The sequence below is a fragment of the Felis catus genome, chromosome X (assembly GCF_018350175.1).
Source record: "Felis catus isolate Fca126 chromosome X, F.catus_Fca126_mat1.0, whole genome shotgun sequence".
Taxonomy (NCBI): domain Eukaryota; kingdom Metazoa; phylum Chordata; class Mammalia; order Carnivora; family Felidae; genus Felis; species Felis catus.
In genome coordinates, this window is record NC_058386.1 from 42,454,215 (window position 1) to 42,588,957 (window position 134,743).

General features: G+C 47.4%; 6 protein-coding genes, 2 long non-coding RNA genes, 1 other non-coding gene and 1 pseudogene across 21 annotated transcripts in view; 5 read left to right on the forward strand and 5 right to left on the reverse strand.

The window, feature by feature from the left end:
- Positions 1-2,810, forward strand: part of SUV39H1 (SUV39H1 histone lysine methyltransferase) — a 14,813-nt gene extending 12,003 nt beyond the window's left edge. For 4 of the 5 annotated variants that reach the window (XM_019823781.3, XM_023248950.2, XM_045050703.1 and 1 more), the window contains 3 exons: positions 172-318; positions 401-530; positions 1,253-2,810. In XM_019823781.3, coding sequence (XP_019679340.2) covers positions 172-318; positions 401-530; positions 1,253-1,386 — 411 coding nt within the window. In that variant the 3' untranslated portion in view covers positions 1,387-2,810. Of the gene's footprint in view, positions 1-171; positions 531-1,252 lie in introns of those variants that run through there. The other variant, XM_045050705.1, reaches the window with a different exon arrangement.
- A 19,247-nt stretch (positions 2,811-22,057) lies between these two features.
- Positions 22,058-30,353, reverse strand: LOC123383419. Its single transcript, XR_006593129.1, has 3 exons — positions 29,926-30,353; positions 29,666-29,772; positions 22,058-25,053 (listed from the first exon to the last, which is right to left on the reverse strand). It is a non-coding gene; the product is annotated as an uncharacterized LOC123383419 (long non-coding RNA).
- Positions 30,354-54,623: 24,270 nt separating this feature from the next.
- On the reverse strand, positions 54,624-73,893 carry LOC109496512. The gene is made up of 4 exons (XR_002152558.3): positions 73,791-73,893; positions 64,948-65,079; positions 57,278-58,270; positions 54,624-54,921 (listed from the first exon to the last, which is right to left on the reverse strand). It is a non-coding gene; the product is annotated as an uncharacterized LOC109496512 (long non-coding RNA).
- Positions 64,484-71,058, forward strand: GLOD5 (glyoxalase domain containing 5). Its single transcript, XM_004000486.5, has 4 exons — positions 64,484-64,601; positions 67,337-67,474; positions 69,275-69,430; positions 70,717-71,058. Exons 1-4 carry the CDS (start codon positions 64,539-64,541, stop codon positions 70,840-70,842), a joined length of 483 nt encoding a protein of 160 aa, XP_004000535.1. The 5' UTR covers positions 64,484-64,538; the 3' UTR covers positions 70,843-71,058.
- A 1,068-nt stretch (positions 73,894-74,961) lies between the features above and the next one.
- Positions 74,962-85,135, reverse strand: LOC101083827 (annotated as a pseudogene).
- GATA1 (GATA binding protein 1) lies at positions 84,247-91,280 on the forward strand. Its single transcript, XM_004000487.4, has 6 exons — positions 84,247-84,352; positions 87,986-88,222; positions 88,976-89,353; positions 89,456-89,601; positions 90,171-90,296; positions 90,763-91,280. The coding sequence occupies exons 2-6, from the start codon at positions 88,003-88,005 to the stop codon at positions 91,132-91,134; spliced, it is 1,242 nt and encodes a 413-aa protein (XP_004000536.1). The 5' UTR covers positions 84,247-84,352; positions 87,986-88,002; the 3' UTR covers positions 91,135-91,280.
- Positions 91,281-97,547: 6,267 nt separating this feature from the next.
- Positions 97,548-121,580, forward strand: HDAC6 (histone deacetylase 6). Of its 8 annotated transcripts, none has more exons than XM_045050775.1 (29): positions 97,548-97,705; positions 98,799-98,921; positions 99,006-99,131; positions 99,269-99,357; positions 102,007-102,091; positions 102,189-102,229; positions 102,888-102,984; positions 103,130-103,227; positions 104,416-104,520; positions 104,644-104,712; positions 113,173-113,299; positions 113,405-113,470; positions 113,563-113,622; positions 113,702-113,791; positions 114,130-114,236; positions 114,320-114,387; positions 114,619-114,787; positions 114,885-115,013; positions 115,184-115,352; positions 115,648-115,781; positions 116,360-116,428; positions 116,546-116,738; positions 118,159-118,308; positions 119,552-119,726; positions 119,835-120,280; positions 120,364-120,471; positions 120,606-120,752; positions 120,850-120,978; positions 121,185-121,580. In XM_045050775.1, the coding sequence occupies exons 2-29, from the start codon at positions 98,829-98,831 to the stop codon at positions 121,251-121,253; spliced, it is 3,408 nt and encodes a 1,135-aa protein (XP_044906710.1). In that variant the 5' UTR covers positions 97,548-97,705; positions 98,799-98,828; the 3' UTR covers positions 121,254-121,580. The 8 variants fall into 8 exon arrangements, with proteins under 8 accessions (XP_044906710.1, XP_006943774.1, XP_019679342.1 ...); XM_006943712.5 differs by having other exon boundaries at positions 97,549-97,705; positions 99,003-99,131; XM_019823783.3 differs by lacking the exon at positions 97,548-97,705 and adding an exon at positions 97,938-98,065 and having other exon boundaries at positions 99,003-99,131.
- Positions 104,088-104,194, reverse strand: LOC111558804. The gene has a single exon (XR_002739943.1). It is a non-coding gene; the product is annotated as a U6 spliceosomal RNA (small nuclear RNA).
- A 1,232-nt stretch (positions 121,581-122,812) lies between the features above and the next one.
- ERAS (ES cell expressed Ras) lies at positions 122,813-126,412 on the forward strand. Of its 2 annotated transcripts, none has more exons than XM_045051077.1 (2): positions 122,813-122,908; positions 125,430-126,412. In XM_045051077.1, the coding sequence occupies exon 2, from the start codon at positions 125,472-125,474 to the stop codon at positions 126,171-126,173; it is 702 nt and encodes a 233-aa protein (XP_044907012.1). In that variant the 5' UTR covers positions 122,813-122,908; positions 125,430-125,471; the 3' UTR covers positions 126,174-126,412. The 2 variants fall into 2 exon arrangements, with proteins under 2 accessions (XP_044907012.1, XP_023104867.1); XM_023249099.2 differs by lacking the exon at positions 122,813-122,908 and adding an exon at positions 122,918-123,200.
- A 902-nt stretch (positions 126,413-127,314) lies between these two features.
- PCSK1N (proprotein convertase subtilisin/kexin type 1 inhibitor) lies at positions 127,315-132,804 on the reverse strand. Its single transcript, XM_004000489.6, has 3 exons — positions 132,604-132,804; positions 128,128-128,600; positions 127,315-127,680 (listed from the first exon to the last, which is right to left on the reverse strand). The coding sequence occupies exons 1-3, from the start codon at positions 132,715-132,717 to the stop codon at positions 127,485-127,487; spliced, it is 783 nt and encodes a 260-aa protein (XP_004000538.2). The 5' UTR covers positions 132,718-132,804; the 3' UTR covers positions 127,315-127,484.
- Positions 132,805-134,743: the final 1,939 nt, after the last annotated feature.

Consider the following 134,743-nt stretch of genomic DNA (forward strand, 5'->3'; position numbering starts at 1 on the left):
CATCACAGCCCCCCCCCCATGTGTCCATACCTGCTACCCCTGCTGAGCCAGCCACAGCTCTGCTCACTTGTTCTCCTGGCCCAGGGGGGGCCAGGCTGGGGGTCAGGAGCTGTGCTGGTTTTCCTGAGCCTTCTTGGCCATTCTCCCCCTCCCCCACGGCCCTCTCCCCAGATCATTACCTCAGAGGAGGCGGAGCGGCGGGGCCAGATCTACGACCGCCAGGGCGCCACCTACCTCTTCGACCTGGACTACGTGGAGGATGTGTACACCGTGGATGCAGCCTATTATGGCAACATCTCCCACTTTGTCAACCACAGTGTGGGTACCCCGCAGGCGGGCGGGGGTCGGGAGGAGCAGGCTGGGGCCCCTCCTCACCCTCCCGCTGTTCTTTTTCGCCTAGTGTGACCCCAACCTCCAGGTGTACAACGTCTTCATAGACAACCTTGATGAGCGACTGCCCCGCATCGCTTTCTTTGCCACAAGAACCATCCGGGCAGGCGAGGAGCTCACCTTTGATTACAACATGCAAGGTGGGGGTGGCAAGGGACTGGGGGCAGGGGCATACAATGACATGGGACACAAGGACCCCTCCCCAAGGAGCTTTAAGATGCTCTTCCTGACTCCCAGCCTCCCATCTGGATTCCTGGACCTCTGCCTACCTTTCGGGGGTCCCCTCATTTCCAATCCCTGGACCCCAACCCTGAGACACTCATACAGACTTTTCCTAAAGACTCCTGGGGAGGATGTTTGGCTCGAGAGTTCAGATATTCCTCCTGACTCATCTGAATTTCCCCAGTCACCCAACCCTCCCCACTCCTAACCCCCTTGGCCTTGCTCATTCCAAGCATCTGGACACTCTTGGGGTCTCCAACCAGTCCCCTTCTTGACAAGCTAGCCACCTCGGAGACACTCAAGGGGTGGGGGGAGATCTTTGACAGGAGAGTTCAGATGTCCCTCTGGATGTCTAGGTGACCATTCCTGACTTCTGTCTGACATGGCCCTCCCCCTGACAGCCCCCTGCCTCCCTCCAAAACCCCTACCTCCAGCCATCTTCCTAACACCTGAACACCCCATCCACCACCAGTGCTGAGCCCAGACCACCAACCCCACAACCCCCACCTGACCCAAATCCCAGATGTGCTCCCAGCACCCAAGATTCCTGGGTCTTATGGTGAAAAGGGCAGCGGGACACTTCACCTTGGCCTTCTAACAAGTCCCCTCCCCCCTGCCTTCCCTGGCTGTGACTCCACAGTGGACCCCGTGGACATGGAGAGCACCCGCATGGACTCCAACTTTGGCCTGGCCGGGCTCCCCGGCTCCCCCAAGAAGCGGGTCCGTATTGAATGCAAGTGTGGGACTGAATCCTGCCGCAAATACCTCTTCTAGCCCTTTGAAGTCTGAGACCAGACTGACAGTGGGGGCCTAAAGCCGCCTGCCCCACCTACCCACCGCTGCCCTCCTGTTGAGGAATGACTGCCTGGGCCTCCTGCCTGCCTCTACCTGCCCCCACCTGCCCCGTGCTTGGGCCTGTGGGCTTGCGGTGAGGACTGACTGACTCTAGGAGCCCCTTTTCCCTGTCCCAGCCCCATCTGTGGGTTGCACTTACAAACCCCCACCCACCTTCAGAAGTAATTTCAGAACACCAGGACTTTTTGCAGCTGAGAATCATGGCCTATCCAGGAAGTCCAAGGGATGAGCCCCAGCCCAGCCCCAGAATAGAACTGTTTTTGCACCTGCTTCTGCCTGGAACTTGGGTCTGTTGCAGGCTCTCTCCCTACTGCCCCAAGGGTGTGGGGAAGCAGTCCCAGGGCAGGCGGACATCGGAGCCTGGAGTTCCCAGCCCAGATATTTCCCCTACCACAGAAACTTTGTACTAGTGAAAGAAAGGGGATCTCCAGGGCTGGGGCTGTGGCTGGTTTCTGCTTATGCTCCTGTACCGGGTCGTGTCGTGCCCAAGAGTCCTAGGGTCTTTTTCAGGGTTGCACAGCTGAGAAATGGACGTTCTTATGCCACTGGAAGAGAAGTGGGTGCTCACGGCCCACTGACCAGTGAGAGGAAGGCAGTCCAGATTTTGCCAGTGCTTAAGGTGGGCTGGGTCTGAACTCGCCTTGGGAGTGCATATAGAAAGGCACCCGGGGCTCTTGAGAGTGTGGAGGGTAATGGGAGCCCTGACCTGGGGCGTGATGACTGCTGGGACTACTTAGAGCTGGAACCAAGACCTAGCTAGGCTGTAGATAGCACTTAGGACAAAAATGTGCATTGATGGGGTATTGATGAGGTGCCAGGCACTGGGCAGAGCACCTGCTCCACGTGGATTGTCTCAGGGAAGCCTTGGAAACTATGGAGGTGGACCCCAGGAAAGGGTGCATGTGGCAGAAGGCAAAGTGCAGGCCAAGAGTGGGGGTGGGGCGGGCATGGTTTACCCATGAGGGTACGATGAGGTGAGAGGGAAGCCTCTGCCAGCCCCAGCCCTCTGCACTCCCCTTCGGTCCGCTGGCCTCAAAAGTGACCTGCCTGCAAACGTACAGAAGGCAAAGGCTCTGATGGCTGCCTTGCCCCCTTGCTTCCCCCGTGAGGTCTTCTCTAGGAAGCCTTCCCTGACTACCTGTGCTCAGAGTGCCCCTACGTGAGACTGTGTGCCCTGCCACCAGATGCCAGGTCTGTGTGTCTGTGTGTCTGTCTGTGTCCGTGCTTCCTGCCCCCCAGACTGACCTTCAGGCATGGACTGAATCTGATTCTCCTGTTGTATATCCCTTGGCCCTACCCAGCCTGGGGTGGGCATCAATAAAACAAATCATTGACTGAACAAAGCAAGGTGTGGGGATTGAAGGCCTTGTGTAGGTGGGGGTGGGGGGCACAAGAGGCTGGGTGCTGGGGTGCCTGGGAACATTTTCCTCAGACTGCAGCCATTTGGTACAATGCTCCCTACAGGGTACCACTTGCACCATCACCCATGTAATGTGTGACCTAAAATAAGCTTGCCTTTTAATTTTTCAAATATACTGTGAAAGTGAAGTAAATTCACTGTTGTTTAAATGGACTATTATCATTTACCATAAACAAAAATCACTAAGAGAAATAAAGACAGTGGAAATACAGAAATAGGATATAATTTGAGCTGGACCCTCCCTTGCTCTTACAGGCTTTGAACCCAGAGCCTACCTACTGCATTCAAAGAGAAAAGTCTACGCATGCTGGGGGAAACTTTCTGCAAATACTTATTGAGTGCCTGTAGGTAGCAGGGTAGAAAACCGAGAACAGAGATGACATTCCTGATAAACTTGTTTTCATCACCCCTCAGTCGGGAATGTGAGCCAGTGCCCTTTGGTTTGTTCACAGACCTCACATGCTGTGACACAGATACCTATTTTGAAGACTGTGCACACAGGTGACAGAATCCTAAATGGGTCCAAGACCTCACAGGGCACCTAGGACACACGCCTCCAAACAGCTCACAGACCTTATACCCAGATATTGACCCTAGACCTCTGAGACCTCACACCCTGGATTATCTATCTCCAAATAGCTCAGAGAGCTCGCATCTAGACACCCCAGGTAACTCAGGCTGCACTGAAACTGTGGGACACTGACTCCCACAGAGCTCCAGGACCTCGAATGCCACCTTGCACACTAGGATTCAGACCCCATACACGTCAGAGAACAACTTTCTGGGATAGAGATGCACAAACATTTCCCAGACCTCACAACTTGGGATACTGCTGTCCAAGCCACTCGGAAACTTCACGCCCTGATCAATTCCCAAACTGTTTTGTTGGAGACCTCACATCCTGGGACAGTGCTCCCAAAGTGGAGATGTGACACCCTGGACATAGATGGCCCAAACACCTCATGCTCAGAGCACAGATCCCTAAATGATTCTGAAACCTTGGACACAGACCCCCCCCCCCCAAATTGCTCAGGGACACCCTGGAAAAGAGAGCACTAAATATCCCAGAGACCTCTACCTAGAACAGAGGCTCTACCTAGAATAACTCAGAGGCTCAAGCCTTAGACACAGACCCCAAGGAGCACAGAGGTCTCACAGCCCAGAAACAGATCCTTGTTAATTTCAATCCTGGGATGCCTGGGTGGCTAAATTGGTTAAGCATTTGACTTCGGCTTAGGTCATGATCTCATGGTTTGTGAGTTCGAGCCCCCTGTCAGGGCTCTGTGCTGACAGCTCAGTACCTGGAGGCTGCTTCATATTCTGTGTCTTCTCTCTTTCTGCCCCTCCCCTGCTCGTGCTCTCTCTCTTTCTCTCAAAAATAAACATTAAAAAAAAAAAGAATTCCAGCCCTGGGAAACACCTATATACATACAGCTCAGTGACCCCACACCTTCTGACACAGACCCCTAGACGGTTCACTCAGGACATTCTAGGAAAGACTACCAAACCCCAGAGACCTCACACTTTGTAACCCACATTCCCCAAGAGCTCAAAGACCTGAAAATCTGATTACAGACCTCCACAAAGCTTCACAATTAGGGATAAAGAAAGACCCACCAATTTCTCAAAAGAACTTCCAAACTGGGATAAGGATGGACAGTTCAGAGACCTTACACCCTCTTCTCAGACCACCAGACCGCTTAGACCTACTCTGAACACAAGAGAGCCCCGAAATCATACACACTGAAACACAGGCCCTAAACCAGCTCAGAGTTCTCGCACCTTTGATACAGATTCCTGTTCACAGATGTCCTGTCATGTACTGGACGCAAATTTCCCCAAAATAGCTCAGAGCCTTCATACACAGAGACCGATCCCCAAACCGCTCAGAGGCCTTCCATTGTGGTTCCCAGAAAAGCTCAGAGACCTGAAAATGTGGATACAAATCCTCTACATAGCTCAGAGACTTCAAACCGTGTAATACAGACCCCCAACGGCTCTGAGATCACATATCCTGGACGCAGACACGAAACGGCTTAGAAACCTATCCTAGGGTTACATCCCCGAGCAGCTCAGAATCTTCACACTCTCAACAGACCTCCAAATGATTCAGAAATATACCCTGAACTCAGACCCCTAAACCATTTATGGAACTCCCACTTTGTACTCCTATCCAGAAAGATTTCAGATACCTGACGCTCAACGGACACATCACCAAAGAGCCAAGAAACCTCACATTCTATTCAAAGTCTGCCACAAACAGAGTAGACTGGGGCACAGACCCACAACAGCTTAGGGATGTCACATTGTGGACACAGGCTCTCAACCCAGTGAACTTCTAACCCAGGAGGCAGACACAAAAAGAGCTCAGAGACAGCACATCCTGGCGATGTATGCCCACACAGCTTGACACCTCCCATAATGGGACAGAAACCCTCAAAGAGTTCATTAACCTCACAATCTGGAAAGCAGACCCACAAACAGGCCAGAGACCTCACCTATCCGACATACAATGCCAAAATGCTCAGAGTTAACAAACATTACACTCTAGGACACGAATGCACCCCCACACCCAGCTCAGAAGTATAACATCCTGGACAAAGACCCTCCCCACCAAAAAAAAAAAAAAACACCCAAGAGATGTCATTAGTAACAGAACCCCAAACCACTCAAGAGACCTCAAACCCTGGAAACAGACCCCTGGTAAGTCAGAGACCTCATACCCTGGGACTGAGACTCTCCCAACAGGAGCTACCTCACCCCTGGGAACAGGGAACTCAACACCCAGGAATGCAGAGATCAGAGATCTCACACTCTGGGGCACAGAGGGTAAAGCACCTCTGAGGCCCAAGAAAGTATAAAGACATTAGTAGAAAGACCTGAAACTTGATACAGACCCTGAAACTGCTCTAAAAAAAAAAAAATCATAACCTGGGGACAAACCCACATCATAAAGAACTAATCCCCTGGGACATGGGCTCAAGACAGGAGGGGGGAGAAACACCCTGAGCCAAGACACTCAAACACACCCGAGTCCTCATATGAGGGTCACAGACCCCAAACAGCTCAGCCACCTCATACCTGAAAGGAGGGACTTCTAAGTAGCTCAGAGACACCACACTCTGCACAGACCATCAGAGTTGAGAGATTTCACACACCAAATAAAGACCTCCAAACAGCGCAGAAAACTCACTAACTGGCACCCCTCTCCCTCCAGTTGAAAGCTCAGAGACCGTGACCCTGGAACAAATGCTTAATGAGTCAGATGTATCACACTCTGGGACTGAGATGTCCCAAAAGGAGGAGACTTTACACCTGAAAATATCCCCCAAACATGTCAAACTCTCAAGCAGAAAAAGCTCAGAGATCACATACTCTAGAACACAGGGGCCAGACATCTCAGAGATCATACAGTGTAGACATAGTCACCCAAACGTCTCAGTGAACTCACCCCTGGAATGTAGACCAGAAAAAGCTCAGAACCCTTGGATATAGGATTCAGAAATCCTTCCAAGACTTAGGGTATAGACACCAAAATAGAATTCAGAGAATATGCTAGATGCAGAGCATCAAAGCATTCAGAGACCTCAAATTGTGGGACACATACATGTAGACAGATCAAGGACCTCACACCCTGGATGTACACACAAAACAGCTCAGAAAATTTAAATTCTAGGAAATACACACCTCAAAAGAACAGACCTCACATCCTGTGACATACAGGAAGATAAAAACCACACAAGTGGAGATAGATACCCATGACTATTTCAGGGCCATGTCCAGGGACCCACATAGACTTCAATCTATGTGACATATGCACATAAAAATATCAGATACCTCACATGCCAGGATATACACCCACAAACAGTTCGGAGCACTTGTATCCTGAGAAATAAACCAAAGAATTGATCAGGGACCTCACATATTGGGACCTACACCCACATAGAGACCAGAGACTCAAATCCTGGGACATAAACCGAAAACACCTCAGAGGCCTTACATGCTGGGACAAAGAAAAGTCAAAACCTACGATCTGGGACACAGAGCCCCAAACAGATCAGAGACCACACACTTTTGACACACATACCAAGAACAGACCCTCACATCCTGAGACATAGAACCATAAAAGGATCAGATAACTCTTTTTTTTTAATGTTTATTTTATTTTTGAGAGAGAGAGAGAGACAGAGCATGAGCAGAGGAGGAGTAGAGAGAGAGGGAGACACAGAATCGGAAGTAGGCTCCAGCCTCCGAGCTGTCACCATAGGGCCTGACACGAGGCTCAAACTCACGAACCATGAGATCATGACCTGAGCCAAAGTTGGACGCTTAACTGACTGAGCCATCCAGGCACCCTGGGATCAGACAACTCTTATCTTGATGTACTCCCACAAACAAATCTGACATCTTGTGACACGGACCCTCAGGGTCTTCACACCCTTGGGCAGATACCCACAGATAGGTAATAAACCTTGCAAGTTGGACATACACACAGAACTAGACAAAAGACTGCTCATCCTGTGACTTAAATCCAAAAAGTAGTCAGAGAAATCATGTCTTAGGACATATACTCAGTCATAACAGAGACTTCAGATCCTAAGATGTGCCCGCAAAACATCAGAGAGCATACACCGTGGGATGTACACCCACAAACAGACCAAATACTACCCGCTGGGGCATGCATGGAAAAAGAGCAGAGAGGTGTACATTCTAGGAAATACACTAAGATATCCTGGGAAATGCATCCACAAAAAGACTAGAGACCTCAAATGTTTGACAGTACACCTAAAGAGATCAGAGATACCACATCCCAGGACATAGAGTGATAAAATGTTCACAGACCTCATATGGTGGGAAATCGGCACAAAAACAGATTAAAAACCTCACATCCTAGGACACACACCCTCAAATAGTTCACAGACATAAAGTCCTGCAAAATTCACTCACAGACCATTCACAAACCTTATATCCTGCAACACACGCAACAAATCAGAGACCTCACATCCAGGACTATACCTACCAAGAGAATACAGATAACAGATCCTGAGACACACACTCAGAAACATATCAGTGGGGGCATGCCTGGGTGACTCAGTCAGTTAAGTGTCCAACTTCAGCTCAGGTCATGATCTTGCGGTTTGTAGGTTTGAGCACCGTGTTGGGGGCTCTGTGCTGACAGCTCAGAGCCTGGAGCCTGCTTCGGATTCTGTGTTTCCCTCTCTCTCTGCCCCTGCCCCGCTTATGCTCTCTCTCTCTCACTCTCTCAAAGATAAATAAACAAATAAACATTAAAAGAAAGAAACATATCAGTGACATGAAATCCTGGGAAGACAGCCACAAGCAGATCAGAGACCTCCCACCAGCAAAATACACACATAAAGTGGAGAGAGACACACATTCTGAAACACACACCCACAAACAGCTCAGAAAAATCACACATTGGGAAATACAGCCATGAACACCTTGGAGACTTCACATCCTTGGACATATACCAACAGAGCAGATACCTCAAAACCTACCAATCACACCTGGAAGCAGATCAGTCCTCACACATCAGGGAATACACCCAAAAACATCAAAGGGCTCATGTCCTGGGATGTCCACGGACGAAAGATTCTAGAGAGACTTCACAGCCTGAACACGCACCCACACATGGGTCAGAGACCTCCAATCCAGTAACATACATGGACAAACAGCTCAGAAAGCCCACGTGCTGGAGCATACAAAACAAAAAGGCAGACCAGAGACCTCAAACCCACAATCAAGTCAGACACTCCATGTGCTGAAAAATACACCCGGAAAATACCCCAGATGGTAGACGTGACATCTTGGGGCAAGACCCACAAAGAGATCAGAGGGTTCACTGTTTTAGCTTCAAATCTCTTTCTCTCTCCCTCTGACCTCTGCTCCTGCCATATCATTGCTTTCTGTGACTCTACTTCCATCGTCACATGGCCCCCTGTCTCAGTGTACATTGTCACTTAGTTTTCTGTGACCCCAAAGGTCCTACCTCCCTCACGTAAAGACCCTCGTGATTAGAATCAGTCCTCCTGGGTAACCCAGGATAACTGCTCCATCTCACAGTGCTTACTTAATACATATCTGCAAAGTCCCTTTCTCCAGGTAAAACAACATATTTATAAGTTCCAGGAATGGGGTGGGCACATATTTGGTCAGCCATCATTTGATCAAACAGAACATACATGCACAAACAAAGAGAAACCTCACATCCTCGGACATAATGTACTTGAAGACTTCATACCCAGAGTTACATACTTCCAAAGAGATCAGAGACCTTCCACCCTGGGACAGGCATGCAGAAGATGAGAGAGCCACATTCTGAGACATTTACTAGCTAATGCTCCAAAAGGGCTCTAAATCCCTCACATTCTGGGAATTAAACCTACAAAGATACAAGAGAACCTACCCTTTGGGACATACACACCCAGAGAGAACAGGAACCTGATACTGTGGGATATACACCAACACAAAGATCAGGGGCTCCACATTCTAGGACCTCCAAACAGACCAGACCTCTGACTCTGAGACAAATACACAAAAAGAACAGAAAAGTGGCCCACATTCTCTGACACTCACTCACACACACACCCACACACCCACACACACACCAGGGACCTCACAAACTGGGACACAGAAACACATGCATATCAGACCTCATGCCCTTTACCAACACACCCAAGGAGATTACACTCTCGCATATGTGACATACATGCACAATCAGATCAAAGACCTGATCCCAGAAATACAACCAAAACCACACCAGGCACCTTCAATCCTGCGGGATGAACCAAAAAACAGGTTGCAGACCTCACATGCTGATAAATGCATCCAGATAAATTTGGACACCTGAAATCTTGGAGCATACTGTCTCAAGGATATCAGGGAGCTCAGATCCTGGGATACATGCCCACAAACAGATCCTCCCATAAAGAGGTGAAAGTCCTCCCATGCATAGAAATACACCCAGAAACATCATTTCAGGGGCTGGCAACGGGGGACATGTACCCAGCAACAGATCAGAGGCCTCACATCTGAAACATACACCCAGGATGAGCTCAGAAATCTCACACCTTGGATATGTAGACCTTAACATAAGAATTTCACTTCATGGTATATAAACCAACAAACAAATCAGAAATGCTTGCAAATACCCCCATAAAACATCAACTGATGACCTGGAACGTAACCCCCACAAACAGTTCAGAGACCTAACACTCTGGGATGTGCATTCACAAAATATCACAGATCTCACATCCTAGGACATGCATTGAGAAACAGATCAAAGAACTCACCTGGAAAAACACAGCTAAAACATTAAACAAGTCAGAGACCTCATACCCTTGTTCATTCACCAGTGAAAAGATCAGCCACTTCACGCTATCAGACAAATACCTACAAAAAGATGAGGGAATTTCTGTCATGGGCTACACACTCTGTTTCATTCCTGCTTCAGTCACCAGCAAACATACAAGAGGCTTCCCACCACGACACAGAGACAAACAGATCAGGAAGTCTCACATGCTGGGACATAAACCCAGAAACAGATCAGGCATTTTGAGCAAAAAGACCAAGAGGTCAGAATCCTTACACCATGAACACACATATCTCAACAATTCAGAGAATTCACATACTGGGAACTGTATGCAAAATCAGATTCTCCCCTCCTAGGACATACACCCCAAAACAGCTGGACCCATAAATTCTGGGACACACACCATTACAGAGATCAGAGACCTCACACCCTGGTTCATAAGTGCACACATGGATCAGAGACTCCCTGCCATCAGACACACACTCACAAACAGAGGTGTTCACATCCTGGGATGTGGACTGACAGCCAGATAGAGACCTCATAACCTGGGACACTATAGTTGTTTCTCTCTCAGCCTGGTTTTGTTGTTGTTGTTGTTTTGGTTTGCCTTTTTTTGTTCTTATTGTTTTTAAGAAAAGGTGCCACAGGGCACCTGGCTGGTTTAGTTGGTAGAGCATGCAACTCTTGATCTTGGGGTCATAAGTTTGAACCCCATGTTGGGCTGGAGCCTACTAAAGAAAAAAAAAAGAAAAGAAAAGAAGGCCACATTTACCCCATTTCTTTTTTTGTAAGTTTATTTATTTTTTGGGAGAGAGAGACACAGCGCCAGCTGAGGAGGGGCAGAGAGAGAGGGAGAGAGAATCCCAAGCAGGCTCCTCACCATCAGTGGAGAGCTGGATGCGGGGCTTGATCCAGGAACAGTGAGATCACAACCTGAGCCTAGATCGAGTCAAACGCTTAGCCGACCAAGCCACCCAGGTGCCCCTCCCCCTGCTGTTTCTTGAAGGTGCAGGTCTTAATCTCATCAGGGCTCTGGACTTGCTGCTATAACAAATCACCAAATCTTATTGTTGTAAAACAACACAAATTTATTATCTTCTATTTCTGCAGCTCAGAAGACTGACAAGGGGTCTTACAGGGTAAAAGCCAAGGTGTCAGTAGAGCAGACTTCCTTCTGGAGTTCTAGGGGAGAATCCAGTTCCTACAGGACACTTGCCTTCCTGAGCTCGTGGCTCGTGGCTCTTTCCTCCACCTTCAAAGTCAGCAGTATTTCATCTCTCTCTCTGTATCCATCTATCTCCACCTTTATTTCTCTTGATCTCCGCTTATGTCATCATATCACTTTTTCTTTTCTTTTTTAATATTTTAATGTTTATTTATTTATTTATTGAGAGAGAGAGAGAGAGAGAGAGAGAGAGAGCGAGAGCGAGCGCAAGCCAGGGAGGGGCAGAGAGAAAGGGAGAGAGAAATCCCAAGCAGGCTCCACGCTTTCAGCTTGAACCCATGAACTACAAGATCATGACCTGAGCCAAAACCAAGAGTCAGATGCTCAACCGACTGAACCATCCAGGCATCCCTCATCATGCCACTTTTTCTTTTTTTGTTTATTTTTTTAATGTTTATTATTTATTTTTGAGAGAGACAGAGTGTGAGCATGGGAGGGGCAGAGAGAGAGGGAGACACAGAATCTGAAGCAGGCTCCAGGCTCTGAGTTGTCAGCACAGAGCCCGATGCAGGGCTTGAACCCAGGAACCGTGAGATCATGACTTGAGCCGAAGTCGGACGCTTAACTGACTGAGCCACCTAGGCACCCCTCATGTCACTTTTTCTGACTCTGCTTCTCTTCCTACATTGTGTTCTCAGACTCTTGCCTTCATGTGTCCCTCATATAAGGACACATGTGATTACACTGGGCATACCCAGATAATCTAGAATAATTTCCCCATCTCAGGATGCTTAACTTAATCATATCAGCAAAGTCCCCTTTAACTTAATCATATCAGCAAAGTCCCCTTTTCCATGTAGATTAACATAATTAGAGGTTCCAGGGATTAGGAAGTGGACATCTTTGGGGTATTGCTTTTCAGACAAGAGACATGTATGCACAAACAGCTCACAGACCTCGCATCTGGAGCCATACACTTCCACATAAGGGAGACACTTTCCTCCCTCTAACACACACCCAAAAAGAACAGACACACACACATTTGGGGACGAATACAAAAAAAAAATGCTCAGAGTCCTTAAGCACTTGGAATGAAACTCACAAACATAAGAGAACCTGCCACCCAGGTCATACACACACAAACTGCAAAGAGAAACAGATTCTTAGACATAAACCCACAAACAGGTCATACCTCACAAATTTGGACATGTAACAGCAAACTGAATAGGCCTCACACCCTTGATAAACCCTCACAGAGACTAGACACTCACATACTGTGATATACACTCACAAACAGATCAGAAGACCTCATGTGAGAAATACTACTAAAAAGAGATCACAGCCCACAAATCTTGCCACCTGAAACTACAAACAGGTTAGAGGCCTTACATGCAGGGCATACAGCCAGAATAAGTGCAGAGACCTGGAGATGTACACCCACCAAAAGACGAGAAGCCTCACAACCCAAGATAGCTGCCCACAGACAAACCAGAGGTCTCAAATCCTACAGCATACACCCACAATCAAGTTGGAGGCCTCAATGTTAAGAAAAAGAGCCAGAAACCCATCACAGACCTGAGATCTTGCAACATATGCCCATAAAAGGATCGGAGGGGTTGTATTCTGGGACATGCTCTCAAATAGGTCAGAGGTTTCAAACGAAGGAAAATGACCCACTAAGAGCTCAATAACCTCACAGCCTGGACATACACCTTCAGATCAGATACATGTATATCAACATATAGGGGCGCCTGGGTGGCTTAGTTGGTTAAGCATCCGACTTCAGCTCAGGTCTTGATCTGAGGTTTGTGATTTTGAGCCCCGCATGGTGCTTTCTGCTGTGAGCAGGGAGTTCGCTCTGGATCTTCTGTCTCCCACTCTCTCTGCCCCTACGCTGCTTGCACTCTCTCTCTGTCCCTGTCAAAATAAATAAATAAACTAAGAAAAAAAGAGCTCAGAGACCATGCTGAAAGCAAACAGATAAGAGAACTCAGATCCTAGGAGAGCACCCTCAAACAGGTCAGGAGATTCACATTCTGGTTCACTGACCAGTGAACACATGAGACATTTCGGACCATCAGACTACCCACAAACACATCAGGGAATGCACATCTTGGACATACACCAACAAAGAGATTCCAGACCTCACAACTTGGACACAGAGCCGCAAACAGATCAGAGACTTCAAACGCCACAAAGAGCCCAAAGCCCTCATACCATGTGACATGTACCATCAAACAGATCGGGGAGCTGAAATCCTGAGATATGTACCCACAAACAGATTAGAGACCTTACAACCTGGACATGTAACCACAAAGAAACCACAGAGTTCAGAATCTGCAACATGTACCCACAGACAGATCAGAAACCTTAAGCCTTGAGTCATACATAAAAAATAGATCATAAAGTTCACATTCCGGGATATAATCCCCCAACAACGCAGAGGCCATCTGTACCCGAGGCACAGACCCACAGACGGATCAGAGACCTTAAATCCTGTAACACACAACCATAATCAAGTCAGAGACCTCACAGGCTAAGGAAACACCAGAAACAGATTATAGACCTGAAATCTTATAACACAGATCCACAAACATATCAGAGAGCTCATGTGCTGGGACATTTATCAGCAAACAAATCAGAGGCCTCAAGTCAAGGGATAGATACCCACAGAGTTCAGAGACCTCGTGTGCTCTGGACATAGGAATCTAAATAAAGCAGAGATCTAACATGCTGGTATATATATGTGATCAAATCAGAAACCTCCTACCACTGGAAATACCCCCCAAACAGAACGGAGACCTAACAACTGGAACATACCCCACAAACATCTGAGAACCCTCACATAATAGAACACATTCCCCAAATCAGCTCAGACACCTGACATCCTAGGACATGTGCACACAACCTGATTGGAAACCTCACATTGTAAGACATATTCCCACAAACAGCTATGAGACCACGAGGTCTGGGACACACCCCCTCAACCATTCTGAAACCTCTCATTGTGGTTCATACGCCCACACACAGATCAGAGACCTCCTGCCACCAAATGCACACTCACAAACGGATGGTGGAGTTCACATCCTGGGATGTGCACTGACAACCAGATAGAGACCTCAAAACCTGGGACACTGTAGTCATTTTCTACCGCTGCTGTAACACGTTACAATTTTAGTGTCATGAAACAACACAAATTTACTATCTTACCTTTCCACAGGTCAGAACCCGACAACGGGTTTCAAAGGGCTAAAATCAAGTTGTTGGCAGAATTTCATTGCTCCTGGAGGCTCTAGGGACAGAATCCATTTCCTTGCCTTTTCTAGTTTCTCGAGCTGCCTGCATTTTTTGGCTCATGGCCCCATCCTCAAACTTCAAAGCAGTGTTTCATTCTCAGAATGCTCTCTCTCTCTCTCTCTCTCTCTCTCTCTCTCTCTCTCTCTCATCCTCTTTGATTTCTATTTCTTTTTTTTAAAGTTTATTTACTGTGAGAGACAGAGAGAGAGGTACAGGGCAGAGAGAGAGGGAGAGAGAGCATCCCAAGCAGGCTCCACACTGTCAGCGTGGAGCCCAACGTGGGGCTCGAACTCATGAACCAAGAGATTAGGCATGACCCAAGCCAAAAGCAAGAGCAAGATGCTTAGCCAACTGAGCCAGCCAGGCGCCCCTGATTTCCATTTCTGTCGCCACATCTGCTTCTCAGGCTGAATGTCCTGCCTCTCTCCTGTAAGGACCCTTGTGATTATATTAGACTCGCCTGGAAAATCCAGGCTACTATCCCCCATCTCAAGATAATTGTTTTATCACATTTGCAAAGGACCTTTTCTTTAAATTTTTTAAAACGTTTATTTATTTTTGAAAGAGAGAATATGTGTGTGTGAGTGGGGGAAGGGCAGAGAGAGAGGGAGACACAGAATCGGAAGCAGGCTCCAGGCTCTGAGCTGTCAGCACAGAGCCCAACGGCGGGGCTCGAACTCACAAAATCGCGAGATGATGGCCTGAGCCAAAGTCGGATGCTTAACCGACTGAGCCACCCAGGTGTCCCTGCAAAAGACCTTTTTGACATGTAAGGTCACATAATCACATGTTCCAAAGATTAGAACATGGACACCTTTCAGTGACCTTTACTCTACCAACCTTAGATGTACATATACAAGCAATTAAAAACATCCCATCCTGGGGTGCCTGGCTGGCTCAGTTGTTGGAGCATGCGACTCTTGATCTCAGGGTCGTGAGTTCAAGCCCCACAGTGGGCATAGAATTTACTTAAAAAATTAAAAAAAAAAGCATCCAATCCTGAGATATACACACCCATATCACATGATTCCAAAGAGATCAGAGACTTCCCACCCTTGGACATACATCCAGAAAAAGAGTGAGGCACACATTCTGTGTCATATACCCACACACAGGGTGGGGACCTCTCACCCTGGGACATGTAACCACAAACAGAAGACACCTCACACCTTTACACAGGCAAAGAGATCAAAAACTCAAATACTGTGATAGAAAGGCAAAAACTGAATGGAGACCTCATCTGAGAAATGTTCCCACAAACAGATGAGAGACCTCACAGCCCGAGACACATACCCACAGTCTTACAATGTATACCTACAATCAAGTATGAGACCTCACAGTCTAGGAGAAATACCTCGAGTCTGATTATGTACTGGACACCAGAAAATGCCCACAAGGAGTTCAGAGAGTTCATATTGTGGGGACACAAACCCACGAAAAGATCAGAGACTCGAGCCAAATGAAAGATACTCACAACGAGCTGCAAGTCTCACACCTAGATATATACATTTGAGTAGATCAGAGACCTCTCATCCTGGGACATATATAACCAAACAAAGCAGAAATCTTGGAAATATCCATAAAATATCAGAGACCTAACAGCCTAGACATAACTCACAAACACCTCCAGAGACCTAACATATAAACACAAAATCAGCACAGAGACCTCACATCTGAGGACACATACTCACAAACAGGCCAGAGACCTCTTGCCCTGGTTCATACACCCACATACAGATCAGAGGCCTCCACCAGCAGACACCCTCACACACCCATTTCTAGGATGTGTCCAGACAACCAGACAGAAAATTCACAACCCAGGACACTGTATTTGCTTCTTATTGCTGTTGTGAGAGATCACCACAATTTAGTGTCGGGGAAAAACACAAATTTATTTATTATATTGTATTTGTGGAGGTTAGAAACCCGAAAATGGGTCTCAGAGTATTAAACTCAAGTGTGAACAGAGCTGTGTTCCTTCTGGAGACTCTAGGGGAGAATTCACTTCCTTGCCTTTTCTAGTTTCCAGAGCTGCCTGTATTCTTGGCCCCTGGCCCCTTCCTCTACTTGCAAAGCCCTCAGCACTCATCTTCAAATCTCTCTGATTTCTGCCCCCGTCATCAATCTCCTCCCTGACTAGGGCTTCCTGGTCACATGTCCTTTATTGGACATCTCTGGAGTCCTATTATTTGGCCGAGTACAGACATATACACACAGTACCAAATTACACATCCCAGAATATACCCCCATGAACATCTCAAGGATCTCACAAGCCGGGATGCACACCCACAAATTCTCCATCATCAGATTACCGTGTCTAACCTGGCTTGTGTCATTACTTTGCACTCAGTGACAATAACCGTCCTGTCCCCCTCATTTCGGGACCCTTGTAACTACAGTGGGCCCACCCAGAAAATCTAAGAACACCTTCCCATCGCAAAATGCCTAATTTAATCACAGCTTCAAAGTAACTTTTAACATGTAAGGTCTCATCTTCACAGGGTCCAAGGATTAGGACATGGGCATCTTTAGGAGGCCTTAAGTCAGCAGAGGAGAGACCCACACACGCACAAATAGTAAGAGGCCTCCAATCACAAAACACACACCTCCAAAAGAGCTCAGGGACCCAAAATCCTGGGCCATGCACTAGAAATAGTTCACACCCCTCAGCTGGAGTCATACATCTAGAAAGTGACCAGAGACCTCCTTCCCTCAGACGTGAGTCTAAGGAGAATAGAGAGACACACATTCTGGGACATATGCCCATAAACAGGTCTGAGACCTCAAAAATTGGGACACATACACACAAACAGAACAGACCTCATACCATTGATCAACAAGCAAAAGTCCCCCCCACACCAAAAAAAAACCCCACTTGTATATTGTGATATACACACGCAAACGGATCAGAGACCTTATCTGAGAAATACAAGCAAAAATGGCTCAGAGGGGCTCCTGAGTGGCTCAGTCAGTTAAGTGTCCGACTCTTGGTTTTGGCTCAGGTCATGATTTCACAGCTCGTGAGTTCGAGCCCCACGTTCGGTTCTGTGCTGACAGCATGGAGCCTGCTTGGGATTCTCTCTCTCTCCCTCCCCCCTGCTCGCTCTCTCTCTCTCTCTCTCTCTCTCTTTCAAAAATAAATAAATTAGGGGCGCCTGGGTGGTTCAGTCAGTTGGGCGTCTGACTTCGGCTCACGTCACGATCTCACGGTTTGTGGGTTCAAGCCCCGCATCAGGCTCTGTACTGACAGCTAGGAGCCTGGAGACTGCTTTGGATTCTGTGTCTCCTTCTCTCTCTGCCCCTCCCCCACTTGTGCTCTGTCTCTCAAAAATAAATAAATGTAAAAAATTAATTAATTAAAAAAGTTTTTTTTAATGGCTTGGAGACCCCAAACCCTGCAACAGTAACCCACAACACATTAGAGACAACCTCATATCCTGGGAAATAGACCCAGGGTAATTAAAGATGCTTGACATCTTGGGGCACACAGCCACAAGGAGATAAGAGAGCTCAAATCCTGAGGCACATACTTGCAAACAGATCAGAAGCCTCACCCCTGAGATGGGTACCCACAAAGAGCTCAGAAACCTCATACCCTGGATACACAAACTTTAACAAATAATATTGCATCCCGTTACATGTTCAAGGATACAATCAGAAATCTCATATACTCGCAAATAAAGCCAAAAGCATCAGAGGCCTCACAAGCTAAGATAGAGACCCTCAAACGGCTCAGGGAACTCATGCCTAATATACATCCACAAATAACTCTAAAACCTCACATCCTAGGACGTGGATTCAGAAACAGAGCAGAGAATTCACATCTTGGAAGACATCCACAAACATGCCAGAGTACTTTCAGCCTGGTTCACTTACCAGAAGAACAGATCAGCGTCTTGCATTATATGCCCTCCCCCACACAAATGATCAGAGGGTTCACATCCTGGGATACACTTCAACAAACATATTAGAGACCTCACAACCTGGACATGTAACCCGGAGACCACAGACCTCAAACCCCACAACATATACCCACAGAGAGATCAGACACTTCACGCTCTGAGAAATATGCCAACAAACAGATCGGGGGGCTCACATCTTGGGATAGACTCCAAAACACATCACAGACTATATACAAACAGATGCCCACAAACAGATCAGCGATCTCAAATCCTGCAACATAAGCTTGCAAGGTACATCAGAGACAAGACACGTTATGAAAAAAAGAGCCAGAAAAAAAGAAAAAGAAAGCAAAGCAAAGCAAAGCAAAGAAAAAAGAGCCAGAAACAGATCACAGGACTAATCTCTTCTGACATATATCCATGAAGAGATAAGAGAGTTCATATACAGAGACATATACTCACAAGAGATCAAAGGATTTGGGCCAAGGGACATACACTCACAACAAGCTCTTTCAAACTTCATACCCTGGACATTCATAACTAAACACATTAAAGACCTCAGATTCTGGAGGCACCTGGGTGGCTCTGTGGGTGAAACGTCTGACTTCAGCTCAGGTCATGATCTTGCAGTTTGTGAGTTCGAGCCCCGCATCAGGCTATCTGCTGTCAGCACAGAGCCCACTTCATATCCTCTGTCTCCTTCTCTCTCTTCCCCTCCCCTGCTCATGTTCTCTCTTAGAAATAAATAAACATTAAAAAAACACAATATTTAAGAAAATAAAGACCTCAGATTCTGGCATACATACCACCATTGAAAGCAGAAAGTTCATCACCATCAGAAATATATCCGAAACACATCAGAGACCTAATAACCTAGGATGCAACCCACAAATATCATAAAGACCTCACATACTGGACGTACACCCCAAATCAGCTCAGAGACTTCACGCACACACAAACAGATCAGAGACCTCACATTCTGGGACGTACACCAACAAACATCCCAGAGACCACAAATTTTGGGACATACACCCTCAAATAGGTCAGAGACCTCACACTCTGGTTCATGCACCTGCACACAGATCAGAGACCTCTTGCCATCAGGCACACACTCACAAATAGATGGTGGAGTTCACATCCTGGGATGTGCACCAACAACCAGATGGAGACCTCCCAACCTGGGACGCTGCAGTCATTTCCTACCGCCGCTGTAACAAACAAACCACTGCAATCTTAGTGTTGTAAAATAACACACATTTATTACCTTACGTTTCTACGGGTCAGAAACCCGAAAATGAGTCTTACAGAAATAAAATCAAGTTGTCAGCAGACCTGCCTTCCTCCTGGAGGCTCCAACACAGAATCCATTTCCTGGCATTTTCCGGTTTTAGGGGCTGCTGCATTCCCTGGTTCATGGCCCTTTCCTCCATCTTCAAAGCCAGCAGGGTTTCATTCTTCAAATCTCTCTCCGATTTTGCTTCCCTCTGATTCAGTTGTTGTAGCTCTTTCTCTGAGTCTGTTTCCATCTTTATGTCACCATCTTTGACTCAGCTTGTATCACTGTCACACTGCCATTTCCAACTCTTACCATTCTGCGTCCCACATATAAGGACTTTAATCATTATGTTAGGCCCACCTGGATAGTCCAGGATGAAATCCCAATCTCAAAGTGGTTCACTTCATTATACCTACAAAGTCCTTTTTGCCAGAAAGTTAACATAATCACAGGTTCCAGGGATTGGGACGTGGATATCATTGCGGGGGGTGGGGGGGGCGAGTATTCAGACATGACGTACATGGCACAGACTGATAGAGATGTGACATCCTGGGACATACACCCACAGACCAGTCAGGGAACTCACACCTCATATATACACCCACAAACAGATCAGGGACCTAACAGCCTGGAAAGTTTAGCCATAAAGAAATCACAGACTAGGCACACCTGGCCAGCTCAGTCAGTAGAGTATGCGACCCTCGATCTCAGGGTCACGAGTTTGAGCTCCACGTTGGGCGTAGAGTTTACTTAAAGATAAAAAAGAAATCACAGACTTCAAATCCTGCAACAGAAACCTACAAACAATTCAGAGGCCTCACACGCTGGGTGGTACATCCAGAAACAGATTATGGTTCTCACGTCCACTCGCGCCCAGCACATATACCGACTACCATGTCACAGTCCTCAAAGCCTGGAACATATACCCATCAAGAGTTCACATATGGCACCTGCTGTCATTCACTCCTAAACAGACCAGAAACCTCACAACCTGGGACACACACACACACACACACACACACACACACACACAAAGCTCAGACACCTCACACACTGGGATACTCACCACCAAGCAGATCAGAGACTTTATATCCTGCAATACTCAATAAGCAGATCAGAGAACTTACATCCTTGTCAAAATTCACGACCAGAGAGCACATACTGAATCACACAGGAAGAGAGAAGAGACCTCACACCATGACACACAACCACAGAGAAGTCAGAAACCTGACACTCTGGACATAAAACACACCATAAAAGAGCCAAGACTTCGCATTCTATGACACATACCCATGAACAGATCAGAAACCTCAGATCTTGGCAAAGAACCCCCTAGCAGATCAGAGAACCTACGACCTGGGACATATACTTGTAAAAAGTAAAGAAACACATTCCGGGACATATATCCATACGTGATCAGAGACCTTAAATCCTGGGAATTAGACCCATAATGAGATCAGAGACATTACATCCTGGGACGTAATGCTCCTGAAAAACTGATCAGAAATCTCACTCCCATGGACGAACACACCCAAACAGGTCAGACACTTCACATCCTGGGACATATACCCACAAACAGCTAGGGTCCTAACATCCTGAGACATATATGCACAACCATATCAGACTTTATACCCTTGGCAAACGCAAACAGATCAGAGACTCCCATTCTGGGATACGCACCCACAAAGACATTAGCAACCTCAGAACCTGAGACATACATGTATGATACACCAGAGAGCTCAAATCCTGCAGTATACACCCCAAACAGCTGAGACATCACAGAGCGGGAAATATACTCAGAAACGAAGCAAATTGGGACATATGCTCAAAAGGGAGGAAAAGAGCTCACATCTTGGGAATATACCTGCAAATAAGTAAGAGGCCTCACATCATGAGACACACACCCTCACACAGGTGAGACACCTCACGTGTTTGGAAATACACGAGGGATAGAAAGACACTTCACACTGCAGGTCTTACACCCTCGAAAAGATCAGAGATATCGCATCATGTGACATAACACTTGCAAACAGATCGGCAATGTCAAAGTGTAAGAATTAAATCCATGTGGGGTGCCCGGGTGGCTCAGTCAGCTAAGCGGCCAACTCTTGGTTTCAGCTCGGGTCGTGATCTCATGGTTTGTGAGTTTGAGCCCAGCATTAGGCTCTGAGCTGACAGTGAGGAGCCTGCTTGGGATTCTCTCTCTCTCCCTCTCTTTCTGCCCCTCCTACACTCTCTCTCTCAATAAATAAATAAATAAAATAAAAATTAAAAATTAAAAAATTAAAAAATAAAACTTAAAAAAAAAAGAATTAAATCCACGAACTTATCAGAGACCTCACACCCAGGGATATATAACCACAAATAGATCAAAGACCTTACACTTTCTATATACACCCATCTGAGAGACCTCACATACTGGGATATACAGTGATAAAAATACGTACACGTCATATCCCAGCAAATAACCCCCAAACAGAACAGACCATGGGATATAACCCCCCAAAACCTCACAAACCTCACACACTGAGACATACACCCATAAACAAATAAGAGATCTTACACCCACGTTCATATAAACACAGACATATCAGAGAGCTCATGCCTTTGGCATACACCCATGAGAGACATTTCACACATTGATAATTATAGTGATAAGCATATCACAGACCTCAAATCCTGGGGTTTACATGCACAAACATTAGTGACCTCACACTCTGGGACATACACCCACAAACATATCAGAGATCTCCCATTCTGATGAATATACCCACAAAGAGATCAGAGACCTCACAACTGGGGCATACTTGCAGAAACAATACAGATACATAATATTCTTGGACGTAGAGCCACACACACAACATGGACAAGGCCTCTGGGAATTACAACCACAGGGATGAAGGACCTCAAGCTCCTGATACATTTATGAAAAGATCAGAGACATATTAGAGGCTTCTTACTCTGGAACATACACCTGGAAACAGATCAGGGACCTCATACACTGGGAAATACACACACAAATGGACTTTGACATATACCAGTGAAGGCAGACTCGCGTACTAGCAGTATATAACAACAAGAAGATCAGAGACCTCACATCCTGGAATATACATCAATAAAGAGCTCAGAGACTTCAAACTATGGAACATACACACCCAAAGAGATCAGAGACCTATATGCTAGGTCATATAGCCACAACCATACTTGAGAACTCACATTATGTGAAATTCCCCAACCCCAGACAGCTCAGAGGCCTCATTCCCTGGGAGGTACCAACACAAAAGTAACCAGAGAACTCGTACCTTTGATCTACACCCATGAAGAGAGACCTCACATATTGGGACACACACAGGGACAGACAGCTCTGAGACCTCATGTTCTGGAACATATGCTCACAAATAGATCATAGATTTCCTTTTCTGGGACACACACCCACAAAGAGTTCAGGGAACTTATATCTTGGGAACTATACTCACAAACATTTTAGATATATCACACTCAGAGACATATACCCACAAACACAGCAGATACCCTCACACCCTGGGACATACACCCTCAGACAGACAGTCCTTATCATCCTGTAACATACACCCAACAAATGGACCAGAGTGCCCTGAGAGAACATAACCAAAACATAACCCAAAAAGCTCAGAAACATACCGACCAGGAAAATATATCCACAAAGACCTCAGAGACCTCATCTATTGGGACATATACCCACAAACATGACAGAGAGCTCACCCGTTGGCATATATACCCACAGAGACCAGAGATCTAACATCCGGGGACATAAAACTAAAAACAGATTAGAGACCTCCTACCCTTGACATGCATCCAGAAGAGAGACCTCACATCCTGAGACATACAATGACAAACAGATCAGAGACCTCATACCCTGGGACATATACCCCTAGGTGGATCAGAAACCTTTACACCATTAGACCATATACCCACGAGCATAGCAGAAACCTCACACCCAGGACATACACATCCGAACAGATTAGAGAACTAACACCATGGAATATACACCCACAAACAAATAAAAAATTCTCATGCTGGGAAACACACACCCAAACAGATCAGAGACCTTATGATCTCGTGCACACACACTCAAGGAGTTCAGTTACCTCACACGCTGCCACATACACCCATGAACAGAGACCTCATATACTACAACACAGAGCCACAGCCATGTCCAGGACCCCACACATTTGGGACACACACCCATAAACAACTCAGGAACTTTACATACTGGGACACACACCCAGAAATAGTTCAGAGAGCTGACAACCTGAAACACAGGCTCTGCCTGCCCTCAAAACCAGAAATATCAATATCTGGACATCGACTCTCAAACACAGCAGGGACTTCACATCTAAGGACTCAGGGGCCCAAACTGTTTGAACACCTGGATGCAGATTCCAGTCACCTCGGTGATGTCTCTTCCTGGGACTTAAAACTCCATACACCTAAAAGAACAAACAAAACCTACATACAGTCCTCCAAAGCGTTCACGGCTGTGAAACCAGAGATACAGACTCCCAAATACCTCAAAGATCTCACACCCAGAACACAGACTGCAAAGGAGCTCAGAGACTTCAAGTTCTGGACTCAAGTACAAAGTTATCTTAGAGACATCATACCCTGGGATTAAAGGATTCCAAACAGTTATGATCATGTCCTGGACATGAACCAGAAACAGCCCAGAATCCCCATGCTTTCAGACACAGATCCCCAAATAGTTCAGAGGCCTAAAAACCCAGAGAGAGACCCTAAAGAGATCAGAGACCTAAAAATGTGCAACATGGAGTGTCTCCAACACCCAGATATGGATATAGGCCACAAAAAGCTCAGAAATCTCAAACCCTAGACAGAGACCCTCAGAGAGCTCAGAAATGCCACAAATGAACCCAAAACTTAGCAGCTTGAAACAACAGCAAACACTAATCATCTCACACAGTTTGGGGGAGCTGGAATTCAGGAGCAGCTTAGCTGCATGGCTCTGGCTTTGGGTCTCTCAGGCTGCAGTCATTGGAAGGCTTGAGTGGGGCCGGAAGCGCTGCTTCCAAGCTGGATCACTCACATTGCTGGCAATTTGGTGATGGCTTTGGGCTGGGGGACCTCAGTTCTCTGGTAAGTAGATCTCTCCATGCAGCTGCTTGAGTGTCCTCGCGACAGGATGGCTGGCTTCCACTAGAGGGCGTGATCCAAGAAAGAGCAAGACAGAAGCCAAAATGCCTTAAAAATTTCCTCTATGTATGCCCTGCTTTGCTGTATCCCACAAACTTGGTAAGTTTTATTTTCATTTTCATTTAGTTCAAACTATATTTTTTAACTTCTGACTTCTTTGACTCACCGAGGCCCTGCGCCCTCCCCCAAAGCCTCTCTCTAGAGCTCAAACCCTGTCTCTTGCATAAAAGGACAAACCTGTCTCTCTTATAACAGGATTTACAGTTTTCACAAGAAAAAGAGTGTTTTTTCTCACTGTTTTCTCACTGCGCACCCTATTATGTATGTTCTCAAAGGTTCAGCTGAAGGCAAACTATGGGTTTACCAGAGATGGAAACACAATTCTAGAGAATATTTACTCTTTATTGAACCCAACGCACATTTATATTAAGCAATATGTACACATGACTCCCATGGTCCAACTGAGACCGTCTCACACACACACTGGCCCCCTGGCCAGAGATAGCATTTACCTGTATCTCACCCCTTTCCCCAACCCTGAATTTTGCTTTCAGAAGGGATGCGTGATTAGGGGGGAGGGGGCTGAAATCAGGAGAGTCCATTTGTACTCAGAGCAGTCTTGCAAAACCTCCAAAACACTGGACTCCCCTTCTATCCAACCAGGACTTGGGGGTTCCAGGCTCCGAAACAGGTTCTACCAGGCCCCAAACACCCATGTGTCCTGGATGTGGACAAGGCCTGAGGGGAAATAGACTCCAACATCCATCTGAACAATCCATCCCAAGACAGGGCTCTCCACTCTGGGGCTGGTGCGAGGAGACACAACAAACACCTCCCGACAACATAATCTCCACAAATGGGATCAAGGGAGACTCTGTGACCTCCAGAACAAAGGGCAAGACAGAGGTTCTGAAGGAAGTGGCCACCTGTATTTCCTGGTCTAGACAAGGAAGCTGGGGTGGCTGTGAATTCATGCGGAGCACTTCACTACCAATCACACGACCCCCATTTCTCACAGCCTTTCTGAACTGGCGTATAGCCAGAATGGTGTTGTGTGTGTGTGTGGGGGGGAGGGTGGTGCGTGTGTGCATGTGCGCGCATGCACCACAAATACCTCATGTCCGAATTCTGGCAGAGATCACTCATTCCTTATACAGCACCCCAAAGAGCTCAGGGCTTTCAAACATTGGGACAGAGACTTTAACACAGATGAGTGACTTCATATCCTGAGGAATAGATCCAAACACATCTCAGAGAATGCAAACTTGAGACAAAGACCCCCAAACTGCTCAAACACTTCATACCCTGTACCAGTGACTCTCCACCAGAGGCAATTTGCCCCCCAGAATACATGTGGCAATACCTGAGGACATTTTTGGTTGTCACAGCTGGGAGGGGAGAGGTGCTACTGGCATCTAGTGGGTAGAGATCAGGGATGCCACCTTTAGCCAAAGACCCCCCGGGAACATACCTATAATTGAACAAGTAGGGTTCGTTATGCATTTCAGTGAGGGAGAACGCACACCATGGGAGCCAAGAGACGTCTTAGTAAGAGGGTATCCGAAAGAACCAATCAGGGGTGCCTGGCTGGCTGAGTCAGAAGAGCATGCGACTCTTCATCTCAGGGTCATGAGTTCAAAGCCCTATGTTGGGCATAGAGCTTACTAAAAAAATTAAAAAGTATTTAAAAAAAAACAAAACAAAGAGGGGTGCCTGGGTGGCTCAGTCAGTTGAGCATCTGACTTTGGCTCAGGTCATGATCTCATTGTCCGTGAGTTCGAGCCCCACGTCGGGCTCTGTGCTGACAGCTCAGAGCCTGAAGCCTGTTTCAGATTCTGTGTCCCCCTCTCTCTCTGTCCCACCCCTGCTTGTGCTCTGTCTCTCTCTGTCTTTCAAAAATTAATAAACATTAAAAAATAAAAAAAAACAATAAACAAAGAACCAGGGGTGCCTGGGTGGCACAGTCATTTAAGCCTCCGACTTGGGCTCAGGTCATGATCTCATGGTTCGTGGGTTTGAGCCCCATGTGGGGCTCTATGCTGACAGCTCAAAGCCTGGACCCTGCTTTGGATTTTGTGTCTCCCCCTCTCTCTGCTCCTCCCTCACTCATGCTCTATGTCTCTCAAAAATAAACATTAAAAAATTTTTTTAAAAAAAGAAAGAACCAGTTATAGGATCAGGACTTCAGTTGAGTGGTTTTGGTAGAAGATCGAAAGAAGTGGGGCTCACTCTAGATTGGACACTGTCAGAAAGTGAGAGCAATTTGATGACTAGGTATCTCAATAAATCTTATCTACAGCGAGGGCAGACTAGAGTAAGGATAAAGCGGAAATCGGTAAAGAAGCAGCAGTCATTCGTTTTAACCAAGAGAGGGGGATGTTTCGTATCTGGGGAGGTGGTACAATGACCAGTTTTTGTCTGTGCTTAGACAACATTATAAAGTAGCTTTGCTTTGTCTCGTTTTATCACAGTCTCAGAGTAACCTTGGTCTCAGAGTATTCTTGAGACTGTTTATATCTAACAGGAGAATAACATGGCCTAGCTGGGAGTACCAAGACAACATTGGATGTTGGGGACTGCTCCCTCCTTCCCTCCCTCTTTCCTTTCTTTCCCATGGTAAACATCTTTTATGATTGAATTATGCCCCCCCACACACCTCAAATTCACATGTTGAAGTCCTAACCCTTAGGGCCTCAGATTGTGGCCTTATTTGGAAAGAGGGTCGCTGCAGATGTGAAATGAGGTCGTATTCCTGGAGTAGGGTGGGCCCCTGATCCAATATGACTGGTGTGTTTATAAAAAAGGGATATTCGGACACACACACACACACACACACACACACACACACGGAACACCATGTGAAGATGAAGGAAGAAACTGGGCTGATGCAGCGGAAGCCAAGGAATGTCAAAGACTGCCAGCAAACTACCAGAAGCTAGGAGAGAGGCATGAACAGATTGTTGTTCTCAGCCCTCAGAAGGAAACAAACCTGCTGACACCAGGATCTCAGACTTCCAGCTTCCAGAACTATGAGAAAATAAATTTTTGTTGCTTAAGCCCCCCAGTTTGTGGTACCTTTTTTTTTTTTAAACAGCCCTAGCAAACTAGTACGACATCCCACAATGCCCTCCATAACAATGAATTTTCCAGTCCAAAATGTCAATAGTGCTGAGGTTGAGAAATCCTGCCCTGGACACAGAATCCGAAAGTATTGACTGACCTCATAATCTCTGACAGAGACCAATAAAAACCAGCTGGGAGTACACAGAGCTTTTTTTTTTTTCACATAGCTTTGAACTTAGACTACCAAAGTACTCAGAGACCCAGGCACCTGGGTGGTTCAGTTGGTTACACGTCCGACTTTGGCTCAGGTCATGATCTCAGGGTCATGGGATCGAGCCCCATGTTGGACTCCATGCTGAGCATGGAGCCTGCTTGAGATTCTCTCTCCCTCTCCCTCTGCACTTCCCCGGCTCATGTGCTCACACTTGCCGTCTGTATCAAAAAAAAAAAAAAAAAAAAAAAAGAGTGCTCAGAGACCTCACACCCTGAACACGAAAGCCCAAAACAGCTCAGAGAGGATATGCCCTGAAGAGACCCTAACAGATCAAAGATACCATTCTCTGAGACAGAAACCCCCAAGGAAGTGAGAGACCCAGCATCTAGAAACATACACCAAGTTCAGAGGCATCACAGCATGGGGCACAGAACCCAAGAGAGCTCTGGGTCCAAAATGGACAGATATTTCACACCGTGGTCACAGACAGAAAACAGGTGAGCAACAGTTCATGAACAATAGTATTCATTTCCTGTTTTTAAGCTCACACTGTGGTTATGTAAGTCCTTTACACTAGGGGAAGCAGGGTGAAGGGTATACAGGAACTCTCTGCACTATTTGTGCAATTTTCTCTAAGTCTAAAATGATTTTAAAATAATTTTTCAAAAAGATTAAAGGATGTAAAAGGGAATTTGTAAAACTTAAGAAACACATCTTGCCAACAAGCTCAGAAAACAGTATTAAGCCTCAACAGTAGTCAGAGAAATGCCAACAAAACACAATGAAATTCCATTTTAAGAGAAAAAAAAACCCCTGCACATCCTGATACAAAGATCCCCAAACAGCTTAGAGACTTCTCACCCTGAGACAGAGCCCCACAAACACCTGGAAGACCTAGATCTCTGTGACACAGACCTCCAAGCTGCATGTAGCATGTAAGAGCTACCTTAGGATGAGTTGACTGGCTTGAGAACCACTTTCCTTCTACTTACCTACACTCAGCCAAACACCTCCCCTGCCTCATGCCTAAAATCCCATCATTAAAAAGTTTATCATTCAGTTACATCTTGCCCTTTTCAAAATTCCCCTTTAAATGCCACACACTTCTCCATCCCAGAGCATGAAATCATTCAGTTATGATGCATTTATGGCCCACCCCCTCTCCCTACTCCCCTACACACACACACACACACACACACACACACACACGCACGCACGCGCACACACACACTCTTCCACACACCCTTACTCAGGCCTGGTCCAGAGGGGGCAGGGAGCCTCCAAGTCATCCTCTCTGGGGGGAGGAGGAGATGTTTTAGAGTAGAATCATGAGATCACCTTGAACCTTCTCTGCAGAACTCGGACCTACAGGCAGCCTGAAATACAGCTGTCAGGAACCCCAGTGAAGAATTTTTCTCAGTGCTGCTGTGAACAGTGAGTGGGTCCTGAAATCAATATAATGGGACACAATAAGCATTGTTTTAAAAAGAGAACAGGTAGAAGAGAATAGAAAAGGTTACCCGACACATTCTGTGCTAGCCAATAATGCCAGCTTCTTTACAGGTGCGCAAACTGAAGTTCCCAGGCGGGATTCGAACCTATGGTCTCCCGTAGCCAAAGCCCTGCCTCTGCAACCGCGAACGCCAACGCAGGGGCCATAGCGCCTGCGCCAAGTCAGCAGCCAATAGCAGCACGGAGCCGGACGACCCGCTCGTAGCCTATAAGTGATTCCCGAAAACCTCGGTACCCTGGAAGAGCTTGGGTGGGCCATCTTGCGGTGGCCAATCAGGACTCAGAGCAGGGCTTGATCCCGCCCTTCCCATAGCGGAGCCAATCATTGCTCCGCAGCCTTCTACCCCACCCCACCTCTGCTGTTGATTCGAGTCTTCAGAGCCAACCAGACGTAAGATCCTGGTGGGAGGTGGCTTCCGGATGGGTGGAGGTTTTAGGCTGAGGGTGGGGTCCACCATCGCCCTCACTGAGGCTCAGGTCGGTGAGGGCAGCGCCGTGGTCTTCTCGTTTTGGAGCCGAGCTGATGCACGCGCAAAACGCAGAGACCTTTCGTGTCCCTACATACATAGTGGTTTCTTCCAAAATACACGACACCCTCCCCCCCACCCGTGGTACCTCCCAGAGCAGACCGTTCCATTTCCATGTGGCACAATGGTATGCCCCAGAGCTGCACTGTCTGGTTAACTCTTCATTCCCACCTTTCAAGCTCTTTTATGTGTGCGGCCCGTGAAGGGCAGTTTCATGTTAATGTCCCAGGAGTCAGTCAATCTTCAGTTCACTCCAACACAACTAAATAGACTCGGAAGTCTTCCTCCCCCTGCACACGTTCCATTCCGTGCTCCCCCTCAAATCCCACAATGGACCGTCCCAGCCCCATCCTCAGATGATTTAGCTGAATGCGACTCCGTGGTGTCCCCCCCCCCCCCCCCCCGCTGCAGAGTTCTGGCGCATAAAGAGGTACTCAAATTCTCCTGATGCCACTGATAGAGGTGTGAATTCATGTGGCAGCATCTATCAAAATAAAAGTGGATATCCCTCCCCACTAGTATCACCATCGTGCATGTGGTGGTGTCTCTACACGCACTTAAAACTGCCCTGCACACAGTAGGTACTCAAAAGGGAGTAAAATATTGCTGAATAAATAACTTATTGGACCTGGCAATTCCACTTTAAATATGTGTTCTAAGGAAATACACATGGCGCCGGTCAGTGTGCACAAGGAGGAGCGGGCGCCTGGGTGACTCAGTTTCCACTCAGGTCATGATCTCAAGGTTGGTGGGTTCAAGCCCTGTGACGGGCTCTGAGCTGGCAGCATGGGGCCTGTTTGGAATCCTCTCTCTCCCTCTCTCTCTCTCTGTCCCTCCCCTTCTTTCTCTCTCTCAAAAGAAATAAATTAATTAAAAAAAGAATGGGAGCAGCGAACAACTAGAGGAAAAAGGGTAAATTAATCAAGGTGATTCATGCTATAGCATGGAGTACCAGCCGACTGTGAAACAGAATGAGACCTTGCCCCTGGAAGCATATCCCAGGTGGCTCAGGGACGTCATATCATTGAACGCAGAGCACAGGAAAGCTTGGAGACCTCACACCACGGGACACAGAGCCCAAAACAGTTCAGGGGTCTCACACTGTGGACACAGACCACAAAATAGCCTAGAGACCTCACACTCTGGCCAAAGGCTGGCAAAAACAAACAAACAAAAAAACAAGCAAAAACCCCCCCAAGAACTCATGTAACAAGACATAGATAATCAGTTATTTTATAAATCTCGTCCTCTGGCTACAGACTACTACAAACATCGCAGAAACCTCATGCCCTAGGACACTAAAGCACCCCAGGGACCTTCCACACTAAGACACAAACCCCAAATAGGTTACATACCTTATACCATGGACAGAGTAATCCCCCAAACAGCTCAGAGATGTCCCCACCGGGGATCTACATAAAACATCCAGGCAAAGACCTCGTACCCTTGACACAGATCACAAAACAATTCAGAAGCCTGGACACAGAATGAGGGTGACACACCTGTATGTGCTCAAGGGACTGTCCAAAGGACATACTGTTAATGAGGGAGGGGCAGGTGGGGAAAAGAATGCTTAAAGACATAAGAAGAGCATCGAAAAGTCTTCTTTAAAAATTTTTTTTAAGTTTATTTATTTTGAGAGAGAGAGAGAGAGAGAGAGAGAGCATGAGTGGGGTAGAGGCAGAGAGAAAGGGAGAGAGAATTTCAAGCAGGCTCCGTGCTGACACAGCACAGAGCCCGATTCAGGGCTTGAACTCTTGGAACTGTGAGAGCGTGACCTGAGCCGAAATCAAGAATTGGACGCTTAACTGACTGAGCCACTCAGGAACCCCAGCCCTGAAGAATATTCTGAGACCTCACACCCAAACAGCTCAAAGAGCTCTGACATAAACCATGTGACCCACTCCCTGGCATAGTGACCCCAAACAGCTCAGAATGTGACACTCTGCACATAAATTCCCAAACAACTCAGGAACTTCCAACCCCAGGACAAGACACAGAACCAAAAAATAACACAGTGACCTCAGACTCTGGAAGCATCTCTAAACGGCTTCTGTGACTTTACACTCAAGAACACAGACATTCAAAAAATCAGAGACTCCACACCCTGGAAGAAAGGTTCCAAAACAGTGCAGACTTAACACCCTGTAACAAAGGCCCCCAAATATCTCAGACACGCCAAAATCTGCGACATGGAGTTCACAACAATAGAGACATCATACCTTGGATGTAGATGTGGTATGTGCAGATGTGGAAACATTTCAGAGACCTTACAACCTGGCACACAGTTTAAACAAATAAATAGATCAAAGACTTCAGACTCTAGAAACAAACCCCAGATAGCCTAAGAGACTTCATGCTCAGAGACTCAGGGCGCCTGGGTGGCTCAGTTGGTTAAGCGTTGGACTTCAGCTCAGGTCATGATCTCACGGTTCATGAGTTCGAGCCCCATGTTGGGCTCTCTGCTGTCATTGTGGAGCCCGCTTTGGATCCTCTGTTTCCCTCTCTCTGCCCCACCCTGCTTGCTCTCTCTCTCTCTCAAAATAAATAAACATAAAAAAAAAAGAACACAGAGACTCAAGAACACAGACAACTCACACCTTGGAAAAGAGACACTGCTACAGCTAAGTGACCTTGCTGCCTGGAAATAGACCCTAATAAATAAGACACATCCCCTTCTGGAACTGAGATCACCAAAAAGATCAGAAAATCTCTGCCTGGAAACAAACCCCAAATTACTCAAAAATTTCACGTGAATGGAACTCGGGATCCACATGAGTTGGGACCACTTGCACACTAAGGCCAAGAACCCCAAACGACTCAGAGATCTTCAGACACAGATACCCAACACCCCATAGACTTTACACACTAGGCACAGACCTCTAAAACATTTCAGATATCACACGCTATGGGACATGGACCCCCCGAGAGAATAGAGACATCATACCTTGTGATACATCCCCATAAATAATTCTGGAAATGGACACCAAATAAGGCAGGAACATCACAGTCGAGAAAGTAATCCCTAAGGGTGCCTGGGTGGCTAAATCAGTTAAGTGTCTGACTCTTGATTTCAGCTCAGGTCATGATCTCACCGATTGTGGGATCAAGCTCTGCATCGGGCTCTGAGTTGACAGTGCAGAGCCTGGAGCCTGCTTTGGATTCTGTGTCTCCCTTTCTCTCTCTCTGCCCCTGCCCTGCTCATGCTCTGTCTCTGTCTCTGTCTCTCTCTCAAAAATAAAGAAACATTAAAATTTTTTTTATTAAAAAAAGTAATCCCTAATAGTACAGAGACACCACACCCTGGGACTGACATCTCTGAAAGGAAGAGAGATTTCACATTCCAAATGGCTCAAGGATATCACCTCATGGAACTCAGAATCCAAAGAGCTCAGATACCTCAGAACCCATAACAGAAAGTCTGAAATGGCTCTGGGGACTTCTATCCCGGACATAGACCCCAAATAGCTGAGAGATCTCACAGGTCAGGACACAGACCCTGAAACACCTTAATGGCATCGCATCATGGTATACACACTCAAAAATACCTCAGAAACCTCAGACTTTGGAAATATATCCAGAAATAAATAAAAGACCTCATTCTTGTAACTGATACCCACACAAATGGCAAAGGCCTCACCCCTGGAAACACCTGCCAAATGTCTCCAAGATCTCATATAATGAGATTTAGACCCGTAATAGCTAGGGGTCTCACACCCTTGATAGAGACCCCCACAAAGTTCATAAACCTTAAAACCTGGACCCATCCCCAAAGAGTTTAAAAACCTCACATGCTGGGACAAAGACACCCCAACAGCTTAGAAAACTTTCATTGAGATGGGCAGAAATACAAACACCTCAGCAATCTCATTCTGTGGTATCAGACTCCAAGGCTACAAAAACTTCACATCCTTGGACACAGAACATAAAATAATCCCTAAGCCTCATGCACTGAACACAGATTCCCAAGGAGCTCAGAGACCTTCTAGGCTGGGACAATGGCCCAGAACCACTACAGACACCTCACACCCTGAGACACAGTGTCCCAAAGAGCTCAGATATTCAGAAATCTCAGACTTGGAGCACAGCACAAAACCATTCTGAGGCTTTCAGCTTTGGACAATGACTGTTTCAGACCCCCCCACCTCCCCCACAACTCCTGCCCAACCTCGCAGACCCTGTGAGAACAGAAAAAACCCCAAACAGAGAGATCTCACATCTTGTCACCCAGACCCCTAATACCTCAGAGACCTTCATAACCGGACACGTACCCAAAATATCTCTGACAATTCTCATCCTAGAATGCACACCCCCAAACGGCTCAAAAATTCACCCTGGGGCATGAAAAGCGAGTACCTCAGTGATCTTATCTCCTGAAAGCTGACCAAAACAACTCAGAAGATGTGACACTCTGGACACAAACCCCCAGACAGCTCAGATGTCTCATGCTCTGGAGCCCAGATCCAGGAACAGACAGCAATCTCACACAGTCACACAGACAGCTGCATAGCTCAGAGACCCCACTCCCTGGAAACAGAGGTCAGAGACAGCATACCCTTGACAGTGAGTGTCCATAGGAACAGAGTTCCTCGCACCTGGAAACATATCCTGAATGGCTCAGCATTCCCATCAGGTGGCACAGAATCCAAAGCAGCATAGGGGCTTAACACCCTGGACACACGGCAGAAAACAGTTCAGAAATCCCATGCCATGAACATAGACGCCATTGAGCTCATAGGTCTCATGTGGTGAGACCCAGATCCAGAAAAAACAAAAACAAACCCTCAGAGGTATCCAACTATGGGGTACAGACACCAAAAAGAATCCTTGCGTCCTGCAAACAGCCACCAGTTACGCAGAGTTCAGATGCCTCACACCCAGGACACAGACCACAAAATTATTCAGAAACTCTTACATTGGTAACAGATTTTGAACAGGGTCCTAAATAGCCCATGAACTACATAGAAACTAATTAGCAAAGAAACCTCCTACTTGAAGGGCGCCTGGGTGGCTCAGTCGGTTGAGCGTCCCGGCTTCAGCTCAGGTCATGACCTCGCAGTTCCCGAGTTTGAGCCCCGTGTCAGGGTGTCTCCTGTCAGCACAGAGCTGCTTCGGATCCTCTGTAGCCCTCTCTCTCTGCCCCTCTCCTGCTTGTGCTTACTCTTTCTCTCTCTCTCTCTCAAAAAATAAATAAATGCTAAAAAAAAAAGAAATCTCCTACTTGAGACACAAACATGATAAATGTCTGAGACCTCCTACCCTAGGAACAGACAACTAATAGGTGACAGGCATCACACACTCATACAGGAACCACCAAAGATATGAAAGACCTCACACCTTGTAACACACCCCAGATGACACAGGGATTGCATGGCATGGAACACAGGCCCAGAAGAACTCAGACACCTCATACCCTTCAGACAGCTCAGGTCCCCAAATGGCTAAGAGACCTCACTCCCTGGACACAGACTAAAATAATAATATAAATCTTTGTACGATGGAGAAGCACAATCCAGAGAAACTCAGGAACCTCATATGTTAGGACATAGACATGGAACCACCTCCAAGAGATCACACTGTGGAACACAGCCAGAGACATAGTAATTCCAAACCCTTGAGACCTCACATGTTGGGACAGAGCCCCCACCCCTGACACCTCAGAGACCTCACACTCTGGGACAAAATCCTACACACAGTTCAAATACCTCAAACTCTTGAGAAAAAAAAATTGCTTACAAATTTTAAGATCACATACCCTGGACGCACATCCCAAAAGAGCTCAGATGCCACGTACAAGAAGGCACAGAGCCAGTAAATGTGTGTACCCTCACAGCCTGGTACATGCGATCTCCGAAATGTCATACTCCAACCCTGGGAACACTTCAAGTGATCTCATTCACTGGGATAGCAACCACAAAGCATCCCAGAGACTTCACACCCTGGACACGGACCTCTATAGTTCAGATACATCACACTCCAGATCTACATATACCCCCAGAGACCTTATAACCTGATGCACAAAGCCCAAATCTTCCAGAGACCACATATCCTGTGCCATAAGTTGATGAACAGCCTAGATAACTAATACTCTGATTAATCACACAGCCCTGAGTTAATCAGAGACACCAGCCCTGGAAGTGAGATTTTCCCAAAAGAACAGAAACATCATGCCTAAAAGCACACCCCAAGTAGTTCAGGAACCTCACACCATGCAAGACAGATGCCAAAACAGTTATGAGAATTTACGTCCTAAGACTCAAACACCAAAACAGCGTGGAGACTTCACGCAGTTACCTAACCTACAAACACCTTAGAGATCTCATTCCTTGGGATCCTGGCTCATAAATGGCTCAGAGACTACAGAAACAATACCTTACCAAGTCAAAAACATCGTATCTTGGGACTGATACCCAAAAGGAACAGAGGCTTCACACCTGGAAATATACCCAAAACAACCTAGAGACATCGTGTCATGGGACACAGAAATCAAAGGTCCTCAGAGACCTCATCCATGGGACACACACACACACACACACACACACACACAGAGTTCAGAGTTCTCAAATTCTCTGTCACAGGTGCCCAAATATTTAAAATAAATCTAAATTCAGATAAAACCCCCAAAGAGCTGAGAGACCACATATCTTGGGGAATGATCTTCAAACAGTATAAGGATCTCACACCCAGGTTGCTTGGCTGGCTCAGTCAGTACAGCATGTGACCCTTGGTCTTGAGGTTAAGTCCGAGCCCCACATTGGGTATAGAGATTACTTAAAAATAAAATCTTAAAAAAAAGAGGATCTCCCACCCAGAACCACAATACCCAACTATACTTTGAATAGTGTGGGTAGGGATGGGGGGAACCTGAGGATTTTTTTCTTCTTTCTCTCCTAACCTCATCCTAATGGTGGTGCCAGTTCAGAACTATTATGGCAGCAGTGTAGGCAACTAAATCTCCAAGAGAAATTATAACATTCTTGCCAGAGGACCCGAGAAAACAGGCCCCTGAAGGCTGGAGAATACAGAGGGGAATTCCACAGAGGAGAGAGTTGGAGAAAGGAGTCCCCTAATTCTGTGCATAAACGGACACAGGTCTGAGGCTCACTCCTGAGCTGTACATATATGAGCAGACCCAAAAGGATAGCAGTGGCTTTGAAAAGGGAATGGACCTCTGGGGTACCTGAGGGGCTCAGTCGGTTGAGTGTCCAACTTCAGCCCAGGTCATGATCTCACAGTTCCTGAGTTTGAGCCCCTCATTGGGCTCTGTGCTGACAGCCTGTTTTGGGTTCTGTCTACCTCTCTCTCTGCCCCTCCCCTGCTCATGCTCTGTCTTTCTCTCTCAAAAATAAAAAAAAAAGTTAAAAAAAATTTTTTTAAGAAAATGGACCGGACCTCAAAACTACTGTCCACAGGAGGTGAAGCAAAATTTGTGGTTTCAACCTAAACAAATTGATTGCCTAATAAAACAAATAAATTATTATTTTCGGAAACTTAACAATAGCTAGAGTCTAAGGAACAGAGCATTCAAAGTGTTCAGGGTAAAACCTAAAGTTACTATACATACAAAGAACCAGGAAAATGGAATTCTCAAGAGAATTCTCAAGGGAGGAGACAACAGATACTAACATAAAATGACTCCATGTTAGAATTTTCAACGTCTTTTTAGAAGACTGGAAAAAACTATGCCAATCATATTTCATGAAACAAAGGTAAATGCAACTGAAAGGAACAGTAAGATAGATGTTTTCAGCAGAAAAATATAATTAAAAACTATAGAGTTTTAAATACTCTTTAGAGTATATAAAGACAATAGAGAAACTATCAAAAAGAACCAGTTGGTGGGGTGTCTGGCTGGCTCAGTCGGTGGAGCATGCAACTCATGAATCGGGGTTGTGGGTTCAAGCCTCATGTTGGGCAGAGAGATTACTTTTAAAAATTAAAACACTGTTTTTTTTAAATAATTTTTTAAAAAGTATTTGAGAGAGAGAGAGAGAAAGAGAGAATCTTGAACAGGTTCCATGCTGACAGCAGGGCTCAATCTCATGACCCTGGGATTATGACCTGAGCCAAAATCAAGAGTGGGATTTTTAAAAAAAAATTTTTTTTTACATTTTATTTATTTTTGAGAAACAGAGTGAGACAAAGTGTGAGTGGGGGAGGGGCAGAGAGAGAAGGAGACACAGAATCTGAAGCAGGCTCCAGGCTCTGAGCAAGCAGTCAGCACAGAGCCCGGCGCGGGGCTTGAACCCACAAACTGTGAGATCATGACCTGAGCCAAAGTCTGATGCTCAACTGACTGAGCCACCCAGGCACCCCAAGAGTGGGATGTTCAACTGACTGAGCCATCCACGTGCCCCAATACTGTTTTTTTTAAAGAACCAATTGGAAATTCTAGGATCCAAAAATATAACATAACATTTGAATAAAAAATTGTGTGGATAGGCTCAATAGCAGAATGACAGAAGAAAGAATCAGTGAGCTGGAAGATAGATCAATAGAAGCTATTTAACTTGAACAAAAAAAATACTGAAAAATGTGAAGAGAGTTTCAGGGGATCTATGGGACAATATTAAAAGTCTAAGGGGCGCCTGTGTGGCTCAGTTAAGCGTTTGACTTCGGCTCAGGTCATGATCTCACAGTTCATGAGTTTGAGCCCACATGGGGCTGTCTGCTGTCAGCACGGAGCCCGTTTCAGAGCTTTAGTTCCCCTCTATCTCTGCCCCTTCCCTCCCCCCATCTCTCTCTCAAAAATAACCATTTTAAAAAGGACTAATATTTATACTATTGAAGTCTCAGAAAGAGAGGATGATATTGCCATGGGAAAAAACTGAAATAATGACCAAACCTCCCCCAAACTTGAGAGAAAGGCATAAATTAACAGACTCAAGAAATGCAGTGATCCCCAAGCAGCATAAACTCAAAGAAAATCATGCCAAGAAATATCATAATCAAATTGCCAAAAAAGCACAACATATTATTCATAGTAGAAAAACAATACATATCACACAGATTTCACTTCAGAAATATAGTGGCTGGAAGACAGGGGAACAACATCTTTAAAATGCTGAGAGTAACTAACTGTCAACCCAGAATTTCAATCAGTGAAAATGACTTTCAGAAATGAATGAAAATTAAAGACATTCTCAGATAATGGATAATTAAGAGAATTTGTCAACAGCAGATGTGTTGTACAAGAAATGATAAAGAAAAATAATACCAGAGGGGGAGTGCCTGGTGGCTCAGTTGGGTGAGCGTCCAACTCTTGGTTTCGGCTCTGGTCATGATCCAGGAGTCGTGGGATTGGGCCCCACATCAGGCTCCATGCTGAGCGTAGAGCTGCGTGGGAGTCTCTCCTTCTCTCCTACTGCCCCTTGCCCCTGCTCATGCTCTCTCTAAAAAATATAAAAATAAAATAATAATAACTTATTATTATTATTTTATTTTTATATTTTATCTTTATGTTTATAAAAACAGAGGGAAACTTGGAACTTCAAGAATGAGGGAAGAGCAACGGAAATGGTAAATATCTGGGTAAATATAAAAGACTAATTTTCTCCTCTTAAATTCTTTAAAATGTGATGACTGCTCTAAGCAAAAATGTTATCATTGTGTGTTAACGTTTTAATTGTATGAAGATGTAATACATACAACAACCATGACGAAAGGGGGTAGGGCAAAGGGGGTTATATGTTTGCAAGGCTTCTCCATTTTACTTGAAGTGGTAAAATATCAACTCTAAAAAGACTGTGAAAGATTATATGTTTTATAATCCCTAGAGCAACCACTAAAAACTACTATAAATAAATACACCCAAAAATCAAATAGCTAAATTAAAATGAAACACTAAAGAATATCCAAAGAATCCAGTAGAAAACAAGAAAGGGGAACAGTGGAACAAAAGAGAAAGAGGGGGTGCCTGGGTGGCTCAGTTGGTTAAACGTCTGACTTTGGCTGAGGTCATGATCTCAGTATGTGGGTTCAAGCCCCTTGTCGGGCTCTCTGCTGACAACTGGAGCCTGGAGACTGCTTCAGATTCTGTGTCTCAGTCTCTCTGTGCCCCTCTCCCACTCACACTCTGTTTCTCTCTCTCTCTCTGAAAAATAAATAAACATTTAAAAAATTTTTTTGAAAAGAGAAAGGTGTAAACAGAAAACAAATAAAATGGTAATCCTAAATGTAGCCATATCAATAATAACGTTAAATGTAAATGATCCACACCAGGGGTCAGCAAAGTTTTGCTTACAGGGCCAGAGAAGTAAACATTTTAGGCCAGTGGGCCATATAGTCTCTGTTAATTACTCAACTCTGCTTTTGTAGTGCAAATGCAACTGTGGACCATTGTAAATGGATACGTGTTTTCTGTGTTCCAATAAAATGTTATTTACAAAAACAGCTGATCAGCTTGCAGGCTATAGTTCATGACTCCTGGCTTGAACTCATCAATTCAAAGACAGAGGTTGTCTGATTATAAATACATGTTTTAAAACAATATCCAACTATATACTTTCTATAATAAACCCACTTTTAAAAGTTTTTTAACATTTATTTATTTTTGAGACAGAGAGAGACAGAGCATGAACGGGGGAGGGTCAGAGAGAGGGAGACACAGAATCTGAAACAGGCTCCAGGCTCTGAGCTGTCAGCACAGAGCCCGACGCGGGGCTCGAACTCACGAACTGCGAGATCGTGACCTGAGCCAAAGTCGTCCACTTAACCGACTGTGCCACCCAGGCACCCCAACCCACTTTTAAAAGTAGGCTCCACGCATAGCATGGAGCCCAATGTGGAGCTTGAACTCATGACCGTGAGATCCAGACCTGAGCTGAGATTAAGAGTCAGATGCTTAATTAACCAACTGAGCCAGCCAGGCACCACTAAACCCACTTTAAATATAAAGGTATAGATAAGTGAAAAGTAAAAGGATGGAAAAAAGATGGAGAGACAAACAAAGTAAACATCACAACAAGAAAATTAGCAGGGATAAAGAGGGAAATTATGTAAAAACAAAGTGCTCAATTCACCAAGAAGATAAAACGATCTTAAATATACATGTACTTAACAACAAGTCTTCAAAATATGCGAAGCAAAAACTGATAGAACTGTAAGGAGAATCACGACAATTCTTTTTAAAAATACATTTCTTAATGTTTATTTATTTTTGAGGGGGAGAGAGGGTGAGCAGGGGAGGGGTATGGGGGGGCAGTGGTGAAGAAGATCTGAAGCAGGCTCAGAGCTAACAGCAGCCACTGGCAAATTCAATTATTGTGGGAGATGTCAATGTTTGTCATCTAGTAATATAGTAATAAGAAGTAGGCAGAAAATCACTAAGGATATAGAAGACTTGAACAATATTATCAAACAATTTGACCTAGCTGACATTTATTGAGCATTTTAACCAACAAGAGCAGAATATGAATTCTTCTCAAATGCACATGGAACATTCATCAAAATAGACCATATTCTGTGCCATGAAATGATTTTTAAAAACCCCTATATAAAAAAAAACAATATAATTGAAATCACAGAAAACATGTTCTCTGACCATAATGGAATTAAGCTAAAAACCAACAACAGATATATATACATATATAAAATCTCAAAATATTTGAAAACTAAATAACACACTTCTAAATAATCTGTGAATCAGGGGCACCTGGGTGGGTCAATTGGTTGAGCGTCCAGCTCTTGATTTTGGCTCAGATCATGATTCCAGGGTCATGGGACTGAGCCCTGAGTTGGGCTCCATGCTGAGTGTGGAGGCTGCTTGGGATTCTCTCTCAACCTCCCTCTGCCACTCACCCACTTGCTCTCTCTCTCAAATAAATAAATAAATAAATAATCACTGAATCAAAGAGGAAATCTGAAGGGAAATAAGAAATTATTGTGAATTGGATAAAAATAAAAATACTGTTGGTGGGATGCAGCTAACGTGGTGACAAGAGGGAAATTAATAGCAATAAGATGCCTATAAGAGGAAAGAAGAAAGGTATCAAATAAATTATCTAAATTTCCAATGCAGGAAACTAGAAAAATTATCCTGAAGGAAGGAAATAATAAAGATACAAACAGCAATCAGTAAAACTGAAAACAAAAAAACAATAGAGAAAAATCAATGGAACCAAATGCAAGTTCTTGGAAAACATCAATAGAATTGAAAGTTGCTACGGCACAAAAACAGACACTCAGATCAATGGAACAGAATAGAGAACCCAGAAATGGACCCACGAACGTATGGCCAACTAATCTTTGACAAAGCAGGAAAGAATATCCAATGGAATAGACAGTCTCTTTAGCAAGTGGTGCTGAGAAAACTGGACAGCAACATGCAGAAGAATGAACCTGGACCACTTTCTTACACCATACACAAAAATAAACTCAAAATGGATGAAAGACCTAAAGGTAAGACAGGAAGCCACCAAAATCCTCGAGGAGAAAGCAGGCAAAAACCTCTTTGACCTTGGCCACAGCAACTTCTTACTCAACACATCTCCAGAGGCAGGGAAACAAAAGCTAAAATGAACTACTGGGACCTCATCAAAATAAAAAGCTTCTGCACAGTGAAGGAAACAAAACTAAAAGGCAACCGACGGAATAGGAGAAGATATTTGCAAATGACATATCAGATAAAGGGTCAGTATCCAAAATCTATAAAGAACTTATCAAACTCAACACCCAAAAAACAAACACTCCAGTGAAGAAATGGGCAAAAGACATGAATAGACACTTCTCCAAAGAAGACATCTAGACGGCCAACCAGCATCTCTCAACGTCACTCACCATCAGGGAAATACAAATCAAAACCACAATGAGATACCACCTCACACCTGTCAGAATGGCTAACATTAACAACTCAGGCAACAACAGATGTTGGCAAGGATGCGGAGAAAGAGGATCTCTTTTGCATTGTTGATGGCAATGCAAGCTGGTGCAGCTACTCTGGAAAACGATATGGAGGTTCCTCAAAAAACTAAAAATAGAACTACCCTACGATCCAGCAATTGCACTACCAGGTATTGATCCAAGGGATACAGGTGTGCTGTTTTGAAGAGGCACATGCACCCCCATGTTTATAGCAGCACTATCAACAGTAGCCAAAGTATGGAAAGAGCCATCGATGGATGAATGGATAAAGAAGATGTGGTATATGTATGTATAATGGAGTATTACTCAGCAATCCAAAAGAATGAAATCTTGCCATTTGCAACTACATGGGTGGAACTAGAAGGTATTATGCTAAGCGAAATTAGTCCATCAGAGAAAGATAAATATTATATGACTTCACTCATATGAGGACTTTAAGATACAGAACAGATGAACATAAGGGAAAGGAAGCAAAAATAATATAAAAACAGGGAGGGGGACAAGCCATAAGAGACTCTTAAATATGGAGAACAAACAGAGGGTTACTGGAGGGGTTGTGGGAGGGGGGATGGGCTAAATGGGTAAGGGGAATTAAGGAATCTACTCCTGAAATCATTGTTGCACTATATGCTAACTAACTTGGATGTAAATTAAAAAATTAATTAAATAAAAATAATTGTAACAGCAAAAAAAAAAAAAATTGGAAGTCTCTAGCACTGAAAACAGTACAATTTTTTTTCCTTAACTTCTAAATCAATAAAAGAGTCTCCGTAACAATTTTCTATTGTTTCTGAACTCTTGGCTAAAAGGGATTTTACTCAAAACAGCCTAATTAGCAAGCCTTTTTCATGCAAAAAAATATTGTATAAGCAAAGGAATTTTTTTCTTTGAATTGTGATCACTTGCACTCACAGTGCAGTGATTACTTGCACTCATAAAAGATGAGGCATTTAGATCTTTCATAGTATTTGTAATAGTAAGTGGAACTGTTACATTTTTTTACTATTGCAGTAGATTTCATCCTGGCACTTAAAAGTTAGCTTGCAGTTTGGGGGGCACCTGGGTGGCTCAGTTGGTTGGGTGTCCGACTCAGTCTCAGCTCAGGTCATGATCTCAGGGTTCGTGGGATCAAGCCCAAAGTTGGGCTCTGCACTGACAGTGCGGAGCTTGCTTGGGATTCTTTCCACCCCTGTTTCCCCCTCCCCCAGTCGTGTGCGTGCATGCACGTGCTCTCTCTATCTCTCTCAAATAAATACATAAACTTAAAAAAGAAGTTAGCTTGCAATTTTGGAATCAAAAAATACTGTGGTAGTAGTAAGTTCATGCAGTCATTTGAGCTGAAAATTAATGATGATAGTATGGAAAGCCATTACAACTTCTGCTGTGATTCATTTATCTTATTTAGCTGAATATCTTTTTTTCTTTCTTTTAACGTTTATTCATTTTTGAGAGACAGAGAAACAGAGCGCAAGCAGGGGAGGGTCAGAGAGAAAGGGAGACAAAGAATCTGAAGCAGGCTCCAGGCTCTGAGCTGTCAGCACAGAGCCTGACTCAAGGGTTGAAGTCACGAACCATGAGATCACGACCTGAGCGGAAATCGAGAGTCAGATACTTAACCGACTGAGCCACCCAGACGCCCCTTCAGCTGAATATCTCAACAAAAATGTCTTTTATCAGTTTCTTTGGTACAAGTTGAGGAAATCATATATCTCTCATGCTTAGCTGTACTATGCTGGTTTATATCTGATTTCCTACCATTTTTTAAAAATTTTTTTTTTATGTTTGTTTATTTATTTTTGAGACAGAGAGAGACAGAGCATGAATGGGAGAGGGGCAGAGAGAGAGGGAGACACAGAATCGGAAGCAGGCTCCAGGTTCTGAGCCATCAGCCCAGAGCCTGATGCGGGTCTCGAAATCACGAACTGTGAGATCGTGACCTGAGCTGAAGTCGGACGCTCAACCGACTGAGCCACCCAGGCGCCCCATATTATTTTTTATTTTAGAGAGAGATAGAGAATCTTAAGCAGGTTCCATGCTCAGTGCAGAGTTGTGGGATCATGACCTGAGCAGATATCAAGAGTAAGATGCTCAACTGACTGAGTCACCCAAGCTCCCCAGATATTTTATTTTGCATTTGTTTTTGTTTTTAAGCAATCTCTACACCCAGCATGGAGCTAAAACTCACAACCTCGAGATCAAGAGTTTCATGCCCTACCCACCAAGCCAGCCAGATGCCCTGTCTCTTTCATTTATTGAACATTTGTCTATCCTCATCTGTAACTTGCCTGTTCAACTCTTTTGCCCATTTGTCCGTGGAATTTCACAAGCTTCAGCTTGTGGTTGATTTGTAAACCCTCAGAAGTGTGGTCACTGCAGTGAGGCTATCACTGATTGGCTGATTTCCCGAGCACGTGTACAGATCCAAAGTTATTTCTAAACCGTGATTACTTGTTCACAACTTGGGAATTTGGCCACAAAACAGACTTTTCCTTTCTTCAATATGTATTTTTAATTCCCAGTCACCCCTTTTGGTTTTCTCTCAACCAAACTTATAGGAGACATCATAAGAGATGTTCCATGTCTTTGTTTAAAGAGGTATGATTTTAAGGGACACCTGGGTGGCTCAGTTGGTTAAGTGTCCGACCTCAGCTCAGGTCATGATTTCATGGTTTATGGGTTCAAGCCCTGCATCGGGCTCTGTGCTGACAGCTCAAAGTCTAGAGACTGCTTCGGATTCTGCGTCTCCCCTTCTCTCTGCCCCTCCCCCACTTGCACTCTGTCTCTCTTTCTCAAAAATAAACATTATAAAACAATATTTAAAATTTTTTTAACATTTATTCATTTTTGAGAGACATAGACAGAGTGTGAATGGGGGAAGGGCAGAAAGAGAGGGACACACAGAATCCAAAGCAGGATCCAGGCTCTAAGCTGTCAGCACAAAGCCTGACGTGGGGCTGGAACTCACCAACCGTGAGATCATGACCTGAGCCGATGTCAGACCCTTAACTGACTAAGCCACCCAGGCGACTCTATAAAATAATTTTTAATAAAAAAGGAGGTATGATTTTTTTTAATTTTTTTAATGTTTATTTATTTTTGAGAGAGAGAGAGACAGAGCTCGAGATAGGAAGGGCCAGAGAGAGAGGGAGACACAGAATCCCAAGTAGGCTCCAGGCTCTGAGCTGTCAGCACAGAGCCGGATGCAGGGCTCGAACTCACGAACCACGAGATCATGACCTGAGCCGAAGCCGGACACTTAACCGACTGAGCCACCCAGGTGCCCCAAAAGGAGGTATGATTTTAAGTAATGTTGCCATTTTAGTGATTTAAGAACCAATTACTGTGGCAAAAAAGTAGCTCCAGCTGTCAAATTTTTGCAATTCATTGAAAAATCTAAATACAAGATTTGGGGGGCATCCTGACAAAGGTAATGCATTTCCTAGCACAAACTGATTAAACACAGGAAATGCCCTCTATATATAGGACACCTGGCAATCCTATTTTGGTCCCAGAGGCCACACACACAAATGTGTTTCATAGAATTGATGTACTATAGTGTAAAGCGAACACCAACCAAACTGCCTGTCAGGTGAAGAAATAGAACAGAAGATGTGAGCAAACCTTTTCTGTAAGGGGCCAGATAGTAAATATTTTAGGCTTTGGGAGACACCATAAAGTTGCTTTTCTTTTTTAATTTTTTTAAGTCTATTTATTTATTTTGTGAGAGAGACAGAGAGCGAATGAGGGGAGGGGTAGACAGAAAGGGAGAGAGAGAATCCCAAGCAGGCTCCACTCTGTCAGCGCAGAGCCTGACACGGGGCATGAACTCACGCACCGTGAGATCATGACCTGAGCCAAAATCAAGAGTCAGACACGTAACCGACCGAGCCACCCAGGTGCTCCATTCTCTTTTTTTTTTTTTTAATGTTTATTTATATTCAAGAGAGCATGCATGAGCAGGGGAGGGGACAGAGGATGTGAAGCAAGCTCCCTACTGACAGCAGAGAGCCCAATACGGGGCTCGAACTCACAGATCATGAGATCATGAGATCATGACCAGAGCCAAAGTCGGATGCTCAACCAACTGAGCCACCCAGGTGCCCCCATCATATGGTTTCTGTCACATCTAGTCAACCATTGCCATTGTGGTGAAAATAGCCATAGACAACATAAATGAACAACAGCAGTTGTATTCTAGCAAAACTTCATTCACTGACACTGAAATTTGAATTTTGTATAGTTTTCATGTCGCAAAATATTTTTTTGTTCTGGGGCACCTCACTGGCTCAGTATGTTAAGCGTCCGAGTTTAGCTCAAGTCATGATCTCACGCTTTGTGAGCTGAAGCCCCACATCAGATGGCTCTCTGCTGTCAATACAGAACCACTTTTGGATTTTGTCTCCCTCTCTCTCTGCCCCTTGCGCACACGTGCATACTCTCCCTCTCTTGAAAATAACATTAAAATTTTTTTTAAATAATAAAAAATAAATTTAAAAACAAACTATTTTTGTTCTTTTTAATCATTTTATTTTAGAATTTATTTTTTTTTTAAGTTTATTTATTGGGGCACCTGGGTGGCTTAGTCGGTTGAGTGTCCAACTTTGACTCAGGTCATGATCTCACGGTTTGTGGGTTCAAGCCCCCCGTCGGGCTCTGTGCTGACAGCTCGGAGCCTGGAGCCTCCTTTGGATTCTGTGTCTCCCTCTCTCTCTGCCCCTCCCCCACTCATGCTCTGTCTCTCTCTCTCAGAAATAAACATTAAAATTTTTTTAAATAAAAAATAAAAATAAATAAACATTAAAAAATAATACAAATAAAAAGTTTAAAAGTTTATTTATTTTGAGAGAGAGAGCACGAGTGGGGGAGGGCCAGAGAGAGAGAGAGGGAGAGAGAGAATTCCAAGTAGGCTCCAAGTGGTCAGCACAGTGTGAGATCATGACCCAAGCCTAAATCAAGAGTTGGATGCTTAACAGACTGAGCCACCCAGGTGCCCCTAGAATTTATTTTATTACTATTTTTTTTTTAGAAATAGAATTTAGTGATTCATCATTTACATGTAATACCCAGTGCTCATCCCAACAATCACCTTCCTTAATGCCCATTGCCCATTTAGCCCATCACCCCATCTAACAGCCCACCAGCAACCCTCAGTTTTTCTCTGTATTTAAGAGTCTCTTATGGTTTGTCTCCCTCTCTGTTTTTATCTTATTTTTCCTTCCCTCCCCCTATGTTCATCTGTTTTGTTCTCTCAAATCCCACCTATGAGTGAAATCATATGATGTTTGTCCTTCTCTGACTGACTTATTTCAGTTAGCATAGGTTCCATCCGTGTTGTTGCAAATGGCAAGATTTCATTCTTTTTGATCGCTGAGGAACATTCCATTGTGTATATATATATACTACATCTTCTTTGTCCATTTGTCAGTTGATGGATATTTGGGATCTTTCCATACTTTGGCTATTGTCAATAGTGCTGCTATAAACATTGGGGTTCATGTGCCCCTTCGAATCAGCACTCCTGTATCCTTTGGATAAATACCTAGTAGGGCCATTGCTGGGTCGTAGGATAGGTCTCTTTTTAATTTTTGAGGAATCTCCACACTGTTTTCCAGAGTGGTTGCACCAGTTTGCATTCCCACCAGCAGTGCAAAAGGGTTAGCCTTTCTCCACATCCTTGCCAACATCTGTTGTTGCCTGAGTTGTTAATGTTAGCCATTCTGACAGGTGTGAGGTGGTATCTCATTGCGGTTTTGATTTGTGTTTTCCTAATAATGAGTGATGTTGGGCATCTTTTCATGTGTCTGTTAGCCATCTGGATGTCTTCTTTGGAGAAATGTCTATGCATGTCTTTTGCCCATCTCTTCACTGGATCATTTGTTCTTTGGGTGTTGAGTTTGATAAGTTCTTTATAGATTTTGGATAGTAACCCTTTATCTGGTATGTCATTGGCAAATATCTTTTCCCATTCTGTCAGTTGGCTTTTAGTTTTGCTGATTGTTTCCTTTGCTGCGCAGAAGCTTTTTACCTTGATGAGGACCCAATAGTTCATTTTTGCTCGTTTCCCTTGCCTCCAGAGACATGCCTAGTAAGAAGTGGCTGCGGCCAAGGTCAAAGAGGTTGTTGCCTGTTTTCTACTCTAGATTTTGATGGCTTCCTGTCTTACGTTTAGGTTTTTCATCCTTTTTGAGTTTATTTTGTGTATGGTGTAAGAAAGTGGTCCAGGTTCATCCTTCTATTACTATTTAAATTTTTTTAATTCCAGTATAGTTAACATATGGTGTTATATTAGTTTCAGGTATACAATATGGTGGTTCAACAATTCTATACATGACTTAGTGCCCATCAAGACAAGCATACTTTGAATCCCCCTCACCTATTTCGTGGCTCTTTTTCCTTTGTTCTTTCATTCTGTTTCTTAAATTACACATATGAGTGAAATCAGATGGTATTTATTGTTCTCTCACTAACTTATTTTGCTTATCATTATGCTCTCTAGAACCATCCACATTACTGTAAATGGCAAGATCTCATTCTTTTTATGGCTGAGTAATATTCCACTGGTATATAAAGAATATATCACATCTTCTTTATCTATTCATCAATCAGTTGACACTTGGGCTACTTCCATAATTTGGTTGTTGTAAATAATGCTGCAAAAACATAGGGGTGCAAATATCCCTTCAAATTAGTGTTTTCATATACTTTGTGTAAATACCGTAGTGCAGTTACTGGGTTGTAGTGTAGTTCTATTTTCAATTTTTTGAGGAACCTCCACACTGTTTTCTACAGTGGCTGCACCAGTTTGCATTCCCACCAACTGTGCACGAGGGTTCCTTTTTCTCCACATCCTCGCCAACACTTGTTGTTTCTTGTGTTTTTAAAATAATTTTAAAAGGTAAAAAGCTCTTACCTTTCTTAGCTCAAGGCCAAAGCCATGCAGAAACAAGCAAAGGCTAGATTTGGCCCATGGGTTGTAGTTCGCTGGCCCTTGATGGCCAGAACTATAGAAACCCTCACTGGGCCCCCTCCTTGTCATATCATTCTCTCTTCCTGGGGCAACTACTCCCCTGGTTTTTGTTTTCCTGATTACCTTGATTTTCTTGCTCTTTACCACCCACATCTGTGAACCTGAACAACAGAGTTTAGTTTGCCTCTTTTGAGAAGTATATGAATGAACTAATACATTATGTAATTTTGTGTCTTGCTTTTCCCCCTCAACATTATGTCTATGAGATGCGTCTATGTTGTGTGTCGCTGCAATCTGCTCGTTTTAATTGCTTTGCTGTATTCCATTGATAGATCACAATGTGTTTATCCATTCTCTTAGTGCATATCAATGAGTGTCATTTCTGGGTCATAGAGGACACATACCTTTAAACATTCCTAACTAATCCCAAATGCTTTTCCAAAGTGGTTGCATCAGTTTATACTCCCACCAACAGTATATAAAGTGTTACATTTAGGGAGCCTGGGTGGCTCAGTCGGTTGAGCTTCCGACTCTTGATTTTGGCTCAGGTCATGATCTCATAGTTTGCGATTTTGAGCCCCGCATCGGGCTCTGTACTGACAGCGCAGAGCCTGCCTGGAATTCTCTCTCTCTCTCTCTCTCTCTCTCTCTGCCCCTCCCTCACTTGTGCTCTCTCTCTCTTTCTCAAAATAAATAAAACTTTTTAAAAAAAGTATTACATTAAAAAATTGTTTTACCAATACGATATTATTGTCATGTTCCTTTTTTGTGGTTTTAATTTTCTTTTCCTTGATGAATAATGAGGTTGAACATCCTTCACATGTTTATTGGACATTTGGGCATCATCTTCTGTAGTGTGCAAGTTCAAATCTTTGCCCCCTTTTTTACTGGCTGCAAAGGATTTTTCAAAATATGTAACTAGTGGTCAGCCCTTAAAAAGTAAAAGGTTCTCTACTAAATTACAGTGCCTGGCTACTGTTGGGATATTGGAAGATCTGGCTACCCATATAGCAGCAATGTGTGGGAGCAGGGTAGTGACGGCTCCTCTAGATGGTACATTGGTGACCCCATGCCCTCTGTACCCACTATCAGAATGACTTCATAAAAGGGTTTGGGACATGCTGGGGAAACCACTCCTGACTTTATCTCCACCTTCCCCTGCCAATTGGACTCTGCAAACCTGGAAGGGTCGGGGAGAAACGTGTTTCCCAAATGACAGCTAGATAGGAAGTTGGCACTAACCCCCACATTCCTCATGCTCAACATGGAGCAGTGGCTCTCAAGCAGGTGCTGCAGTCTTTCTCCAAATGGCCTGCTCCCACCCAGACATTCATACATCCCTTGATGCCCCAGGGCCCTGCATGCCCCCTGACCTTACCATTGCACAAGGAGTTCCAGCTGTACCGCCTGGGTGTGATTGGTGAATATGTTTTCAGTTTAAGAAAGAGTCCTAACGGGAATATTGGTGGCTTGGATCCTCATTTAAAAACAGGGGCGCCTTGGGGCGCCTGGGTGGCGCAGTCGGTTAAGCGTCCGACTTCAGCCAGGTCACGATCTCGCGGTCCGTGAGTTCGAGCCCCACGTCAGGCTCTGGGCTGATGGCTCGGAGCCTGGAGCCTGTTTCCGATTCTGTGTCTTCCTCTCTCTCTGCCCCTCCCCCGTTCATGCTCTGTCTCTCTCTGTCCCAAAATAATAAATAAAAAAAACGTTGAACAAAAAACAGGGGCGCCTGGGGGTTCCTGGGCTACCCAGTCGGTTGAGCATCCTACCTCAGCTCAGGTCACAATCTCACAGTTTGTGAGTTTGAGCCCCGTGTCGGGCTCTGTGCTGACAGCTCAGAGCCTGGAGCCTGCTTCGGATTCTGTGTCTCCCTCCCTCTCTGCCCATCCCTCACTAGTATTCTGTCTCTGTCTCAAAAATAAATAAAAACATTTTTTAAAATAAATAAAAAATAAAAATAGGGGCGCCTGGGTGGTTCAGTCGTTAAACACCCAACTCAGGCTCAGGTCATGATCTTGCAGTTTGTGAGTTCAAGCGCTGAGTTGGGCTTTGTGCTGACAGCTCAGAGCCTGGAGCCTGCTTCAGATTGTCCCCCACCCCTCCAGAACCTGGAGTCTCCCTCTCTCTCTGCCCCTCCCTACTCATTCTCTCTCTCTCTCTCTCTCTCTCTCTCTCTCTCTCTCTCTAATAAATATGAAAAAAATGTTTTTAATGTTTAAAAATTGAGCCCTATTTGGGGCACCTGGGTGTCTCAGTCAGTTAAGCATTTGACTCTTGATTTTGGCTTAGATCATGATCTCACAGTTCATTGGTTCCAGCCCCGAATTGAGCTCTGCACTGACAGTGCAGAGCCTGCTTGGGATTCTATCTCTGCCCCTCCCTGCTCACTCTCTCTGTCTCTCTCAAAATAAAAATGAACTTAAAAAAAATTGAGCCCTGTTTTCATTAATAGAAATGTCTTAAAAAATCCATTAAAATTTCATAAATTTCAGTTCATGGGAAGAGCCAGCAAGAGTTCAGCTTGGTTTCATATCTGTAAAAGTAGTATTAGCAACTTGTAAACAATTGATTAAATGTTTTTTTGTTACTTTATAAAAGGCTCTCTGAAGATAGAGATGGGGGCGTCTTAGAGATCAGAGCCAAGATCAAATGTGATTCTTACAAAAGAAAACTGATTTGATGGACTATGCCCTAGACAGGAAGATGGAAAGCTTGGCCCCCTTTCCACATATTCCTGATCTTAGTGCTTCTATGCCACGTTCTGGACTGGAATCTTGAGATCTGCATTCTGATTGTGTCACTTTGGCCGAGTCATATGTCCCCCATGGGTCTCAGTTTTTCCTTCTGCCAAATAAACACAAGTTCACAGGTTTGTTCAGAGGTCACAAGACAGTGAAAATGAAGTCTCTTTAAGGAATTAAATCAGCTCTTTCAGAACATAACACATTTCAAAATTATCACACGGAAGTTGTTTCTTTGTAGCAAAGTAACACCTGTGTTAGTTGGTTTGGGCTGCCATAACAGAATACGACAGACCAGGTGGCTTAAACATCAGAGATTAATTTTCTCACAGTTCTGGAGGCCAGATCAAGACGCTGGTAGAGTTGGTCTTTCCCCAGGCCTCTCTCTTTGGCTTGCAAATTGCCATCTACTCCTGTGTCCTCACAAGTCTTCTGTTTTCTGTGTCCTGATCTGCTCTTCTTATAAGGACATCAGTCACACTGGATTAGGACCCACCCTAATGACTTCATTCTAACTTGATCACCTCTTTAAAGGCCCTGTCTTCAAATACAGCCACATTCTGCAATACTAAGGATGGGGGCTTCAAAATATGAATTTGAGGAGGACAAAACTCAGCCCATAACAGCCAGAGATGAATTTTAACTATTTGTCTGAGGTGGGGGAAGAAGAGGAGGGAGTAGTTTAGGTCTGGGATGTGTTAGTTTGCTTTGGGGAGACCTCAGCTAGGATGGGCAGATCGCTCAATGGTAGCCTCACCCAAGATGGAAAGATTGCTCAATGGCGGCTCATTGCTTGGTACAGGCTTTCTCAATGAAAATGCATCATCATGACTTTATTGTTTTGGTTGAAAATAATAACAGTAATGCCCAATAATTACAAAAAATAGGGGGGGAGTGCAGAAAAGCACAAACATAAAAACGTTAAAACAAAATCACTTTAGGGGTGCCTGGCTGGCTCAGTCAGTAGAGCATACAACTCTTGATATTGGGCTTGTGAGTTCAAGCCCCATGCTGGGTGTAGAGATTACTTTAAAATAAGGGGCACCTAGGTGGCTCAGTCAGTTGAGCATCTGACTCTTGATCTAGGCTCAGGTCATGATCCCAGGGTCGTGGGATCGAGCCCTGCACTGGGCTGGGCACTGAGTGTGGAGCCTACTTAAGATATTCTCTCTCCCTCTGCCCCTCACCCTGCCTCTAAATAAATAAATAAATAAATAAAGTATTTTAAAAATAAAAATTTAAAAAAATCACTAAATCCTAATACCAAGAAATAACGATTTTTCTTATGATGTTCCTTCTGCCCATGTACAAGGAGGCAAGATTGGTACATGGAGAGTCAGAAAGAGAGAAAGAAACAAAAGCAATTTATATTAATGGGCTTGCACTACACATGTTGGTTTAAGTGAAAGGTGTTGAGTTTTTGTTCAATTAAACTAACAGAAGAGGGGCACCTGGGTGGCTCAGTTGGTTAAGCATCCAACTTGGGCTCAGGTCATGATCTCATGGTTTGTGGGTTTGATCCTTGCATCGGGCTGTGTGCTGACAGCTTGGAGCTTGGAGCCTGCTTCGGATTCTGTGTCTTCCTCTCTCTCTGCCCCTCCCCTGCTCATGCTCTGTCTCTGTCTCTCTCTCTCAAAAATAAAAATAAATGTTAAAAAATAAAGTAACAGAAGAAAAATAAATGGCTGTTGTATTAGTTTCCTTTTGCCACTATAACAAATTGCCACAAACATAGTGGCTCAAAACAACACCAATTACTGCCTTCCAGTTCTGGAAGTCAGAAGTCTGGCATGGTTCCCACTGGGCTCCAATCAAGTTGTTAGCAGGTCTGAGTTCCCTTCTAGAGGCTCCGGGGGAAAATTTTCTTGCCTTTTCCAGCTTTGAGAGGCCCCCACCTCCCTTGGATCATGGCCTTCTTCTTCCATCTTCTAAGGTAGCAACTGTAGTTGGGTTCTTCTCACATCACATACCTCCTGTCTTCTCCCGCTTTAAAAAAAATTAATGTTTTATTTATTTTTGAGAGAGAGAGAGAGGGACAGAGCATGAGCAGGGGAGGGGGCAGAGAGAAGGGGGGGGACACAGAATCTGAAGGAGGTTTAAGGCTCTGGGCTGTCAATACAGAGTCCAACATGGGGCTTGAACTCACAGATTGGCAGATTGTGACCTGAGCTGAAGTTGGATGCTTAACCCACTGATCCACCCAGGTGCCCCCCTCTTCTACTTTTAAGGATACTTGTGAATATATTGGTTCCACCGGATAATCTAGGACAACTGCCTTATCTTAAAGTCATCTGATTATCAACCTTAATTCTCCTTTGCAGTGTAACCTAACATAATCCCAGGTTCTGGGGATTAGGATGTGGGCATCTTTGGGGTGGATGAGTCACGCTGCCTGGCACTAGATGCAAAATGTAACAAACTGCTGAACCTCAGCTACAGGTTTCATTACAACATCCTCTACATTTAAATCTTTCATAATTCCCTAAGTAAAAAAAAAAAAAAATCATGAAAAACCTTTATCAGTTGAGATGCTTTTGTCTGCAAGTAACAGAAACCAACTTGAACCAGCTTGACCAATAAGAGAATGGACGAACTCACAAAAGAGGAAATGGCTTCAGGTGGGCTCAACCCTTGTTCCAGAGAGGCCAAAGGCCATCCCGCCAGTGAGTGACAGAGCTGCAATCCCAGCCCAGCCTGCCCAAACATTGCCCAACCAGGCTCTTAGCCATTGTCAGTCCACGCTGACCTGTGCCAGTGGGGACACACTTGCCCAGAGGCCTGCCTTCCTGAGTGAGTGAGTTGGAGCTGGCTGCCCATGTCTTCAGGCCTGGCGAGAGCCTGCACTTCTCAGGCACAGGCCAGCCCGCAGCCTGTCCATTAGGCACGACTTAGGGAGCCGTGTGGCCTGCGAACCACTGGCACATTGTCAGGCTGCCTTTTTCCCTATCTTTCCTCTGCCTGACTGGACTAGTGCCTGGGCCTCGGGAAGCCGGGGTGGTGCTGAGGTTTGAGCAGGCTCCACCCAGAACCTTGCCAGGCCCCGGGGGCCTAGAAAGGAGCGGGGTGGAGAAGGCTTGTATGCCATAAGCCTCAGTTCAGCACCCTCAGCAACTGCCCATCGATGTAGGGCTCGCTGTCCTAAACTGCTCAGTTTCCCCCACGATGCTACTGTTAGTTCTCATCTCCAAGTGCTTTACACATGCTGTTCCTCCTGCTGGCATATGCTGTCTCTTTTTCTTCTGCTCAGTTAACTCCTTATCCTTCAGATTTTAACTGCGATGTCACCTCCCTGAGGACTCCTTTCTGGTACCCACCACTGAATAATGGTATCCAGCTCTTAATCCCTGGAACCTGTGAATGTTCACTTGGTGGCAAAAAAAAAAAAAAAAAAAAAAGAAAAGAAAAAGAAAAAGGAGTTAAGGGTCTGGAGACGGGGAGATTATTTTGATTGTATGGGTGGGCCCTAAATATAACCACAACTGTCTTTATAAGAGGTAGACACTGGCGTGATGCAGCCATAAGCCAAGGAACGCCAGCAGCTGCTTCCAGCAGCGACCTCACCTTTCCCTTCTGTCCTTTTTAAAAAAAAAATTTAAAGTTTATTTGAAAGAGAGAGAGAGAACAAGCAGGGAAGGGGAAGAGAGAAGGAGAGACAGAATCCTAAGGAGGGTCGGCACACTCAGCGCAGAGCCCAACTCCGGACTCAAACTCACAAACTGCGAGGTCAAGATCAAGAGTCAGACGCTTAACCGACTGAGCCACCCAGGTGCCCCATCCCTTCTGTCCTTCTTAAATCCACTCAGCCTCAGGAGTTTAGGACTATCAAGTCCAGCAGGGACCATTTTATCTAACCTCCTCATTGAACAAACGGGGGAAACTGAGGCACGGGGGGGGGGGCAGGAATCTGTTCATATTCACCCAGCATGACATCAGCAACAGAGCTAAGCCTGGAAACTGGACCTAGATGTGGGCCCCTGCTCTGTCTTACAAGGAGTCCCTTGTAAACACTCAGAGTAACTTCAAAGACAACTAAAATGACCTTGATCACAGAGGGAAGAGAGATTTTTGCCCCCAGCCATTGGTAGGAGACTTGAGTCAAGTAGCCTTTGGACCTCCCCCCTTCAAGACTCAGTGGGCCTTCCCTGTCATGTTGCTAGGTTCCACAGCCTAGACCCCATGTCCAGGTCAAGGCCACACGGCCACCAACATTTAGAGTGTATTTTGAGACCACTGAGCTCAACTCCTTCTGTACCAAAGAAGCAACAGGCCCAGAGAGGGCAAGGGACAGAACCTAAACCACACAGCAGCTCCAATGCAAAGCAAGGGCTAGAACTCAACTCACCTTGCCTCCAGTTCTGTGGTTCTATAGCCAATGTTTTCCACTGCCTCCCTATAATCCTTACCCCCATTCCCTCCCTTTCCACTACTCCATCCCCAATTTCTTCAGGTGGTAAGTGGAGGGCCCCTGTTCTTAAGGAGCATAAGTCCCTCCCCTGGACCAAGGGGATGGATTATGATCGGTTTAAACCAGTCATAGCAATTTTGCTTCCTTTGGATAGTGACAAACTGTGGAGGGAATCTGGTGCAGTTTTGGCTAATGAGATATAAGGGATATTCTATAGGGAGGGCTGTCCACACCAAATAAAAAGACAATGCCTCATTAGGAGAAAGCCTTTGTTCTGATCTCTTTTTCCTGCATTGGATGCAGATGTGACATCTAGAAGTACAGCAGCCATTTTGGGACCATGAGGCAAGAAACATGAAGAAAAAGGTCAGCAGGCTTAAAGATGGTCGTGATGAAAAGTGAAGGAAACTTTGACTCCTCTTACAATATTATTGAACCTGAGACTGTCAATCTCAAATTTCCTGGTAATGGGAAAAAATAAACCCCTCTCACTGGAAGGCACTCTGGCAGAGCTTTCTGTTCACTACAGGGGGAAGAATGCCTGAGAAAGACCCTTTTCACATAATCTCTTAACTACCTTTTGGGACAGCCAGGTTAGGTCATAGCACACCATTTTTACGAACAAGGAAACTGAGCCAAAGCCTATGTGGTTTAAATGTCTTCCCTGAAGTCCTCACAAACTGGACCTGGTGGAAAGGCAGGCATTTTCCTTGGGGGTAAAAGTATACTTCCTAAGCAAACACTGCCGCAGCACATTGCACGGGCCTATGTTTGTAGGAACATCAAATGGCCCTGAACGTGGCCATGGTTGGGAAGCCCTGGCTGCTGCCCCACTGGTTCTTCTGGGGCTTTGTCCTGGGAGAAGTGCTTGGACCAGTGGTGAGCAGGAAGCATGTTGGGTCTCAGTCACTCAGCAGCAGGTGCCACAACCTAAGGAGAAAAAGAAACCCTCTATTGGAGACATTTAGTGAAATCGGAGCTATCTTTAATCCATCTACGGAAAGGAGTAGGTGAATTATACCAACCCTTGATGTACCCTGAAGCCCCTTATTAAAGCCATGCCAATGGGGCACTTGGGTGGTTCAGTTGGTTAAGCGTCCAACTCTTGATTTCAGTTCAGGTCACGATTTCATGGTTCATGGGGATCGAGCCCACATTGGGATTCTCGCTGCCCCTCCCCTGCTCATGCCCTCTCTCAGTCTCTCAAAATAAATAAATAAATAAACATTTTGAAAAAATAAACACTAAATTAAAAAAATAAATAAAGCCACGCCAAGCCACAGAGCGACAGAGCCTCATTCTCCTGTAGATGTCTGAAGAACAGGGCTCTGCATCCAGGGCCCCCTGCAGTGGAGCCAGTGCAGCTTGGAGGTGCAGGTGATGTCCTCCCAGCCCCTTCACCCTGGCCAGAGCTCTGCCTGCTGTAAAAGAAGGAAGACCAGCTCCTAGAAGCCAGGAGGCCCTCCTGGGAGAGTATTCCCCCACCCATGAGGTCCTCAGCTTACAGAGCCCATTTCTGCAGAGGATTTGATCCACACGACACTACGTGTGTATGCCGGAATTCATTCTTCAATAATGGACCAATGCCACAATGTCAGTGGTTTCACTCTCTGCTGGAGCTGTAGACCTCCAAAAGATGGACCAAGAGCAAATGGAGAGAGCACCGCTGTTCCTGAAGGACACACATCATTTTAGCTCAAGTCATTTGGGAGGACTGGTTGCGTAGCCCCACCCAGGTGCAAGGGGGTGCGTGTGTGGGAAATGTCATGTAATTTCTGGTTCGGCAGTGCTTTGCAACAACTCAACATTTGGGCAGATGAAGCATAGCATTTGGGGACAACCAGCTGTCACTGTGACACGCTGTCAGATGGGCACTATCTCCAAGAAACCTGAGGATCAGTACAGGCATGTGACTTGCTCAAGGTGACACAGATCCATGATTACAAACTAGGTGTCCACTCTCCCAGCTCCTTGCCCCATACCACCTTGACCAGCCAGCTCACTGCCTTGAATTTTAGGAAGAGTCCTAGGCCTGGTGCTTTATTTTACAAAGTGGTTTCAGGGCACCTGGGTGGCTCAGTGGGTTAAGCTTCCGACTTCAGCTCGGGTCATGATCTCACAGTTCGTGGGTTTGAGCCCTGCATTGGGCTCTGTGCTGACAGCTCGGAGCTTGGGGCCTGCTTCGGGTTCTGTGTGTGTATATCTCTCTCTATGCCCCTCCCCCGCTCATGATCTGCCTCTCTCTCTCAAAAATAAATAAATGTTAAAAAAAAAAAAAAGCAGTTTCAGCTTAAGAACTTCACCCTAAAACTGTCTTGGCAAAGGAGATGGGACACAAATGATCCCCCTTTCACAGGTAAGGAAACTGAATAAGATCAACTCTGAAGAGAAATGAGAAACTCTAGGTCATAGGCACTGCAGACCTTCCAAGCAACAGATTATAGATATTTCTCTTCCTCAGGCATCCACAACACCCCTGAAAAGAGTCTGTCTTTGGGGTCTTCCAAGGCAATTAATAGTGAGGCCCACATTCTAGAGCTTGTCCTGTGCATGGCTCACGTGTGTTAAAAGATAAGATGAAGCACATTTAAATTTTCAGGACTTTATTGGAGCAGAAGTCAATTGGAACTAGGCAGGGCCAAACCGGAAGTGGTTAGGAAGTGGAAAGGAGCCAGGTGCAAGTCTTTTATGGGACAAACTGGAAGCAAAGGGAGATTATTTGATTGGTTATAGCTGAAGTGGTTGCTCTTATAGGGGAAAGCCTACTTGGCTATTTGCAATTGGTTGTTCTTAAATTTCGATTTCTTGGATACAAGTTCTGGCTTAGGTTTTGGTTTGCTTTACTGAGGCTACGAAGGCATCAGAGCCACCTCAGTCTAATGGCCTCCTTGTTTAAGTACTTTTAACAGGTGGTATTCAAACTTTCTCCTCTTTTCATTATTTTTTATTTTTTTAATGTTATTTATTTTTGAGAGAGACAGAGACAGAATGCAAGTGGGTTAGGAGCAGAGAGAGAGAGGGAGACACAGAATCTGAGCTCCAGGCTCTGAGCTGTCAGCACAGAGCCCAACATGGGGCTCGAACTCATGAACCGTGAGATCATGACCCGAGCCGAAGTCCGACGCTCAACCGACTGAGCCACCCAGGCACCTTAATTTTTCTCTTCTTTTGAAAACAAATTTTTTAAATGTTTATTCGTTTTTGAGAGAGAGACAGTGTGTGAGCAGAGGAGGGGCAGAGAGAGAAGGAGACAGAATCCGAAGCAGACTGTCAGCACAGAGCTTGATGCGGGACTGGAACTCATGAACCGTGAGATCGTGACCTGAGCCAAAGTCGGTTGCCTAACTGACTGAGCCACCCAGCCGCCCCTAAAACTTTTTTTCCAACATTTATTCATGTTTTAGAGACAGAGTGCTAGCAGAAGAGGGGCTGAGAGAGAGAGGGACACAGAATCCAAAGCAGGCTCCAGGCTCTGAGCTGTCAGCACAGCCTGATGCATGGTTTGAACCCAAGAACTGTGAGATCCTGACCTGAGCCGAAGTCAGACATTCAACCAACTGAGCCACTCAGGCACTCCTAAACTTTCTCCCCTTAATCAGGGTCAACAAATGCACACCTCTAGCATCATTCCCTCCCCAATCTGTGTGACCCCAGGAGCGTCCTCTCATTCTGTGTGACATCATGAACGAGCACACCCGTGTGTGTGATGCCAGAGGTGTCCCCATCCCAGTGTGTGTAACTCCAGCAGTGTCCAAAACTCAATCTGTGTGACCACAGTTGTGTCCATACACCAGTATGTGTAATCCCAGGAGTGCCCACCTCCCAAGTTGTGTGACACCGAAAGTGTCCACACGTTAGTCTATGACAGTGAGTATTCAAACCCTCATGTGAGTGACTCCCGAAGTGTTAAGTCCCCAGCATGTGTGATTCCATGACAGTCTGTTCTCCTTTCCGTGTGACCCCATTAGTGTCCAAATATCCATTTGCGTGACTGCAGGGATGTCTACACCCAGTCTGTGTGACCCCAAGACAATTCACATCCTGGTTTGTGTGATCCCATGGCCATCCACACTATAGTCTGACCTCAGCAGTGTCCACTCCTAAGTCTATACCAGGGAGTATCCATCAATCACTCTGTGTGACCACAGGAGTGTCTGCACCTCAGTTTCTGACCTGAGGGGTGCCAACACATCATTTATTTGACCAGGTAACTGTCCCTACCTCAGTCACTACAATCCCAGGAGTGTCTACTCCTCAGTCTGTATAACACCATAGATGTTCACATCCCAGTCTATGTAACACAAAGAATGCCCAATCCACAATATGTGTGCTTTTAGGAGTCTCCATTTCCCAGTGTTTTTAACTTAAAGAGTCCCAAACTCCCCCTGTGTGACCCCAGAGATTTCCACTCTCCAGTGTGTGTAACAGAACCCTTGGAGTGTTCACACCTCTGAGTGACCCTATGTCTGTCCACACTCCAGCATGAGTGACTCCAGGAATGTTCAAACCCCCATCTTTGTGACATCATGTCTGTCCACACCCATTCATTCTTACCTCACAGTCGTCTACACCTTAGGCTGAGTCCAGGAGTGCCCACATCCCAGTCTGAATGACCCCAAAATCTCCACGATCCAATCTGCTATCTGACCCCTGGAATGTCCACACCCTGGCATGTGTGACCCTGTGAATGTCTATTAGGCAGTCTGGGTGACTCAGGAGTGTCTACTCCCTAGCATGTGTGACCCCAGAAGTGTCCATATGCAAATCTGTTTGACTCCAGGACCATCTGCTTCCCACTTTGTTTGACTACTATAGTGTCAACATGGTAGTCAATCTGACCCCAGAAGTGTCTACTACCCACTCTGCATGACCTCAAGAGTGTGCGGACTTCAGTGTGTATGATTCAAGGAGTAAACACTCCCTACGGTGTGTGACTTCTGGATTGCCCAGACCCCCATCTGAGTAACCCAAGGCTGTCCACCCCCTAGAGTATACTACCTCATGTGGTGGCCACACCCCTATCTATGTGGCTCCACGACTGTTCACACTCCACTCTGTGTGACTCCAGAATTATGCACACCACTATCTCTGTGACCTGAAGGGTGTCCACACGATGGTATATTCTAAGACAGTACTGGATTTCTCAGCATTGCTACTCCCCCACACCCTCTGTGGATGTGACCTGAGAGTGGATGTTCATACCTAATTCAGCGGATCATTGTGTCCCTAGCTCCGGCCCACACCACCAAGTGACCTCTTCTATTCCTATTTCCCCTCACTCTCTCCGGTGGACCATTCAATTCCCATAGCCTCCTCCCCAACCACACACATATATATATCCACATTCCCAAATAGACCATCCCAGCCCCAGACCCTGCAGATTTTGTAGAGAGCAAAGACCAAGACAGCTAGCCTCCCGTGACAGACTCCAGCCTGCAGGGAGTAGTGGAGAGGAAGCCAGTAAAGGCACCATTAATGGGAGTAAAACCTTCCAGGATCTTGTGAAACATTTATGGAAATCAACATTTTACACCCTCTTCCTCCCCAACTAGAATGTCAGCTCCATGTGGGCAAGGACATTTGTCCATCTAGTTCTTTAATGTCACCGCAGCACCTAGAACAGCAGTCAGTACACAGAACGCACTCATTAGGTGTTTGGTGAATGAATGAACCCTCTGACCCCTCAATTCCACTTCTAACTCTAACATGCATGTACATTTTCAGAGCTGTGTGCACAAGGCTGGTAGGAGCCAACAATTGGGACAACCTTGTAAATGTCCACCTATAATATAGCCAATGACTTTCACAGAGTGACATGAATGCTGGGGGTTCATATTCTACCACAGAGCACCCACTGGGTGTGAGACAGAATGAGTGAGACCTGTGTGTGCCTTCCACAGGACAGGCTGTTGACAAAGAAAAGCAGGTGGGGGCTGGTTATGGTGACACGTGTGCGCGAGTGTAAGGAAACACCAGCAACTGTCCTCAGTGGTAATTTTTGGAGACTGGAGGATGTGCTTGTAGTCCATATACTGATGTACTGTTGAAACTTTTTATGCAAACCTATATTCATGTATTATAAGGGGAAAATCATATGCTAAAGTCAATAAGCATAGCACAGAGAACTTGTGTGTGTGTGTGGGGTATATCTGGGGTGTGCCTAGGAAAATTTCAAACTCACATGCCCCATGCCCCGGGAGCTAGACAAATAAACCACCACCACCACCACCACCACACACAGGGAACTCAGTTCAGGGTAAGGTAAACAACAGTGGGACTGATGAATGTTCCCTCTCAGCAGTGTTGGGAGAGGGCATGGTAAAGGGATGACTGGGGATGGGGAAAACCTGAGAGTTCACACCCTGAAAGAATTCAGAAACATTGCACCCTGGGACACAGAGCACTTAACAGCTTAGAGATCTCGGCTCAGAAACAGACCCATAAGCCAGAGTGGTCATATCTTAACCCAGATAGCTTTTAACTTCACACCCTGGACACAAACTCTGACTCCCAAATAGATCAGGGGTCTCATATTCTGGGGACACAAGCCTAAGGAGACCAGAGGTCTCGCACCCTAGAATAAAGATCCCCCCACCATACTTGGGATGGGTGATTTTTCTGTGTTATTACAAAGCAATCCCTTACACATACACCTTGTTATGGACCGAATGTTTGTGTCCCCCCAAATCCTTATGTTGAAGCCCTAACCCCCAGTGTCATGGTATTCAGAGGTGAAGCCTTTGGGGGGGTGTTTAGGGTTAGATGAGGTCATGAGGGTGGGGTCCTCATGATGGGATTGATGCCCTTATAAGAAACCAGAGCCTGCTCTTTCTCTCCACCATGTGAGGACACAGAGAGAAGGTGGTCCTCTTCAAGCCAGAAAGAGAGATGTTACCATAATGTGATCCTGCTAGCACCTGATCTCAGACTTTGGGCCTCCAGAACTGTGAGAAAACTAATTTCTGTTGTTTAAGCCCCCCAGTCTGTGGTGCTTTGTTATGGTGGCCTGAGCTGACCAAGTCACACCTTAAGCTTTTACTTTCACGGCCCTGAGTTTTATATCAGAGTTCTTATACTGCCGACTTCTGTTACTACCAGCAGTCCTCAGCCTGGGGCCCTCCCATTTCTGCCCCTTGATCTCTAGGGACTGAGCCAAAGGGTTGTCTGGAGGCTCCAGGGCAAAGACACCTAGCCTGCCATGCTGTGCCGTCTGCCCTCCAGGCTGCCAGCCAGGATGTGGGGCAGGACTTTGGAGAAGCAGGTGAGTGGGGTGATCCCAGGGGCCTGGGGCATAGGCGTTTGCCCCAAGGCTGGGAATTGCCTAGCCCAGGCCTGGTAACCGGTTTCCTTTCTCTGTGGGCTATCCTGAAGTGCGGACATCCATTTTCCCGGTCCTCCTCTCTCTTCCTCTTTCAAAGACAAGCAGAGGGCAGCAGAGGGACATGGAAAGGCCCTGTTCTAACTCAGACCGCAACACGTCTGCAGGAGTGGCCCTGAGCTGAGGGATGACTGCTTTGCTCCCTCAGGGTGGCTCCTGGCTCCTCCAGTTTGGCCAGGAACATCAAGATGGGGCAGTGTGGGAAGGGGCCAGAAAACAGGGCACTGACCTTGAACTTTGCCAGGAGAATTCCAGGGGCCCCTGACACCCTGAAGGAGACCTTGTAGAGGATTCTGTAGAAAAAGAGGAGGCAGGAGGGAGGACATCGTGTTCTGGGCACTCTATTATATAGAGAGATTTGCTGTGGGGAATAAGATGGATTACATTTCATGTAGTGCTTAGAACAGGGCTTGGCAAAGAGTAAGCCTTATATGATTACTATGTCCTGATGATCTTTTTATAAACCAGCCTCCCTCACCTCGCCTCAACAACCCTGAACTATCTGGCCCTTGCCTTCTCCACCTACTCATGCCTCACTCACTCTTGGATTCTAAACCACACTGGCCTTCTTCTGGGTCCTTAAGAGAACCAGCCCTGCTCATCCTTGAATTTGTGAGGATGGAGTTCCTTCTCTGCAAACCAGAATCTGGGGAGTGAGTCTGAGCTGGCAGGCACTGAAAATGGGAGGAATGGGTTGAGTTGATTTCCAATAGACTACCAAAATTGGGGGTTATGGCTAAAGCTGTGCTTAGTGGGTAATCTATAGTTCTAAATGCAGAGATGAGGAAAATTGAAAACCAATGATCTGAGCTTCCTTATCAAGAAGCTAGAAACGGAACAGCAAATTTACGTTTATGAAAGTGGAAGGAAGGAATTATAAAGAGCAGAAACTGGTAAAATAGAAAGCAAACATACATTGGAGAAAATTGACAAGGTCATAAATTCATTCTTTGAACCGATTAATAAAATATTAGTAATGTGTTTTCTCTCAAATTTTTAACAGAAAAAAATATAAATTACCAATATCAGAAATGAGAAGGGGGTGCTATTACAGACCCTACAGACATTAAAAGGTTTTTAGCATTCTACTTTATTTTCAATGGAGCCCAAATGCCAGTCATTTTCTCATTATACTGCTTCTGTGTCCCTGTGGATCCTCTGTATCCACCAGGACAGTAAAACTCAGCAACATTGCTAACACCTCTTCCACTCATGAAAATACAACAGCACAGCATTTTTTACAGTTGGGCTCAGTTAAATCAATTGTTTAAAATGTAATGGTTTGAATAGAATGGAACACAGTGGAATGGAATGAATATAATAGTATAGGGTAAAATGGAATGGAATGGAATGGAATGGAATGGAATGGAATGGAATGGAATGGAATGGAGTAGAGTGGAGTAGAAGTCAGACTTTGTGCTAGGCGCTGGGCCTAATTGTTGTAGTAGATATCCACTAATTTAACAGATATTACTGAACATCTGCTAGTTGTTTGGGACACAGTGGGGAACAAAACAGAGAGAAATCTCTACCCTTATGTAAATTATATTCTAGTCCTAGAGACAGATAATAGCATATGCATTAGATATGCATAAGGCCCTGAGGCCAAAGATACAAAGATTGCCCTTATGAGAACAGGCAAAAGACAATGTAGCTTGGAGTTCAAAAGAAATGGATGGGGCTGTAGAGACTAAGGGCCATGGAAGGGAATCTGAAATTTAACAAGATGACCATGACAACATCATCATCATCATTGACTCTTACAGCACTTGCTATGTGTCAGGCATTGTTCTAAGCCCTTAAAAATACAATTTTTTTTTAATGTTCACAATAATCATATATATATATATATATATATATATATATATATATATATATATATATAATCATGCACATTTTACAGAAGGAAACCAAGGCACAGCAAGATTAATTAAACATCAGTCTGGCTCCCCAAATCTGTTCTATTAACCACTATATTGTGCTATAGTGCCAGACCACAGGCACCTTATAATCCTGTAGCACATGTAGTGTAAATGTACAAATTACTAAAGAATGCAAATCAAGAGAAAGGTCAGGTGGGAAGTGTGCTGAGGGCAGGAAGTAAGAAGGGGGGAGGTGTGCCCTCCCTCTAGGTATCAAGGTGAGTCTGGAAATACACATGCCTTAGAAACATTTATTTCATCTGAGATGCTCCCTTCCAGTCCTGGCATAGCTGAGGAGTGAGAAAAAAAGGGTACTGAGTAAAACTGGCCAACAGAGGGCTTGTACTTTTAGGGGTTGGGGCTCCTCTGTGTCCTTCATTCCTTGCAAAAGATATGAATTCCAGCTTGGGGACAACAAGAGAGGGTTTTTTCTTGGTCTCCACTTCCCTAAACTTCATCTCTAGCCCTCTAGAGGGGGAAAGAGAATAAGAAAACAGTAGAGAATGATCATGGCAGACTCTTGTGAATCTACACATGGGTGATAAGACTCTCCTCAAGTTTTTTCCCAGGACTTTTCCCTGGAAATGGGGTTGAGGAGGAAGTATAGTCATTGTGGAGATGAGGAGAGCTGAGAAGGAAACAGGAAATTTGGGTGTGACCAGTGACAATGTGATCTCTTTTGAATTTTTTTTTAAGTCATGGAGGAACAGCAGTCAGACTCCTTCCCCATGTCTTATCCATAGACTGGACCACATTGTGATGACAGTAAAGAGTATCAAAGACACCACGATGTTTTATTCCAAGATCCTGGGCATGGAAGTCACAACTTTCAAGGTAATCACTTTCCCATATGCAAACTGCAAGTGAAGTAGAATTTGGTTATAATATTTTTCAGCCCCCTTCCCCTCAAAAAAAAAAAAAAACAAAAAAAAACAACCTCAGAGGAAATCTGTGAGAAAAATGCAAAGGATCAATGTAGGAGATTCCAAATTCTAAATAGTGGAACTTCCAGAGACAGAATGGAGAAAAAGGTAGGGAGGAAACTGTCATAAAAGTAACGCAAGAGAACTTTCCAGTCTTTGTGTGGAAGAGTATCCAGCACATTGACACTTAGATATGTTCTTGGGAAGTTACAGAACATCAAAGTGGAAATGAATATCGTAAGAGCTTTCAAAGAAGTTAAAAAGAAAAGTAGTTAGGGGCACCTAGGTGGCTCAATCGGTTAAGCGTCCAACTATTGATCTCAGTTTAAGTCACGATCTCACAGTTCATGAGTTCGGGCCGTGCATCGGGCTCTGCACTGATTGTGTGGAGCCTACTTGGGATTCTCTCTCCTTCTCTCTGCGCCTCCCCTGCTTGTGTGCTCACTCTTGCTCTCTCTCTCTCAATAAATATTTTTAAAAAATTAAAACTATATTAAAAAAAAGAAAAGTAGTTCAACTACAAAGGGAAAAGAAATATGCAGATACCAGATTGCCCATGAGTCACATCAGAGACCAGAAGACAATAGAACAATTTCAAGATTTTTTTTTAACTTTATTTTGAGAGAAAGAGAGAGAGATCATGTACGAGCAGGGCAGAGGCAGAGAGAGAGAATCCCAAGCAGGCTCCACACTGTCAGTACAGAGCCTGACCTGGGGCTCAAACTCATGAGGCGTGAGATCATGACCTGAGCCAAAATCAAGAGTTGGATGCTTAACCAACTGAGCCACTTAGGCACTCCAAATTTCAAGGTTCTGAGGGGAAAATTTCAACTTAGAATTCTATGTGCAGCCAAACTATTAATCAAGGTGAGTGTAGAGTAAAACATTCTTAGATATATGGGTCTCCTGGCTGGCTCAGTCAGTAGAGCTTGAGACTCTTAATCTCAGGGTTGTGAGTTTGAGCCCCATGTTGGATGTAGAGAGTTTACTTTTTAAAAAAAAAAATGTTTATTCATTTGGGGGAGGGGCAGAGGATCTGAAGTGGGATACACGCTGACAGCACAGAGCTATATGCAGGGCAGGAACCCACAAACCATGAGATCATGACCTGAGCTGAAGTCAGACGCTCAACTGACTGAGCCACCCAGGCGCCCCTAAAATTTTTAAAATATTTTTTAAGTTTACTCATTTATTTTTGAGAGAGAGAGAGAGAAAGAAAGAGAGAGAGAGAGAGAGAGAGAGAGAGAGAGAGAGAACAAGTAGAGGAGGGGCAGAAAGAGAAGGGGACAGAGGGTCTGAAGTAGGCTCTGTACTGACAGCAAAGAGCCTGATGTGGGGCTCAAACTCACAAACTGCTAGATCATGACCTGAGCCCAAGGTGGATGCTAAAACCAACTGAGCCACCCAGGCACCGCACAATTTTTTTTTTTTAATTTTTAAGATAGAGAGATAGAGAGCAAGCAGGGGAGGGGCAGAGAGAGGGAGACAGAGAATCCCAAACAGGTTGAGTGTTGTCAGCTCAGAGCCCCATGTAGGGCTCGAACTCACAAACTGCGAGATCATGACCTGAGCCAAAATCAACAATCAGACGCTTAACTTACTGAGCCACCCAGGAGCCCCAGGGAGGTTGTTTTTAATTAAAAGCCCCATTTTACCTTTTTTTTTTTTTAACCTTGGAGGTTGTTCTCAGTTGTTCCTCCTTCCCAAATAGGGCAAACGGAAAGCATTGTGTTTTGGAGACCAGAAATTTAACCTCCATGAGGTGGGAAAGGAATTTGAACCCAAAGCTGCTCACCCAGTTCCTGGCTCCCTGGACATATGTCTGATCACAGAGGTACCTTTGGAGGAAATGGTCCAGCACCTCAAGGTGAGTTGGACATCCATTCTTTTTGAGAAGCTGCTGCTGGTATGGTGAAAACAGAATGCATGACCCAGCTGGGTGTTCCTCAAACTTCAGACATAACAGGTTTTGTCATATCCAGATCATGCCTGTATACAACCATTTGCTCGTTCTTTTTCCTGACATCATATTTTCATGTAAACAAATACATTTACATCATTCTTGTAAAGAATACAAACCTAAATTCTTTTTACATAAATGCATTTATGTAAAAAGCAAATGTTCAACCAAGTACATGAACAGACCATTATATCTTGACACAAAGGGAAGTTAACTGTAAAAACAAACAGCTATAAAAACACCAGTCATTAGATTCTATCCACTTCCTTTCTCTGAACCCTCTAGGCTTGATGTTACAAAGGGAGATTTGGCAAATGGTTGGGGAGGTGCTAAGGACTTGGTAGCATCCACCAGAGACTTTCTTCTTGATAGAATCGGGATTGAAATAGGGGGCACCTACCTGGCTGGCTCAGTAGGAAGAGTATGCAACTCTTGACCTTGGGGTCCTGAGTTCAAGCCGCACATTGGGTGTAGAGATTACTTAATAATAAAAACAAACAAACAAACAGGCACTTGGATGGCTCAGTTGGTTAAGCATCCAACTTCAGCTCAGGTCATGACCTCACAGTTTGTGAGTTCAAGCCCCGTGTTGGGCTCTGTGCTGACAGCTCAGAGCCTGGAACCTGCTTCTGTGTTTCCCGCTCTCTCTGCCCTTCCCCCACTCATTCTCTCTCTCTCTCTCTCAAAAATAAACACTTAAAAAAAGGAACAAGAGGATTGAAATAGGATTGAAGAGGGAATATTTAATTTGGTGTATTTCTAACACTTAAAATGGTTTAATGTAAAGGAAGCATTGGTTCCCCTTTTGGGGAACACAGAATAAGGTCTTGCATATATTTCTTTCTTTGGAAAGTATCAGTGAAAAAGTCTGGTTTGGAAGTAAAGTGGGGGAAAGCATAGGGGCTAAGAATATGGGCTTTGGCCCAGACTACCTGGGTTTGAATTCTGGCTCTGCCACTTACTAGATAATACTAGGCACCATTTTATCATCCCCATTTTACAGATTAGGAAATTGAGGTACAGAGCAGTTAGGTACCATGATCGAGGCCACACAGCCGGTAAATGGCCAGAGTGAGGGAGGGGAGAATGGAAGGAGATGAAGTCAGAAAGATATCAGGGGTCTTCTAAGAATTGAATTTTGGTCTCATACATGGACTGTGATGAATGACTTTTGTGTTCTCCTCCCACTTCAGGTTTGTGATGTCCCCGTTGAGGAGGGTCCAGTCCCCAGAACAGGGGCCAAAGGACCCATTATGTCCATCTACTTCCGAGACCCTGACAGAAACCTGATTGAGGTGTCCAACTATATCTCCTCATGATTGAGGCTGGCCCTCTGCCATTCTGTTCCCTGTGATGTCTCCCTCTCCCTTTCTGCCTGCAAACTCTCACCCAAGCCCAGAGATCTCCAAGGACTGAGGACTTCAGCACTTCATTCTTCCTACTGGGGGGACCTGAGTTGGGTTTGGGACCAAAATTACATGTCTGAATGTCCTCCATCCAAGGCTCCCCTAATAAATTAACAACCTCTCAATTAATATGAGCTCTTCATTATTATTGTCTCAGTGCTATGTATGAATGTTTGTCCAGGGTGTGAGGTCTCTGAGCTGTTTGGGGGTCAGTGACCAGGGTATGACATCTCTGAGGACCAAATCCAGGGTCATCCCCTTGGGATTCAGGGCCCCTGACAGATTGTCCTTGTTAGTGAGCCCATCCTTTCTCATCCTTTTGGAATTCACCTCATCCCTTCCAAGTGCTGCTCCCTGTGTCCTCCACCCCAAAGGCTTCACTGAACCTCAAGATCTCTGTGAGTCCCACGGAACCTTCAAGGACCACCCCAAGTGATACTACCTCCTCCTGGAATGCCTTACTTGATCTCACCCCCAGGGTATGTGGTGCTGTCTACTTTTGGATCTGGTAGGTCCAGATTCATCTTAACTGAGGCTCAGCTCCTGACAGAGTAGACAGGACTGGGACAAATTTCATCTGTTTCTGCCTCCCCCTCCCAACACCATCCATTCAATCAACTAATAAACACATACTGAGCACCCACTCTGTGCTTGGCCCTGTTCCAGACATTGGGGAGACAGTGTTGAACAAAAAGGATAAGCATACCTAGGTTTGGGGAGTTGTCATTCTAGTAGAAGAGACAAAATAAATAAAATTAAGTAAGGAAAATATGGGGCACCTGGGTGGCTCAGTTGGTTAAGCGTCCAACTCTTGATTTTGGCTTAGGTCATGATCTCAGGGCTCAGGAGATTAAGCCCCACAACGGGCTCATGCTGACAGCACAGACCCTGTTGGGATTCTCTCTCCCCCTCTCTCTGCCCCTCCCACCACTCGTGTGCATTCTCTCTCTCTCAAAATAAATAAACTTAAAAAAAAAAGTAAAGAAGGGCTGCCTGGGTGGCTCAGTTGGTTAAGCCTCTGAGACTCTTGATCTCAGCTCAGGTCTTCATCTCAGGGTTGTGATTTCAAGCCCCACATTGGGCTTCATGCTGGGCATGAAGCCTACTTAAAAAAAAACAGTAAGGGAAATATGAAGTATATTAGAGGATGATAAATACTTTGGAGCAAAAGACAACATGGAAAAGAGGGAATGCAGATAAAAATTGCTGGGGCAGTTTCTAACGTGTAATAGGATGGTGGGGGGAAACTTCACTGAGAAGCCATTTGCATGCAGATCCAAGATGAGGGAAGGAGGTGCACCAATAGCTGGAGGAAGAGCATAACAAGCAGAGAGAACAGGCAGTGCAAAGGCCCTGAAGCATGAACGTGCCTGGTGCATGAGGAACAGTGAGGCCAGTGCAAAGTGAGCAGTGAGTGGAGGGGGGAGCAGCAGGAGGTGAGGTCAGACACGGGGTGGGAGACTGATTGTGTAGGGTATCATGGGCCACGGAGAGAACTCTGGCTTTTACTCTGAGTGACAGGGGAGCCACGGAAGGGTCATGAGCAGAGGAGGGCCATGATCTGACAGGATTTAACAGGCTCCCTCTGGCTGCTGTGAAGAAAATAGGCTGTAGGTGTGAGGGCAGGAACAGAGGACTGTGAGGGGGAGGCTACTATAGTGGTCCAGGCAAGCGGTGCCGTGCCGGCAGGGGAGGTGATAAAAGGTGGTTAGATTATGGAGATACTCTGAAGACAGAGACTGGATAAGTTCACCAAAAGAGAAACTGTCAACTAGAGAAGAGGTCCAAAGACATTTAGAGTTCTGAAACAAGGATTAACCAGCAAATGAGGCAGGCAGTAAGGAAAAGGAAAGAGTACAGCGTCCTGAATGAATGAGTGATGGATAAAGGAGCATGTATGACAGTCTTTTGATGTGAGCAAGCCTCTAGTCTTGTGGACTCTAGTCTCTAAACAGTCCCCAGCTGGTGGTTCAGCCAGACCCTATGAGTGAACCCCCAAAAAGCCCCCCCAAACGAAAGAGAGGATGTGTAAGGATGTGAGTTTCAGCATGTGAAAGGCTTTGCCAAAAGCTGTAGCAGGCTTCCTGCCTGTTTTTAATTTTTTACTATTTATTTTGGCAATTAAATACGTATTAAGATAACATAAACTCTAATACAGATTTTCAGCATAATATAGATATCACACATTTCTCCTAGTAACAGATGATAGCCAGATGAATCACAACAGTAGAAGAATCTAGAACAATAAATTTTGTTAGTAGGAGTCTTCCTAGAAGTCAGCAAACCTAACCCACTCACAGATGAGTAAACTAATGACCAGAGAAGCTGGCATTCTCTACAAATGTTTAGGGCACTGACCATGTGCCAGGCACTTACTTGGTGCAGGTCATGTAAAAGTAAACAGAACGTGGTAACTGTACTCAAGGAGCTCATAGCCAGGCTAGTGGGCAATGGTGTCCAATAAGAAAGAAATTAACACACAGTCTAATCAGTATTGTGAGAACAGCATGCTCAAGCTACAAGATGCACCCAATCCAGGTTCGGGAGCAGCTCTGCAAAGGTCAAGCGTGAGCTGACCTAGGAAGGATGCACAGGAGTTACATAGATAAAGAGGCAGTGAAACAATGTTCCAGGATGGCCCTGGTGAGGGAAAGCATAGTACATTTAGTTAATCAAAGGAGTTCAAGTACAAGGGAATTCCAGTCGTGGACTTTGGAGACAACAGTCTACTGACTCCCAGTTCAATGCTATTTTTAGAATACTATCTGCCTTTCTAGGTCTCCTGACAAGTCTGTGATGATTAAGCACATATATCAACATTCTTGCGTAGAAAAATGGAAGCATACGTGGCTCATGCTTACCTACGTAGAGACATTAAGATTTTCAAACCCTCTTGCTTAAGATGTCTCTCTGAGGGGCGCCTGGGTGGCTCAGTGTGTTAAATGTCTGACTTTGGCTCAGGTCATGATGTCACAATCCGTGGGTTCAAGCCCTGCATTGGGCTCTGTGCCAACAGGTCAGATCCTGGAGCCTGCTTCAGATCCTGTGTCTCCCTCTCTCTCTGCCCCTCCCCTGCTCATGTTCTCTCCTCTCTCTCAAAAATAAAATAAAAACATAAAAAATGTAAATAAATAAACATTAAAAATTTTTAATAAAATAAAATGTCTCTTTGAGGGGCACCTGGGTGGCTCTGTTGATTAAGCATCTGACTCTTGATTTCGGCTCAGGTCATGATGTCACAGTTCATGGGATGGAGCCCCGCATGGAGTTCTCTACTGACAGCACAGACAGAGCCTGCTTGGGATTCTCTCTCTCCCTCTCTCTGTCCCTCCCACATGTGCTCTCTCACTCTCAAAATAAATAAACACTTTTAAGTTTCTATTTGAGGAATAATTACTCTGTATTATAGCCTTTCATTTCCTCCCCAAACTTACATCAATCAGATCATGTCACAAAGCTCTTAACTCTGGAAGAGATTTTTGAGGAATCACTTTGTCGGTGGCCAAGGGAGCAGGAGACAGGGCAGGGGAAACAGTCACCACCCTGGCACAGGCAATAAAGGGGCCATTATCTGCAGAGAACTCAAAAATTAATAATAAAACTGATTAAAATCATTCTGCATTTTATCATCACCACAGGGCAGCAATTCAGCAATTCTCAGCAATGTCAGTAATGAGACCCTCCTCCCTGCCAAGGCAAACTGCTCGTGCTGATGCTCACCTCACGTGTGCCACCACACTTAGATACACCTGCATATGCAGAAAGCACAGCACCCACACAAACTATACAAACGTCTGCAATCTCCATCTTAGCTATCTCTTCTGTTCATATTACTACACATTCTCCATTCCACCCCATTCTGTATACGTAGCTTGAGTAGTCAAAATCATACATACAAAAAAAAACCCACATCAATGTTTATCTTCCTTCAATTATGATATTTATCGCCAATGACGTTTTTCATTTCTCAAGTGTCAAATCCCTCTTGAGCTGGGGATGATGCCCAATGCTGCCACTTATGCATTCATGGGCTTACCAGGTGCAGTTCACACTCATCCTCTCTGGCTGGGCCACCTGGCAGGTGCTTAGCGGGGTAAACACCCAGGGGTCTTTAATGCCCAGCTGCATGTTGAAAAACTGCATGCACAGTATCACAGTTTTGGTGAAGGCTTTCTGGACAGGATAACCATTTTTTTTTCAACGTTTATTTATTTTTGGGACAGAGAGAGACAGAGCATGAACGGGGGAGGGGCAGAGAGAGAGGGAGACACAGAATTGGAAACAGGCTCCAGGCTCTGAGCCATCAGCCCAGAGCCTGACGCGGGGCTCGAACTCACGGACCGCGAGATCGTGACCTGGCTGAAGTCGGACGCTTAACCGACTGCGCCACCCAGGCGCCCCAGGATAACCATTTTTAACTGTATAAATGCCAACCCAGATTTCATATGATCTAGCTGCTTTCTGTCAGACCACTTCTGGACCTTGATCTGCTCCTGGAGCCCCCTATGGAGAACTAGTCGTCAACTAGTCCTCAAAGGTGGCATTCTGAGGAATGTCTAGAGGGTCCCAGGGGTCCATCAGGGTGATCTTGGCGCACTGCTTGGTGGCTTATTCAATCTGAAACATCACTCCGTCCTTATAGAACAAAATTTTTCAAATAATCTCTTGCAGGGGATTAGCACCTTCTAATGGTTGATCCCATCATAGGAGAGCAGGGCATGGCTACTGTACCTGCTGCTCTGTAGTACAGAAACTAGTGGCCCTCCTACTGCTGTGGTGCCTGGCAAGGGTACAGGGTCCCTGGGGCACTGCTGGTTGCCACCTCCAGCACTACCACCCCCAGGCTACAGAGGCCACCCAGACCCAGAGGCCACCCAGCAGCTAGGCACCCAGGGCCGCCTGGGCCACGCTTCCTATTTTTAAAAGACAGCTTGCATAAATAAACTTAAAAGCAGGGGGAGGGGTGCCTGGGTGGCTCAGTTGGTTAAGCGTCCAGCTCTTGGTTTCGGCTCAGGTCATGATCTCATTTTGTGGTTTTGAGCCCCACATAAGGCTCCGCACTGACAGAGAGGAGTCTGCTTGGGATTCTCTCTCTCTCCCTCCCCTGCTCTCACTTGCGTGCTCTCTTGCTCTCTCTCTTAAAATAAATAAATAAACTTAAAAAAAAAGACAGCTTGCCTTGGACCCAGATGTCATATGCCTGGAGATAGATGATTTATGAAAGAAAGAAAGGAAATAGAAATGAGGGAAAGAAGGAGAAAAGGAGGGAGGAAGGGAGGGAGAGTGGGCGGCAGGTGGGTAAATGAATGAATACGTACATAGATGAATGGATGGATAGATGGGTGGGTGGGTGAATGAATGGAAAGATGGACTAATATCCTCTGCCCCCGGAGAAACTCTTTCACATGTGTGTGCACAGAGAAGTATGAGTTTGTAAATTACAGGTGTGCTGTAACACAGAAAAGTCTGGAAACAACCCAAATGTCCATCAACAGATGAATGGTTAAACAAACCATGATACATCCATTCCATGGAATACTACTCAGCCATAAAAGGGAATAAACTTATGAGGTCAGCACTAACCTAATACCAAAACCAGACACAAACACAACAAGAAGACTATAGACCTGTATCTCTTATGAATATAGATGCAAAAATCTTCAACAAAATACTAGTAAATAGAATTCAGCAATATATAAGAAGGATTATACACCATAACCAAGTGGGATTGATCCAAGAAATGCAAGATTTGCTCAACATAAGAAAACCAATGTAACATACCATATTAATAAAGGACAAAAACCACATGATCTTCTCAACAGATACAGAAAAAGCATCTGACAAAATTCAATACCATTTCATTTATAAAAGTACTCAACAAACTAGGAACAAATGAGAACTTCCTCAACCTGATAAAGTGAATATACAAAATGGGGTGCCTGGCTGGCTCGGTAGAGCATGCAACTCTTGATCTCAGGGTTGTGAGTTCAAGCCCCATGTTGGATATAGAGATTACTTAAAAAAAAAAAAAAAACTACACTGAAATTTTTAAAAAGTGCATCTACAAAAAACCTATAGCTAATATCATACTTCATGATGAAAGACTAAAAACTTTCTCTTAGAGATCAGGAACAAGACAAAGATGTCCCTTCTCACCACTTCTATTCAACAACATAGTGGAGGTCCTAGTCAGGGCAATTAGGCAAGAAAAAGAAATAAAAAGCATCCAGATTGGGGAAAAAAAAAGAAGTAAAACCATCAGTATTTGCAGGTGACATGATCTTATACAGAGAAAATCTTAAGGAACCCACAACAAAACCATTACATATATATGTGAGACTACGTTTTATGTATATATGAACCCAGCAAGGTTGCAGGATACTAGATCATACAAGATTTAATCAGATTTCTATATACTTGCAATGAACAATCCAAAAATGAAGAAAACAATTCCATTTACAATAGCATAAAAAAGAATAAACTACTTAGTAATAAATTTAACAAAAGATGGGTAAGACTTGTATACTTAAAAACCATAAAACACTGTTGAAAGAAATTAAATAACACTGAGGTGCCTGGGTGGTTCAATCAGTTAAGTGACCAGCTTTGGCTCAGGTCATGATCTCATAGTTTGTGGATTCGAGCCCTACATTGGACTCTCTGCTGTCAGTGCGGAGCCTGCTTCAGATCCTCTCTCTCTGCCCCTCCCCTGCTTGCTCTCTCTCTCTCTCTCAAAAACAAATAAACATTAAAAAATTAAATAAGACTTAAATAAATGAAAAGATATCATAAATTCATGGATTGGAGACTTTATAGCATTAATATGGCGATACTCACCAAACTGATCTACAGGTTTAGTGCCATTCATATCAGAATCCAAGCTTGCGACAAACTGATCCTAAAATTCATATGAAAATGGCATGGACTGAGAATGGCTACAACAATCTCGTAAAAGAAAAACACATTTGGAGGACTCACACTTTCCGATTTAAAAATGTACTACACGGCTGTAGTGATCAAGGTGATGTGGTACTGGCATAAAAACAGATAAATAAATGGGGCACCTGGGTTGCTCAGTTGGTTGAGCATCCAACTCTTGGTTTTGGCTCAGGTCATGATCCCATGGTTTCATGGGCTTCAGCCCTGTGTCAGGCTCTGTGCTGGCAGCGTGGAGTCTGCTTGGGATTCTCTCTCTCCTTCTCTCTCTGTCCCTCCCCTACTCATGCTGTCTCAGTCTCTCTCAAAATAAATAAACTTAAAAAAAAAGATATATAAGTCAATGGAATAGAATTGAGAGTCCAGAAATAAACTCATACATTATGGGCAACTGATTTCTGACAAGCGTGCCTAGACAATTCAATGGGGAAAGAACAATCTTTTCCACAAACGGTGTTGGGACAACTGGATATCCACATGCAAAAGAATGAAACTGGACCTCTATTTCACACCATATATAAAAATTAACCAAAATAAAGAGAAGACATGAATGTAAGAGCTAAAACTATAAAACTTTTAGAAGAAAACATGCATAAATCTTTGTGACCTTGGACTAGGCAATGGTTTCTTAGATATGACACCTAACACATAAGCAACCAAAGAAAAACTAGATAAATTGGACTTCATAAAAACTAAAAGCTTTTGCACTTCAAGGGGCAAAAGAAAGTAAAAGAGCAACCCAACAATTGGAGAAAATATTTTCAAATCACATATCTCATAAGGGACTAGCATCTAGAATATATAAAGAACTCATACTACTTGACAAAAAGATAACCCAATTAAAAATGGGCAAAGGATCTAAATAGATATTTCTCTATGGAAGACCTACAGATGTCCAACAAGTACATGAGAAGATGCTCAACATCATTAGTCATTAGGGACATCAAACCAAAAACACAATGTGATGTCACATCACACCAACTGGGATGACCAGAATCAAAAACAGAAACAATATATGGGGCGCTTGGGTGGCTCAGTTGGTTAAGTGTCAAACTCTTGATTTGGGCTCAAGTCATGATCTTGCAGTTGGTAAGTTTGAGCCCCATAGCGCAGAGCCCACTTGGAATTCTCTCTCCCTCTCTCTCTGTTCCTCCCCCTGCTCTCTCTTTCTCTTTCTCTCAAGATAAATAAAGTTAAAAAAAAAGAGGGGGCACCTGGTCAGATAAGCATCTGGCTTTGGCTCAGGTCATGATCTCATGGTTCGTGAGTTCAAGTCCTGCATCAGGTGAGCTTGAGCCCCCTTTGGGTGAGCTTGTTGTCTGCTTCAGGTGAGCTCATGCCCTGATTTGGGTGAGAATGAGCCCTGCTTTGGGTGAGCTTGAGCCCCACTTCAGGTGAGCCTCACTTCTCTCTCTTTCCCACTCTCTGCCCTCGTGGGATTTTCTCTCTCTCTCTCTCTCTCTCTCTCTGCTCCTCGATCATTTGCACCCTCTCTCCAAAAAAAAATCAAAAATGTAAAAAAAGAGAAACAATACCAAGTGTTGGAGAAGACGTCGATAAATTAGAATCCTCATACAACTGCTGTGGAGAATCCTTCTGCAATTTCTCAAAAAGTTAAACACAGAACTGCCGTATGGCCCCACAACTCCATTCCTAGATATATACCCAAGAGAACTGAAAATATACGCCCACGTAAAAACTTTAACATGAATGTTTATAGCAGCATTATTCACGATCCCCAAAATTGTCAACTTATTAGATGAATGGACAAGCAAAATGTAGAATGTTCATACAATGAAATATTATTCAGCCATAAAAAGGAATGAAGTTTTGATCTATGCTACAACATGAATGAACCTTGGACACTTTATGCAAAGTGAAAGAAGTCAGTCACAAAAAGCCACATATTATATGATTCCATTCATATGAAAAGTTCATTATAGGCAAATCTATGAGACAGAAAGTAGATTAGCGGTTTCCAGGGATTGAGGGGAGACAGACAATATTATGAGGAATGCCTGCTGATAGGTACAGGATTCTTTTCGGGATGATGAAAATGTTCTGGAATTAGACAGTGGTAGTAGTTGTATAACCTTGTGACTGTACTAACCACTGAAATGCACCCTTTAAAAGGGTGACTTTTGGGGTACCTGGGTGGCTCAGTTGGTTGAGCGTCCAACTCTTGATTTCAGCTCAGGTCATGATCTCATGGTTCATGGCATCGAGCCCCACGTCAGGCTCCATGCTGACAGCACAGAGTCTGCTTGAGATTTCTCTCTCTCCTTCTCTCTGCCCCTCCCCTGCTCACACGTGCACATGCACTCTCTCTCAAAATAAATACTTAAAAATAAGTACATAAATAAGTAAAAGGGTGAATTTTGTGGTATGTGAATTACATCTCAATAAAAAAGAATTAACTACTAATACATACAACAATGTGGATGAATGTCACAAACATTAAGTAGAACAAAAGAAACATAACTATATGGTTCCATTTATATGAAGTTCAAAAGCAAGCCGAAAACCCCACTATTGTATGCTGTTTATGGATACATACGTATGGAGTAATAGAATAAAAATATACATGAGGAAGATAAACACCAAACTCAAGGTAGTGGAAGGAGAAAGGAAAATAGAATTTGTGTAAGAACTTTAACTGTATCTGTAATAACATATTTATTTTAAAAGTATCTGAAGCAAATGAAGCAGAATACTAATGTCTGACAAGGGTGAATGGTTGTTAAAGTATCCTTTATACTTTTCTCTTAAAAAAATGAAACGGGCATCTGGGTGGCTTAGTTGGTTGAGTGCCTGACTTTGGCTCAGGTCATGATCTCGCATGTTCCTAAGTTTGAGCCCCACGTTAGGCTCTCTGCTATCAGCGCAGAGCCCGCTTTGGACCTTTTGTCTCTCTCTCTGTCTCTCCCCAGCTTGCACGTGCTCTCTCAAAAAACAAACATTTTTGAAAAATGAAAAAGAAAAACCAACAGTTCGGTTCTGAGACAAATATTTGACTCCTCAGCCAGGCTTTGATGTTTCCTCTCTGCACTACTGACACCAAGGAGACTTAGGTTCTGCCCCTGCCTTGGTGGATTCCAGTCTGGAAGAGGCACAAATAGTCCACATGCTATGGGCACAGAGAAAGCTCTAGAAGATGCCAGGAAGAAGGGAATCAGTCAAGGAAGCCTTTTAGGAAGAGAGGATGTTGGAGCTGAGTCTTAAATGGAGGCCTGACAGAGAGGACGCTTGGCCTGGACACCCCACCCCCACCCCCACCCCCACCCTTGTGGGTCTCTCCCAAAGCCTGGCCTGGCCCTGCCGATTCCCTTATCTGCCCACTCCCAGCTGCCTCCCTGCTGGCTGAACTGTCGCCCACAGACTTCTGGGCCTGTGCCCCCTCCACGGGGATGGGGGAGGGAATGGGGTGAAGGTTGGCCTCAGAGCCTCAGGGTTTCTGGCTCTTGATGGAGGCAGGGCTCTGAGGCCCCCACTCCCCACCCTTTACTTCCCTTCCTAAGCCCTTTCTCTGCTCCAGTTATGAAGAAATAGGCTGCGTCCAGTGGCCAAACTCTTGTCTGAGATGTGCCTCCAGCCTGTCCTTCCTGAGGAGGACAGATTTCCCTACCTTGCTCCCAATATTGCAACTGCTGTTTCTAATGAAAATAACAATGAGAAGAATTACCATTACAGAGTTTGTCACTTATGGTGTGCCAGGCAGGACCTGTGTTGAGTGGCCCCTCGACAACATTCGCTGTGGGTTCTATGATTGTACCCATTATCCAGGCAAAGAAACTGAGGCTCAGAGGGTGGCCAGCCCAGGAATCACACAGCAAATCAGTGTCAGAGTTGAGACAAGAACACAGGGCCTCAGACAAACATCTTCATTCTCTGAGCCTACTCCCAATCTGGAAGATGCGGGCAATTATATGCACTTATACTACCAGGACCTGGTGAGAATGGGATAAAATTAGGCACGGAGAGCATTTTGCACAGTGCCTGGGGAGGCTCAGCCAACAATACTGCTGTTGTTATTACTGTATTAGTGCTAAGAGAAGTATTTGTATCAGAATTAGTATTCGTATGGCTGTGGCTAGAATCGGAATAATAATTATTAGATTTAAAATTAGTATTACTACCACTATTAAGATTAGCATTAGTGCTAACATCAATATCAGAATTAGGATTAAATATCAATCAATTAAAATTGATATTGGTGTTGCATATTATCAGCATTATTACTAGAATTAGTAGTGCTAGTAAAAAAGGTTCAAGTACTATCCCTTGTATACAGTAGGCACTCAGTAAATAAATAAGAATACCTAACATTTATTGAGATTTCAGATTCAAGTGAGTTAAAATCACTTAACGGATTAAATCTCATGTAGCTGTCCCAATCACCATATGGAGTAGCCACTATTATTACCCCATCTCTACAGATGAGGAACTGAGGTCCAGAGGGGCCAGTAACTCGTCCAAGGCCACATGGCCAGTCGGTGGTTAGGGCAGTCTATAAATGAGGGCAAGTTGGCTCCAGAGTGTAAGTCCTGAAAGCATTGCCACTTAAGTCCCAGGGGTCTTCATACCCCTTCTTACTCATGAAGGCTCAGCACAGGACGTGGCACACAGTGGGAGCTCAATAAATGCAAAGTCATAGCCCTGCTCTCTTTCCTCCTCTAACCTCCAATTTTGCTTATAAGGACAATGAAGCCCGTGGAGGCAGGATGGGGATGGCAAGCTCCTTGTGGGGTAGCCAGCGGGTGAGCAGGCCCCACGGGCCCAGGGATGCATCATTTCCCTGTGCCCTTGGCAGGTCTCAGTCTCCCCATCTGTAGAATGGATGGTCAGGAGAGTGCTCTGTCCTGTGGAGTCCTGGGGCCACAACTGGGTAGTCTCACCCCTGCTCTATGGGGTAAGTTGGACACAACTTACCCAAGCTGTGGGTCCCAAGTTGGACACCTACTGTGTGCACGTGCATCCATTGATTTTACATGGAGAAAGTGCTCAGAACAGGACTGGCCTGGGGTCTATGTCAGCATGAGACACTGGTTGTTGTCACTGTTGTTACTATTTGGGGGAGGGAGGAAGGGCAGAAAGGTAGGGACTGAGGTGCAGAAGTTCCGGAGGTCCCTCTCAGCAAGTTGAGGGTAGAGCCACAGATCACAGGGATCACGTCAACCCTGTCCCACCCACACCAGCACCACCTGCCCAGGGTATACCCCAGCCTGACACCTGGTCTCACGGACTTCCTCTCAGACTCTGTGCATACCTCTCTGTCTCTGTCTCCCTCTCTACAATATCATCTTTGTCTCCCTTCTCAGTTTCTCCACCTGTGTCCTTGGCCTCTGTTACTTTCAGGCCATATCTTTTGCCTTCTGTCCTTCTCTATGTCTCCTTCTCTTTGCGTCTCCCTCACTGTTTTGGCTCTCTTGGTGTCTCTCTCTCTCCTCTCTGTCTTGCCTTTCTTTCTGTGCCCCTCTCTGCCTCCTTCCAGCTCTGTCACTTTTTCTGTGTCTTCCCATTTCCATCTCTTTCTGTCTCTCTGTCTCTTGCTCTCTGCCCCTCTCCCTTCTCTATCCCTTCAGTTCTTCCCTTCCCCCACCCTATCCCACTCCTCAAGAACCTGCAGAGAAACCAACCCTGGGTCCCACTTGTTTCCCGCCTCCAAAGCAGCATGGCGGGCAATAAGTTGAGGCCACTGTCCCTGGGTGGCCCCCCGAGCCCCGCCCCCCATCCCAAGACAGCCTGTTACCGCGGAGCCAACAGCCACAGTCTCCTCCATCTGATAAGACTTATCTGCTGCCCCAGGGCAGGCCGGAGCTGGCGTAAGCCCCATTGGGGCACTGAGTGTGCCCCTGCCTCCTGCCAGTCCTGGCCTGGGCTGGCCCCCAGGCTGAGCCTGGGTTGTCAAGATGTCCCATGGCCTCTGGTTCAAACCCCACCGAACATCTCTGAGCCTCATTCTTCTTGACTGCAAAATGGGTACAATCACATCCCTCCTCTCCCTGTGGCCAGGAAGATTCACATACATAAGGGCCAAACCTGAACCTGACCTAGCACACAGTAGGAACTTTGTACAGTCATAAAACTGTACAGTCATAGGCTTAGTACAGTCATAAAACTGTATCTGCTATTGTCACTTTATCTTGGCTTCAGCCCGCCTTTGTTTGGCTGGACACTGTAGTCCATGGGAGCCCAAGTTGAACAGGGTCCAAGAATCCACAGGGTGGGCAGATGGGGCACAAGAAGGCCCCACTGCCCAAGAGGTGCCCCACCAGCTAGGAACCCGCCCCCTCCCCTCGTCCGCTCCACCCACTGGGGCACCAGCCACTCCCTGGGGAGGAGGGAGGAGGGAGAGGGGAGGGAGGGAGGGAGGGAGGGAAGGAGGAAGGGAGCCTCAAAGGCCAAGGCTAGCCAGGACACCCCCCGGGATCACACTGAACTCGCCACATCCCCAAAGCGGCTGAACCCTCCGCACCAACCAGCCCAGGTCAGTCTCAGCACCCCCCCCCCCGAGAGCCCCCAGCAAGGCAAACCCCAGGCCTGCTATCCCTCACCTCAAGGCTATTCCTCCAGCCTACTCTAGGCTCCCCAATCTACCGCTGGTCCCCAAAGTGTCTACCACCCCTGAAACCCTTCACAGCTCCTTAAAACCACCTCTGTCTTTCCAACCCCCCATCTCTACCCTGAACCCACTCCCCAAAACCCACCTCCTTCTGCCCTGACTCCCATCCTCTCCTTCCAAGATACCTGTTCCCCTGATGCCTTAATTCTGCTCCCCATATGCCATCTCTTATCCCCCAAATCCTATCTCTGCCCTGAATCTGCTTTTCACTCATCTGGAGTTGTTTCTATCTCTGAGTTCTCCCCCAAAGCTCACTTGTGCTCCCCCATGTCTGTCTCTGCTCCCCATGCCCTTGTCCGCTCCCCATCCTGTTTTCTGCTCCAAATTCTCCAGTCCCCTGAACCCTAACTCCATCCTCTTATCCCCATCTGTGCCTCTCAAACCCCGTTTTGTTCTGTGTGACTTTTCTGATTCCCCCAAACCACTACTCTCCGCCAACCCCTGGCCTGCACACCAAAATGTCTGTCACTCCAAACACCAAGTCTACTCCCCTAAGTCTTTTCTGCCAAATGAATCCTCATGCCTAGCTTCCCTAAACCCCAATCCCAACCCCAAAATATGTCTCTGACCCTCCCAGATCTCCTCTGGCCCCAAGTGTTTCTCCACTACAATTCCATCCTGGTTCTTAAACTCCTCCTCTGCTTCCATAACCCATCTTTATCAGACATATTCTGCCTGTCCAAGCCCATCTCTGACCACTAAACTCCATCTCTGCTCCAGCGAAACCCACGGAATTCCCAAACTTGTCCATGACCCTCAGAATCCATCTTTGACCCCCAAACTACATCCTAACTTCTCAATTTTATCTGACTCTCAAGCTTCACCTCAGATTCCCAATCTTGTCTCTGCTTTTCTAACCAATTTCTGATCCCACAATGTGACCTTTCCAATTTGTCTCTCCTCCTCAAACCCCATATCTGCTTTCCCCAAACTCTATAGCTATACCCCCAACCTCTCCCTGACTCAACCCCCTATCTGACTCTCAAATTCTACCGCAAAGCCTCCCAAGACTCATCTGCCCCCAGACCCCATCTCTGTTCCCTTCAGTCCCAAGAGACCCTCCTTTGAGGGCTCGGATAGGGATGTTACCTGGGGTGAGGGGATGGGCCAAGGGAGAGGTGAGGGTGCCAGCCTGCTGCCTGCTGCCCGTTGGGGCAGCACTTACTCTAGTGGGGCAGCTGATAAGGAGCTTTCATATCCCCCAGCCTCGAGATAAACTTTATCTCTGTCCGGAGAGTGATAACTGGGGGGGGGGGGGGGAGGGCGGGCTGGGCCCCTGCCACAGGAGGGGTGGGCAGCCCTGGACCCGCCAAGGTGCTAGGTGCAGTGATGTGGCACAGTGGGGCTGGGGGGAGGTCATAGGGCTGGAGGGTGAGGTGAGGATGAGGGGGGATAAAGGAACAGTGGTGACAGAGATGAAAAGAGCAAGAGACAGGTAGAGAAGGAAGGGAGAAAGAGAGAGACATGGGGAGAAAAAGAGACAAAGAAAAAGAACAAGAGACAGACATGAAGAAAAAGAAAGGAGAAACAGAGAAAGAGATACTCAAAGGAAGAGACAGAGATGGAAGGAAAACAAAGGAGACCCAGGGGAAGAAAAAGAGCAAGACAGGAACGGAGAAGGAAAGATACTCACAGACAGAAAGAACCACAGAGAGTCAGAGAGGAAAGAGATGGCAACTGAGAAGAAGAGGCAAGATACCTTCTTCAGGCACAGTCAGTGGGGATCCTGGCGCCTAGAAGTTAGTGGTAGACAGAACTACAGGCTAATCTATTTGCCAGCACAACCCCCACTGCTGAGCCCAACCTTTAGCATGTTCACACAGCAGGTCACATAGGCTGAGTGTCTGAAGATGGCTTTCTACTCTATCTCCATCATTCCACCCCAAGGACAGGGAAACTGAGGCTTTCAGAACCATGGGGGCAAGTCAGGGGCAGGGGTAGGTTTTCTGGCTCCTCACCTGGGCTGTGTGGAGTGGGGTATGGGCAAAGATGTGGGACTAGTAAGACAGACGTGGAAATAAGGCCAGAGGGCTGAGAGAGTGAAAGCAAGAGTGAGATCAAGAAAGGGAAAGAGGAAGGAGACAAGCAGAAAGAGACAGAGTGGGAGAGAAGCAGAGACATTCAGAGACTGACTAGAGAGGGAAGGAAAAGAGAAACAGAAGAAGATAAAAGACACAGAGATAAAGATGGAGAGAGACAACCAGAAACAGAGACATGGAAATAGAGAGAGAGGGAAGGAAAACATCATATGTTTACAAAAGCACAGAAAGAGAGAGGGCAAGATACATCATGGTAGCATAGAAAGATGGGAGAGAAATCTAGAGGGCCAGGCTGGACAAGAGAGAGCGTCACCAGGAAAGAGACACAGGGACATAGATATGCACACAGGGAAGGACAGAGACCAAGCCGCCATCTCACAGGTCTTAGCTGGGCCCCTGTCACCACCTCCTATCTGGCAGATGGGGAAACTGAGCACTGGGGCTGGTGGGGACTGAAAGAACCCGAAAGCAGAACTATGGCAGACCTCCCCAGGGCAGAGGGTACGAGTAGGGGGAACACCTCCCACCTGTCCCCCTCCTCAGAGGAAGCCAGTGGCCTTGGGGTGATTTCAAAAGTTGGGCGGGGATGGCAGAGATAAGCAGTGGGGGGTACTGACCCCCCCATGGCAGGGAGGAACTGAGGGGGCCCTCTGTCTGCAGACCCAACGGAGGTTAGGGAGGGAGGAGTCAAGCCGGAAACCATGGGTTTCTGAGAAAGTCAGAAGATGCAACAGATAGGGATGAAGTTGGGGAGCACAGAAGGGTGAACCCCAAGGTCCTAGGGGTGACAAGCTGTTCAAGGGACTCTGGTTCTGCACCCCAGTCCACCCCACCCAGACTCTTCTAGAGGGGAAGGAGACAGAGAGGATGGTGTCAGGGGGAAAGAGGAGTAGGAGGGGAGAAAATGAGGCAAGGAGAAAGAGAAGAACAGAGAGGAAGAGAAGAAGGATGAAGGAAAAGGAGGAAAAGAGAGAGGAGGAAGGAGAGAGGCAGGAGGGAAAGAGAAAATAAGGAGGGGCGGAGAGGTAGAAAGGGGAAGAGGAGGAGGTGGGGGCTGAGGAAGGAGGAAGGAGAGGAGGAGGGGAAAGAGACAGAAGTAGAGAAGAGAAGTGGGACCAGGGAGAGGGGGTGAGGGGAAGGGAGAGGAGGGGGAGGCAGGAGTGGGAAAAGAAGGAAGAGGGGGAAGAGGAGAGGAGAAAGAAGGGAAATTGTGGGAAAAGGGAAAAGAAGAGATGGGACGAAGGAGAGAGAAGAAAGGGAAGAGGAAGGAGGGAAGACAGAGGGGAAGAAGGAAGGAGGAGATGATGGAGGGAAGGACGGAGACAGATGTGGGCCAGGGAGGAAGACAGGAGGGCTATGAAGATTGAGGGAATCGAACAGGAAGGGGAGAAAGGAGGTAAGGGGGAGTGGGAAGGGAGGGAGAATTTTGCAGTCTGAAGAGCCCCTCCTGTTCTCACAGGACAAACCCGAGGCCCCATGGAGTTCCCTGGCCTAGGGGCCCTGGGGACCTCCGAGTCCCTGCCCCAATTTGTGGACCCTGCCTTGGTATCCTCGCCACCAGAGTCGGGGGTCTTCTTCCCCTCTGGGCCTGAGGGCTTGGATGCAGCAGCCTCCTCCACTGCCCCCAGCACCGCCACCCCCGCGGCTGCAGCACTGGCCTACTACAGGGATGCTGAGGCCTACCGGCACTCCCCAGGTAACTCCTTTGGGTGGCTGTCTTAGCACTGGCTCCATGCTGTCTGGGCTGCCATGGTGACCCTTAGCTGGGGCAGAATCCCACTAGGAGGTCATCTTGAAAATAGCTGGAAACCTTCACATGGATGAGCTAACCACTTCCCCCAGCTAGGTCCAGGCCAGGGAATGCCAATGCTCCCCATCTCCTGTCTTGGGGTAGCCATGTTGGAAAGCAATGCTAGAAGCAGGCTGTGGTAGCCCTAGTTGTCAAGTGATCCCCGGGGCTCCAAATCCCAACAGTCACCCTCAAAGCCCATTTGGAAATAGGTGGAGGCTACTGCAGCTGTCAAAGTGACCAGGGGGGCTCAGGACCCAGGAGTTACCCAATGGCCAGCAGCTGTTCTGGTTGCCTGTGGGAAGATTGGAAACTTGGCGGGGCGCCTGGGTGGCGCAGTCGGTTAAGCATCCGACTTCAGCCAGGTCACGATCTCGCGATCCGTGAGTTCGAGCCCCGCATCGGGCTCTGGGCTGATGGCTCGGAGCCTGGAGCCTGTTTCCGATTCTGTGTCTCCCTCTCTCTCTGCCCCTCCCCCATTCATGCTCTGTCTCGCTCTGTCCCAAAAATAAATAAACGTTGAAAAAAAAATTAAAAAAAAAAAAAAAAAGATTGGAAACTTGGCCACTATGTTGGGGTTCTTGGGCACCACTGCATCCTGACAGCAGGATGGCTTCAGACTGATCCCTCCTTCTTTCCCATACCCACCCTCCACGACAGTCTTTCAGGTGTACCCACTGCTCAACTGTATGGAGGGGATCCCAGGCGGCTCACCATATGCTGGCTGGACCTATGGCAAGACTGGGCTCTACCCTGCCTCAACTGTGTGCCCCACCCGCGAGGACTCCCCTCCCCAGGCCACAGAAGACCCAGAAGGCAAAGGTGGCAGCAGCTTCCTGGAGACCTTAAAGACAGAGCGGCTAAGTCCAGACCTCTTGACGCTGGGGCCTGCACTGCCTTCATCAATCCCTGTCCCCAGCAGTGCCTATGGGGGTCCTGACTTTTCCAGTACCTTCTTCTCTCCCACCGGGAGCCCCCTCAATCCAGCGGCCTATTCCTCTCCCAAGCTTCGTGGAACGCTGCCCTTGCCCCCCTGTGGTGAGATCTCCAAAAAGGGAGAGGGAGGATGAGGTAGGGCGGCATGCAAAGCAAAGTTGGGCTGAGCCTGGGATCCCCCATCCCCTTTGTCCACCCCATCAGAGGCCAGGGAGTGTGTGAACTGCGGAGCAACAGCCACTCCACTGTGGCGGCGGGACAGGACGGGCCACTACCTATGCAATGCCTGTGGCCTCTATCACAAGATGAATGGACAGAACAGGCCCCTCATCCGGCCCAAGAAGCGCCTGGTAAGACCCCAGGCCTGTCTGCCTCCACCTAGGAACTGTTGTTCTCACCCTGTGCAGGGATCCCTGTCCTCATGCTCTATGAGAATCCATAGCCCCCATCCCTTCCCCATCCATACAGGAACCCAGCTTTGCATAGGAATGCCTATCCTCAACCTACCTTCATAGGCTACATGCAGGAACCCTATCCTCTCCCTGCACGGCAGTGTTTTCGTCCTTGGCTTCACACTGGAATCACCTTAGGATGCTCTGAACCACAGGGGCCTGGGCACTCCCCTAGACGTATCTATTTCATTGGTCAGGGGTGCTGCCTGGGCATCAGGTTTTCAACTCCCCGAGTGATTCCAATGTATGGCCAAAGTTGGCCATCACTGATGGAGTCTCACCCCCAATACCAAAATCCCCTATTCTGGTCGGGAGGCCCCGCTCTTGCCCCATTCAGAACCCACAGTCATCACCCTGCAAGTACATCTGTTCTTGCCCTGCACAGGAAGCCTGGCCTTCAACCTGACCCTTACCTCTTGGGTCCTCCCCTCCGCAGTGGGTTGATCCTCATATTCTCTCTCCCCCAGATTGTCAGCAAACGGGCAGGTACCCAGTGCACCAACTGCCAGACAACCACCACGACACTGTGGCGAAGAAATGCCAGTGGGGACCCTGTGTGCAATGCTTGCGGCCTCTACTACAAGCTACACCAGGTTCGCCCTGCCCTGCCCTGCCCCTCAGAGCCTCCCTCCTCCCTGCTCCTGTTCCGCCCCCACCTTTGCTTCCCCTCATAACCTTCTCTCTTTTCTTTTCTCCCCCCTCCTTCCTTCTCTATTCCCCTCCTCCTTGGTCCTCATCCCTCCCTGCTCCATTTCTTCATCTCCTCACTCCCTTCCACTCCCTCCTGTCCCTCCTTTATCTCCCTCTTCCTCCTCCCCAGCCATCAGCTGCCACTCCCCTGCCTTGTAGCTCCATCAACCCCAGAGGCTTTCCCAAGCCCAGGGCTTCACAACCTTGGGGTTTCTTAGGACAATACCTGCACCACACCAGGGTCATGCTTCCCTAGTCCTTGAACCAATTCTCTATCCTTAAAGAAGTGCGGTAGAGATGGCCTCCCTTGTCAAGACACAGAGGCAAAGATGTGGAGTTGGGAAACATCCATGGCCTCCCTTTTGGCAGGTGAACCGACCACTGACCATGCGGAAGGATGGTATTCAGACTCGAAACCGCAAGGCATCTGGAAAAGGGAAAAAGAAACGAGGGTCAAGTCTGGGAGGTACTGGAGCAGCTGAAGGACCAGCTGGTGGCTTCATGGTGGTGGCTGGGGGCAGCGGTAGTGGGAATTGTGGGGAGGTGGCCTCAGGCTTGACACTGGGCCCACCCAGTACTGCCCATCTCTACCAGGGCCTGGGCCCCGTGGTGCTGTCAGGGCCTGTCAGCCACCTCATGCCTTTCCCGGGACCACTGCTGGGTTCGCCCACAGGCTCCTTCCCCACAGGCCCTGTCCCTCCTACCACCACCACCACTGTGGTGGCCCCACTCAGCTCATGAGGACACAGATCATGGGCTTGGGGCAGAGGTGGTGTCCCTCTCCTATGTAGCCAGCAGTCTGTACAACCCAACCCTCTGGGCCCCAAGACATCCCCCAGCCTGGACCTTCAAAGCTTTTGTAAAATAAAACCACTGGAGTCCTAAAACTGGAGATGTGAGTCTGTGTGGGACTGAATAAAGGGCAATGGTAGATAGGGTGCATGGCACTGTCTGGGAGTCTTTGATGATAGTGTAGGGCTACAATGTATGGCCATGTGAGGCTGAGGCAACATATGTGACACTTCACGACGGTGCGTTATGATGTGCAGTTGTAAATAGTGTATAGGAAACTTTGTGTGACAGCTTCTGGGTTGTGAGATGGTCACACACCACGGCATGAGATGCAGTGTGTGACCAAGGGGGTGAGGCTTTGCAATATGGTGTGCATGACACCAGGTGACAGAGAGAGGCAGGGCACAGGTGACTACATGAGAGGATGTGGAAGTGCATGTGTGATGGCAAATGCAGAAGAAACATGTGGTGTTGTGCTGGTGTGACTGTGCACCGCTGTGATCTTTGAGACAGTGTGATGGCACATGTAGGGGGCATAGAACGTGATCAAGAGGCGCCTGGGTGGCTCAGTCAGTTAAGTGTCTGACTCCTGATTTTGGCTCGGGTCATGATCTCACAGTTCGTGAGTTCCAGCAGAATGGGGCTCTGCGCTGACAGGGATTCTTTTTCTCCTTCTCTCTCTGCCCCTCCAAAGCTTGTTCTCTCTCTCTCTCTCAAAAATAAATAAATAAACTTAAAAAAAGAGAACTTGAGGGGTGCCTGAGTGGTGCAGTCGGTTAAGCGTCTGACTTCAGCCAGGTCACGATCTCGCGGTCCGGGAGTTCGAGCCCTGCGTCGGGCTCTGGGCTGATGGCTCAGAGCCTGGAACCTGTTTCCGATTCTGTGTCTCCCTCTCTCTCTGCCCCTCCCCCGTTCATGCTCTGTCTCTCTCTGTCCCAAAAATAAATAAACGTTGAAAAAAAAAAAAAGAGAACTTGATTGATAAGCACTTTTGGAATGTTGAACAAAGACTGTGTGGTGGGGTGTGGTGGCATAACAATGTGATGATGAAGGTCCACAGGGCAGGGTATCTCTGCGGGGCTGGTAAGTATTCCTACGCAAGTCTCTGTGTATGTGAGCATATATCATGTGGTATGTGCCATGTCACAGTGTCTCTGAGTGCCTGACGATGTAAGCAGCTCTGTGTATACTTGTTCACGGAAGTATCGACATGTATGGTTTCAGTTGGTCTAAATGATGGACCCCCTTCCAGAGAACAAAAGGCATGTGCAGGACAGGAAAGGGGGAGGACTGGGGCTGGAATGGTAGCTGGCAAGAAGGTCAGATGGCCAGTGCAGGACCATGGGGTTGTCCGTGGGCCTTCCCTGTCATTCATCTCTTATCTCTCTCGGCCCAGCTCGGCCTGCAGCTCTGTGGGAAATGGAAGAGAAGGAGAAGGGAAGATTAGGAGAACAAAATAGCATCTGGGGGTGAATATTTAGACCCCATAGGTGGGGGAGCTCCCCGTAGTGCCAACTCCCTCTCTAACACACCTACTCACCTGGGTGAATGGCTCTGCCCAGAGTGGGATCTGTTCTTCCAAAAAGGAAACCCTTACATAGGAACATGCGCTGAGTTGGGTGGCATCCTAAGCCAGAGAGGTTAAGTGGCTCGTTTGAGGCCACACAACTGGTGACACGGGGCCAAAGCCAGGCTCTGAGCCTTAGTGTCCATACTCCCCAGCAGCTCCTGACAACAAGCAGCACCACTTGCTGAGTGTTTGTGTGGGTCGGGCAATGGCTGGGAGGCTTCAGTTGCTTTAGTTCATGAACGCCTGCAAAAAAATGCTCCAAAGAAAGGATACTTATTTTACATTTTCATTTTACTAATGAAAAAGTAAGGCTCAGAACTGGAGTAACTCCCCCTGACCACACTGAGTTTAAGGAGTGGATTTTGGATGGGGCCGCTTCCCCTGATGTGAGTCTTGCTCACACTTAACTGGCCTCTCTCTCCCTCTCATCACTCACTCCTCAATATACTCAGCTGAATTTGCTTTTGGGCTGCTTCTCTTTATGGCTTTCTCCTAGAGCCCCAGAGAAAAGGGCTGCAAAGAGCGGGGGCGGGGGGGGGGGGGCACATGTCCTAAACACAGTAGGGAGTAAGCAGTTGTCCTTAGAACAGCACTTATTTAGCTAGTCGCCATGCCAGCCCACTGTGGAATCACAGCAGGCTATGCTCATTACAGGGGCTGTCCAGAACTGCCCTGGCCTTATAAAAGCCTCCTGCCTGCCTGGTCACCCCATAGAACCTCAGCCCTGTCACCTTGTAGGAGCCCCTGTCCTTGTCTTGAACAGAAACCCCTTTCAGAACCTGTGCTGGAAATGTGCCTGCTCCCACCTTGTTCAGGAGCCCCAGTCCTCACCTCCTAGAAGAATGGCTGCCCTAGTCTGATACTCTAAGGGAACTCTTTCTCTATTTAGCAACAGGAAACCCATCCTGACCCTGGATAGGAATATCAGCCCTCACCTTGAATAGGAGGAAACCCCGTCCTCCCATGGCACAGGAACCTCTGACTTAACCCTAGTTAGGAATCTGTGAACTCATACTGTAAGGAAGCCCTTTTACCATCTCTTTAGAAACACCTGTCCTGACCCTCTTCACTAGCTTCGACCTCTCTATAGGAATCCTGCCTTGACCTTGCACAGGACACCTCTGTCTTCACACTGTATTGGAGCCTAGCCCTCCAGATAACATTTTAGAAACGCTTCAATCACAATAAAATCTAGTTCTGAAAAGGTTTTTTTTTTTTTAATTTTTATTCTTGAGAGAGAAAGAGGATGAGTAGGAAAGGGGAACAGAGAGAGGGGGACAGAGGATCCAAAGCAGGCTCTGTACTGACAGCAGAGAGCCCGATGCCGGGCTCAAACTCACAAACCATGAGATCATGACCCGAGCCAAAGTTGGACACTTCACCGACTAAGCCACCTAGGCTTAGTAATAAAAGGCGCCCCAATAAAATCTGGTTCTGAACCCCTACCTGGCTCTCTTTGCAGAAATTCCATCTTCTGGGGCGCCTGGGTGGCGCAGTCGGTTAGGCGTCCGACTTCAGCCAGGTCACGATCTCGCGGTCCGGGAGTTCGAGCCCTGCGTCGGGCTCTGGGCTGATGGCTCAGAGCCTGGAACCTGTTTCCGATTCTGTGTCTCCCTCTCTCTCTGCCCCTCCCCCGTTCATGCTCTGTCTCTCTCTGTCCCAAAAATAAATAAACGTTGAAAAAAAAATTAAAAAAAAAAAAAAGAAATTCCATCTTCAACCTCTCCAGGAACTGACTGAATATACGATCTCTTGCCTCCATTGTTGACAATGAGCGCCCCCACCCCCATGTCACTCTACACAATTCCTGATCTCACAAGAACCCATGTTCCCACTCTTAACATGAACTTTAGTCTTGAACTTACATAGAAATCCCCTTCCTTAAAAAAAAAAAAATCCTTTCCTGACCCTCTACTTCAAGCCCAGACCTCATCTTCTACAGGTACCTATAGCCTCACCTGGCACAGGACCCCCCCCCCCCAACACACACACACACACCGTACAGGGCTTCCTATCCTTACCATGTGTTAGCTCCACAGCTCTGACCCTCTACAGGAAGCCTTGCCTACAACTATACTGGAACCCTCTGACTGGACTCTATAGAAAACCTTTTCCTATCAATAGAAACCCATAACTCGACTCACAGGAACCTCTAACCTTGCTTTCTGGAAATACTCTCTTGACCCCGAACAGGAAGCCCTGATGTGACCCTGACAGCCTTGGCCCTGGCCTTGCCCTGGAAGTCCCACCCTCACCCAGTACAGGAACCACTATTCTGACTATGGCTACTACACTGGACGTTGCAGCTCTTTGGGGTTTATAGAATCCTGTAGCAGGCACTGCTATTGGCTCATCAAACCTGTTTTCCTAACCTCATTCACTTTTATGACCTCCTTTATGGTTAGATGTGGACATGTGACAGAGTTCTGATCAATGGCATATGGGCAATGATATACACCTCTTCCAGGCCTGGCCCATAAAAACCTCTTATGGAATCCCCCACTCTCTCTCCTTCCCCATATACCAGTTGAATAGTGAGAACCCCAAAGACTCAGAGGAGAGCAGAGCCACAAAATGGAAGCTACCTGAGTCCCTGAATGACCAGTAATAAATATTCACATTGGACTTTGTACGAGCAAGAAATAAACATTTATTTGTTAATCCTCTAAAATTCTGGGTTTGTTACAGGAGCTAGCATAATTTAGCCCTATTGATAACAATTTCTTGATTGAATCTAGACACGAACACCTGTTCCTATGGTCTACATTAACACAGCTCTGAACCTGTACAGAAACACCTGTGCTGACCCTGATCTGGACCACCTGGTCTCTTTGTAGCACACTGTCATAATGCAGTTTAAGGAGTACCATCCTGAACTTGTACGGGATCCTCCAGTCTGGAGCTCTCCAGAAACAACTGTCTTGTCCTGTAGAAACCCCTGTAGAAACCCCTGCTTGGGGGCGCCTGGGTGGCTCAGTTAAGCATCCAACTTTGGCTCAGTCATGATCTCACAATTCGTAGGTTCAAGCCTCACATCAGGCTCTGTGCTGACAGCTCAGAGCCTGCAGCCTGCTTCAGATTCTGTGTCTCCTTCTCTGTCTGCCACTCCCCTGATTGCGCTCTCTCTCTCTCTCTCTCTCAAAAATAAACATAAAAAAAAATGAAAAAGAGAAACCCCTGCTTGGTTCAGTAGAGGAACAAAACTATAGAAACTACAGGAATCCCTGTCTTCACTATGTCCAGGAACACTATGTCCAGGCTGACCCAGTAGAACACCAGAAGTGACCTGATCCTGTCCATGAATCCCAGTCCTCACACAAAAGGAGTACCTCTCCTCAGGATGCATGGAAACTCTGCACTCCTCCTGTAAAAGAATCCCAGCCAGATAAAGGAAATCAAAGACTGACACTCTACAGTAGGACCAGAAAACTACAGCCTTCAGGCCAAAGCCAGACTTCAGCCAATCTCTACATTTTTAAATGGAAAGAAAGAATATGCCAAAGAGGCCATTATAAGGCCTGCAAAGCCTAGAATATTTACTATTTATCTGGCCCTTTACAGAGAAAGTTTACTGACCTCTGCTCTTCAGGAATCTGTCTTCTGACTATACAGAAAAATGGGCCATGGGTCTTACAGGGTTCCCTACTCTATTAGTCTGCAGGCATCAAAACCCCAGAATGTTCCCAGTGTATCAAATGTTTTCTTTGGTGTATGTGGGGGTTTAAAGGTCTTAGGACTTGATCCTCTTCCACTGGGACAAAAAAAAAAACAAAAAAAAACCAACCATGTTCTGGTAGGAAAAGAGTGGAAGGAAGGAGAAGGGTGGAACTGGGGTTTTCAAAATGGTCATAGGGCCAGGCTACTGGGCGATGGGGCTGTCAATCTGTTTGTTAGTCAGCGATGCTGAACCCCAGACGGCTTATCTCTTCAGCCCCAGCCTACAGCCTGGTAGGAAATGGTGAAGAATGAGAGAGGGAGATTAGGAGGGCAAACGGGCCTCCTGCGGGGCTGATATTTACACATCTAGACACGGCATGTGAGGGAGCTGGAGGGGCACACGGGTGAAACTCCCCCTACTTCCCAGGCACACATTTTATATTAGAATTTGGGGGCAGAGGTTGCCCAGTGGAGGGAGCTGGAGAAAGAACTGCTGTGCAAGAACAACTCCCCTCCTTGAGTCCATTCCAGCCCCGAGCACTATTATCATAATTTGCCAGATGAGGAAACTGAAGCACAGAGATGTTCAGCAACTTGCCCAAGGTCACGTGGCTAAGTCGTGTAACCTCAGTTTCCTTATCTGCGAAGCAACATTAATAATAGGAACTACCTCGGGGCGCCTGGGTGGCTCAGTGAAGCGTCCGACTTCAGCTCAGGCCATGATCTCACAGTCCGTGAGTTCGAGCCCCGCGTTGGGCTCTGTGCTGACAGCTCAGAGCCTGGAGCCTGCTTTGGATTCTGTGTCTCCCTCTCTCTCTGCCCCTCCCCTGCTCATGCTCTCTGTCTCAAAAAAATAAAATTTAAAAATAATAGGAACTACTTCACAAAATTGTGACTTACGATAATGCCTGTCACATATTGCTATCATCACAATTATTTGCCCCCCACTAAGAATCCTTCCATCCTACCCCCCCCCATTTTCGTGGCAGAATATCCATAGCTAACATTTATTGAGTGTTTCCTGTGGACCGCCTTAGTTAATATTAACTCAGAAAACCCTCACAATATTTAACATCATCACCACACCCATTTTGGCCGCCACCAGCCCTCGTCCAGTTTCAACCGCGCTCGGGACCCAGCCGCCAGTCCGCCTGCGCTACGTCATCACAGCGCGCCGCGCGGGAAGCCGCCGAGAGAAGACGGGACGCCCCTTCCTAATTCTCTCGCTTGTTTGCTTGCTTGCTCTCGAGTCATCGTACGGCACAGTAGGCTCGGGTCCGGAGGACTCCTAAGGTGACTGGACAAGGACGGAGGCACAGCACCTACGGCAACCAGGACGATGGCGGCAGTGGCTGGGGGAGGGGCGAGTTTGAGCCTGAGCACCGCCTCGAACCGCCGGCGCAGGCTTACGCAGGCGCCGCACGGCTAGCGTCGGCGCTTTGACGCGCTGACGGCATTTGTGAGCTCGCGGGAGGTGTGGCCTGCAGGAGAGGCGCAGCCCTGCTTTCCGGGACGCAGTGTGGGCGGGATTGGGCGGGTAGTAGAGAAACCGGCCCAATGGAAAAGCGGGCCTCAAGCACTCGCCGCCCGGCGGGTCGCCAGACATTTCGCAGCGTGAGCCATGGGCGGAGTTTGAGAAAAGGGCCGCGCCCAGTGAGTGGAGCTGAAGCGATTGGTCGGCGTCGACAGCAGGGGGCGGAAAGGGGGAGGGGACTGACGGTAGGCGGCCCGAAACTGGCTGAAGGGGTTTGATGGAGCTGTAGGGGTAGGATTTGGGCAGGGGGCGGGATCTTGGAAAGGGGCAGTCCCCTGAGGAGTGGGGCTTGTGGAAACGTTAGGGGCGGGATCTGGCCAAGTGGAAGGTGTGGGTCCGGCCCGATAAGGGGTGGAGTTAAGTGGATCGTTAAGGGTGGAGTCCGGGCCGGAGCTGGGTCTGAGTCTGGCTGAGTGAAAGGGTGGGTGATTATCCTCGGAGATTAGCTGGAAGGGGCAGATTTGTGAAGGGGTGGGGTCTGGGCGAGGCTTGGAGGAATGAGAGTCTGGGAATGGGGCTTGGGGGAGCGGAAGGGGTGGTGATTAGCTGAAAAGGGCCGGCCCTAAAACGCACTGAGCCTAGAGGTTTATTGCTCAGCGAAGGGGCAATACTTTTCGAGGGGAAAGAATAGTGTTAAAGGGGTGGAGCCTAGTAGGATGGGCGGGACCAGGTGGAATTGACAACCCAGTGGAAGGAGAGGGCCTTGAAAGGGGCGGAGCTTAGAAGGCAGTGGGGAATAGGATAGCAGAAGGGATGGAGACTGTATAGGGGGCGGGGCCTGGGAAGGGGCTGGGGTGTGGGGTCCTCCGGGCACTCCAGCTGGTTCATGGTCACCTCCATCCCACCGCCCAGAACCGCGTCAGGGGTGAAGTCTCCCCGACCATGACCTCCACGGGCCAGGATTCCACCTCAACCAGGCAGCGAAGGAGTAGGCATAACCCCCATTCGCCCCCCCACGACTCCAGCGTCACCTCGGTGAGGCCCCAGACCTGCCCGATCCGGGGGGAGGAGCAGTGGGCCGTGCACTGGAATCTGACCCTTCTCTCTGTTTGGCAGAAGCGAGGTGTTAAGAAGGGTGCCATACTCTCCTCCAGCCCTAGTCTAGCAGAGGTAAAGAAGAAAGGCAGAATGAAGAAGCTCAGCCAAGCAGCAGAGCAAGACCTAATCATGGACCTGCGAAGGCTGGTGAGAGTGGCCTGGCCTCAATGGATTTCACCTCTTGTGACAATCAAAACCCTGTGATTCACCCTCCTGACAGTATAGTGTGTTCCTTCTGACTCAGGCCCTGAATGGATTGGTGTCTCCCATTTTTTTCCCTGCAGGATCTGAACCTTGAGGCCAAGACACTGTCTGGCACTGGTTTGGTGTTCGATGAGCAGCTAAATGAATTCCACTGCCTCTGGGATGACAGGTGAGGCTGGCTCCTCCAGGCTGTCCCCTGGAGGGACACAAACACACAAATAGACACACTTAGAGCCCATTAGCAAGAATGAATCCATTCTTATGCTAGCCTAGAGACTGGAAGCCCATGATTTAGAGAGGTGAGGCGTAGGCTTGAAAAGATTCCATTTAGCCAACACTTACCGAGTATTCACTGTGTTCTGGGAGTTGGTAACACCGACATCAGACAAGACATACAGGGTCCCTTCTAATGGAGCTTATAGCTGAGTAGGAGAGCCAATCATTAAACAGCCAACAGTGGTGTGAGGTGTTTAATGAAGGATGACCTAGACCAGGGTATTCAAGAGTGTTTAATAGAGGTCCCTAGACTAGCATCCAGGGTTCACAGAAGGCTTCATTGAAGAAAGGACACTCATGCTGAACTGGAAGAATTATACCTCCCATTTGCACACACATGTCAATCCATCAGCAAATTCTTTTGGCTCTGTGTTGGAAGTGTATTCAGTATCTGACCTCTCCTCACTGCCTCCACTGCCACCATCACCATCACTCCCCTAGACTTTCGGAGGCCTCCTCACTGGCCCCCTGCTTCCATCCTCAGCCCTCAGCCCTGCTGTCTGTTCTTCACAACGAAGCCAAAAAAAATATATGTTATCATTCTTTTTCTTTAATTTTTAAAAGTGTTTTTATTTATTTTTAGTGGGAGGGTGGGAGGCAGAAAGAAAGAGGGGGGCAGAGGACCCAAAGCAGGCTCCGTGCTGACAACAGAGAGCCTGATGCAGGGCTCAAACTCATGAACCATGAGATCATGACCTGAGCCAACTGAGCCACCTAGGCGCCCCCTCTTTCTTTTTTTTTTAATTACATTTTTAAATTGAAGTATGTTTGACATACGATGTTATGTTAGTTTCAGTGATGTTCTCTTTCTTAAAATCCTTCAGGATTTTGCCGTTGCTCTCAAGGTAAAGTCCACATTCTTCATTCTGGCCTCTAAGGTTCCACATGATCTGGCTCCACACCACTTCCGTGACCTCATTAGCCAATCCTCCCCCTCACTCGCTTCTCTTCATTTCACCCACACTGGTCCCCTTGCTGTGCTTCCAACATGCCAGGCCTTCTCAGCTTGGGTCTTTACCCTGGCTGGTCCCTTTTCCAGAGATTCGTTTCCACCTTCTCCTCTCCCTGTTAACATTCACCTCTCAAAGAGACTTCCTCACGGAGGGCTTTGCCTGGCCACCCACCTGATCTTTGGGATATTCCCAGCTTGTGTCATCATTCATTCACTATCATACTTAACGTATTTAGCAGGTTAGTATTGGTCTCCTCTGTCCCAACAGAAGACTCATGATGGCAAAAGACTTCACTATTGAATACATACCTACCATCTTCTGAAGAGCTAGGGACACCACAGTAGACAAAACAAACAGAACCCCTGCCTTCATGGGGATTGCATTTTGGAGGGAGAAGACAGTAAACAAAGGGCAAATGTCGAGTGTGTTAGAAAGAGGTGCTGCATAGAAACACTGATGCAAGAAGGAGAGTGGCAGAAAATGTGGTTGAGGGGAATCCATTTTTTTTAAGTTTATTTATTTTTGAGAGAAAGAGTGAGCAGGGAGGGCAGAGAGAGAGGGAGACACAGAAACTGAATCAGGCTCCAGGCTCCGACACGGGGCTTGAACCCACAAACCATGAGATCGTGACACTAGCCAAAGTTGGACGCTCAACCGATTGAGCCACCAGGTGCCCCAAGGGGAATCGGTTTTAAATAAGATGGTCAGGGAAGGCCTCGCTGATCTTTGAGCAGGGGTCTGAAGGAGGTGAGGGAGTGAACCATGGAGACATCTGGGAGAAGAGTGGTTTGGTTTTTAGTTTATTCATTTTTTGAGAGAGAGAGAGAGAGAGAGAGAGAGAGAGCAAGGGAGGACAGAGAGGGAGGGAGAGAGAGAGAATCCCAAACAGGCTCTGAACTGTCAGCACAGAGCCCGATGTGGGTCTCGAACTCATGAACTGCAAGATCTTGCCCTGACCCGAAATCAAGAGTTGGGTACTTAACCAACTGAGCCACCCAGCCATTCTCCTGGGAGGAGAGTGTTTTTAAAAACACAGGGAAAGAAGATAGCTGAAAAGTACTTTGGTTTGGGTGAGGAACAGGGAGGAGACCAGTGCAGGAGAAGCAGAGTGGGGGGAGAGCCTAGCATCTGAGAGGCTATGGGGCAAGTGTTTCACAGCCTTCTGGGGCATGGAGAGGACTTCGGCTTTGACTCTGAATGAGAAGGGAATCATGAAAAAGTTTTAAGTACAGGAGAGACGTGACCTGATTTGGGTTTTAATCAATGTCTGGCTGCTGTGTGGAGGAAGGGCTTCTGGGGGAGCGAGCGCAGAAGCAGAGAGGCCAGTGAGGAGCTGAGTGTAGCAGCACAGGTGGGAGGTTCTGGTGGCAGCAGTGGGGGCGACAAGGAGAAGGGCAGGTTCTGGATATATTACAAGAGCAGAGCCAACAAATGCCAGGGATGACTCTGAAGATTCTGGCACAAGCAGCTGTGGAAGGATAGATGAGGAAGATGTACAGGAGCAGATGTGGTGCTCACCAGTGTCCCTGTGTGTGTGTGTGTGTGTGTGTGTGTGTGTGTATGTATGACTGTGTCTCTTGTCAACCCAGCTTCCCTGAAGGCCCTGAACGGCTCCATGCCATCAAGGAACAGCTGATCCAGGAGGGCCTCCTGGACCGCTGTGTGTCCTTTCAGGTGAGTCCCCCCAGCTGACACACTGGGTGGTGGGCGGAAGCTGGCAGAGCCTGGGTGTGGCCAGTGCCTTAGCGCTTTATTTCTTATGTCTCCCTAGGCTCGATTTGCTGAAAAGGACGAACTGATGTTGGTTCACAGGTGAAGGCTTCAGAACTTTGTAGGGATGGGGAGGAGGCTGCCAGGGCATGCTGGATTCTTTGGGAAGGAATGTCATGGGCCCTGTGGCCTTGGGCAAGTGGCTGAGCCTCTCCTAATCTCACAGTCATGGCCGATCACATAGGAACTAGTAAATGGAAGCTCTTCCAGAGGGCCTGCTAGGTCATCAGCCCATGATAGGCTGTTGTTATTATAGTCTAGTGTGTAAACATATGCTGGATGTGTGGACAGGGTGATCAGGGGTTTCCCCCATGGAGCTGTAGGAACCCAGAGTAAGGGCTCTCGTGTGATGTGATTCAAGGAAAGCTAGCTTGGCAGAGGGGATATATCTGAGCTGAGAAAAAGAGTGAGTCAGATGAAGAGGGAAGCTGAGGGAAGGGAGGTATAGACAGCTGGAACAGTATGGCCAGTGGCCTAGGAGTAGGATTTATTGTGGCTAGAGCAGAGGGCAAGGGCTATTACTAGAAATTAAGCAGGCTAGGGAAGAAGGAGGGGATGTGTCCTATATCCCAGCTATTCCCTTTCATTGACATTTGAGGGGGCCTGACTTGACCAGGGCTCATATGGGGAAGGGACAGGGCCCTGACTCAGGCCCAGGAGGGAGGCAGGCGCTTGAATCTCATTCTGCCTCTGTCGCCAGCCTAGAATACATTGATCTGATGGAGACGACCCAGTACATGAATGAGAGAGAGCTCCGCATCCTAGCAGACACCTATGACTCAGTTTATCTACATCCGGTATGGATGAGAGCTGTGAGGACGGAGCATGGTGGCAATCCTGGGGTTTCCCGTCCCCATGCCCATCCCATCCGGGGGAGGAGCAGCTGAGTGGACAGGACTGCCCTCCCCCTTACTTCCTCTATGGCTCCCATTGTCTCTTCAGAACTCCTATACCTGTGCCTGCCTGGCCTCAGGCTCTGTCCTCAGGCTGGTGGATGCTGTCCTGGGGAAGGAGATACGGAATGGCATGGCCATCATCAGGTAGGACCCACCAGCATTTGGCTTTGTATATTTGAAATAAATTCTTTCCCTCAAATGTAAAATGTATTGGTATGGGTAGTATATTCACATGGTTCAAGAGTCAAAAGGTACAAAAGTGGGTACAAAAAGTCCTCAACCCCCATCCTCCCACACAACCTGCTTCCTCTCCTGGAGGTAGTCATTGTAACCAGTGACTCATGTGTCCTCCCAGAAACATTCTGTGCCTGTTCATGGAGTAAATGCCATATTCCATCAATGCTAAGATCTAGATTTTATCATCTTGAAATCCCGGTTCATCTTAACAATGGTGTCTCAGAATTCAGTTAGCAGCATCTTGTTTTATCATTGGCATGTGAAATCATTGCACATCTTAGCATCGTTGGCATCCCAGAATTGATGAAATGCAGAAGATACAGCCTTTCCCCTCCCTCCCCTTTTTTAGCCACAAATGGAGTTGCACTCAACATGCCCCCTTCCATAAACACGCTTCCTTCCATACTGTGCATTTTTCACTTCTACACTTTGGAAATCTTTCCTCTAACAGTAGATAGCTTAGACCTGCATAGAATGCCACTGCAAATGCACAGGAAGTTAACCAGCCCCCTAGCGATAGGCACTTTGGTTCTCCCCAATCATTTGCTGTTTCCAAAACACGTCATGGCAAATATGTTATTTCACCTTTTTTGTTATATGAACTGTGGGCTACATCCCCAAGAGCAGAATGGGTGTGAGGGTGTCTGTATTGACAATTTTTACTTTATTTATTTATTTATTTATTTATTTATTTATTTATTTATATTTTGAAGCTTTGATTCCAGTGTAGTTAACATAGAGCATTATATTAGTTTCAGGTGTACAATATAGTGAAGAAACACTTCACAAATTTGTGTGTCATCCTTGTGCAAGGACCGTGCTAATTTTCTCTGTACTGGTCCACTTTTAGTATATGTGCTGCTGAAGTGAGCACTATGCACTGATAATTTTAATGAATGTTGTCAAATATCCTTTAGGGAGAGAGCAGTAGAGTGGGGGTGAGAGTCTGGGGGCCCCAATTACTCAGTTCCTAGCAGATTTGCAGGCATCAACACTGGGGGAGTTGGTGGTCCAGAATTGGGGAGGGGGGAAGAGTCCATCTCTGCAGAGGAGGGCCCCCTACCCCCAATCTGTGGCCTTCCCTGTCCTCCCCAGGCCTCCTGGACACCACGCCCAGCACAGTCTTATGGATGGGTATTGCATGTTCAACCACGTGGCCGTGGCTGCCCGCTACGCTCAACAGAAGCATGACATTCAGAGGTCAGCAGCAAGTAGCAGGGAGAGTATGATGGGGGTGGCATGGGGTAGAGTATTCTGGTCTGGGCACCTCCCCAGATACATCTTGATTCTTTTACATAGTATCCTCCTCTGTCCTCCTCACAGGGTCCTTATCGTGGATTGGGATGTTCACCACGGTCAAGGAACCCAGTTCACCTTTGACCAGGACCCCAGGTATGCCACAAGTGACACCCTAGATGCTAGACTCCCAGCCACCCCCCACCTTTACGGGCCCAGCCAGAAGGGGCCCAGGAAGGGAAGGCATTCATACTCATTGGGCCCAACTTGGAACCAGGTTCTGTGCTGCTCTCTGAGTGTCTGCTTTCTCTCTTAAGGTCAGTCTGAGGCAGGATCTGTTGGGTCCCCCATTTTACAGCTGGGGGAACTGAGGCTTACAGGTTACAAGGTCACACAGAGAAGGAGTGGAAGAGATGAGATTTGAGTCAACAGATGTTGGGAGATCTTGTTCACCAGTTTACCTTGGAGCTGGAGTAAACTTCAAATTAATACTTTATCTTTCTGATTATGACTACTGCAACGTGCTTGTATAAAAAACTTAAATAGGGGTACCTGGGTGGCTAGTTGGTTAAGTGTCTGACTTCAGCTCAGGTCATGATCTTGCGGGTCATGAATTCCAGCCCCATGTTGGGCTCTGTGCTGACAGCTCAGAGCCTGGAGCCCGCTTTGGATTCTGTGTCTCCCTCTCTCTCTCCCCTTCCCTGCTCATGCTGTCTCTCTCTCTCTCTATCTCTCTCAAAAATAAATAAAACATTTTTGAAAAGTTATTTAAAAAACTAAATAATACAAGGGTGCCTGGGTGGCTCAGTCAGTTGAGCATCCAACTCTTGGTTTCGGCTCAGGTAATGATCTCTTAGTTCCTGAATTAGAGTCCTGTGTTGGGCTCCATGCTGGCAGCACGGAGCCTGCTTGGGATTCTCTCTCTCCCTCTCACTCTGTGCCTTCCCCACTCATGCTCTTTCTTTCTCAAAATAAATAAATAAACTTTTAAAAAGTTAATAATCTAGAAATGTCTAAAGCAGTGAGTCTCCTAGAATTCCTATAACCTCCAAAATAACTGTTGATAGTTTAGGTTACATTCTTAAAACAGAATTTTTCCTTTAGATGTATGACTATTCATTATTATCATTAACACACTGCCTAATGGGACAATCCTCTGTGTGTTCTGTGGCAGCTTGCTTTTTGCATTTAGCCACATGTCATGCACACCTCTCCAGGTTAGTGCCTCTTAAAAACACTTCTGTCTTTATAAGGGCTGTTGAGTATTCCATTTTATGGCTGTACCTCTGGTCATTTATCCCTGGGACATTTATGGTGCTTTCCATTTTTTGCTACTAACAGTTCTACAGCAAAATATGTAACTATATATATATATATATATATATATATATATATATATATATATACACACATGTATATGTGTGTGTATGCACATATGCATACACATATATATGTAATTTTTATAATATGTAATTAAAAAATACATAATTTTACACTTCTCTGAGTGTAAAATTTCCAATAATGGATTGCTGGGTCAGAGGGTCGGTGTGCTTTAAAAGTCTAGGGTCTACAGCCAGACTTCCCTCCAGAAAGGTGGTACCAGCTCACCCTTCCTGCAGAAAGTGATTGAGCAGGTCCTTGTCAGTAGGGACACTGCTAAATAGTTGTTTTATCCTCCCTTCTTTCATACCGACTACCTAAAATCCCCCTTTCCCCCATAGATTCTGAGCTCCTGTGGCCCATTACTTAATCTAGGCTGGCTGTTCTCTAGACATTGCTTTATTATTTTCCAGCATTCGATGTTGCTGACAGATGTCTGATTTTTATTCCTTTTTGAGTAATCTGTTTCCCTCTCCAAAGATTATAGGTTCTTCTCTCTATTCCCAGTGTTCTGAAGTTTCACCCTGGCCCCTTCATTCTGCTTAGCAGTAGGTAGACAGTTTATATCTGAAGACTCATGCTGTTCTGAAATCCTTAGACGTTTTCTTCTATTAGTTCTTTGATGCTTTCTTCTACTGTATTCGGTCTGGTCTGTTTTGTGTGTGTGTTCTCTTGTGTGTTCTTTTTCCTTTTGCTCTGTGTCCCAGGAGATTTCCTCAATTTTACCTTCAAGCCCTTCTGTTGAATTCGGTATTTAGACATTCTTTTAATCTCCAAAAGCACTTTCTTCCTCTCTCTTTCTATGCCCTCTCATTCCTTAGCATGCTTTTTAAATTTTTTTTTTTCAACGTTTATTTATCTTTGGGACAGAGAGAGACAGAGCATGAACGGGGGAGGGGCAGAGAGAGAGGGAGACACAGAATCGGAAACAGGCTCCAGGCTCTGAGCCATCAGCCCAGAGCCTGACGCGGGGCTCGAACTCACGGACCGCGAGATCGTGACCTGGCTGAAGTCGGATGCTTAACCGACTGCGCCACCCAGGCGCCCCTCCTTAGCATGCTTTTTAATTTTGTTTTATTTTATTTCATTTTTATTTATTTATTTTTGAGAGAAAGATCACGAGAGTATGGAGCCTGAAGAGAGGCTTGAGCTCACCCAGAGCAGGGCTCAAGCTCCCTTATACGAACCTGAACTCAAGAACCATGGGATCATGACCTGAGCCAAAGTTGGATGCTTAACCGACTGAGCCACCCAGGCACCCCTCTTAGCATGTTTTTATATAATAGTAATTAGAAGTACTTTGGGGCACCTGAGTGGCTCAGTCGGTTAAGTGTCTGACTTTTTATTTCAGCTCTGGTCTTGATCTCAGGGTTGTGAGTTCAAGCCCCACACTGGGCTGCATGCTGGATGTGAAGCCTATTTTAAATAAAAAATAAAACCTAAAGATTCTTTTAAAAAAAGAAAGGGGGTGCCTGGGTGGCTCAGTCAGTTAAGCATCCAACTTCAGCTCACGTCATGATCTCATCATTCGTGAGTTCAGGCCCCATGTAAGTCTCTGTCCTGACAGCTCAGAGCCTACAGCCTGCTTCAGATTCTGTGTCTCCCTCTCTATCTCTGCCCCTCCCCCACTTGTGCGTGCTTTTTCTTTCTCTCAAAAATAAATAAACTTTAAAAAATAAAGAAGAAATAAGAAAGAGGAGCACCTGGGTGGCTCATTGGTTAAACATCTGACTTTGGCTCAGGTCATGATCTCCCCGCTTGTGAGTTCAAGCCCCTCATTGGGCTCTGTGCTGACAGCTCAGAGCCTAGAGCCTGCTTCAGATTCTATGTCTCCCTCTCTCTCTCCCCTTACCCTGCTTGCACTCTGTCTCTCTCTCTCTCTCAAAAATAAGTAAACATTAAAAAAAAAAAGAAAGAAAGAAAAGAGGGGTGCCTGGGTGGCTCAGTTGGTTAAGCATCTGACTCTTGATTTCAGCTTGGGTTGTGTCTCATGGCCATGGGATCAAACCCCACATTGGGCTCCATGCTGAGCGTGGAGCCTGCTTGGGATTCTCTCTCTTTTTTTCCCTTGGCCCCTCTCTTTCTCTCTCTCTTCCAAAAATAAAACTTTTAAAAATTTTTATAAGGAAAGAGAAAGAGGGGCGCCTGGGTGGCTCAGTCGGTTGAGCGTCTGACTTCGGCTCAGGTCATGATCTCGCGGTCCGTGAGTTCGAGCCCCGCATCGGGCTCTGTGCTGACAGCTCAGAGCCTGGAGCCTGCTTCACATTCTGTGTCTCCCTCTCTCTCTGCTCCTCCCCTGCTCATGCTTAGTCTCTCTCTGTCTCTCAATAATAAATAAACGTTAAGAAAAAAAATTAAAAAAAAAAAAAGAAAGAGAAAGATATGCTTTAAGATTTCCTGTTTTCCTCGAATATCTAGCAATTCTTAATGGGCATTTATACCAAAGAATAAAGCACTGTTGAAGGTGGCAGTTGTGGGGCTGCTCTACTGTGGTGCATGGGAGTCTGTTTCCTGAAAGGTATTTCCTAGGATCGGGGCAGGAAGTGTCCACTGACAGGTCTCAACCTTAGGGAGTGTGGGCAGGAAGCCATGTATTAGATGGGGTCCTTCCAAATGCCAGAAAAATGGGGGTCTGTTCTTTTTCTTTTCATCTTTTTAAAATATGTATTTGAGAGAGAGAGAGACAGAGAGACAGAGTACAAGTGGGGAGGGGCAAAGAGAGCTGGAGACACAGAATCCAAAGCAGGCTCCAGATTCCAAGCTGACAGCAGAGAGCTGGATGTAGGGCTGGAACTCACGAACTGTGAGATCATGACCTGAGCTGAAGTCAGATGCTTAACTGACTGAGCCACCCAGGTGCCCCTATAATTCCTTTTTTTTCAAGTTTATTTTTGAGAGAGAGAAAAGGAGGTCTGGTCTTGAGATGGCATCTCTTTGTTTTACCCTCCGCCTTGCCAAACACTTGTCAATTGTACTTATTTTTTCAAATCCAGGTTTTGGCTTTTTTGGCCATCTCCACTGTTTTATTTTTTTTTTATTTCATTATTTTTTTCTGTTTAATCTTTATTAATTTCTTCATCCTGTGTTCTTTTGTCCATTTCTGTCTTCTTGAATCGAATGCTTCAAGATTTGTCAACTTGGGGTGCCTGGGTGTCTCAGTTGGTTGGGCTTCCAATTCTTTTTTTTAATATTAAAAAAAAATTTTTTAACATTTATTCATTTTTGAGAGGCAGAGCACAAGTTGGGGAGGGGCAGAGAGAGAGGGAGACACAGAATCCAAAGCAGGCTCCAGGTTCTGAGCTGTCAGCACAGAGCCCGATGCAGGGCTTGAACTCACAGACTGTGAGATCATGACCTGAGCCGAAGTTGGATGCTTAACTGACTGAGCCACCCAGGCACCCTGGGCTTCTGATTTTTGATTTCGGCTTAGGTCATAATCTCAAGGTTCCTGGGTTTGAGCCCTACCTCGAGCTCCACGCTGGCAGAGTGGAGCCTGCTTGGGATTATCTCTCTCCCTCTCTCTCTGCCCATCCCCTGCTCTCTCAAAAAATAAATAAACTTAAGAAAAAACATTTATCAATTCAATTGGCCATCAGTACCTGCCCTCACTGCCATCCTCCTGTAATATTTTGAAGTCAATCCCAGATACCATATCATTTTTTCTCTAAATATTCTAGAGTGTATCTTTAAAACATAGAGCATATATTTTGAATTTTTTTTTTAATTTTTTTTTCAACGTTTATTTATTTTTGGGACAGAGAGAGACAGAGCATGAACGGGGGAGGGGCAGAGAGAGAGGGAGACACAGAATCGGAAACAGGCTCCAGGCTCTGAGCCATCAGCCCAGAGCCTGACGCGGGGCTCGAACTCACGGGCTGCGAGATTGTGACCTGGCTGAAGTCGGCATTTTGAATTTTTAAAAAAGCATAGCCATAGTATCATTTCTAAGCAAATTAACAAGAATTCTCTAATGTCATTAATCATTCTTTTTGTTTTAGTAAATGCATTGGAGGCTATAACTGTGTTCTTTTGTGGATATATCATTGATGATATCCACAGATATGAAAAATTGTGAATATATTCAATGCATTCTTTCTCATGAATAAGAATGTATAAATGAAAAAAACCACTTATCCATCCCCTTCAATCTCCTAGTTCCCCATCCCTCAGGCTCTTAACTCCATCAGCAGAGTCCTGGATGGAGACAAATTGATCAGGCCTTAAAATACTATTACAGAGATGACAAAAACAGGTAAACTAAAGTTAAGTAGTTAAAAGAAATAAAGAGGGGCACCTAAGTGGCTCAGTGGGTTAAGCATCCAACTCTTGAACTTGGCTCAGGTCATGATCTCATGGTTCATGAGTTCAAGCCCCGTGTAGGGCTCTGCACTGACAGTGCAAAGCCTGCCTAGAATTCTCTCTCCCTCCCTCTCTGCCCCTACCCCACTCGTTCTCTCTCTCTCAAAATAAAAAACTATACTTAAAAAAAGAAGTAAACCTAGTGAATTGGTCATTCAGTGAGTTAGCTATTCAGAATTGATTTTGTGTGCATTGACCTGGATCTGTACTTGATTTCTCCTGAAGGGAAACCTCAGGTTATCTGGGGTGCCCTCCCTGGCCTGCTCAGCACGAGAGAGGGCCCCCCAGGGTCCCTGGAGCCTCAAAGATTATTTTCCAGAGATTTGTTGAAGTCTCTAATTGTCTAACATCCTTTCTTCCATTCTCTGTCTTTCTGGGATACCTGTTTAAAATTCCCTTTACTATCTTCTGACTGGGATTGTGGGAGAGCAAGGAGGTAAACCTGTGCTATCAGTCCATCATTCTTTCATTGGAAATTAGTGGAACTTATTTTAAAACCTCCTCCTGCTATTTGCTTTATAAACTTAGTTTTCCTGGGTGTTCATTCTTCTTTTGGCTCTGGTAGCTCTCATGGGGTTGGCTTTCTTCCAATATTTTCTTTATTCCTTTTTTCCCCTGATAACCATCTTTTTGTCCTACTGTGTATTTCTCTTCCTCTACTGGTTAACTTACTAAAAGAAAAAAGGTTTAGGGGCCCCTGGGTGGTTCACTTGGTTAAGTGCCATCTCTTGATCTCAGCTCAAGTCATGATCTCACAATTGGTGAGATCCAGCCCCACATAGTCAGGCTCTGTGCTGACAGCTTGGAGCCTGCTTGGGATTCTCTCTGCCCCTTTCCCACTCATGCTCGCTTTCTATCTCTCAAAATAAATAAAGAAACTTTAAAAAAAAGTTTAGAGGGTACTTGGGTAGCTCAGTCAGTTAAGCATCTGACTCTTGATTTCGGCTCAGGTTATGATCTCCCCTGCTCATGTTTTCTCTCTCTCTCTCTCTCTCTCTCTCTCTCTCTCACTAAATAAATAAGCTTTAAAGTGTTTTGTTTGGTTTTTTTGAGAGAGAGGGAGGGAGTAGGAGGGGCAAAGGGAGAGAGAATCTGAAACAGCTCCACGCTGTCAGCGCAGATCCCAGTTCAGGGCTCAAATTCACAAACCATGAGATCATGACCTGAGCCAAAACCAAGAGCCTGACACTTAACTGACTGAGCCACACAGATGCCCCGAAATAAACTTAAAAAAAATTTTTAAACCGATATTTATCAGAGCTAAAAGTAAAACAGTCATCTCCCACCTACTCAAGACTAGAACATTGACATGGGTTTCATTCCCTAATTCCTAGATATTTTAATTCAGTTTCAAAAATGTCTCTATAGGGGCGCCTGGGTGGCGCAGTCGGTTAAACGTCCGACTTCAGCCAGGTCACGATCTCGCGGTCCATGAGTTCGAGCCCCGCGTCAGGCTCTGGGCTGATGGCTCGGAGCCTGGAGCCTGTTTCCGATTCTGTGTCTCCCTCTCTCTCTGCCCCTCCCCCGTTCATGCTCTGTCTCTCTCTGTCCCAAAAATAAATAAACGTTGAAAAAAAAAATTTTTTTTAAATGTCTCTATATAGGTTGCATGAAATTTCACCACCACATTTATTAAAATGTGACTAAGTTGGTCTAGATTTATTGCTTACCACTATTTCTTGTATTTCCCTAAAAAAAAAATTGCTGCTTTAAATTCTTTCTGGAACAAGACAGGGAGCGGATGAACAGATAGATGGATGGATAGATAGATAGTTCATTTTGATCACCCCAGTCAGAATGAAGCCCTCCCACACAAAGCCTCCTGCTAGGCATTCTATCAGAACATGTACCTTCATGTCTTCAGTGTCCGTTCCGTGTATCAGTCCTCACTCCTCTGGGTGCTCAGTTTCTCACCTATAAAATACAAGAAGTAGGGGCGTCTGGGTGGCTTAATCGGCTGAGTGACCAACTTCAGCTCAGGTCATGATCCCACAGTTCGTGAGTTCAAGGCCCACATTGGGCTGTCTGCTGTCAGTGCAGAGCCCGCTTCTGACGGATCCTATCATCCTCTCTCTCTGACTCTCCCTCCCACTCCCCCCTGCCCCTCCACCCCACTTGCTCTTTCATGTGCATGCGCTCTCTCTCTCTCTCTCAAAAATAAATAACAAAATTAAAAAATAAAATAAAATACAAGAAGTAGTAGAGGTGCCCTGTAAAGTATTGGAGAGAAGGAACAGATCCCCTCACTGGCCTCAGGAAGCCTCCGCCAGCACCCCCACTTGAGCTCAGCTACACACACAGAACCAAGTCCCATGCCTCCTAGCCCCTAGCCCTTGAGTCCCCACACTTCCTTCAGGGGAAACGCTAAGTTTCCCAGTTGGGCCTGATGCTTTTCCACCTTAGTTGGATCCTGCCAGCTAAGAGCTATATGTCCCCTGTGGGCCTCCAACATCACAGGATTTGCCCTGCTGCCACCACCTTGGTCACAGGGGTAGGGGCAGGCTGGTATGATTTTTGAGTCCCCCACAGCAGGAGCCCTTGGGGGCTGGGAGAGATCCCAGAGCCCTCAGGGTCTCAGAACTAGAACTGAGTGGGCACTGAGGAGGGCAGCAGTGTTTGCCAAGGGAGGCATTCGGTAGATCAAAATGAATGAGTGAGTGGAGTAATGAATAAATGGGAGAATTAGTGAATCAGAGGATCGGTAAGTTGGCGACTGAATGGAAGGATGAATGAATGCATAGATTAAGTAGTTAATGAGGAAATTAATGAGAGAATGAACAAGTGGCTGAGTGAACGGTGGAGCTGTGGGTTGGGGGTGTCTGGGGGGAGATTGACTCTCAACTGCCCCCCACCTCTTTTTTTTCTCTCTCCCTCCAGCGTCCTCTATTTCTCCATCCACCGTTATGAGCAGGGTCGGTTCTGGCCCCACCTTAAGGCCTCTAACTGGTCCACCATAGGTTTTGGTCATGGCCAGGGATATACCATCAATGTGCCTTGGAACCAGGTCAGTGTCTGCCTGCCCTTTGCCCCCCAAATTGGACCCACCCCTGCCTCTCAGCCAGTTCGGGGCAGGGGGCAGAATGTCCCCATCATGCCGCTCTGTCTGCAGGTGGGGATGCGAGATGCCGACTATATTGCTGCTTTCCTGCACCTCCTTCTGCCGGTCGCCCTTGAGGTCCTGGGAGTCTGGGGGGTGTTGGGACAAGAATGATGTTGAGGGATGGGCCGTGAGGGCACCTGGCCTCATGTGGTCCCTTTCCCCCTCAGTTCCAGCCCCAGCTGGTCCTGGTGGCCGCTGGATTTGATGCCCTTCAAGGGGACCCCAAGGTAAGGCAGGCTCCCTGGGATGATTCATGGGTTGAAGGGGGCTGCATGGAGCCAGTCTGACCCTCCACGTCCCCCCCAGGGTGAGATGGCCACCACTCCAGCAGGGTTCGCTCACCTAACCCACTTGCTCATGGGTCTGGCAGAAGGCAAACTGATCCTGTCTCTGGAGGTGAGTGACATTACTTCATCTCTCAGCCCCACGGATCCAGGAGGATGTGAGAGCCAAGCTTTCAGGTCAGGCAGGAGTTTCTGTCCCAGCATTTCTACTTAATAGCTGGACAACCTCACCTAGGTCCCTGAACCTCCTTGTGCCTCTGCTTTCCTTATGTAAAATGGGCATGATAATTGTGACCACCTCATAGCACTGTTTGGTGCACAAAATGTAAGTCACCCTTCAGATTCCTCATTGCTGGATACGTGGTCAGCACCCTAGTATTACTATTACTGTTCTTCCCTGGTAACACCTGATTCTTTCCTAATACCCCCCCTCACACCCTTCTTTCCCAGGGTGGCTACAACCTTCGCTCCTTGGCTGAGGGCGTCAGTGCCTCACTCCACACCCTTCTGGGAGACCCTTGCCCCATACTGGAGTCCCCTGGCGCCCCCTGCCCAAGGTGAGCCCAGGTGGAGGAGAAGCAGGACCCTCACTGTCTACCCATTAGCTGTTTCGTCACTTTTCTCCTCTCCTGCCCTCTAGTGCCCTGGCGTCACTGTGCTGCGCTCTGGAAGCCCTGGAGCCCTTCTGGGAGGTCCTTGTAAGATCAGGTAGGAGGCAGGGAGGGGGCTGGCTGGGGGGTCAAGCATGGCATGAGCCCTTGGGAGAGATTCTCTTCCAGACCCTTTCCTGGGGCCCCTTGGTGGGGGAGGGTCAGGCCTCCTTTCTCACTGACCCCCGTTTCAGGCCTCTCACCCCTTATACATTTGGGTAAACTAAGTTCCAGAGTATCACAGGGATCCAGGGTGGGGGAGTGGGGTGAATGTGGCCTCCTGTTGCAGTTGAGACCCCGGAGGAGGACATCCTGGAGGAGGATAGCGCAGAGGAGAAGGATGAAGAGGGACTGTGGCGGCCCCCAGCGCTCCCAATCCTGACGTGGCCCATGCTACAGGCTCGCACAGGGCTGGTCTATGACCAGCGGATGATGGGTCACCACAACTTGTGGGACAAGTATGCAGTCGGAGGGCCACCAGCTAAGTGCTTGGGGAGATCCCTCCCCCTCCTCAAGCACTAAGCCCTGCCTCTGGTTCCTGTCCCCCGACCCCAGCCACCACCCAGAGATGCCTCAGCGAGTCTTACGAATCATGCAGCGTTTGGAGGAACTGGGCCTTGCGGGGCGCTGCCTCGCGCTGCCCGCACGTCCCGCCACGGAAGCCGAACTGCTCACCTGCCACAGGTCAGACCCCCATGCCTGGGGTGGGGGTGGGTCCTCAGTGCACACAGGCTCCTGGGGGCCGGAGCACGGGCTCTCCCTCTCTGGTAGGTGGAGCCGCTGTGGGACACGGGAGGGGCCGTGGAGGGGACAGAACCAGCTGGCTGTCCCCTGTGCCCTGTCTGTGCCTCCAGTGCTGAGTACGTGGGTCGTCTGCGGGCCACAGAGAAGATGAAAACCCGGGAGCTGCACCGCGAGGGTTCCAACTTTGATTCCATCTACATCTGCCCCAGCACCTTCGCCTGTGCGCAGCTGGCCACTGGCGCTGTCTGCCGCCTGGTGGAGGCTGTGCTGGCAGGAGAGGTACCTTCTCCCTGGGGTGGGGTGCCAGCTCTGGAGATGTGGGGGGGGGGTGGAGAGAGGTGGCTCTGAGAGGTGAGGCTGGGCCTGAGGGCACAGAGGAGGGGCCTGCAGTGGGGAGGAGGACCCCTGCTCACCAGAGACCTTGCTTACTGGCAATTGCGGTGGGGGGAGATGGGGGCTGCAGGCTGGGGGCCCCTAGCAGCCAGGGGTAGTGGCAGGACGGAAGAAGAGAATAAAGGGGAGAGAAAGCCGTGAGGGCAGGTGGTCTAATCTTTGCTTCCTGCTCCTCCCCCAGGTTTTGAATGGTACCGCTGTGGTGCGTCCCCCAGGACACCATGCTGAGCGGGATGCCGCTTGTGGTTTCTGCTTTTTTAATTCTGTGGCTGTGGCTGCTCGCCATGCCCAGGCCATCAGTGGGCAGGCGCTGCGGTGAGGGCTCCCTGGGACCCCTCCACCACCAGCCCAGTGCTTACTAAGCAGGCCCTATGGTGCAGCCCCCCAGGACTTACCCAGACATCCCCAAGAGTACAATTGCCCGGCACTTCTCCCGAAAAGGAGCAAGGATCTAGCCTTGCACAGCTTACCCAAATAGGACCCCCAGATTGTGGCACCCAGGTAGTCCCAAAACAAGGTCCAGGGTCCCCCTGCTCCATCATTTCTGGCCCCTGACGGCTATCCTGACAGAATTTGGGGTCCAGGTCCCCAGTGCTTACTTCAGGAAACCCAGGATCCCAGCTCCCCACACTTACCCATACTGGGTGGGGTGGGGGAGGGCTCTGGCCCTAAGCACTTGCTTGGGCCCATAGTGAAGACATCAGGACCCAGGCTCTGGCTTTCATCCTTACTCTGATAGGACCCGCAAGCCTGCCACCCACTGCTTTCCCCAGGGACCCAGAGTTCAGCCACCAGCAATAAATGCCCCTGCAGACAGACCCCACGGGTATAGCCCCTGCCCTTTCCCTGGGGGCCAGTGTCCCAGGTTAACTGAGGAGCCATTCCCTCCCCAGGATCCTGATAGTGGACTGGGATGTCCATCATGGTAATGGAACTCAGCACATATTTGAGGAGGACCCCAGGTGAGGGGCTAGGGGAGGGGTTTGGGGTGTGGTCTGGAAGGTGGGTGAGCCATGCCTCAGGCATGCAGGGGAGTGGGGAGGCACTAACCAGCCACGGTCTCCCTTTCCACCCGGCAGCGTACTGTACATTTCCCTGCACCGGTATGACCGTGGCACCTTCTTTCCCATGGGGGAGGAGGGTGCCAGCAGCCAGATAGGCCGGGCCGCAGGCACTGGCTTCACTGTCAACGTGGCCTGGAATGGACCCCGTGTGGGTGATGCTGACTACCTGGCCGCGTGGCATCGCCTGGTGCTTCCTATTGCCTACGAGGTACAGTACAGGATGTGTGCGACGATGACAGTGTGGGTGACGGCGGATCTGTGCATGTCTGACTTCTGGGTGACTGATCCTGTGGGACAGCCTGCGGGTGGCCATCGTAATGGCCTTGGCATGTTTCTGCCACACGTGATTGCCTTCTCAGTGCATAACTGTAAGGGACTTCTGGGTACATGGGGGTCGTCTTCGTGTGCCTAGCTGTATACGTATACGTGTCCTAGGCATACAGCATCACTAGTGCCTGTCTGTGTGTGATGGCGGCCCCATGAGACAGCCATCGTTGTGGAACTGAATGTGCAAGGCGGGAAGGAGCTTAAGTATGTGCATGAGGCTGCACAAATGGCTCTTTGTCACCACCGTTTCTTTCTTTGATGGCTGTGATACCATATGTCACTGCACGTTGCTCTCCGTGTGACAGCTGGTGTGTGGCTTTCTGCATGTGGGAGGATGCATGTGACAGTCATCTCTCTGCCTGTTTGCCACAGCTGTTCGTGTGTCTCTGACTGGCAGTGGCCTGTATATATTTGCCTGACTCTGCCTGAGTGGCTGTAGGTGACCAACTTGTCTGTGTGCAGTGTGTGTGTGTGTGTGTGTGTGTGTGTGTGTGTGTGTGTGTATGTGGCAGATGAAGTACCAGCTCCATGACCTCTGCAGACGTGCATGTTCAGATGTGTACGTGTGTCTGGCTGTGCACAGCAGCTGTGACTCCCTTCTGTGCGTGTGTGACTGTGTGTGTGTGCAAGCAGCCACCTCCTGTGGGCACAATCACGTGTGTGCCTGTTGTGACTTTGGTAATGACAGGTGTGTGGTTGTATCTGTGCAGGGATGGCTGTAGCTCACTGTCCCTTCTGTGAGATACTGTCTGTGTGTGTGCGATTACTATGATGTTAGTTCAGTCTGTATGCTACTGTGTGATTGTATGTGGGTAGGTGACCATTTTCTGTGTGTGGCACTTGCGTTGTCACCTTCTGTGGTGGAAGTATGCGTGCATCTCTCTTTGCCACCGTGTGTATAAAACCCTGTGTTGTATACATATGTCCCATTTTACCATCTCTTGACATCGGAGTCTCCAAGTTTCATGTTTCAGTCTTATGACTCTGCCTCATGTCCCCAAGTGTCCATTTCTGGAAATGTCTCCATGTCTGTGTTGTGTCTCTAAGTCTGTGTTTGGTGTGTCCACAGTAGCTCTGTTGATCTGTCTCCATGTTTCTGTGTCTCTGTGACCCTGAGTCTGTCTTGTGTCTCCACGTCCTCCCCTTCCTATTTTCAGGGCTCCGGGCTTGTGTCTCCCAGTCTCCAGGTCCCGTGTCTCCATTTTTCTGACTTGCGTGTCTGTGTGTCTGGGTCGCCCTCACCTACCGTCTACCCAGGTCTCCACCTTCACACTCATGTGTCTCTTCTCTCCCTGCTCCAGTTTAACCCAGAGCTGGTGCTGGTCTCAGCGGGCTTTGACGCCGCATGGGGGGACCCACTGGGGGGCTGCCAGGTGTCGCCTGAGGGCTATGCCCACCTCACCCACCTGCTGATGGGCCTTGCCAATGGCCGCATTATCCTAATCCTAGAGGTAACTCTCGGTCCCTCTTCCTGTGGTGGGAGGGTGGTTTGGACAACTTGAAGTCCTGCCCTTTCTGCTGGCTGGCTGTGACACTCGGGACAATTTCCTAAAATCTGCTTTGAGTATCCCCACCTGGAATTGTTGGCACATACTGGGCATTAATAATACCAGTATCTGGACAAACTTGAGTGCTCAGTATGTGCAAAACACTCTTCTTGGAACTTTGTGTGTATCGTTAATTCACTTATTTGACCAAGCAGCCTGCTGAGGTAGTCTGCTCGTCATTTTCCTCTCTCAAGATCAGGGAAACTGAGGCACAGAGAAGCATAGTGACCAGCCAGAGGTCATACATTTAATAATGGCAGAGCCAGGGCTTGAACCCAAGCAGCCTGGCTCTAGCATTGAAGCTTTTTATCACTACCTGAACTGCCTCTAGCAAGCTCCCAAGACAAAGTAAATTCACTGACCTTTTGTAAGTTACTCAGTGCCCCTGCCCCGCATGCCTCTCAGTTTCTTCATCTGTAAGATAGGGCCGGCTACTCGTGGAAAAGTGCCTGGCATATGGTGAGCAATGTATAAGTAGTTTCTCATCATTGTGAGTCATCACACACTAGCTTAACCCTCTTGGCAGCCTTACGTGCTGCTGTTTTCACTACTTTTCGGATAAGGACAATCACTCACTACTTTGCAGATAAGGGCAATCACTCACAGAGATTAACTGGCTGCTATAAAGTCCCACAGTGTGCCCAGGAATGCTTGTGGCAGGGCAAGGGAATGGTTAAGAACATGAACTCTTCCATCGGATAGCCCAGCCCCCAACCCCAGCGCTGCCTCTAACCAGCTGTTAGGGCCTCCGATGCATCATCTAGCCACCCTAAGCCTCAGTTTCTTTATCTGTAGAAAGAGCAGAGACTGGGGTTCCTATAGAATGTGAGAGAAGGGGGTTCCGGTACAGATTGAGCACATGTGGTTGTAAGGATTAAGTGAGTCGATACACATAAAGTGCTTAGAATAGGGTCTGGCACACAGCAAGCACTTAATAAATCTCCACTGTTATTAATGTTGCCTAAGTATTATTGTGGTAATTATCATGTTGTACTTTACATCACCCTCAACAGCCACCTCACACAATGGGTGCTGCCCCTCTGACAGTCGTGCAGGGCCCCAAAGGGAGATTGGGAGACAGAACATCTTGCCTCCCAGATTCCATGAGGGCCCCCCATCATACCTTTTCCTCCCCTTTCTCTTAAAGGGTGGCTATAACCTGACATCCATCTCGGAATCCATGGCTGCCTGTACCCGCTCCCTCCTTGGGGACCCACCACCACTGCTGACCTTGTCGCGGCCTCCACTATCAGGGGCCCTGGCCTCAATCACCGAGACCATCCAAGTCCATCGCAGATACTGGCGCAGCTTACGGGTCATGAGTGAGTAGGCGTGGGGAACTGGGGCAACGGGGGTTCAGGGGAGGTCAGGGATCAGAGGTAGGATAGGGATAGCACCCACACTCAAGGATCTCCCTCCCATGGTTCCAGAGGTGGAAGACAAGGAGGAGCCCTCCCTTTCTAAGTCAGTCACCAACCCTGGGTCAGCTAAGAGGATGACCACACCAGAAGGGAACATTCTGGATGCAGGCACAGAGAAGGCTGTCTCAGCATCATCTGTGGAAGAGTCCACTCTAGGCGAACCTAAGTCAGAGACTGCTATGGTGGAGCTCAGTCAGGACCAGTCCTTGGAGGCTCCCACACAGAAAGCCATGCTGGACCAGACCACCTCACAGGCAGCCACAGTGGAGGCCACAGCAGGCCAGACCACCTCAGAGGAGGCTGTTGGGGGAGCTGAGATGATCCAAACCCCTCCAGCTTTATGTACTGACAACCAGACTCCCACAGCCTCACCTGAGCAAGGTGCCACATCCCAAATATCCCCCAGTGAGCTGATTGAGAATCTCAGGACCTTGGAACTAAACTGCAAGGCTCAGGTAAGACCCACCACACCCAGGTAGGGGGAAGAAGGGGCAAGAATCTGGCCTCTCAGATGCATCTCTTTCCTCTGTACATCCAGGAGGCACCAGAATCTCAGATCCCAGAAGAGGATAAGCTACTGGGAGAGGCAGCTGGAGGTCAGGACATGCTGATTCAGAGCTTTGGGGTCCATGCTAGCACTGACCAGGTGAGCTCAGGGACCAGGGAGGAGACTGTGACTTCCTTCTCTTGCCCATTTGCACCTCCAGGTAGGAGCATGTGGTGCAGGAACATGTAGTAGGGAGATGGAGTCCCTAGCTTACTCAGTTGCACCCATTCCAGGCCATCTTTTATGCCGTGACACCGCTGCCCTGGTGTCCCCATTTGGTGGCAGTATGTCCCACACCTGAATCAGGCCTGGACGTGACCCAACCTTGTCAGGACTGTGGAACACTCCAGGAGAACTGGGTGTGTCTGTCTTGCTATCAGGTAGGCAGCAGAGGAGGAAGGGGATGGAGTGGAGGTTGGCCCAGGAGCAAACTGAAGGTGAGTGCTGATCCCTGCCCGATACTCTCCCCAACCCCAGGTCTACTGTGGTCGTTATGTCAGTGCCCATATGCTGCAACACCACGAAGGGTCAGGACACCCGCTGGTCCTCAGCTACGTCGATCTGTCTACCTGGTGTTACAGCTGTGAGGCCTATGTCCACCACCAGGTGGGTCCTGGGCAGACCCTCTAACGCATGCGCACACATACACCCTCACACACATACCCTCTGCGATTGGGTAAGGGGAGAATGGAGACCCTTCTGCGTGTGAGATAGCCCAGAAGGGTGGTTGAGGGCTGGTGCAGGGGCAGCTCCTGGCTGAGGTAGAGGAGGGGTCCTCACTCTCTCTTACCTACCCTCTCTTGCCTCCTCAGGCTCTCCTAGAAGTGAAGAACATCGCCCACCAGAACAAGTTTGGGGAGGACATGCCCCACTCACACTGAATCCCAGGATGTGCTCCTCTTCTCTACCTTCTGAGGCCCTGGATGAAGGGGAGCCTCACTCCATCCCATCCTGAAGACTCTTCAACTCCCCAAGGGTGCTGATTTAAGCGTAAATACTTGTAAGATGATTGTGATGATCAATTGTAAATCTCCGTCTGCCCACTGCCTGCTTGAGGGACTCTATCGACTCTGCCCTGGAAGGAAAGGAGGGTAGCTCAGTGGTCCCAAGAGGGGCTGATAACACTAAGCTGATGCTTTGTTGGGAGGGGGATCAACTGGCAGATACAGCAGAGTTGCATATGTAATAAAGTACAAGCTGTTACAAAACCTGGAGAGAGCCTTTTAACCTTGAGTGGGTACAGAACCCCACACCCCTGGCCAACGGGTCTGATGAGTAACGAAGCAATGAGGGCATGGGTCTCTGGTCAACCCCCTGCCCATCCAGTATCCAAAGAACTAACTGGAAATAGGGCAGGTGGCTTGGCTAGTTGTACTATAGATTAAATGGTGGAATCCCTAGGAAAATATGTGCCTGCCTCAGAAATAGCCTCACAGCCAGTCACAGCTACACCCTGGGCTGAGTGAGCAAGAAAACTATCAGGAAATATCCTCACCAGGCCTCTCTCCCCATCTCTCTTTTTGTCCTGATTTGGGGGTGGGGAGTCTAGGTTTAACATACTTAGACTTGGTGGTCATGGGTAACTTCCTGGGGGGAAGGAGTTCCTACCATTGACCAGGGATGAGGAATTGGAGGATAGTTTGGACGTTTTATTTCTCCCATATAATGAGAATTGCTTTGGCAACTCAGAACAGAGTCTGGGCTGAAGTTTCTTAGACTTTTCTTCGTGGCCACCTTATGACTCCAAGATAACCACGAGTAAAGAAGAAGGGGAAGGGGGCTGAGCCGCCAGCTCCGCCATCCCCCTTTAAAAAGCATTCTGGATGCCCCACCCCAACAACCTCAGCATACATCTGATTGGTCAGAATGGTGTCACATGACTGCCATAGCTGCAAGGGAGTCTGGGAAATGCTTTGACAGCTGTCCACTTCAAATCGGATTCCTAAGGCCCTGACAGAATAATCCCTTCCCTGCAACTCCTTCCCTTCAGAAATGGGCACAAGGGCACAACGCTCTCCCCCAAGTTACTTTGAAAAAGCCTGCTTGAGGCAGCCCAGGGTCGATGGCCTCAACGAGGCCCTCAATACATATCCCCAAGTCTGGCCGCTCAGGTGAAAACTCTGACACCCTCTGCACACTGAAAACTTGAGGTCACAACCCAGATGGGGACAAGGTAAGGGAGAGGTGCAGCAGGAGGCAGGGGTACACGAGGAGGTCCCGCAGCTCTCTAGCAGCACACCCCCAAGACCGCTGCCTTTGCGCACGGTAAACTGGGGCTGGATGCCTCCTCCCGCACTCAGCCCCCCACCCCAGGCGGGGGCGTGTCCACGAAGGCCCCCCCCCCACTACTGCGCATGCGTTCTCCCTCTCCCCTCCAGCTCCCACCCCCACCCTCTCACTCCCCGCCCCCTCGCCGGGGGGGGGGGGGGGGGGGGCGGGAGTGGGTTTGGAGCATCTCTTCTGTCAGACCTGTGAGAGCTGGGACGGCTTGCTTCCGAGCGCATCCCGAGTGCAACCATCTTTCTCAGGACCTGAGGTGAGCCGGGCCACCAAGCCTCTAGCCCCGGCCCCGGGCAGGGAGGCCTTTTCCCGGTGGGTTGTGAGGGCGCAACAGAGGTGGGCTTTGAGAGGGAACCTTACCCTATCGCCTCCCATTCTCAGGGGTCAGGAACCACCTCCAGCCCCTCACTCAGCCGCCTTTGTGGAGACAGTCCTGGGTGCCGGTGTCCGCGCCGGGCGGGAAGCGGGCTGCTGTCCCGAGAGGCGGGAGTGGAGTGACTCCAGGAACTGGACGAGTGGGACTGGCCACAGTCAGGGGACAGTTTAGGGTAAAACTTGCGGGTCCCCCTCCCACACCTCCCCAGCTTAGTTCAGGGGAGGTTGACCTGGCGCAGGTGTTGGCTTGTAGGGGCTCAAGTTCAGGTGCCTCCCGCCCCTCGACGCACACCCCTGGCAACTGGGCGAATCCACACACCATGGGCCAGCCGGCTCCGAGTGGGGCCACAGCGTCTCAAAGGCCCTATGGTGACACTCGTAGGTCTCGGCCCACCGCAAGTGACTTGGTATCACCCAGGGAGCGCGAGACCCCTCTGTGGTTGATCTCCCGTGGGCCCTGTGATCTCGGGCCGGTCACCGCCACCGCCAAATCGCTTGTCCCGGCATCGCTGTTCCTGCACTGACAAAGCAGCCATGGTGGTGATGGCCCAGCATCTCCAGGGTGGCGGGAAGAGTCGAGTGGGCCGTCATGCGGGTCCCCTGGCACCTGCTGAGCTCCCAGGAACTAATGCTGCTGCCCCTTATCGCTCCTGGTGCCCTTTGCCAACGGGGCAGAGCCCGTCTCATAGGTCCCTGGCCTCAGGCAAGAACACCCTCAGATTCCCAGCTGCCCGGACCCCAATCCTGATAGTTATCCTTGAACCACCGCCCCCCCTCCCGCCTTTTACTCAAGAGCAAATCCTCTCCATGAGTTCCACCGTCGGCACATACCAGAATCCGATCCGATCTCTCCCCTCAGTCTATCTTTGCTGCTACATTTCTCCCTCTTTCTGTCCCCCAAGCCTTCGGGTACCGCAGAGCTCCATCCTCAGTTTACCTTTTTATCATGCCCCCCCCCCCCGCGCTCTTCTTTCTGAGCCAGCGTATCTACCGAGAACCCCACGGGTGGATCCCCATCTGGGATCTGCCCCGCCCCCCAACCCTGACCTCCAGAGCTCAAACTCAACAGAACCCCCCACTGATACCTCTAACCCACCCTCTGTCCCCAAACTGCCATCATCCCTGGGTTTCCAGAAAGACCCGAGGTAGCAGCCATTATGATGCATTTCCTGAGGCCACACACTGAACCAAGACCAGAATGTGTATTGAATAAATTTAATCGTAATTTGCTATTAATAGCTAACACTAATTGAGCGCCTGCTGTGTGCCCATCCTCTCCTTAACTGCATGATAATTTACTTGCTTATCTTGTTGATCGGCTCCTTCTCACTTCCAGAATCTAATCCTCCCAAGGGCAGGGATTTTAGTCTATTTTGTTCGCTGCCACTTCCCCACCCCCATACCTCCCACCTTCCTTCCCCACACCCATCACAATGCCTGGCACGCCAGGAAAACTCTGGAAATAATGCACGAAAATTAAATAATAATAAGAATGCCTAACATTAACCAATCCCCTTCTGCATGTTTATCACCTATTGTTGAGATATATTTTGCTGATTCCCCTTTGTTGTCTGTTTTCCTGACTAGAATGACAAGTTCCTGGCAGCCAGGGTTTGGTAACAATTTTCCCAGTTGTTTGTCCTTGCCACACAGTAGGTTCTCAATAGCTGTATGCTGAATAGGTAATAAAGGCTAAATTCTAATGTTAATGGATAGCTGACCTCATAATTTGCTGATTTACTTGGTTTATTGTCTCCACCTTTTAGAATACAAACTCCCTGGGGGCAGGAATGTTGCTCAGCATATAATATGCGATGGGGCACTATGTGGGGCTTGGGGATCAATCAACAGTGATACAAAACCAAATAAAAACTGACCAAAATCCCTGCTCCCCCTCCTCCGGAACAGGGAGGGACTGCTAATGGGCAGGAGATTTCTTTTCCGGGTGATGGAAATATTTTAAAAGTAGATTATGGTGAGGGTGGGGGCGCATGCGACTCCGGACCTCGAGGTTGTAGGTTCGAGTCGCGTGTTGGGTGTAGAGATTACTTAAAGGGTAAAAAAAAAAAAAAAAAAAAAAAAAAAAAAAAAAAATTATGGTGATGGTTGCAGAACAGTTGAATACACTAAAAAACAGTGAATTGTGCACTTTAACTGGATTGGCTTTATGGTCTATCAATTAAAAGTAAATAAAACTTTTTAAAATCACTGCCTTCACATAGAGGGAATGAGACAGAAATTAAGCAACATAAATAATGTATATAGTATATTAGAGGGTGATTCGCACACACCTAGGCCCTTAGGGAAAGTGATGCGATGCCACCCAACTGTCCCCTTGCCCCCAAATGGTCTTGCCTAACCTACCCCCGCCCCCATTGTCTTTTCTTCTCTTTCCCTCGTAGGGTCTGGTGTTCACATCCCTTCCCTGAGCTGCCCACGGGGTAATGGCACTGCCAAGAAAGCCTAACATGTTTGATCTGGGCCTGGGCACGTGGAGCCTTAGCTCCCAGGAGGAGAGCCAGAGGGCGCAGGGACCCCCCAAGGGTGTCAGCAAGCAGCTGCCTGAGTACAAGGCGGTAGTGGTGGGCGCGAGTGGCGTGGGCAAGAGTGCGCTCACCATCCAGCTGAACCACCAGTGCTTCGTGGAAGACCACGACCCCACGATCCAGGATTCCTACTGGAAGGAGGTGGCCCTGGGCCACGGGGGCTGCATTCTGAATGTCCTGGACACGGCAGGGCAGGCCACCCATAGGGCCCTGCGTGACCAGTGTGTGGCGATCGGGGATGGTGTGCTGGGGGTCTTCGCCCTGGATGACCCCTCATCTTTAGCCCAGCTGCAGCAGATGCGGGCCACCTGGGGCCCTCACCACACCCAGCCCCTGGTCCTTGTGGGCAACAAGTGTGACCTTGTGACCACCACCGGAGACGCTCGTGCGGCCGCTGCAGCCCTTGCGAAGAGCTGGGGAGCCCCCTTCGTGGAGACCTCAGCCAAGACGCGGCAAGGTGTAGAGGAGGCCTTCACCCTGCTCATCCATGAGATCCAAAAGGTCCGGGAGGCCATGGCAAAAGAGGCTGTGGCAGGGCCAGGTGGGGAGAAGGGCCGGCACGAGAAGGCCATGTGCCGCTGCGGCTGCTCCGTGGCCTAAAGATCTTGGTCAAGAAAAGCGGCCCTCCCCCAGGCCAGGGTGGTGGTTCCTAGACATGCAACCTCAGAAGCAGCTAGCTGTGTGGGGACACTGTTGGTGTACTGGGGATAGATGAATCCCTCTCTCGGGGAGTTTTTTCTTTGGTGATGGGCATCTGATAATGTAGGGCATAGTACTGGTTACTGTTGAGCTAAGAGATTTTGTGCAAAAATAAATGGTGTTCTCAGGTTTCAAAGCTGCCTCTGTGCCAAGTGTTCTGTGGGTGGGAGTGAAACTGGGAGAATGTTACTTGTGAGATTTCTTTCATTCAAGAAATGCTGGCGGGGGGAGCCCACTGTGTGCCAGGCCCTGCTTTGAATGCAAAGGATGGAGAGGCACAGACACTTAAAAATCCCTGCCCTCCTAGATCTAACATAAGGCAGGTGTAGGAATAAAAAGTGGGGGAGGTCGAGGAAAGCCTTATCGAGTAGGTGACATTTGAGCAAAAATTTGCAGGTAACCTGGGGCAGAGGGAATAGCCAGTGCAAAGGGAAGGAGCATAAACCAGCTACCACCACACCAACTCCCAATAGTGCAGGGCTGGGTGAGAGTACAGGTAGAGCGAGCCTCTATACTGTGGAACTCAGTATGTCAACATTAGAAATCAAGCTAACTTAAAATGCACCCTAGCTTTCTGCCCTGACAAAGACACTTTGTTAATGACCTGGAGCCCCAGGTTCTAATTTCTCAGACTCGGAGTTCCAAGCCAGGATAAGGCCTGCAGCTTGCTCCCTCTCTTCCCACTGGGAGCCCCTCCCTGCATCTGGAAGCACTCACGTGTGCTTTTGGACACCCCCCCCCTCCGTACAGCCCAAACTCTGCTCCCACCTCACAGCCACCCCTTGGTCCTCAGAAGGATGGACCCTAGAAAGATGCTACTGCGGGCCCCTGAAAGAGTCCTCCAAGCCTTCCGGAGTGGGGCATGGGATCTGGGTGGTTACTACCATTGTCTTTATGGATGCCTCCTCCTGCGAGAAGAGGCTTTAGAGTGGGGGAGGGTGTTTCTACCGCCCCAGGGCAGGGGTCCCTCTGCCTTTGTCTAAGGGCAGCCATCACCATACAGCCCACCAGCCCCCTAGAAACTGCCACTCAGACAAGCAAATAGCTGCTTTAGATCGCATTTATTGTGGGGGCAAGGGCGGCGATCTTGGGAGTCCAAGGGCAGCAACTGCAGCTGACGGGGTAAGCCGCTCTCAGTGTGCCGACGGGGAGCAGGTGGGGTGTTGGGGTGGGTGGTCCTGGGCCGGAGGGCGCGCAGGATTCAGGCGGTGCTCAGGGGGGCAGGAGGCGGCGCACCGGCGCCTGGGGCGAAGGGTTCTCCAGGCGCTTCACCCGCAGCAGGGCCCCCAGCACACCCTCAGGGGGCACCTCCGGGCTCAGATCCTGGTCCGCGGCGCGGCGGAGGCGGCGCGGGGCAGCCACAGCCTCGGAGTCCGCGCTCCCCGCCAGGATCCGCCCCAGCAAGTACCTGCAGGAGAGCCGAGTGGAAGGCACGGAGAATGTGCCCGCTCATCAACATCGCGGGCCTAGGTCCCAGATGACCCTGCAACCCCATACTGCCTGGGGACCCGGCAGTCACCAGCCTCCTCCCCACCCAGTCGTCCCCAGCCCACTGCTTTCCAGCTGTCCCTGCCTCCCATCCCAGAAACTATAGTTTCCCTGCCCCCCACTACTCCCCCCAGGAAGCAGACATTGGAGCCCCCTTCCTGGGACCGAAAGTCCCGTTCCCCCCACTTTCTCCCCAGCCAGACATCTCTGACCCTACACCCTGGGTCCAGCTCCTCACTCCCTCCTAGGGCCCCAGGGCCTAGGTGTTGGCACCACGCTGTGAGGCAGGCCCCAGCCGTCCCCCCTCGCCTTCCTTCCCCCCGGCAGGATGCAGGCACCGCCCCCTGCCCGCCCCTTGCTGGGCTACCTCAGCAGCTCCGGGTCCACATCTGGCGTCTCCTCGCCGGCGTCCTCTGCATCCGGGCCCGTGGGGCCGTCGTCGTAGACTGGGGGCCGGGGTCTGAGAGCAGCGGCAGGGGCAGGGGCAGGGACAAGCTGGGCCGCGAGGGCTGCAGGGTCCAGACGGGCGCGGAGCAGGGCGCGGGCTAGCTGCGCGGCGGGCGCGTCGGGGTCGTCCTCCAGGCCCAGCGCGGGGTCGTTAGTGCGGGGTGCGCTCCAGGCGCGCAGCAGCTGTGCCAGGACGCGCGCCTGCTGATCCTCGGCCTCCTGCGCCTCTGCCCGCGCTCGCTCCTGCCTTTCGGCCTCTAGCAGGTGCGCCAGCGCCCGCGCCAGCTCCTGCATAGCCCCCGCCCCTTCGCCGCGGGGCACTGCTCGCCGGAAGCGGCGGGGAGCTCCAGCCTCCGCCATGGGCGATGAGGCTGCGCCCAGGCCGCGGAGTTCCTGCCAGAAGACGAGGACGAGGAGGTGGGGGAAGAGATGTCAGCGTCCGTCAGGCCAGGGACCACCCCCCCCCCCACCCACCAAGGGGATCTCCATGGACCTCGAAAATCCCCAGATGCCACCAAAGGCACTGTGGCCCCGCAAATATACCCAGACACCCCTAAGGCCACTGGAGACCCCCAAATATCTCCAGACACACTTAAGACAACCAAAGCCTCCTATAGATCCTCAACCCCGCAATGGTTTCCTAGTGATTCAATTTGCCCCAGGGCTGCTGAAGAACAGTTTTTCTTTTTCTTTTTTTTAACAGGAGTGGTGATGGCAGACATGACAGCCATAGATTTTTCTATATTGATGTTATGGACTATAAGAACCATATTTGCATTTTATGGGTTCCTATTTATTGTTCACTTGTGTTACCCAAGAGATAGCAGACTGCTCTGCACCTTGAACTTTGGAATCTATATCTAGATCAGTACCTTTAAGTTCATCTTTTCCCTATCTCTTTTCTTTCTCCTCACTCCCTCCCTTCCTCTCTCTCTCTCCCTTCTCTTCCTCCCCTTCCTCTCTTCCTCCATCTCCCTCTCTCCTTCTCCCCCTCCTCTCTCCCTCTCCCTCTCCTTTTCTTTCCTCTGCATTGAATTGTTTTCCTGTGGATGTACATATTTTATTTAACTAGTCTTCAATTGATGGACATTTAGGGTGTTTCCAATCTTTTGCTATTCTTTTTTTTTTAATATTTTATTTTTTAAGTAATCTTTACACCCAAAGTGGGGCTTGAACTCAGCCCCATCAAAAGCCTCACGCTTCACCCACTAGGCCAGCCAGGTGCCCCCAATCTTTTGCTGTTCTTATCATGTTGGGATAAATAACCTTGTTCATATATTATTTGGCTTGTGTGTACGTCTTTCTTTAGAATAAATTACCCAATGACTAATTTTCAATTTGGACAGTTTTAAAACAATTTCAAAAAGTTTAAAGAAATTTTAAAAAGGTATCAAAAGTGCGGGTAAGGAACAAAAGACCATAAAAATGACCATGGAGAGTTGAAAAAGAAACACATCGAACATCTAGAAATATGTTTTGTTCTTTGTTTTTGTTTTTATTTAGGTAATCTCTACAGCCAACGTGGGGGGCTCGAACTTACAACCCCGAGATCAAGAGTCGCAAGCTCTTCTGACTGAGGTATCCAGGCGCCCCTAGAAATATGTTTTAAATGAAATTAAAAATTTTAAATGAAATTAAAAATTAAACAGGCAAGGGACGCCTGGCTGGCTCAGTCAGAAGAGCGTGGGACTCTTGATCTCGGGGTTGTAAGTTTGAGCCCCCCACGTTGGCTGTAGACATTACTTGAAAATTAAATGCTAGGGGGCGCCTGGGTGGCTCAGTCGGTTAAGCGTCCGACTTCGGCTCAGGTCACGATCTCGCAGTCCGTGAGTTCGAGCCCCGCGTCGGGCTCTGTGCTGACAGCTCAGAGCCTGGAGCCTGTTTCAGATTCTGTGTCTCCCTCTCTCTCTGACCCTCCCCCATTCATGTTCTGTCTCTGTCTCAAAAATAAATAAACATTAAAAAAAAATTAAAAAAAAAAAGAAAATGAAATGCTAAAAAAAAGTTAAAACAGGCCAGTTAAATAGCAGATTCAATAGAGCAGAAGGAAGTGATAAGATCGAACAGATCTTGACACTTGCTACACAATGGAAGGGACACTCAGAGCAGACAGGATCAACTCCTTCAAAGACTCATGCAGGGACAACAAATGATCCTAATGCAGGAGCAATGGAAAGGAAAAGATGAATACGTTTGACTCCATTCCAGTTAAGGATTTCCTGTTATCCCAAGACACCACAAATAGAGTGAATGGGAGAAGATGCCTGCAACACAAATAAAATGAAGGATTGGCATCAGATACACAAATAATGCCTAAAAAGCAAAGAGGCAAACAAACTAAACCTAGGGAAAACTGATGATCAAATATTTCACAAAAAAGTAAACTCAAACAGTTACTAAATATATGAGTCATAGGGCACCTCATTAGTAATCAGGAAAATGCAAATTAAAATGCCAATGAGCTACTATGCACAGTGCGTCCAAAAGATTGCCAAAAATCAAACTAATAATGTCCAATGTTGGCATGGCTGTGGAAAAAATGGAAACTCATACACTGCTGGTGGGAATTCAATTGCCAGAATAACTTTGAAAAAACAATTTGGCAATGTCTAAAAAGACGCACAAATCCTGTAACCCACTCCTGGGGTGGTACACTGTTTGAAACAGCACAAAAGTGGAGAAGGGGAGGACAAAAGCCTGGAAACAACCCAGATGTCTACGGGCTTATTGAGAATGCATTTATAAAACCATGATATACTCATATACTAGCAATGTACTCAGAAAATAAAATAATATGCAGCAATTGACTTTTGTAAATGAATTACAGCCACGCACTTCAATGCGGAAATGTGGATGGTGGACATATCTCACAACCGATGCACAGTCAAAACAAAAACAAAAACAAAAAGGAGGTTGGAATTCGATTTCAGGCGGCCTAAGACATCCTGATGACTTCCTAGTGACCCCTAGTGACAACTAGGAGCCAGATGCCTGGCATGATTCCATTTCTATGAGGAAAGGCTAAAACAACATATTGTTTAGACATATATACCTATATGAGGATTCCTTTAAAAAGTAAGGAATCAATGAACAGAAAATACAGGATAATGATTCTGGAGGAGAGGGCTGCTGTGCGCAGGGGCACCCAGGGGCTTCTAACTACTGATCATGCTCTATTTCTTAAACTGAGTGGTGGGTAGACATGGGGGTTATTTTGTCATTATTCGCTACATCATACATGTATGTTAACTATATTACGCCATATGTAAAATATTTAATAATTCTTAAATCCCCCATCCTTGACGCCGACAACGCTGAAGAGTTGGAGGATGTTGTGCTCCAAGCGCCCTGTGCGCCACAACCCCTTAGCCCCTGGGGAACCACACACTCACCAGCAATCACAACCTCACACACACTCACATGGACTAGCAGGCGTTGAGATGTCACATGTGTAACGCAACACTGCCACATCCACACACAAGGAACCGCACACGTTCACACACACGGCTGCTCATGCAGTTACGATCGCCAAGCTACCCAGATGTGTGGACACGCACCATCCTTAAAGACACAATGCAGCACAGAGACATCATGGCTCCTCTCCCCACAATGACACAGCTCCACAAAGAGACAGAGAAACAGCCTCATGAACACCCATACAAAATCCTAGTCACTCGGTCCAACAGAACCCAAATGGGATGTGCACATGGGAATGCAAAAAGTATTCCCTCTCAAAAGATGAAATCTTTCTCCCTGCCCCCCGCCTCTCTCTCTCTCTCTCTCTCTCTCTCTCTCTCTCTCTCTCTCCCTCCCTCCCTCCCTCCCTCTCTCTGTCTCACACACACATAGACACGCCCAAAGGTCAGTCATCACCATAGGATTCACCAACAGACGGTGTCACTGAGACAAGTCACACGCAGGAACACCACCGGCATCACACATGATGCACACTCAGACCCACAACCGCACCTCCGTATGGACGCTTGGAAGCGCTGACATCAAAGGACACACACTTACAGGGCCATCACGTTCTCACGCCCCTGTCATCGCATCTCGTGCACACAGACCCGTGCGCGCACTCCCTTCCCGAATGCGCGCTAGTCCCATGGACAGCGCACAGGCGACGGCGGGGCGAGGCCCGGCCTGCGCCAAGTGCCAAGGATGGGCTGGGCGCGGCTGCCAGGCGAGCCCCACACACCGCCACCCACACAGCCAAAGACCGAGTCCGGCATGGCCTGGGCGCCGACTGGCGGCTGCACCCCAGGCCACCCTGACCGACCTCCCCGCACGTCCGGGAACAAGGGCAAGCGAGGATGAAGGGCCAGCAGCCGAGCGCAGACCCTTGCCCGCAGCACACTTCTCCCCACCCCCACCCCGAACCCGACTGGAGTCCCACCTTTCCCGGCCGTGCGCAGAACGCAGGGGGAGGCCGAAGTAAGCCCAACAGCAGCAGCACCAAAAGGCCGACGCCCCCGGCCCGCGGCCCGCCGAGCAGTGGCGACCACGCCATGCTGCCCCAGCGAGCCGGGCTCCGGACGGGCGGACTGGCTGGCAAATGCGCAGCACCTGGGCTAGCGGGCAAGGCTGCGGTGCTCTGCGGCTGCGCACACCAGGGAACCCGGCCCTCCCCTGCCCACCCCCTCTGCCGCCACTCCACGCAGGCGCAGCTTGGGAGCACCAGCAGCCCCTCCATCCAGCCCATTGCCATGGAGATGCCCAAGGGGCAAGGTGGAAAGCTGGAGCCTGCGATGGCGGTTGCCATGGCAGTAGGAGGGCAGTTGCCGGGGCAACAGACCTTGCTGTCCCTTAGCAGACAGGCAAGAAAAATGGACTCAGTGGAGTGGAATGGGGGTCTGGTCCCCACCTCTCCCTCCCTGGGAAGAGATATATGACTTGTTCAGTGGATAAACAGTTAGTCGCTACTGTGGGCGAGGATAGATACATAGATACATAGATTTCACCCATATATTGCTCAAGAAAGGATTTCAAGTCACTTAAAATGATATATCAAAAGAAACAAAACTGGTAAAATTTGTGTATCCATTGGGCAAAAAATGTTGGGAAAGGAATGTCAGTAGTTATTTCGGGGTGAGGCAATAAATAATGGTTTGTCAGTTTCTCCTTCACACTTCTCTCTGCTGTCTGAAAAATGTTGCAATGGATATGTATTACTATTATAATTAGATAAAAAGATGAAGATTATTTTCATTTTGGAATTAAAACAAAGTATGCTAACATGGCATAAATTAAAAGTGAAGAAAAGAAAGACCCATTTATGTTGCTGTGAGTATATCTAATCCATTGATTCTGTCTCCATCTCTGCAGTATAACAATTTTACAATGAAAATCATTATACACATCCCTTTATGGACCTGAAGATGATATACCCAGCCACAGTGTGATGAACACATGTTTAAGGTGATTCTCATGATCCTTGCCTCCTGGTGTCCACAATCTTTTTCTCTTTCTTTAATGTTTAGTTAGTTTTGAGAGGGGGGAGGGACAGAGAGAGAGGGAGACAGATGATCCGAAGTAGGCTCCCCGCTGACAGCAGCCAGCCAAGGGGGGGGGGGGGGGGGCTTGAACTGAAGTCGGATGCTCAACTGACTGAGCCACCCAGGCGCCCTCTGGTGTCCACAATGTTGTGTAATCCCCTTCCCTTTGAAAGTGTGCATAACCAAAGGTGACCAGATATATGGGCTTACGTGTACATAATTATGTTAGAAATGAGGTTGACACTGTTACGGATGGGAGAGTCTGCATTTGTGTGAATGGAGGTCTGGGTTCTTGGATTCCCCAGGAAAGACTCATGTGAGGATCCTTGCTCAAAGAAAGACAGCCAGAAGGAAGGTAGCAACCACAAAGCAGTTTATTAAGGACAATACACTGTCAAGAAGGGAGGGTGGGCAAGCCCAGAGGCAACAACTGCTCCAGGGCTAGGGGTGTCTTTTCTTTTTATGTTTGCAGAGGTTATGGGTCATAGCTTGGGTGGTCTCCAACTGAGGTTTTTTCCATTCATCTAAGGGACTCCTCTTACCAGTTGGGAGGGGAAGTTTTTAGCCCTACAAGGTTCTTGATGGAACTGTCACAGCCATCTTTCCCCAGGGAGGAGGGGCTGTTGGTGTGAGGGTTGAAACCATAATGCAAATATATTTTAATGGAGCTATAGGTTACCCTGGGGCAGAGGTTGAAGAGAAAAGTGCATGTTCTGCACCTGAGGCTCTTGGTCTGTTAGCCCTGGGGTATTGGAAGCTGTAAGGCCAGGATGCTAAAAGCCACAAAGTCAGGGTGTTGTGCCCTCAGACTTCTTTTAAAGTTTATTTATTTATTTTGAGAGAGAGAGAGAGAGAAAGAGAGAGAGAGAGAGAGAGAGAGAGAGAGAGAGAGAGCACACACAAGTGAGGGAGGAGAAGAGAGAAGGAGAGACAGAATCCCAGGCAGGCTCCACGCCATCAGCACAGATCCTGATGCAGGGCTCAAACTCACACTGTCAGATCATGACCTCAGCTGAGATCTAGAATTGGACCTTTACCTGA

Bases quoted from the DNA above. Each gene is read 5' to 3' on its own strand.
- GLOD5 (XM_004000486.5), top strand. From the start codon at position 64,539: ATGCTGTGCCGTCTGCCCTCCAGGCTGCCAGCCAGGATGTGGGGCAGG. The intron at 64,602-67,336 runs GTGAGTGGGGTG...TTTTTTTTTAAG, and splicing joins GCAGGACTTTGGAGAAGCAG to TCATGGAGGAACAGCAGTCA. The intron at 69,431-70,716 runs GTGAGTTGGACA...CTCCCACTTCAG, and splicing joins AAATGGTCCAGCACCTCAAG to GTTTGTGATGTCCCCGTTGA.
- GATA1 (XM_004000487.4), top strand. From the start codon at position 88,003: ATGGAGTTCCCTGGCCTAGGGGCCCTGGGGACCTCCGAGTCCCTGCCC. The intron at 88,223-88,975 runs GTAACTCCTTTG...CCTCCACGACAG, and splicing joins GGCCTACCGGCACTCCCCAG to TCTTTCAGGTGTACCCACTG. The intron at 89,602-90,170 runs GTAAGACCCCAG...TCTCTCCCCCAG, and splicing joins TCCGGCCCAAGAAGCGCCTG to ATTGTCAGCAAACGGGCAGG.
- HDAC6 (XM_019823783.3), top strand. From the start codon at position 97,970: ATGGAAAAGCGGGCCTCAAGCACTCGCCGCCCGGCGGGTCGCCAGACA. The intron at 103,228-104,415 runs GTAGGACCCACC...TGTCCTCCCCAG, and splicing joins AATGGCATGGCCATCATCAG to GCCTCCTGGACACCACGCCC. The intron at 120,979-121,184 runs GTGGGTCCTGGG...TTGCCTCCTCAG, and splicing joins AGGCCTATGTCCACCACCAG to GCTCTCCTAGAAGTGAAGAA.
- ERAS (XM_045051077.1), top strand. From the start codon at position 125,472: ATGGCACTGCCAAGAAAGCCTAACATGTTTGATCTGGGCCTGGGCACG.
- PCSK1N (XM_004000489.6), bottom strand. From the start codon at position 132,717: ATGGCGTGGTCGCCACTGCTCGGCGGGCCGCGGGCCGGGGGCGTCGGC. The intron at 128,601-132,603 runs GTGGGACTCCAG...GTCTTCTGGCAG, and splicing joins TCTGCGCACGGCCGGGAAAG to GAACTCCGCGGCCTGGGCGC. The intron at 127,681-128,127 runs GTAGCCCAGCAA...GCTCTCCTGCAG, and splicing joins GTGGACCCGGAGCTGCTGAG to GTACTTGCTGGGGCGGATCC.